We start from the raw sequence: 121896 nt of genomic DNA on the forward strand, positions 1-121896 counted from the left end.
ATCAGTTATACATTTTTTAAATTACAATATCAAGATCTAGGAGACATTACCACAGATTTTACAGAATTTAAAAGGATATAGAAAACATATTACAAAAATCTTTTTTAAAATAAATTTAACAACTTCTAAGACGTACCTTGGAAGACAAATTAATGAAACTAACTCTGGAGGAAATATAAAATTTGAATAGCACCTATTAAAGAAAGTATATTCCTAGCTTGAAAACCTACCTATATGACAAAAGCAGGCTCATAAACATTTTAATTGATAAATTATATCAAACAAAGCAGAAAAAAGAAGGAAAACTTCTCCCCTCATTTTAGGAACTCAACATTGTGCTAATCCTAAAACTGGATAAAGATAATAGAAGAAAAATGTATGAACATAGATAGAAATTTGTTGAACAAAACAAACTCTTAGAAGTCAGATCTGGCAAGATGTAGAAAGTGGTTTTGTTATAGGGATGGCAGTGTTGGTTCAGCATTAGAAGATCCACCCCCAAAAGTCATCATTTTAACAGAGGAAAGGAAAAAGCCATATGATCCTGTCACTAGTTGGAGAAAAAGTATTGGACTAAATTCAGCTGTTCATGGTAAAAGCTATCAGGAGACTAGAAGTAGAACAGAAACTTCTCAACAGATTAAAGACATGTACTCCGTACTTCCAGCGAGAATGCCTTATATGAATAGAGAAGATGCAATGCTTTCTCCTTAAGATGGGGAACAAGGGCAGATATGCTTACTCTTTATCTGTCCATCAAACTTTGAAACCTAGTCCCCACCAAAATAGTCTGGCAATAAAATGACACAACTAGGATAGGATTGGCATGGCAGAAGCAAAATCTTTATTATGTAGATGAAATGATCATCTACAGAGAAAATACTAAGAAATCTCTAGGAGCCCCTAGAACTTATACTTGAATTTAGCAGGATTAGAAAACACAAGGTATATATAAAAGTTCAGGTCTATGTATGCTTGCTATAAATGAAGAATTGGATATTGAAATTTAAAAGTTATGTAGGAGTACAAAGGACCTAGAAAAATTAAAAACAAAAACAAAAACAAAAACAGTGTTGGAAGACATTTAGTACCTAATTTTAAGACTTCTTCTTAAAGCTACAGTAATCAAGGCAGTTTTGGTGTAAGGAAAGACATATAGATCATTGGAATAAAATAGAGAATCTAGAAATAGAACCACACATATATGGTCCACTGAGTTTTGAAAGATTATTTAACATTAGCATTTTATAGAATATAAACTCAATTCAAGAGCCAAGGAAGAGATAGTGTCTTCAGCAAACAGCACTAGAACACCTGCTATCCATATATAAAAAATTAACCTCAACCCTTTTTTTCCATACATGAAAATAATTTGAAGGGATCTGTGAACCTAAATAAGAAAGCCTAAAAGTATAAAACTTTAAGAAGAAATTATAAGGGAAAATATTTATGAATTCAGGGTAGGCAAGAACTACCTAGGATTCAAAAAACATGATGTATAAAAGAAAAAAATTGATAAATGAGATTCCATCAAAATTTAGAACTTTAAATGACATCATTAAAATGAAAAGTAGTCCTTAAACAGACCATATTTACAATGCATATAACCTATGACCAGAATATATAAAGAACACTTACAGCTCACTAATAGACAACCCAATTAAAATGTAGACATAAGAAGATGATAAATAGCCAATATAGCACAAGGAATGGTGTGCAACTCTAGAATCAGAAAAATACTAATCAGTACAATAATAAGATTGAATTATACACTCATTATGGAGGTGAAGTCGAAAGTTTTAAAAGCCTTGTCATGACTTTTTCTTTTTGTTGGATTCTCCCCCTTTGCATTTAATTTGTCACACCCAATGGATTCATTCCGCTGGGTTTCCTGGGGTTGTGATCCTCATTGTCTTTTCCTAGGGTATTGTCTTAAATTTTTTGGAGTGCTGGTTTGGTATTCATGAAGTTCCTGAGGTGCTCTTTATCATCAAAGTATCTTATTTCTCCATCAGTTTTGAAAGATAGTTTTGCAGGGTACGTCAATCTGGGTTGGAGGCTGTTTTCCTTTAGGGCTTGAAATACATCACTCCAAGCCCTTCTTGCCTTGAGGGTTTGCATTGAGAAGTCTGCTGTGATTCTGATGGGCTTTCCTTTGTATGTGATTTGTTTCTTTTCTCTCACTGCTTGTAGAATTTTATTCTTCTGTTGGATTTCTGGAATCCTAACTATTATATGCCTATGTGTAGATTTTTTTTATTAAGGCTAGCTGGAGTCCTATATGCCTTACATATCTGTATGTCAAGTTCTTTTCCCCTCCTTGGGAAGTTTTCTGCCATCACGTCTGTAAACAGTTTTTTTGTATCATCTGCACTCTGTCCTGTTTCTTCATTGACTTCAATCAGTCTTATGTTATTCTTCTTTGCATCGTCTAGCAGCTTCTGGATTGATTTCTTGTGTTCCCTTACAATTTTAAAGCAATTTTTCTTTTCCTGGTCACTAATTGCAATCTTATCTTCTATATGTGAAATTCTATCCTCACATTGGTTCATTCTGCTGTGCAGACTTTCAATGGAGTTTTTAATCTCTTGGAAATCTGTTTGTATCTGTTTTATGGATTCCATTTGTTTCCTATGTTGGGATTCCATCGTGCTCCTCAGATCCTCTATTTAGTTATCTGTGTCCTCTCTAGATTTATTAATCATGTCTTGCACCATGAACAAAATCTTTGCTGTTATCTGAGTAATTATTTCTGATTTCATTTTTCCCAGATCCTCTTTTGTTGCAAGTTCAGAGAGTCCAGGTGATTGAGTATCAGATTGTTCCATCTCATTTCCCTTTGGGTTGCTGTAGGTGATCTGGAACTCTGTTTTTGAGGCTTGTTTATGTGTTTTCTCATTTCCCCGGCGGGGGGGGCGGGGGTGCTTCTGGGGCCCGCACAACTCACCTTCTCTTCCCTAGGAGGTTGGGATGGCAGTGGGGGAGCTTCCTTCCAGGTGCTGGGACCGGCTCACCTTCTCTGCCCTAGGAGCCTGGGATGGAGGCAGGGAGCTTCCTTCTGGGTGCTGGGACCAGCTGAGCTTCTCTCTCTTTAAATTATTTTTATTGGTACAATTTAGATTTACATAATGATCACATTTATCATAGGAAATTTGTACTTGTACATTGTATATCATAGTAGATCCTCTCTTTTCCCTCAATCCCCTCCCTCTCTTCAGCCCCTCTTCCCCTCCTTATTTATAAAACCTTATTTGCTCTTTTTAATATATTCTCTGTTCATAACAGATGCTGCACTGGTAATTACCTTCAAGAGTCTAAAATATACTCAATGACAATTTTCATAAAATAGTAATTTTCCCTGTGGGTATTTCCCCTTCTTTATGCATTAAATTTGCAACCATCTTCTTTCTTGTTCAAAGTGGTCTGTATGCCAGCCTGACTATTGGAATGGTTTCCTCTAGCACTGCACAAGTCCCCCCATCCTCTCATCTTTAGGGCCAGTGCAGTGAACCCCTGTAGTGCTTCTGGGTTCTTCCAAAGTCATAAAAGAAAAGTCAATAACAAAAGAAACACATACTAGGAGATTTTGCTTGAAGAGCATTCTTGGGCACTCACAAAAATAAATACCTTTTCCCGTGGGAAAATCCACTTACTATCTTCTTACCAAGGCTTTCCCTGTAACCTAAACTAGTACTTGAACAACAGCAGTTCATTTCTGTTCCAATTTTGACTCATTTACCTTCTACAAGCCCTAGGGTGTCAGTAGAAAGTGCTGATATTTGTCTGGTATGCTCACATTCTCCTTTGTGTGTTCATTTTCCCTGAAAGGAAGTCAGACAGTGAGAACATGTATGCTCAGAGCATGAAGGCTGGTAGCTGAGCCTCTACTTATTGGATGGAAGTAGTGGTGGCCACTTAATCCCAGCATCAAACGATTCACCCTGATTCTTTTGCATAATTATTTCTTAAGCTACCAGAAGGATTAGGAGTAGGTTTAATGAACTTCATCAAAGAGTCATATTAAATGTTTTGCTGACTAACTTACATGATTTTCAAATCAAATATAATATGTATAAAATTTGAACATAAAACTATGTTGAATACCTTTAAAATCAGAAAAACTACTATTTTTGCATTATACATCAGACTGATGAGAACATTCTGAGCAGCAGTGGCCAGCAGACCAACATTAGACAACCTCTGATTTAGAGCAACACTTGAAAATAAGTGAACCCAGCACATTTGAAGAACTTGGCCCCAAATGGTCATGGGATCAGAGAGTGGCTGATGTCGTGGTTGTCATGGTCAGAGACAAGGCCAGAGGCCAGCGTGCTGCCACCCTTCTAATGGCAAGGCTCAATGCATCTCCTTCGTGAACAAGTGTCCTTTCCACGGCTAACTGATTTGATGGGTAAGTGAGTTTCCAAGGTTGACTTTCCTTCCAGAAACCGTGTGATTAAGGACAATATCGCAACTAACTGTTGCAGCTTTTTCGCAGTAATAAACTTGCTGGGTTTTGGCACGACCAGGGTCAGTTACCTACACTAAATATTGTGCACCTATGGACAACATCTGTTTAAATATCTGGAAAGAAACTGCTTCTACCTGTGTCTAGATATCGCTTTGGAAAATGTAGTTCAAAATCAAAAGACCAGGTCATGAGTGGGGTGACTATATAATTTGTTAGCATAAACTGGGACACTAAGAATGAGTAGGTGCTGTTGAGAATAATACTTAGCCTGGACTGGGGTTGCTGGGCTACATATTTGTTTAGTGAAAGGAGAGAAAGGTTTTTATTACCAAAAATATGTGAACTCATCTAAACTTTCTACATTACTGTGTTTCATGTGATTACACATTTACCATAAATAACCCAAAGCAATATGTTGTTTTTAATAATGGTCAGTACAATGCCCTGATAACAATGAAGGCATCACATGGTGCATTGTCCTATGCAGGACATGTAGAAGGATGTCTTTAAAAAGGAGATAAAAGGAGTCAACAGAAAAACATGTATTTTCATCCTTTATTTAAAAAAAGAGAACATAATGTCCAGAGTAAAAATACAAATGAATTCGGAATTCAGTGAACTTGGTAAAACACTAGCCTTTGCTAATATGCTTCAAAATGTATCCTGTGTGGGGTCTAAAATCCTCAGCAGAAGTGCAAAGTTTCTTGGCTGTAACCTAAGGCCTTGTGAATGTTACACATATGCTCATGATCACAGCCATACCCCAAGCCTCTTCCTTCTTTTCTGTATAAATCAAAATCATTGCTATGGAAAGCCAGTGTAGAAACAGGTCTTTGCATGAAGTTGTCCTGCCCTCAGTGTGAAGGGCAGTTTTCAGGGTACTTGCTTGAGATGCCAGTCACATATTTTGGGTCCCAATATTTGATAAAATTTTCTGCTGCTAAATTACAACTGAGGTTCAGTATATAAATTGGGAGCTCTGTAGAATGAATTTTGAATTGTCAATTTTATGAGTCTTTCTCCAGTATACCACATGAATTTTTAAATCGTCCTTTAGATCTCTCAAAAATGACCCAAAATAGCATCTTTCAAATCTTAATATTAAATATGCAAGAATGACACAGACATTATCCATCATCTTTAACAAATACATAAAGATTTTAAGTACTGTGTCACCATTAAGTTCACAGTGATCCCAAAGTAAAAAAATTAATACTGAGCACACCAAAACAATGTCTGAAATAATCAGATGAAACTATCACTTCAAAATGGTGTCAAGCTGTTTCATGTTCAATAAAAGTGACATTTCTGATTTATGGGAAAATATGCATAATCATGTCAGGACAAATGGTTAATCATCTACAGGAAGAAAATAGCTGCAATCATATTAGAATTATACCTAAGAATTTTTCAAGTACTAGAAATACATCTCCATGAATATATGACAATGTAATTTTAGGTTGTGAAAGAACTTTGTAATCATGATTGTCTAGTCAGAAAATGTAAATTATTCGATGAAAGCTGGTTATTTTCCATGGTAACTATTGGGAAAAATATATGTATGCATGTATGTAACTTTTTCAACCTTCTATATTAAATTCATAATTTTTTGATAAAAATAGTATTTTTTCATTAATGCCTTTTTGCCTTTTAACATTCCATCAAAATCATTATGATCTAAAATGTGAAGCTGAAATTGTTACCAATTTCATTATGTACTTTTCTCTTTCTTTTTCTTTTTTTTGGGGGGATCGAACTCAGGACCTTGTGCTTGCAAGGCAGGCAGCAGAACCACTGAGCTAAATCCCCAGCCCGCATTATATACTTTTTACTTTGAAAATTTTCCAGACCCGCAGAGAAGTTGCACAATATTATGATGACTTCCCTAACACTCTTTGTGCAAGGCAGGATAATGGCTCATCAAAGCTGCCCATGTTTTAATTCTCAGGACCCCTGATAGTTTACCTGTCAGGCAGGAAGACATTACAGGTCTGGGAAACGAGCAGATCTCTAGAAGGGGAGATAATCCTGCATCACCATCTTGGTGCAATGTGATCAGAAATGTCCTTAGGAAAGGGACTCAGAAGGGTGAAGAGTCAGAGGGGGAGTTAAAGTAACACCCTGTTGACCCCAGAAATGGAAGAAGGAACCATGAACCGAGGCAAGTAGGTGGACTTTGAAAATGAAAGAGATAAGGGAACAGATTTCCCCCTAGAGATGCCAAGTGGAATATAGCCCAACAAAATTTTGACTTTCTGATTCTATTGTCCCTCCTACTTTATTATTTGTCATTCTTGCTGGAAAGGAGATCTTGTTTGTCTTTGTTAGTATAACTGTACTCTTATTTTGAAATATTCCACAATGTATTTAGGTGAGAAGTTTTTATGCTCAAATGTCCCATGTTTGGCCAGTGGAAGCCCAGAAAACTGCTTCTCAGTCATGACCATGTTCATGGCCGACATAAACAAAGGAGAAGCATAACATGTTTATTAATGCTTTGACAGAGGAGCTTCCAGAAACAAAGAACTAAGATTCAGGGAGTATTTTTCTTCTAAGTCTACGGAAAGAACTGGATAGTTGTAGAGAAACATGACCTTCAAGAGGGCATAGGATCTAGTGCTAATAAACAAGGGGAACTCACTAAAGCCTTTCTATTTACATTTTTTGTAGTAATTTAAGGTTTTTAATCATAATTAAATTCACTGGTACAGGCTAGAGAAAAGAAAGATAAAATGGAAACAAAGCTCCTGTAAATAAGAAGGGGAAGTGGGGTAGCAGGGAGGGGAAGGGAATGAGAAAAAAGTAAGTCCATTTCCACCCTTGCAGCTGCCAGGGCAGCATTCCTCTGCAGTGTGTTTAGGGCAGCACACAATGCTCTCGGTTCTACTTTCCACAAGGTACATGCAAGGGTGACCTTTCTCGGTTTTATGTCTTCTTTTGGTGAAGAAAGAAAAGCGGGAGTCAGAAGTGTGGGAAAGTACAGAGATACCCTGCTTATAAATTAGTATATTATAAACCATATGTAGTATCTACAAGAAATTAGACTATTCTGAAGTCTATAAAACTATATAATTTCTGATACTGGAATAAATCTGTTATATCTGAAAAAGATACAGAATATGCCATCTAACATAAAGTATGCACATAATAAGCCTGAGAATACAGACTGCAAGGTATCATTTTGATGTTAGACCAGTCGTACAAAATATTTCTATATTATCCTGCTATTTAAATTTGTAACAGTTTTTAGTTTGACAGCATTATTGATATTGTCTTTTATTAAATACCTAGTAGCAGGTTATAAAGCAGAGGGGTTTTAATATTCTTCAGTCTAACCAATGATAGTAACCGGTAGCTACAATGGCAACAAGAAAGATGTGTGTGTGTGAACAGTCACCTTGGCTGGTAATGGTTTATGACATTAATATATCATACACTGTATAACAACATTTTAGTGAACAACAGACAACGTGCTTGATGGTGTTCATGTGAGACTATACTGCAACTGAAAATTTTCTGTCACCTAGTATTTTTACTATAGTTTACCTGTGCTAGATATGTTGAGATACACAGATATTTACCATTACATTACAACTGTATATAGTATTCAGTGAAGTAACAGGTTTGTAGTTTGGGAGCCATAGGCTACATCAAACAGTCTAGGGGTGCAGCAGGCTGAGCGTCTAAGTTGTGTAGGCATAAGCATACCTACAAGTGTTACACAAGGATGAAAGCACCTAATGATAAGCACTGTCTCCTACCAGACTCCATCTTTTGTCAAGTTAGTAAAAATAGAGAGGACATGTAAAAGGGCTTGGTGATTCTCTTCAGAACCTTACTTATCCAGGTCAACCTGGAAGTTTCATTGTAGAGTAGTCATATTTTTGCACGTAATGAGTACTTGCTCAATTTTCTCTGTAAGACATATTCCTTTAATGTGGACAGTATTTTATTTATCAAAATTCCAGGCTTAGGCCAATTGCTGTAAGAGCAGGCTGGGAGCAGGGCTCCACTTTCTCTACAGAGGTCTAAGAGTCTTCTGCTGTTAACAACATCTTTGGAATGTAATGGGATGTGAGCAAATTATGGAACCTGTGGGAGATGATCATGCAGAATGTGATGATTTCTCCCTTCTGCCACCTTAAATCTTCAAATGCCTATAAGATCCACCACTTGGGAGAAGATGGAGTGTGAAGTTTAACATCTCAGTACACATTGGGTCAAGTTGTACTGGTCTGCAACACTTGTGAATTGAAAACAAAGAAAACCCAGATGGAGAGAGTCATGGAAATGAGGACAGTGGGTAGGGGCTTCAAGAAACCCAGAATTGCAGACCTGGATGGGCACTGGCTTTCCTCTATCTCTAGAGCTCAGGTGAGTCCCTGCACTGCACAGGTGAGTATCAGGATAGAGTAGATTTCCTTCAAGATTGATGTCAGCTTTATTTGAACCCCAGAAAAGGGTTTGGTGCCAATTTTGTGGTATGGTTTAAAATACTAATACACGTAGGTATTTCTTCCTTCAGCCTGAGCCAAGAAAGAGCAATGCGTTCTAGGTCAAGAAAAGAAAACAAGCTTTGTACTTATTCCTTGCTGCTGAATGACTACTGCATTATAAAATATCCTCGAAGAGCTCAGCAGTACAGACGCGTACTAGGACCCTGGGAAACCTCTAGGTCCCTCTCTTACCTCTGGCTACATCTATTATATGTCCTGAAATTACGAAAAGGTAGAACTACATTGAACAAAGGTGAGTGTCTTTAGGCTGTAACTAGAAAATATAAACGTAAAGGCAGTTCACTAAGATTTACAGCAGCAGATGGGGACGAAGGCAATTATGCACCATTTTTTCCAACAGTGGGTTTCTCCAAGCAAAAGTTATTCATTGAGAAGGTTGGGTCTTCTCCTTTTAATTAGAGGTGAAAATTGATCTTCCATGAAGGAGATCTAAGATAACATAATTGGCTGACATTTTCCTTGACATGAGGTGTTGACAGCCCTTCAGAACTTCTGTCCATGATGTTCTGTTCTGCCCTGTTCCTTTATAAAAGGTGCTGTATTTATAAATACAGATGTTCTCACTTACTTTGCATTTGCTACAGCTATCAACATTGTTTTGCACTATTCTTAAATTATTCCTCAAGGTCACAAAACCATCAGACACATTTTTATTTAATAGTATGAGTGAAATAAGGAAATGTCTTAGGAAAAATTAGCTGGAGGTGGTAGAGAGGAAGCTGTTGCTTTTAATCACTAATTAAAGTGGTCTATAAACTGGAACCTTTTAGTGACTTAGTGGAATTTAGTTTTACAGCTTGAATATTTTTAAATTTTATACAACAAACATGAGGAAGAAACCCTTTGCTTTTATATAATAAAAAATAATACTAAATTCCTTGTCATCATAGAAAGTAAATAACTTGATAGATTAGATATAAGAAATGGATCATCTAACAAGAATTTAATGTTAACCAAATGAAAATATAGTGCAGATATATGCTGTATGCCCTTTTAAATTAACCCAATTTAATTTCATAATAATGTCATATCATAGGAATGCACCACTGCAAGTCATGAGGTCAGGAATTTGTCTGCATGGCATGCTTCCTCATAGATCATTTCCATTATAGAGAGAGCAATTTGACCAATGCACAATTCTTTATAACCCTCTCATATATAAAACTCTTCTCAGTGCCATCTGAGAGTTCCCAGGTTAGTAAGACAAGTTTAGAAAATGATCATTGTGATGTTGAATGTTTGTGTTAAGGTTTCTTTTTTTTTTGGTACCAGTGATAGAACTCGGGACCTTGCGCTGGCAAGGCAGGTGGTGGAACCACTGAGCTAAATCCCCAGCTGTGTTAAGGTTTCTAACGGTTAGAGCAGAGTAAAGAATAGTTTCACATTAGTAAATGTTTAATTGTCTTATATGTGATTGTATTTTCCAAAGAATACAAGCCCATCAACAGATACATGGGTAAAGAAAATGTGGTTTATGTACACAATGGAGTATGACTCAGGCAGTCAAAAGGATAAATTTGAGTCATTTGTAGAAAAATAGTTGCACGTGAGGCCACAATGCTAAGTGATATAAATCAGAAACAGAAGGTTAAATATTGCATGGTTTCTCTTATATGAAAAACTCAAAGTATAAGTAATTTAAAGAGCAGAATAAAAGATGATAAGAAGGCCAAGGATTTAGCTCAGTGGTTCCGACGTCTGCCTCACCAGCACGAGATCCCAAGTTCGATCCCCAGTACCAAAAAGAAGACAGATGATAAGAAACAGGAATCCAGACTTAGTGGAGAGGAAAAGAGGACAGGAAGGGAGAAGGGCAGCAGAAAGCATTGGGGTGACCCAGTGTGTGTGTCAGTAACAATACGGGCAAGGCTTTCATGAGCTGGAAGAGCATTATAGCTCTTTGCTTTTCAGTCTTTGTCGATGTCATTTATGGTCAGTTATGGCAGGACTACAAATCAGTCGAAGAAGTTACAAAATGTTCTACCTATTGGAAGTTGTGGACATCACAGCATCGGTCTTCAGTGTAGCAACCAGTCACCACTGTAGCAGGTCACAAACAAACGTGAATTCTGGTGATGGACCAAGGATATCATCAGTAAGGACTTCACTTTCGTTTGAAATGCTACACCTATCCTTAGAGATAGAGATGAGAAATAACAGAAGTCTCCATGCACATGAGAAGGAGCCTGGTGACTGGTGGGAGGGAGGGGACTGAAGGAGTGCTCTCTCTGTCCAGTGAAGAAAACACTTCCTTCCCATCCTTGGAGAACCATGTACTCAGCAGCTGCTTAGCTGCTGAAAAGTAGTATGAAAGTGGATCTGCCTTGCCCGTAATACCCAAGGCACTACTGGGATACCAGGTGAAATATTAAGATTTTTTTTAACTGGCTGAACAACTTTTTTGTGTGTTCAGAAGCTGGTGGAAAATGTAGTTTCCAGCTTCCTCTGAACAATTACCTAAAATCAGGCATTTGGGTCTAAACCACTTCTTTACTGTTTACTTAGAAAATGGATTTGTATGCCATATTTCTATTTGTCCAAGTTTCAATATCTTGATCTGTAAGAAGGAGGTAATTACTAATGTAATAATTTTAAGTGGTAATGAAATATTGTTTATGAAATAGACAATGATGCTGTGTTTGAAATACATAGTATTTTCAAAAAGTGAGCCAAGGATAGGCTTGTGTGGAGGAATGACAAAGTCAAGCTTAATACTAAAGCTGTTTGAAAGCATATTGTATCAATATAACCTCCCTCAAGTAAAATGCACAGGGAATGAAATCACACAGAGGCAGCCTTCCTGTCCAGTCTCCCTGCATAGATAGAAAACACACCACAGTGTGGTTGGCTGAAGTCAGTGGGGTGAACAGCACTGCTGTTAAATCCTTCACAAGAGGAAATGTTCTTCTAGTCAGGATCTCATGTTTAAAGGTATATGGCAGCCACATCGCAGTGACTTGTGCTGGATATTCCTTGCATCTATTTCCTTTTTATTGGGTGAGAGAGGAGAGAGGGTATGAAGGCAATCTAAAGCAGCCATTGTACTGTTCTGGTCTTTTAACTGGGACTAACAGTGCAAATACACAATAGGAAATTGGGGTTAAGAGGCATAGAGTCATTTATTCTAGCAAACCTACTAATGATTATCAGCTGAAGAAGAAAGATGGAAACACTCTTACTATACCATGATAGTAAGAACAATAGATGGCACAGCATAGGAAGGACCCCAGCTCGTTCATAAAGCAGATTGTCCCCATGGACTGTGTTCTCTCGGCAGCCCTCCTTCCCAGGGACTGAGTGCTAATGACACTTTGCCAGCTCTCTGACCATTTGTGTTTGCACACAACAGCTTTATACAAGACAGAGTGCCTTTTGGTTCCAGTATAAGAAGTGGGCACGTGTATTAGTTACACCTCTTTGCCCATTTGTTTGGAAGGATGCAGCCAGTTCCTCATTCAGCAGAAGTTGTGACTGTCACTAAATATGTGGGAGAAAAGTGTAAAGCGATTGTAAATGCTGAGCGTGAAGCCAATACCAAAAGTAGTGCTGTATACACACAGTAGTATGACTGTTAACATTTAAAACTGATACGAACTCAAAAATCCTGACCATATGTAGTTTGAGAATTCATTTATAATCATTTATAAGATTACCAGTTTCAGAATCTTCACCCTTTCCTTATGCAGAATTAGTAGAGCTTCCATTCATCTCTTTCTTCAACAAAATATTCTTTGTGTCTGGAAATAATCAGGGGTTTTTTTCTATTTTACATTTTGATTAAGAATTACACTCAAATGGAATTTGTTACTATATTTTTATTTGTGCCTTTATTCAGTTATCTTGGATCAAAAGAAAGTTACTCATGCAGTTATGATCTTGTGCCTGCTAAAATACAGTTTATAACTAAAAAGTCGTGCTCAAGAAGTATGCTAAATATTTAAAGTAAAAAACTAATTACAGTCAAAGACATATTACAAAGAAGTGTGTTTGAAGTGAGGGGAACATTATGATTACTTTGGTGGGGATTAAGGGCAAAGTGTCTTCTACTGCAATAAATCCTTTAAACATTCACTGTATTTTCATCACACTTCATAGTCTAGAAGAAATATGGCAAATTAGCTCTTGATATTGCCAATTATTTGCTACAACTTATTGCAGCATCAGTCCATTATCTTACATCGATTGAGAACTGAACAGTTATTTTATTACATATATAACATTAGTCACATACTTATTTATGATCTGTGTAGTTCCCTGTATTTTTATCATTTGAAATTTACTTAAACGCTTGTGGTGCATTACTGCAATTGAGAGATAATACGTAATCCCTTGAATTTTCATCAGCTCTGCAAGATTAAGACCTCTCTTTCTCACTCTTGAAAATTCATTATTAAAAATGTGTCACAATTCCTACTCCAAAAGTAAAACTGAATCAGTTCTTTTCATACCAGCAGAGACTAACAATCTCATATAATACAGATCCAGTGAGCTATCTATTTCCTTTGTCTTGCAATGGTGACATTGGGAAGACAAGGTTGATGGAATGGAAATACAATACGATGGATTTATATTTCTCACACTAGAAGACAAATTTTAGAAAAGCTAGTTTTGCTGTGTGTTTCCGAAGGACGCAGCATCCGAACAGAGAGGTTGTGTGTGATGGAAGCATTTCTAGCTCCTCGCAGCCCTTCACATCAGAGGAGCAGGGGGTGGGGCCATCCTTGGCTGTGTAAAGTATCTGAAGGCTGCAAGTACTTGGCGTTTGACAGCTTTCCCTGCGTGCAAATCCTGACCTGCAGACACCGTGGCAAAGTCATCTGCCTTCTCCCATCCACACACGGAGGCAGACCTCACCCAGGCCCAATGTAGCCTGACCCAGGATGTATCAGGGCCCTTCAGAATAGGCGTCCTGCCTACATACACATTCAGAGTTGGTTCCAACTTTAATTATGCTGCCAAATTGCTGAATGGATTTGCCATCTATGCTTTGTGTTCCAACAGTTCAGTCGGTACTATCACTGCAATCCATTAATGTACAGTATCTGTTTTAAGCATAAATATGCATAAACTTCAGATTTCATCAATAAGATAAAGTTCTGGAATGGATGGATAATCAATAACAGCAATAATTGTGGGTTACTGGTCAGAGTAAAGCGTTATCTCCTTCTGAAACAATGCCCATGGTACTGTGTCTTCTGCTGGAAATTTCGCATCTTCCACCCAAGTCAACTCTGAGTCGTCTGACAGACAGAACCTAGGAGTGCAGCACTGGAAGTAGGGGCATTTAGAGAACATCCATTCCAGGCTCTTCATGGACAAGTTGAAATGAGAGAGCTGGCAGATGGACTGAAAGAAGGAAATTTAGACTTGGTGATTATGGAAAGGAGTCTAATCGCAGGGGAGTAATTAGGGAGGGGGATCGGGAAAGAGACCTAAAAGTTCACTGCCTTTATACAGGGATGGCTTGGAACTACCTGGAGGTGGATGTGAGCATTGGTCTACCAGATCTGGAATCACCCGCCAGAGAGGGCTTTCAGGGGCTGTATGAGACTTGGCATCTCTGTTTCCTCAGGATGCTGTCCACAGCAGCACCACCCGCGACAGGGAGGCCGGCAGAGGCCTCCCATTTAAAATGCACTTTTCTGTCTTTCCCTTCTTTCCTTTCCCCCAGGCATCCTGGGTCCCCTTACGTTTTGAACCTGTTCTTCCTATTTCACAATAATTCCCAATGATGAACCCGATCATAGTGTATATCTAAAAGGTACCAATAAACTTAATGAGTTAAAAAAAAAACAACACACAAAAAAGATAAAATGCACATCTGCAGACCTCAGACTCTGGGGCTTTCACCAAGCACTGCAGGGTCATCTGCTGTAAACCAGGCCTTGAGAGTCACTTCACTATAATCTTCAATTTATAAATGATTTATAAATTATCCAAAATTATATTTCTTCTTTCTATTCCATATGTTGTCTAATAGTAATTCGCGGTAAAATAATCATGTTTGTTTTAGTTTGTAGGGATTGTTTCCTACTTTACTGCTAGTCCTTATTTATTTGTTTGTTTATTTCGTGCTGATGATCCAGCCCAGTAACTTGCTCATAATAATCGAGCACTCTCCACTGACCTGCAGCCCCACCCTCTAATTTTGGCCTGGAAGGAAAATAATCTCATAAAAAGAAAGTAGAGCTGGGCTCAGAGGGGTAATCCCTGTAATCCCAGTTATTCAGAAGGACCTGGAATTCAATGCCAACCTGGGTACCTTAGCAAGAGCCTATCTTAAAACAAACCAAAAAAGCAAGCAAACAAAACCAACCACCACCAGCAACCAAAGGCAGCAGAGGATGGCCATTCAGAAAAGAGAAATGCCTGTCTCTCTCCAAGATCATATGAGACCTGGACCATGCAGGGAGCCCGACACAAGGAACAAGGCCATCAGCAGAGTCAGTCCTGCTGTCCTGTAGCAGGCAGAGTGGTCTGAGCTGGAACACCAGGAGCACCCTGTTCTCTGCCTTCTTCCTACAAAGCTGGGAGGATGCTGATTCTCTCAGGAACTCAAGACACAGTTTTAGTTATTCTGTACCATGTAGTGTCCTACGAGAGCTGAGTCCCAACTAGGAAAGGAATAAGAAAATTTTGGAAAATATAACAGAATTAAGCTACCTAGTGAGTAAATGGTTTTTCTAATTTAGAAATCTACAGAAAACTCTCTAAACCTCAAGCCTCATCTTTAGAGTTGGGGGCTGCATGAGGTGATGTGAATCCTCTCGAATGCATGGCTTGCTAGCTAGGGGCTCAATTCACCTCTCTCCTCTCCCACATAAACACAATAGAGGCTCAGGAAGGGCCATGATCCATCATCTAAGAAAATATGGCATCCACAGGGCACACAAATAGGTCACCAGGGAGGAGAGAGTTTATGGGAGAAGGGAGAAAATAAATAGAAGTCCTGAGGTCAGTTGCTTGCTCCTTCTTGATCTTTATTTGCTTGTTCATGGTGTTTTCCCCAAACTGATTCTTGGTGGCTGTACTGTGGTTGGAGGGGCCCAGAGAAGGAGGGACTTCCTCTGCACTGATCTGGGGAAAGCAGTGAAGCTCCGGTCAGCCTCACGGCGGGATTTGCTATCACTCACTGACTCGAGATCTAAGAGCAGGTTTGGATTTGAGAGTGACACCCTTGGCTGGTCACCTAGGAGTATTTGAGTATTTGTCCCTTGAGTGTGTGTTTGCAAAGCCTTGGGCACTCATTCAGAAGGGAGACCTGAAGGTGTCTGATGAATGCAGACACAAGTGTCATTTCTCACTTCTCGTATGATTAACGGTTAAGTTCAAAATTCTCAGCAACAAATGACATTGTGATAATAATGTTTTCTTTAGATTGTCTTGCAAATAATTATTTTGTTTCTGCCATCTGTTAGTGCAATTTCAGGTTGCTCAGATACCTTGGCATGGAGCAAAGCCACTTTTTCGATGGGATTATAGTGCTGCAGATAACTTGGGCTCTAATTTCAGGCACGGGAAAGGTGCTGCATTCACACGGGAAATTCACTTGAATGTCACTCATGAGTGACATCCTGTGCACACTCAGTAGAAAGAGAATCTTGTCCAGGTGCTGCTCATTCTATTTACCTTTCTTCAGGGGGTTTTATTCTCAACTATAGCTATTTCATAAATTAGAGTGCTTTCAGTGGGTGAAATAATTCTTTTCAAAAAGGGCAAAAGAGGCAGTAAATAAGTCAAATGTATCTTAAAGTCAGACTTCAGAATTAGAATGAATTTGCACAACTCTATGAAAAATATTTTTGTATATGTAAAATAATAAAAGTAAGTAGCACATAATAAAAGAAACAAACACATAACGTATGATCAGAATATGTAGTGAGTGTTAGAATTTTTTAAACTTTTATTACAATAAGACTCAATGCCACTAGTTCCCCTTCAAAATACCCCCCTTTTCTGATATTTACTCCAAGATTCTTATCATTTTGTGAAATAGTCCTCTTTTGTGTCTTTAATGCAATTCTTTGCATTTTTTAGCTGGTGTTGTCACAAGTTCACAGTATCCAACCGGCTTTCAACAGCCAGGACCGCTGACACGTGCTGCGCTACTCAGCTCTTTCTGCAGCTCCTTCTCCTATAGCAACGGGGCAGATTTCCTGCGCCTTCCTCACTTTTCTTCCTTTGAATGTTTACCTGCGTGGCCATACCTCATAGGGACATAAGGTTCAGTGATGTTCCAGGAAATATGCATTTGCAAACAATATCAAGAGAGAACATTTTGTGAAAGCATCAAAGCTGAATGAAAACGACGTGGACGCAGAAGGAGAGGGACCAAATATAAAAATGAAGTCCCAGTAAGAAAGCCCTGTGAGGCTGGGTCTTAGATGTCAGCCCTGTACCTAAGTGGTAGTCACACGTGGAGAGAGGATGGTAAATGGAAGTTAGTGTCTCAGATGGTCGCGGTTCTGAGTGGTGACGAGCTGAATGGACGGAAAGCTTCAGAAGAGAGAAGGTCACTGGAAAACAGGAGGTCAGGAAGTGGAGCTGCCTGGCTCTCGGGAAGATTTACCAAAAGCAAACTGAGGTTCTTAAGGATGCTCATTCAGTTGGTGGTAAAATCCGCACATGTCCATGGAAAGGGAAAACAGACGGAGTAAAGCTCCTATGAATGAAGAAATTTACACAATCGCTAATGTAGAAGACAGGAGGAAAATAAACAAGAAAACCAAATAAAGTTTATAAAGAGTGAAAATTTATTGCATTCTTATACATCAAGACAAGATGTGGTTACCATCTCAGGTTACCAACTCTGCTATATGGTAATATGAAAGTGACTCCGGGTGAGACAAGCAGCTTGGAGCTCCGCGGCCGACCCGGGCCCCGCCCACGCCACAGTGAGGTCCGCTTATCCGCAAGGCCCAATCCCCCCCCCCCGCCCCACCGTGCGCCTCTGGCCTTCTGGCTTTTCTGCTACCTGGTCCCACACTACAGAGGCACAGGAGATTATAAAGACCCTTGTCCTGAGCGCCACAAGATAGAGCAGAAGTTAATAACAGAAAGAGGGCTTCTCAGGCTCCTCGATGAAAACTGAAGCTCAGCGGAAAAGTAAAGAGAATCTCCAATAAAGGCACATCAGACCACTGCACTTGGTCTGCTGCTGGCTTGCTGAGACTCACTGACTCGGACATGCACACGGATTCCTACGTGGCCTACTGGGACGGCAGAGACATACCCTGAAGGAGGCCCATAAATTTTATTGCCATTTGCAAAAAAGAAAAAAAATTTTTTTCTCTTATTTGTAATTCTTAATTTTTACTTTTTTTCTCTTCAAATTTTTACTTTTCTTGCTTTTATCTTTTCTTTTTTTCTCCCTCTCACTAGTTCTCTTGCTGTCCCACGTTGCACCTCATCTCCCCATTTGTTCCTTTCTGCACTGAATTTGGATTTCTCCCTTATTGTTCTTTTTTTCTCTTTTTCCTTCTTTTATCATTAGGTTTAAAGGAAAGTAAATTCTGTATCTAGCCTTCCTGTTGCTGTTAGGTACTCTATTCACATCTTTGTTCTTTCATTCTGCCTTTTTCTCTTGCCTTTAACAACTTCTTAGAGTTTGTGTGATCTTCCTGTGTCTTCTGGACTCACCGCTAATCTTACGTGTTCTTTCTACCTGTCCCTCCCTCCACGATTCCTTTTAACTCCCCACCCAAAAGGGAAAGATGCTATATTGAAGAGTTTATTCATTATAAATTTATGTTGGGTTGGTCCTTGGTTTTAATTTAACTCACATAGTTAAATGTGATAGATTAACAACTACCACAAATTGTCATTTTCTAAGCTGTGCTTGATGCTATGGTATGGCTGGCTATGTCATTTGGGCTAACATGTTGTAATTGACCTAATTAGTTTTTCTTCCTGGTATAAGGAAAATAAAATAGCCTCAGAGTCATTGGAGTCTCAAAACCCAAACACAAGCTATATCTGGAAGACACCTCTGAAAAGCAATCATTCCACAAGGGTTTTAAACTCAAGCAACAAAGATACCTACATTAAGCAATTTCGAAATATCAACCCAGGAATTAAACCAAAGACAGTACCAAAAACAAAAATGAGAAGACACTTAAGCAAGGCACAAATGCAGGCTTCCATGCCACAAAAAGGAAATTTTGGGGGAAATGCCATGGAAAATTCTGACAAGCAACCACTTGGACACCCTGAAATGATAGCACAAGAAGTAACAAAGCAGATGCATGAGGCTCTAGAAAAATTCAAAACAGAAATAATCTCCCAGATAAATACAGACATGGTGAGCAGAGTGAAAGACATAATTAGAGGCTCTAGAGCAGAAAGAGATAAGAAAATAGATGAGATTAGAAACATGCTGGAAGCCATGAATGCCCAGCATAAGAAAGAAATGGAAACCATGATCTCCCAACATAAGAAAGAAATGGAATCCATGAAACAGATTCAAACAGATATTCAGGAGATTAAAAACTCCATTGAAAGCATGCAGAGTAGACTAAGAGAATCTGAAGCAGAATATTAGATACAGAAGACAGGATAGTGGTTAAGGACCATGGAAACAGAGATTTCTTAAAGATAGTAAGGGACCATGAGAAATCAATCCAACAGCTGCTAGATGATGCAAAGAAGAATAACACAAGACTCATAGGACTCCAGGAAAAAACAGGAGAAAGTACAATTGACGTAAAAAACTGTTCACAGAAGTAATAGTATAAAACTTCCCAGACAGAGGTAGAAAATTGGACATACAGATAAGTGAGGTATATAGAACTCCAACCAACCATGACCAAAAAAAATCTACATCTAGACATATAATAGTCAAGATCCCAGAAACCCAACAGAAGAACAAAATTCTACAGGCAATTAGAGAAAAGAAACAAATCACCTACAAAGGAAAGCCCATTAGAATCACAGCAGACTTCTCAATGCAAACCCTCAAGGCAAGAAGACCTTGGAGTGATGTATTTCAAGCCCTAAAGGAAAACAGCCTCCAACCCAGATTGATGTACCCTGCAAAACTATCTTTCAAAATTGATGGAGAAATAAGATACTTTCATGATAAAGAGCACCTCAGGAAATTCATGAATACCAAACCGGCACTCCAAAAAATTTTAGACAATACCCTAGGAAAAGACAATGAGGATCACAACCCCAGGAAACCCAGCGGAATGAATCCATTGGGTGTGACAAATTAAACGCAAAGGGAGAGAATCCAACAAAAAGAAAAAGTCATGACAAGGCTTTTAAAACTTTTAACTTCATCTCCCTAATGAGTGTATAATTCAATTTTATTATTGTCCTGATTAGTATTTTTCTGATTCTAGAATTGCACACCATTCCTTGTGCTATACTGGCTATTTATCATCTTCTTATGTCTACATTTTAATTGGGTTGTCTATTAATGAGCTCTAAGAATTCTTTATATATTCTGGTCATAGGTTATATGCATCGTAAATATGGTCTGTTTAAGGACTACTTTTCATTTTAATGATGTCATTTAAAGTTCTAAATATTGATGGAATCTCATTTATCAATTTGTTTCTTTTATACACCATGTTTTTTCTATCCTAGGTAGTTCTTGCCTACCCTGAATTCATAAATATTTTCCCTTATAGTTTCTTCTTAAAGTTTTATACTTTTAGGCTTTCTTATTTAGGTTCATAGATCCCTTCAAGTTATTTTCATGTATGGAAATAAAGGGTTGAGATTAATTTTTTATATATGGATACCAGGTGTTCTAGTGCTGTTTGCTGAAGACACTGTCTCTTCCTTGGCTCTTGAATTGAGTTTATATTCTATAAAATGCTAATGTTAAATGATCTTTCAAAACTCAGTGAACCATATACTTGTGGTTCTATTTCTAGATTCTCTGTTTTATTCCAATGATCTATATGTCTTTCCTTGCACCAACACTGCCTTGATTACTGTAGCTTTAGAAGAAGTCTTAAAATTAGGTACTAAATGTCTTCCAACACTGTTTTTGTTTTTAACTTTTCTAGGTCTTTTGTACTCCTACATAACTTTTAAATTTCAGTATCCAATTCTTCATTTATAGCAAGTATACACAGACCTGAACGTTTATATATACCTTGTGTTTTCTAATCCTGCTAAATTCAAGTACAAGTTCTAGGGGCTCCTAGAGATTTCTTAGTATTTTCTCTGTAAATGATCATTTCATCTACATATAAAGATTTTGCTTCTGCCATGCCAATCCTATCCTAGTTGTGTCATTTTATTGCCAGACTATTTTGGTGGGCACTATGTTTCAAAGTTTAATGGACAGATAAAGAGTAAGCATATCTGCCCTTGTTCCCCACCTTAAGGAGAAAGCATTGTGTCTTCTCCATTCATGTAAGGTGTTCTTGCTGGAAGTATGGAGTACATGTCTTTAATCTGTTGAGAAGGTTCTGTTCTACTTCTAGTCTCCTGATAGCTTTTACCATGAACAGCTGTAGAATTTGGTCCAATACTTTTTCTCCAACTAGTGACAGGATCATATGGCTTTTTTCTTTCCTCTGTTAAAATGATGACTTTTGGGGGTGGATCTTCCAATGCTGAACCAACACTGCCATCCCTATAACAAAACCACTTTCTACATCCTGCCAGATCTGACTTCTAATAGTTTGTTTTGTTAAACAAATTTCAATCTATGTTCATACATTTTTCTTCTATTATCTTTATCCAGTTTTAGGATTAGCACAATGTTGAGTTCCTAAAATGAGGGGAGAAGTTTTCCTTCTTTTTTCTTCTTTAATTGTTTGATATAATTTATCAGTTAAAATGTTTATGAGCCTGCTGTTGTCATATAGGTAGGTTTTCAAGCTAGGAATATACTTTCTTTAATAAGTGCTATTCAAATTTTATATTTCCTCCAGAGTTAATTTCATTAATTTGTCTTCCAAGTTACTTCTTAGAAGTTGCCAAATTTATTTCAAAACAGATTTTTGAAATGTGCTTTCTGTATCCTTTTAAATTCTGTAAAATCTGTGGTAATGTCTCCTAGATCTTGATATTGTAATTTTAAAAATGTATAACTGATATTGTGTAACAGGAAGAAAAGGTCTAAAAGAGCAGGGGAATTGGGAGGGGTAGGGGAATGGAAAGAAGGGAAAGGAAAAAATATGAGAAGAGAAAAAAATGGAAACAAGGTCTTTGCAAATAGGGAAGGGTGGAGGGGGTGAAGGAAGGGCAAGGGAGGGGGGAAAAAAATAAGAACCAAGAGACTCATGTAATGGTACAGGATCCCAATGATGAATGTAACTGTATTTTAAACCTAAAATGTACCAATAAAGTTAGTGGGGGAAAAAAAAGAAGTACAGCTTATTTGGTAGTCCTCTTCTCACCCAGTTTACTAGTGTCTTTTAGTTTTCTCCATGCTAGGGTAAGAAATACATAGTCCTTGTCTTTAATTCATTGTTTATTGGTACATTTTTGGTATATGATATGATGACATTCATCATTGGGAATTTGCACCTTTACATGATATATCTTGGTTCTTGTTTTTTTCCCCAGTCCCCTGCTCTCCCTTCAGCCCCTACACCCCTCCTTATTTGCAAATACTTTGTTTCCGTTTTTTCCTTTTCTCATATTTTTTCCTTTCCCTTCTTTCCTTTCCCCTACCCCTCCCACTTCCCCTTCTCCATCACTAAAAGTGTAAATGAGGATCAAAATGTATAATAGATAATGTGAAATACAATAAAAAGTACATAGTCCTTTTTATTTAACACATAAATATATGTACATATGAAAACTTAAAACATTTCAGGAACTAAACTAACCTTTATCATATGTGTTGAATTTTATATTCTTTTGCATTTAAAAATAATAATATTGTGATCTACTAAAATTACTTGATTACTTAAAATCTGTTGTGTGAAGACCTTTTATAATTATGAGGAATTTGTCATTTTAAAAGGAAAAAAGACTATTACATGCTTTCCAGAAGGAAACACTAACTTGTGGCACTTGTATCCCTACTTTTTCTTATTACGATCTATTTACATTTTTTTAAATTTACTTGTTTTATACATTATATAAATGGTGTAATACTTTATATAATGTTTCATTATTCTATTTTTTAATAATAGTCACATTTTATAATAAAAAAAGAAGTTAAACTGTCATTATTTGCTGATGATATGATACATTACATAGAAGATCCAAAAAACTCAGTCAGAAGTCTTCTAGACCAATTGACAGATTCAGATCCTACTCTAGCTGGATACAAGGTCAACACTCAAAAAACAATAGCCTTCTTATATGCAAATAGCAGACCCATTGAGAGAGAAATTCAGGAAATAATACCTTTTACAATAGCATCTAAAAAAATGAAATATCTAGGAATCAACCTAACAAAGGAAGCAAAAGACCTCTGCACTGAAAACTACAGCTCTCTGAAAAAAGAGATCAAAGAGGATATAAGAAAATGAAAAGATATCCATTGTTCCTGGGTAGGAAGAACCAATATAGTGAAAATGGCCATATTTCCAAAACTACTATATAGATTTAATGCAATGCCAATTGAAATTCCAACAATATACTTCACGGAACTAGAGAAAACAATCCAAAAATTCATTTGGAAGCAGAAGAAACCTAGAATAGCAAAAGGAATTCTAGCCAACAGAGACATGGCAGGGGGTATCACAATCCCCAACTTGAAACTATACTACAAAGCTACTGTGATAAAAACAGCATGCTACAGGCAAAGAAATAGACCCAAAGATCAGTGGAATAGATTAGAAGATGCAGAAACAACTCGACATACTCAGCCACCTCATCTTTGACAAAGGAGCCAACCACCCTCAATGGAGGAAAGATAGCTTATTTAATAAATGGTGCTGGAAAAACCGGATTTCAACCTGCCAAAGATTAAAACTAGACCCATACCTGTCACTGTTCACTAAACTAAGATTGAAGTGGATTAAAGATCTAAATATTAAGACAGAAACACTAAACTTGCTGGAAGATAAGTTAGGTAGAACTCTTGATGACAATGGCATAGGAAAAGACTTTATGAACAAATCTTCAGTAGCACAGGAGTTAGCACAAAGAATCAACAACTGGGATCTCATCATATTAAAAAACTTCTGCACTGCAAGAGAAACTACCAAAAGAGCTAAGAGACAACCTACAATGTGGGAAGAAATTTTTAGCAGCTGTACCTCAGACAAAGGTCTACTATCGGAATATATAAAGAACTGAAAAAAATCAGACCCCCCAAATTCAAAGACCCAGTTCAAAAATAGGCATCTGAAATGAACAGATATTTCTCAGATAAAGAAGTAAAAATGGCAAATAAATATATGAAAAAATGTTCAACATCACTGGTCATTTGAGAGATGCAAATGAAAACAGCACTGAGATTCCACCTCACCCCACAAAGAATGGCTGCTATCAAGAAATCAACCAATAACAAATGCTGACTGGGTGTGGGGAAAAAGGAACCCTTCTCCATTGTTGGTAGGAGTGCAGACTGGTGCAACACTGTGGAAATCAGTGTGGAGATACCTCAAAGAACTAGGACTACAGGTCCCATTTGACCCAGCTATTCCCCTGCTGAGGATCTTCCCAAAAGAATTTAAAAACCATACCACAGCGATATATGTGCACCCATGTTCATAGCGGCACAGTTTGTAATAGCTAAAGCTTGGAAGCAGTCCAAGTGCCCATCGACTGGAAACTGGATAAAGATGTGTTTTTTTTATAAAATGGAGTATTACTCAGCCATAAAGAATGAGAAACTAGAGACATTTATAGCTAAATGGATGCATACTGAGGCCATACTCTTAAGTGAAATAAATAGGACACACATGTGTAAATACTGAATAGTTTCTCTAGTGTGAGAAACTGAAAGTGTAAATAAGGATGAAAATGATTAAAATGAATAATTGATAATTTGAAATAGGAAGAAAAGGTCCAAAGGGGTAGGGGAAATGGGAGGGGAAGGGGAAAGGAAGGAAGGGAAAGGAAAAATTATGAGAAAAGGAAAAAATGGAAGCAAAGTCTTTGTAAATAGGGAAGGGTGGAGGGGGTGAAGGGTGAACAGGTAATGGGGAAAAAATAAGAACCAAGATACATCATGCACAGGTACAAGCACTCAATGATAAATGTAAATGTATTGCATACCTAAAATATATCAGTTAACATATATAAAAAATAGATAAATAAATATGCATACTGGTTAAAAAAAAAAGAAAGTGACTCAGAATTTTAAAAATAGAAGGTATACTCAACATATACAGTGAATGTTTAAATTTTTAAAACTATTACACATTTCCATTAATCTCCTTCAAAGTGGAGATTAATTTCCATTAATCTCCTTCACGTAGAACACACTTATCCCATCACTCCTAACACTGGCTGAAGCAACTTCTGGAAGTCCTCTTTCATGAGCATCATTATGAGTTATGATCAAAAATGCAGTGACTACAGCTGCTGAGTGCCATCCGGGGAAAGACAGGCTGGTGACATCACAGTGTGTGCCACGTCCTTGTCCATTTGACTCACTGGATATGTCACCAGTGAGCACTTGTGTGACTTCAGGCTCTCCCCCAAAGTGAAAATGACCATGAAAGATAAATGCTTTGAATGGATTCAGGACATCCAGGCAATCATGACAGCACAGCCAGACACTCACACAAGTGGAATTCTGGAACTGTTTCCCAAAAGTGGCCAGAAAGGTGGGATAAGAGTGTTGGAAGTAGGGGGAAGTATTGTAAAGAGGATTAATAGAGTGCATCTTTTACTGTAATAAGTGTTCCCTTCACATTAGGAATTGCATTGTCTATGGCCTCAGGAGAGGGAAAATTTTGTCAAGAAATAAAAAATTACAAGCAATTTCATACTCCAACCCCATCTTTCTGTCCTTTTCCCTTCCTCCCTTCTTTCCTCCCTCCTTGACACCCTTCCTATTTTTGTGATAGAAAAGGTTAAATCCGGGGGCTCATGCCTGCTATGAAAGCAATGCACCACTGACCTACATCACTAGTCCATTTTAATTTTTGAGGCAAGGTCTGTCTAAGTTTCCCAGGTTGGCCTCACACTCAAAATCCTCCTGCCTCAGCCTCCCCCGTAGCTAGGACTAAGTGTGAGTCACCATGCAGAGGGCTACTTTATGTTTTGTTCTGTTTTAATTCCTAAATGCTTTCCTGTTGAAATAGTCTCTTGCCCTTTAATGATGAACAATGCACAATGCAGAGAAGAAAAAAGTTTAAAAAAACCGAGATGATGAAAACCATAATTACATAAACCCAATCTGAACACGAGATGAAGTAAATACTACGCCTTGGGTCACGATGGTGACTGGCGACCAGAATGGTCCACAGCGTGAGTCCGCTCCTTCCAACAGCTACTCTACATGAGCGCTGGCTCCCGAGACTGGATCAACTCCATGCCCTACACAAAGCAAAGCTCAGACTCAGGGAGCTATGGAACAGGGTCAGCGATCAGGGAATAATCATTAATGCAGGCAGATTCTTCACTCTGCAAATACAGTAAGTCCCTGACTTTCGAACGAGTTCCATTCTGGGAGAATTACCCATCAATCGGGTTCATCCATGAGCCAACAGTGACTCACACAGTTCACATGAGAAAGTTTGCAACTGGAAGGTTTGCAAGTCAGTCGGGGGCTTACTGGCCAGAGCTCTGTGAACATGTTAAAACTTTATTTCCTTTATGAAATCGTTCTCCTATATCATTTCCAGCACCTTATGGTTGTGTCTGTAAAAATGGCAACGACTGTTCCTTGTAACCACCATGCAACCCAGTGAATCCACAGGGCATGCTCATCCAGGAGCACTGACACACACACAGATGTGCATTGAAGTTTCATCCATCACTGCTAGGATGCGTAAGTGTAAGTGATTCCAATGTCCTTTAGTCTCAAGTAGTAAAGAAGCTATGGCCACTCATACCATGGAATAGTACTCAGCAATAGCAATGAAATGACCGCTGATTCACAGCAGCGAGGGTGGGTCTTCAGAGAAATACAGTGTGGACAAAACCAATCCCAAAAGTTTAAAGGCTGTGTCCTTACCTTGATATGTGTTTTTGAAAATGAAAAAAGGATAGGATTGGTGAGCAGATTGGTGGGCTCCATCTTGTTCTATAATTGGCATATGGTGCCTCCCCCAAAGACTATGTGTTGGTCCCTGACTGACCCTAACAGTGATGGTGGAAACTGTAAGAGCTTGGGCCTGCTGGGAGGCCCTTGGACCCCTGGGAATGTGACCTCCAAGGGGATTGTGGGATCTATTCTCTTCCTTGTTCTGCTCTTAGTCCTGCTCAGGAGGGAAAGCATTTGGTGGCACCATACACTACTGCCATGATGGGGTGTCCCCACCCACTAGATCGAAAAGCAACGTTTCCACCCAGTCATGGGCAGAACCTGTAAAACTCTGAGCCAAAAGAACATTTTTCCCTTTAGCTATCCCAGGCATGTGTTATCGTGACCAAAGGCTAATTAACACAAGAGACAGGGAGGAGGGAACCAGACATGGCTGTGTAGGGGGGTGCCCCTCGTGATAGAATTGTTCAGTGTTCTGACTGTACAAGTTTCAGTTTCTCGACTGTGTAGTGTACTGTAGCTTTATAAACTGTGCTCCTTGGGGAAAACTGGTCAAATGGTACACAGGAGCTCTGTTATTTCTTAGAATTCCGTATGAATTTATAATTATCTCAAAAATGATAAACTTAGGGGGGAAATACTGTTTCCTAAATGAATTCTCACAAAAATAGACACACTTTATATATAATGTTAAAAGGAGAGTATTTAAATTATCATCATTAAATCATATGCAGTCTACAATTCAGATTAAAAATGCATGGGATCATTATATAAGTATAAATCCAGTTGAACTTCTGATGTATCTCTCTGGGGCAAGAACAAAACACAGCTTTGCCCTAATTAGTCAGTCTTAATAAATATTATTTAAATGGAAGCACATTATGGCTAAACAGCACTTTCGTAAATGTCTCTGTCATGCATGAAAACTTTCCTAAAATTGTTTTCACTGAAATCCTCGTTTATGCAGCTACACTGGCTGTGCTGCGGCATCAGTAGCTCTGTCTAGTGGTGACACCGCAGCTTTGTGCCTGGGATTTAGCTCAGTGGTGCCGCCGCCTGCCTCGCAAGCGCAAGGTCCCGAGTTCTATCTCCGCTACCAAAAAAAAAAAAAAGTACCAAAAAAAAGCTTTGTGCCCCTACTGGGCAGGCTCTCTACCAGGTGTCAGAAACATTCTTTTCCCTGCTGTATGCAGAAAATACTAAACAGGCAAAATACAAGCTGGCAGCTGAAGACGAGGGAAGTACTGGGGCTGGATCAGAAGCCCATGGGCTGCACGTGCAACGCAAGTCTCCGGTCCTCACAGACAGAAACTTGAGAAGCAGGAAGGGAAAGGGAATTAATTCTGAAGTGAGGGTGGCACAGAGATAATCAGAGGAAATCCCCCTCAGAGCCAGTCAATATGACATTCAATTATCAATGGCATAAAAATATATACTCCATTTTAATTGAGCTAATCCCAAGAAGAAATTGAGTTTTAAGAACCCCAATCAAAGAAAGGGACCTCTTACTTCATGAGTGTGGGAAACCTTGACCAGACTGAAGAGGACCATTTAAGTCAAAGCACACCCTCCAACGGTCCAGTCTGGCAGCTTCTCTTAATTATTCCTGATAGAGGAACTAACAGTCTACATGAAGATTCCATTCTTGGAACAGCTGATTTTCTATAAATTGTGCAGAAATGTACAATTTTGTAGTAATTCAATTAATTTTATTTCTAAAATGAAGATCTTTTTCAGAGCTGAACCAGTCATTTCTAATGTTCAAGTTTTGAAAAAGGAGAACCAGCCTAGGTAATGTTTGTGGGTAGACATGTGCAGCGCTGGCCGCCAACTAACAGCTGCAGTTAAGACGCCCATGACCAGAAAGGACAAAGCTGAGTGACACACCCTAAAGAAGATGGCTTTATAAGACTTACTGTCAACTGTTTATCCCATACTTGACACTACTGATGTAAGAAAATATATTGGCAGAAAAGTTATCTTACTTGCCAGAAAATCAATTCTACATTTCTCAGATTATATTCCCTTGGTTCACAAACTCAATTCTCTGCACAATTCTAGTCACAAATGGAATGAGACAAGAACCAAATCAAATTACCCATAAGGTCAACATTGAACCTAACCATTGAGTTTGATTCAGTTCTCATCCAATTCAGTTGAGACCAGAATCATGGAATGAATTAAGTTTGTGAACCCAGGTACCACTGTATCTTTAAAGAACCAAATCAGGTTCCTGTAGAACATCTTCCTTTCAATACATTATCATATAGAACTTATAATTCCAAATTGAAATACTTCCCATGAGCCAAGTTTTCACACTTAGATCAGATAAATTGATAGATTCATGTATTTTCTCATATGTCTACTTGTAAATGAGATACAAGTAAGAGAACATGGAACTGTCTAAACAACCATATCCAAAAAGTGCTAAGTTAGACCCGAGTGCAAATTTGATGGCAGCCAAAACAGAATGAGTCAGAGACTGTAGATTGATAAACACTGTCTTGCCCAAATCAGTCTTATGGAAAGGAATGTAGGTCTTGTATTTGGTTCCATAACATCAATTTTACAACTTCAGAAAAAAAGTGACTGAGCTCAAAAATAATTAAAGTGTAATGTTCAAAAGTCTCAAGGGTTTTAATAGTAACCTGAATAACCAAAGCAGTGTTACTTGCCTGGAAAAGTAGTTAATGTAAGCTCCAGTAAGTAACAGGACAGAGCCCTGAAAGAACATTAGCTTCAGATTCATAAGGGAACTTTCTTTTCTTCTGGTCATAAGCTTTATGGAGTTTTTATTTCAGGAGGAAAATGAGGAAAGTTAAGGACCTGAAAATGAGGGGTTCCAAGATGCTGCATGGGGGTGATCAAGGGGCCTGGGGTGCTGCCTCGCTGAAGAGAAGCTGTCAGAGGAAAACCTTTGCACTCCCAGCATCCGAAGGTCCCCCATGCATGAGGAAGACTGGGGTACGGTCATGAGACACTGCGGTGAAAATAGGCATTTTAGGGAGACGTTCTCAAACAGTGAGCATTCGCTTTGCATCACTATAACAAATAAATCAGCTTCTAAAGGAAACAGGTTCATTTTTGCTCAGAGCTTTTTATGTCGCAGACCATCATCAGTTTGCTGTGTTACTTTTGGGCCGTGAGGAGGTGGGACAACATGGCGGGGACCACGTGGAGGAGGAAAACCACTCACTTCATGGTCAGAGAAAAAGAAGGGGGAGGAGGAGGAGAGGGGCTGGGTCCTAATGTCTCCATCCTCAAGTGAGTGTCCCAGGTGACCGAAAGACTTCCCAGTAGATCTCACATTTTCAAGGCTCCACTGCCTCCCATAAGGTTGCTGGAGAACAAGCCTTTAACCCATGGGTCTTAAACTACAGCATGTAAGTTCAAGTCAAGTCTAAATAACCATTTACTGTATGTATTAACAACATATCCAAGTAAGAGATGAGTACTTACATTACATGAAATAAGGGATCTGACCATTCCTAGTGAACATCGTGTACATGTCTTGTAATTACCTCTTCAAGGATAATTCACTGCATTATCCATTTATTACCTCCACCCTGGAATATGAGACCCATTGGGAGGGACTCTAGCTGTTCCTACTCATCACTGGTTGCCATGGCTGGCATCTAGCAGACACTCAGTGAATTGTATTGAGTGAATGATGCCCCTTCATTTAGCCATCAACAATATGAAATAGACACTGCTAGATCTATTTAATAAATGATGTAAATTAGATTCACTAAGATTTAATAATGCCTAATTTTCCAGCTTTGACTCCAAACCCCCATGCTTTTTTACATCTTTGAAATTTTCAGGAAGAAGGAAAAGCAAAGGTAGAACAATAGGTAAATGATCTGGTGTGTTGCAATATGGAATATTCCTACGTCCCTCACTTGTTGCCATGGTTTCTTTAGATATCTGCATAGCTGTGGAGCTGTGGAGCTAAAAATAGGTAACATTTTCAAATAAATTACAGTTAGATGTGCCCTGTTTATGCTTCGCTCATATTTCTTTACCGCTGTCAATTTTGATATGTAACAATGAGAATTAAAATAAGGTTATATTTGGAAATATATATGTCATGTTAGCCAATATTAAAGTCATATAACTCTGTCATGTAGTGCCTCATTGAGCAAACAGTAATGTCTGTACTTAGATTTAGCTCATGCAAAATATTTGATGCTGCACAGTATTGCTCTACTTTGGGGCAAAGTAGATGATAATGAGGTATTTATACTTTTTATTATTCTTTCATTCAATATAGAAGTTTAATCTGGTAGCTGAGAACCTTCAAATCAAGTAACATAATGACATGCAAAAGAATGGGATACGTGAATAAAGGAAATACATTTTATACCTAGTTTCTTGGAGATTTTCTTTGTCTAAGAACAAAACTATAGTTTAACTCATACAACATTATATAGAGAAGGAAACATAAAATCATGAGCTCCAACTGTGCCATTTTGCAAGTGTGGAAAGTTGAGGCCCAAAGAATGTTAGTAATGTTCACTGCAGAGCAAGTCAAGGAGAGCTTAGATAATTTACTAAATTTAGTTTACAGAGAGAGAGAGAGAGAGAGAGAGAGAGAGAGAGAACAAACTGGAGCATATCAGTTCCCATCAAAGCACAATCCATGGCCAAATGAAGTTTTCATTAAGCCAACTCACGTTTTCACATTAAGACAACTCAAAGACATCAATAGAAATAAAAATAAAATTTCATCAACTAAAAGATAAATATTTACATTTTGATACACTTTATAATCTTAAATAGTTGGCATTTATATTTGACTATAACTTCTATAGTTTAAAAGATGCTTTCTCTGTTAGTGAAAAATATATCTCTTCACCTTTGTGCTTGAGTAGAATAATTATCTTGTTCTCTCTCTCTCTCTCTCTCACACACACACACACATACACACACACAGACACACACACAAACACCCATGGTAAAAGAGGTACAAAGTGGAGATATTATTAATTTTATGACAAATATGAACATAGAGGTTTTGATCTTTGCATGCAATCCACCTGACCAACTAGTATTTAATATAGCTCAGGAAAATGAAGCAAATCAAAGTAAAGCATTTTTAATTAGTGTTTTAGCAATGTGATTATTGATGCCTTTTTAACAAAAAATGCCTGTACCGTAAATGAAAGCCTCATTATTTCTAAAAGCTGTTTTCGTCTACTTAATGACTTCTTCTAATAGCCAAATAAATTGAACAACAACATATGAAACCTATTAGCCTGAACAATTTCACAAGGAACAAAATTTAATGTTGAGTTACAAACCGTTGATCAACTAATCTGAAAGTAATAAAACAACAGGCAAAGGTTTCTGTTCAAATTGCATGCACCTTGCCTTTAAACAACTGTGCAGTACAGATGAATTTTACTGCATAACAAAATAACCTACAGTAAAATAAAAAGTACTTTACTAAAGAGGCTAAATTAGCTCTTTAACAAAACTCTCTGGTTACGTTTGCATGCTTTATGTATTCATTTGGGGCCATTTCAGCCTTATTTGACATGTCCAGAAAAGAAATTTATTCCAGGAAAGGAGGACAAATAGGTCCTGAAATATGTGATTGATTCACTAAAAACCTGGCAGTCAAGTGCAAAGACTCGTTAATATTAAGTAGAAAAAATGAGCTTGTCAGTTGAGCACAGGAACCAAAGAATTGGCCACCGACAGAACTTTGTGTGGCTCCCAGCTTAGTAACTTCATAGACATCGCCAAACCTCCACAGAGCGGTCTCTACATTGGAGGTAACCATCTCACCCATCTCCCAGGGTTATGCTACAGCATGAGATGAGGCATGTAAAGCATCTAGCACATTACATTTTACATTACATTACATTTTGCACACATCACTTTTATTAACCATCATGGCTATTGTACTGTAGTATAGGAAACGGGGTTAATATCTTCACCAATTGATTGTGCCTACTGTAACATAATGAGGTCAAGCAGCAAGCTCAGTACATTTGCTTTTTTAAAAAATTTAGACAGTTTCCTTTATGTACTTTGTACATATAAATTACCGAAAGGGAACATAAATAGGAATGTTGTCATCAGTTTACCTAAGGGAGTCATAAATAATCCATAAATAGAGATTTAGGAGAGGGTTGATTTCTCATACTTATTACCTATTGTTGAAGATGGTGGGATGTGTGTTTAATGGGGGTAGGAGAGTATATTTGACTGTACTTTCATAGGCTCCACTAGTGAACCTTTCACTGCACTTAGTTACTGTCTGTCTGAACAGAATGAAAAGCTCTCAGTTCCTTTCTCCTCACTCACTGTCACCCACACCTACTCATACAGACCCATCAGTGGTGACCTGGACTGGCTTCAGCGCGGATCTTGAAACTGTCATTGTGTAAGGACAGCCGCTCAGCTGGCCCTAGATGAGGGTCTCCTCCACTCATACTCTCACTGGCCATCACCACTGCATCTGAATCTCTCCAGGTGCCCTCTTCCCAGCTCTTTGTGTGTCTGGTTTCATTCTTCTGTTCCAGCTAAAAGTCAGTTGGCCATTAGGAGGGACTTTCTCTGTCCACACTTTCAAATTCCATCATCCAAGACGTCATCGTCTCCAACCTGATCACTGCCATGATGTCAGAATAATTCTCCTGGTCTCCCACTCCATTCTTGACTTGCATCCATGTGAGGGATCATCTCAAAGATAAGTCAAATTTCCAAAAGCAGGATACATATATGCCTCAAAGGTATAGAAAACGATGTTTAAGGTCACCAGTCATCAGGGAGGTGCAAGGCAAGGTCACAGTGAGCTGTCACCTCATACCAATAAGAGAAGCTGTTATCAAAAAGACTGTGGGCAACACACATTGGTAAGGAGGTAGAGGAATAGGAACCCTTGCACACTTTTGATGGGAATGTGAGTTAGTACTGGTGTTATGGACATCATCATGGAGTTCCTCAAAACTTAAAAATGTAACTACTATATGACCCAGCAAACCTACTACTGGGCATAATACACCCAAAGGAAATGAAGCTAGTGTGTCAGAGACATCTGTACTCCTGTGGTTACTGTAGCACTCATGGCATTACCAAACCAGGTAACCAGTTTAGGGCCTCATAAAGAAAATGGTGTCCATATACACAATGGAGTACTACTCAGCTAGAAAAAGAATGCACATCACAGGCCAAGTATTTAGCTCAATGACACCACACCTGCCTCACAAGAGCAAGGTCCAGAGTTTGAGCCCTGGTACTGGAAAAAAAGAAAGAAAAGAATATAGTCACATGATCTATGATATCACACATGGAACTGCAGGTTATTATGTTAAATAAAACAAAAACCGCACATCACATGATCTCTCTCTTATGTGCAATCAGAAAAGGTTGATATCACAGATTTTGACATAAAATTATTCTTACCAGAGTCTGGGAGGAGGAGTGGGAGGGGAAGGGGAACTTTCTCGCTAGTATTAATTTACAGTTAAGCTTAGGAAGTACTGATTGTGCTGGGATGTAGCTCAGTGCTGGAGCAGCTACCTAAAGAATGTGAGAGGCCCTGGGTTCAATCCTCAGAACACCAAAAAAAAAGAAAACAGAAAAAGAAGTTTTGATGTGCTATGACACAGGTGACTGAGTATATAAAACAATATTGTACCATACATTTCAAAAAACTAGAAGGGTCTTCAAAGTTCCTACCATAAAGAAATAATAAATACTTAAAGAGATGTTTATGGTTAACACTACTTAAATGCTACACAATATATACATGTATTGGAGCATCATGCTACCCATTAATGTATACAACTTCTACGAATTGCTTAAAAATATTTTTTTCTTAAATTCTTTTATTGGTACATTTTAGGTATACAACACATTTACATTTCTCATTGGGAACTTGAACCTTTACATAATGCATCTTGGTTCTTAATTTTTCCCCATTCCTAGCTCTCCCTTCACCCCCTCCACCCTTCCCTATTTACAAAGACTTTGTTTCCATTTTTTCCATTTCTCATCATTTTCCTTCCCCTTCTTTCCTTTCCCCTGCCCCTCCCACTTCCTTCCCCTTTGCCCCATTTCTTCCAATTTCACATTACCTATTATACATTTAGTCCTTATTTACACTTTCAGTTTCTCACACCAGAGAAACTATTCAGTATTTATACATGTGTGTCCTATTTATTTCACTTAAGAGTATTGCCTCAATGTGCATCCATTTAGCTGTAAATGTCTCTAATTTCTCATTTTTTATGGCTGAATAGTACTCCATTTTATAAAAAAAAAACCCGACATTTTCTTTATCCAATCTCCAGTTGATGGGCATTTGGGCTGTTTCCAACTATTAGCTATGACAAACTGTGCTGCTATGAACATGGGTGCACATACATCACTGTGGTATGATTCTTTTAATTCTTTGGGGAAGATACCTAGCAGGGGAATAGCTGGGTCAAATGGGACTTCCAGTCCTAGTTCTTTGATGTATCTCCATACTGATTTCCACAGTGGTTCCACCAGCCTACACTCCCAGCAGTAGAGGAGCAGGGTTCCTCTTTCCCCACAGCCTTGCCAACATTTGTTATTGGTTGATATCATGATAGCAGCCATTCTTTCTGGAGTGAGGTGGAATCTCAGCATTGTTTTCATTTGCATCTCTCGAATGAACAGTGATGTGGAACATTTCTTCATGTATTTATTTGCTATTTCTACTTCCTTGTCTCAGAAATGTCTGTTCATTTCAGATGCCCATTTTCGGATTGGGTCTTTAAATTTGGGAGGTCTGATCTTTTTAAGTTCTTTATAGATTCTAGATAGTAGACCTTTGTCTGAGGAAAAGCAGGTGAAGATTTTTTTCCCATATTGTGGGTTGTCTCTTCACACTGCTGGTGGTTTCTCCTGCTGTGAAGAAGTTTTTGAATAAGAAGAGATCCCACTTGTTGATTGTTTGTGCTAGTTCATAGGCAACTGAGGTTTTGTTCATAAAATCTTTTCCTACACCAATGTCTTCAAGAGTTCTACCTAACCTCTGTTCCAACTGGTTCAGCATTTCTATTCTAATATTTAGATCTTCAATGCATTTCAATTTTAGTTTAGTGCATGGCAAGAGATATAGGTCTAGTTTTAATCTTTGGCAATTTGAAACCCAATTTTTCCAGCAGCATTTTTTAAAGAGGCTATATTTCCTCCAGTGAGGGTGTTTGGCTCTTTTATCGAAGATGAGATGGCTGAATGTGTCTGGCGTTGTTTCTGAATCTTCTAAGCTGTTCCACTGGTCCTCAGATCTATTTCTTTGCAGTACCATGCTCTTTTTATAACAGTAGCTTTGTAGTATAGTTGCAAGTTGGGGATTGTGATACCCCCTGCCATGTCTCTGTTACCTAGAATTGCTTTTGTTATTCTGGGTCTCTTCTTGTTCCAAATGAATTTTTGGATTGTTTTCTCAAGGTCCATGAAGTATGCTGCTGAGATCTCAATTAGAATTGTATTGAATCTATATAGCAGTTTGGGAAGTATGACCATATTCACTATATTAATCCTTCCTACCCAGGAGCAGAGGATGTCTGTCCATTTTCTGATGTCATCTTCAATCTCTCTTTTCAACATGCTATAGTTTTCAGAGAAGAAGTCTTTGATTTTTTTTTTTTTTTTTGGTTAGGTTGATTCCTGGTATTTCAGTTTTTTGGAAGCTATTGTGAAAGGAATTGTTTGCCCTATTTCTCTTTCAGTGAGTCTGCTGTTCGTGTAGAGGAAACCTATTAATTTTTGTGTGTTGACCTTGTATCCAGCTGCTTTACTGAATTTGGTTATTAAGTCTAGAAGACTTTTGGTGGAGTTCTTGGGGTCTTTGATATAGAGTATCATGTCATCTGCAAATAATGACAATTTGACTTCTTCATTTCCTATCTTTATCCCTTTTATTTCTTTCTCTTATCTAATTGCCATGGCTAATGTTTCCAAAACTATATTGAACAAGAGTGGTGATAGTGGACATCCTTGTCTTGTTCCTGATTTTAGTGTGAAGGACTTCAGTTTTTGACCATTTAGTATGATATTGGCCGTTGGTTTTCCATAGATGGCTTTTATCAATTTGAGGCAGAGACCATCCATTCCAATTTTTGTAGGGTTTTTATCATAAATGCATGTTGGATTTTGTCAAATGCTTTTTCTGCATCTATGGAGATAATCACATGGTTTTTGCCCTTGGCTCTATTGATATAGTGTATTACATTGATTAATTTGCATATGTTGTACCATCCCTGCATCCCTGGGATGAATCCCACTTGATCAGGGTGTATGATCTTCTTGATGATCTTCTGCATTCTATTTGCTAGTATCTTATTAAGGATTTTTGCATCTATGTTCATTAGTGAGATTGGCCTATAGTTCTCCTTTTTGGTTGGGTCTTTCTCTGCTTTGGGGATCAAGGTGATGCTTGCTTCCAGGAATGAATTTGGGAGTATTGCTTCCCTTTCAATTTCATTGAAGAGTTTACACAGTAGTGGCAGCAGTTCCTCTCTAAATGTCTTATAGAATTCAGCAGTGAAGCCATCGGGGCCCAGGCTTTTTTAAGTTGATAAGTTTTTAATTACGTTTTAAATTTCATTGCTTTATATTGGGTTGTTCAGAATTTTTAGGTCTTCTTCATTCAACTTTGGTAATTCATATGTATCTAGGAATCTGTCCATTTCTTCTGTGTTTTCCATCTTATTGGCGTATAGGTTCTGGAAGTAGGTATTGATCATCCTCTGGATTTCTGCTGGGTCTGTTGTAATTTCACCCTTTTCATTCCTAATTGCATGGATTTGGGCCTTTTCTTTCCTTTTTCTGATGAGGTTGGCTAAGGGCTTGTCAATTTTGTTGATTCTTTCAAAGAACCAACTCTTGGCTTCATTGATTTTTTTGTATCATTCTCTTAGTCTTCATTGCATTGATTTCTCCTCTGATCTTTATAATTTCCTCCCTTGTATGAGCTTTGGGGTTGTCCTGCTCTTCTTTTTCTAGAAGCTTGAGTTTCAGCATCAGGTTGTTTAATTGGGCTCGCTGTTTTCCTCATCTATGTATTCACTGCTATGAATTTCCCTCATAAGACTGCTTTCATTGTGTCCCGTAGATTCTGATATGCTGTATTGTCATTGTCATTTTAATTGAAGGAACTGTCTGATTTCTTCTTTAATTTCCTCTGTGACCCATTGGTTATTCAGAAGTGTGTTGTTCAATTTCCACATGTTTATGAAATTTTTCCAGTTTCTTTTGCAATGGAGCTCCAATATCATCGCACTATGGTCTGATAATATACAGGGGATAACTTCAATTCCTTTGCACTTACTTAAACATGTTCTATGTGTGAGTATGTGGTCTATTTTGGAGAATGACCCATGTGCAGCTGAGAAGAATGTGTATTCTGATTTTGTGGGGTGGAAGACTTTGTAAACATCTGTGAAGTTCATTTGTTCAAGAGTTTGATTGAGTTCTAGTATTTCATTACTTATTTTTTGTCTAGTTGACCTATCTGTTTGTGACAGTGGGGTGTTGAAGTCCCCCACTACAATTGTATTAGTCCATATATGACTTTTCATGTCCGTTAGTATTTGTTTTATATAGTTGGGTGCACTAGTGTTTGGTGCATAAATATTTATGATTGTCATCTCTTCCTCTTGGATTCTTCCCTTTACAAGGACGTAGTATCCTTCTTTGTCTCTCTTAATCAGTGTTGGTTTGAAATCTACTTGATCTGCAAAGAGGATAGCTTCTCCTGCTTTTGGGGGGGGGTTCTGTCACATGGAGTATTGTTTTCCACCCTTTAACTTTCAGCCTATGAGTTTCCTTTTGAATGAAGTGTGTTTCTTGTATGCAGCATATTGTTGGATTTTGCTTCTTGACCCATTCTGCCAGTCTATTTCTTTTGATTGGTGAATTGAGACCATTAACATTGATGGTTATAATTGAAACATATTGACTTGTCATTGCCATGACTTTTTCTTTTTGTTGGGTTCTCCCCCTTTACATTTAATTTCTTGTCATGCCAGATGGGTTCATTCTGCTTTGCTTCCTGGGGTTGTGATCCTCAATGTCTGTTCCCAGGATATTGTGTAAAATTTTTTGGAGTGCTGGTTTGGTATTCATGAATTTCCTAAGGTGCTCTTTGTCATGAAAGTATCTTATTTCTCCATCCATTTTGAAAGATAGTTTTGCAGGGTACATCAATCTGGTTTTAGGTTGGTTTTTTTTAGGGCTTGGAATATGTCACTCCAAGCTCTTCCTGCCTTGATGGTTTGTGTTGAAAAGCCTACTGTGATTCTGATGGGCTTTCCTTTGTATGTGATTTGTTTCTTTTCTCTGACTGCTTGTAGAACTTTGTTCTTCTGTTGAGTTTTTGGAATCTTAACAATTATATGCCTATATGTAGATTTTTTTTGATCAAGGCTATTTGGAGTCCTATATGCCTCACTTATCTGTATGTCAAGTTCATTTCCCCTGCTTGGGAAGTTTTCTGCCATTACTTCTGTGAACAGTTTTTTTATGTCATCTGCACTCTCCTGTTTCTTCATTGACTCCAATCAGTCTTATGTTTTTCTTCTTTGCATCATCTAGCAGCTGCTGGATTGATTTCTTGTGTGACCTTATAATTTTGAAACAATTTTTCTTTTCCTGGTCATTAATTGCAATCTTATCTTCTATATCTGAAATTCTGTCCTCACATTGACTCATTCTGCTGTGTAGACTTTCAATGGAGTTTTTCATCTCCTGGAAATCTGTTTGCATCTGTTTTATGGATTCCATGTGTTTCCTATGTTGGGATTCCATCATGTCCCTCAGCTCCTCTCTCAATTTATTAATCATGTCTTGCACTAGGTGCACCATGTTTCCTGTTATCTGAGAAATTATTTCTGATTTTATTTTTTCCAGATCCCCTTTTGTTGCCAGTTCAGTGGGTCCAGGTGGTTGAGTATCAGAGGGTTCCATCTCATTTCCCTTTGGGATTGCTGTAGGTGATCTGAAAGTCTGGTTTTGAGACTTATTCATGTGTCTTCTCATTTCGACTAGGGGGCGGGGGGGGTGCTGTTGGTGCCTGTGTGGCTCACCTCCTCTGAGCTGGGAGAGGTGGGCCATGGGCTGGGAGCAGTGGGAGGGATGGTGGCCGGGAAGTCCCTTCCTCTGGAGCAGGAGCAGTGGGATGGTGGCTTAGAAGCCCCTACCTCTGGGCCGGGTGTGGCGGGACAGATGGCAGCCCAAAAGCCCTTTCCTCTGGGCCAGGTGAATCGCTTAAAATTAATTTTCAAAATAAGTCACAAGAAGATGGTAGCAGCTTCTGGGTTTTGACAGCCCCTAATCTCTCACAAAGAGAAGCTCAGCAAAAAGAGGGAGGGAAAAACTAACTCACACAGGGACTACCTGTAGGAAAGAATGAATAACAAGGCGTCTCTCAAGAATTCCAGCTTCAGTGGGATGGGACCAAGCCACCGGGAGAATAGTATTGCACTGGCTGGCAGCAACTGTGTGGAAAGAAGTGGGTGGAAGCAAGTACACAGCCAACAATTCTAAGATTCAAGGAAAAAAATCACAAATACGTAGCAACCCTTAAATTTAGGCATCTCCCCATAGTGTGGATATTTCAAAGGCTCATCTGGAAACTGCCACCATGCTGTGTCTCAGGTGCAGTGAACGATGAGTGAGGGTAAGCGACCCACAAAGCATGGGCCTAACTCTGCCCTGCAAACTGGAGGCCTTGCAGGGTGCACAGGGGAAGACATCCACATAAACAGGCAAGGACAAGAGCCAAGAAAAAGTGAAGCAAGGGATTAGTAAGTCTAAAGTAGTAATTAATGAATTTGAAAACCAAAAATTCAAAATAAAATAAATAAAATCTCATTCTTGAAAAATATACAATTGAAAAACCATTCATGAACCCAATCTAACAAAAAGGAGTAAAATACAAATACAAAGAACTTACAAGAAAACCAAAACTAAAGAGAAAATGCATAAAATTATATAATTTCTAGAAGATTATGCAAATAAATATGAAACAATTGAAATATATTGTTTTCTAGGGAATGTATTTTAAGGCAGTATGGTTTGCATGTGGAGCTGTGTGCATCATTATATTCTGTCCTCCACTCAAGCACACACCGACCTCGCTTCTAGGGCCTCTTCTCCAACATTTTCTATAACATGTACTTCATCAGGTAGAACAATTGAACAATTTCTAAGTCTCCTAGGAACATTTTCATCCACAAAAGGAGGAAAGTCTGTCTTTCCCTTGGAAGCTTAAGCAGAAAGAGTTCTCATATTTTAAACTCTGCTTCTCCTCATCACAGAATAAAAAGGATGTACCTCTCGCTAAAAATACAGCCCCAGAGTGGGCAGTGAAATGCTTCAGTGAGACCAACTTCACTGTCACAGGAGCAGGTTGGTTACCAAGACAGTGCGTTGTGATGAAAGCACCTGGCTCTCAGCCCTGCTCTGTCCACTCACTTGCTCTCATTCTTTTACTTTCCACCATGTTATAACACAGCACACCAAATACCTCTGGATTTCCCAGCCTTCAAAACCATAGGAGAGGGGACAGAGATGGAAAAAAAGACTTAAGATGTATTATGTGCATGTACTCACTCACCACAAGGTATGTAATCACTATGTCCTGCGCACACATAGCAATAAAAATGAAATATTTTTTAAACTGGCTAAATAAATTTTTATCTTATAAATTCCTCCATTTGCTGTATTTTGCTACAGCAACAGAAAATAAACTAAAATGACATTATTCTTGTGTCTATACATTATCAATGAATATAATACAACTATTAATTTTATATGGGATCATGTGTCCACACAAGTCCACACGGTATCTGAGTCAGACTCAGGAATACTCTGGACACATGGATTGGTGAAGTGTCCTCCTGTATGGTTTCCTCTATGTATGTTCATTTCACTGACAGTTTCCCTTCTATGTATGATTCCAACTTTTGTCTTAGGGATTACAAAGCTTACAGTGTTGGATTAGTCAGCTTTCACTACTATAACAAAATACATGAGGCAGTTAACTAAAAAAGAGAAAAAATGTTATTTTAGATCATAGTTCTAAAGATCACAGTCTAAGATCAGATATTCCCATAGCCTTGCATCTCTTGTAAAGGTGACCAATTGGGGTGAGAATGTGGTGAAACGAACTGCTCATATCACAAGCCAGGATGCAAAGAGGATAAGGAAGGGCCTGAGCTTCCAAAATGCCTTTTAAAGGCACACTGCCAGTGGCCAAAGACTTCCTAGAAGTTACACCCTGCAATGAGGTCAGCCCCCTCTCCATGCCACCATGCCGGGTACCAGGGCTTTAACACAGGAGACTTCGCAGGTCATACACCCAAGTGTAGCAAATACAGAATTTAAATAAGCCTCTCTTATTGTATAACATTTCCAAGGTCAGTTTTCAGTCTCATGGCAACAGGTACCTGTGTGTGGAGAATGTCATGAGTTCATGCATGGTGGTGTTGAAAATGATCCATGTTAAATCACAGTAAGGCAGACTTTATGCAGGACTGTTATTCCTGCAACTGGGTCTTGCCGTGGGAAAGAGCCTGGGCCATCTCCTGTTGGGTCCTCTATAGGGTGTCAAATACAGCATAGGCCAGTGATGGCAAACCCTTTATAGGCCAAGTGTCCAAACTACAGCCCAGAACCCACTTATTTATTGCAAAGAGCAACACTGCAATTAAACTTGAATACTGAGGTTTTAGTGTACATTAGTATACATTAACATCTTTTGTCTTAAAGGAAAAACACAATAACAGCTTTCAGTGATCCACACAGCTTTTTACTGAAAGGTAACAGTTTGCATTCAGCGTGCTTTTGCAGTTAGTGTGATAGTCGCTGTTGTGTGCACACTAATAATTTGTCATACCTTGCTCAAACTTCTTAGTTTGAGAGCAACACAAGGAGCATTCAGGTTGTCTGTCAGTCTGTTTCTTGTATCAGATTTGATATAATTCAAAGCTGAAAACAGCTTCTCACAAGCACAAGATGATGCAAACAAAGTGAGAAAAGCAATCCCAAGTGTTTTCATTGACTTAAAGTTGTTCAGCTCAGAATTCCACATGTTAAGGGTTTCATTTTCAGAACTACCAACTGCAGTCCTTTGTCTTCCTGTCACACTCCATCTTCTCAAGTGTTGCACATAGAACATATATTTTCCAGATAGAGCTTTCTTGATATTCAAACAGCTCCATTCCCAGATTTCCAAAATCTCACCAATGTTAGCAGGAAAGATCAAGTTCCTCAAATCTGGAGAAGCAAGAAAACACAGGGTTTTCTCCATCTCACAGACCTGTAAATATCTTTTATTAAAATTCTCCTTTGCACCTGCTATAATGCTAGAACATTCCTTGTAGATTTCCTGATGGCTTCTAGGGTTGTTTGCAAATATTGTAGAATTTTCTCAATGCATTTTTAGATTTGGAAAATATTTCAGCTGCCCACTTTCAAAATCTCTTCCAAAAACTTGCAGTTTTCTCTCAAATGTTTTGATGTCACAAAACATCCTTTCTGCAGTTTTCCCCTACAACTCGTAGTTTTTTGTTCAGTACACTGAAGTGCAGTATAAAATCTGTAAAAAAAACATGAGGTTGTTAAGGCAGGACATATCTGTGAGCTGTGGATATTCCTGTCCTTCTTCATTCATGAACACCCTAATTTCATCCAAGCAGGCTATAGATCTCTCCAGGACTCCCTCTGCTCAGCCATCAGACAATATTGTACATAAGTAAAGCATTATACTGTGCCTGACCCTTGTCAAGGAGTTCTTGAAACTGGAAAATTAAGAGTACAAGCCATCATTTAATGCACCATTTTGGTGATATCTTTGAGAATATCATCTAATTTTTTGTTGCTTTCCTGAAAAGAGCTTCTTGATGTTCAATACAAGGAAACTTAGTGACTGGATGTTTTGCCTCTTTAACAAAGAACTGTATGAAACCAGATGTTGCCCCACCATGCAAGTGCCGATCACTAGTAATTGAAACCACTTTTTCTGGTCTTATGTCTTGTGACAAGAAAGCCTGCGTCACAGCACTGTAGACGTCTGTCCTTTGTGTTCTTCCAGGCAAGGACACCAGTTTCACCAGCTCTTCTCTCATGATGTCACCAACAGCATAGCGCAAAAACACTGCTAGCCTCGCATGATTATTTATATCTGTGCTTTCACCCAAGCACATGGAGTACCAGGCTGCCTTCTGTAAGTCAGTGATGAGTGCTGACTAGCATCGCTTACCACATGCAGGACTCGATCTTTAAAAGTATTTCGGCTAAGTGACGTCTCATAATTTTATCCTTGTTTGGGAAATCTTGGATAAGGGAATTACTACCAGACAGCATGGCCATTTTGATAAAATCCCCATCAGAGAGGGGCTTACCATGTTTTGCTGTGAAGAGTGAAACCTGAAAGGTGGCAGCTGTCAGATTATTTGTTTTAGAAAAATAGCTGCAAAAACTAAGAGAGTGGAATGACATTTCCTCAATTTCCCTTCAAAAAACTCTTTTCTTTCAGTTTCACCAAATTCGGCAATACTTTTGTGGTTGGAGTCAAAGTGCCATCTGATACTTGATCTGTGACACACAACACTTTCACTACACAAAATACATAACACTTTCCCGTTGCATTCAATCACTCCAGATGACTTTGTCCAGGCCTCTTGGAGTGATCTTCCACTATTTGCTTTTAGTTTTGTTCTATTTTGGTTTGGTTTGGGTTGGGATTTTTATTGTTATTGTTTGTTTTTTGCTGTAGTAATTTTTTTGGTGTTCAAGACTTAGAGTCTACAAAAACAATTTTTTTTTAAATGAGGCACCCAATACATATCTATCCCTATTGCAAAAATAACTAACACTATTAGTTAACCCTAAAGAACTAGATATTCCTTGAATCAACAATCTATGGCAGTGAGTCTCAGCTCGGGTTCCTCTTGAATTTGCTGACCACCAGCACAAGGGGCAATGTTTCATGGTCCATCAGCTTTTGGCCTGCTCTGAAAAAGGCATCTGAGTGCATTTCCTACCTTGTGGGGGCTTCTGCTAAAATCAGAGCCAATCCAACCAAAAAGTGAAGATACATGTATCTTCACCTGTTTTCATAAATTCTTCACAAATAACTAAATATAATGATGCACATTCAAATACGCCAAGAAGATAGCACAACATTAAAAGAATCTCAGTCTCTTAATTAGAACACCTCTTTGCTAAATCTTAGATATTAAATTCCAATTTTTCATAAGAAAAAGGTCAAGGATAATAGATGAGTGTTTATTTAGGGCATTCCCAGTAATCATGCCAGTAGAGAAAGTATAAAAAAAAAAAATGCTACTTTCTAGGGATTCTGCTTAGAAAAGACATCTTCCACCACTATTTCCATTTCATTAACAAAAAGCAAAGTTCACCACCAAGCTCAATAGCCATTGATTGCACAAATATTTTCCCTATTAAAAGGAGAAATACATATTTGGGAATAATAACATGGCCTTACACAATGTAGACATGCATTCCTGACTTGTTGAATCTGTAGATTGCATTCTTTTATCACCTCTAGTACACTCTCAGTATGTCTTCAAACATCTGTTATTTTCTTCCTCAAGAACCTTAGTGTTTTGTTAGACTTCCTAAATTTTCATTGTATCTTAGTCATTTTTATCTCTATATATGCTTTTTTTTTGTAGTGCATTTCAAAGAATACCACTAGATATACAGCATCTTCTCTGTGTGTATGAAATCCTTTTCTTTTATTGATTTTTCTTAAATTTTTGTTGTGAATATTTGACTTAGTAAAGATGTACAATAATCGATACAACAACTAATATTCTCAGTAGTACAAGGAACTTAAAATGTTTTGACTCATTTTTCATTATAATTTTTGCCTACTACTTTAGTTTCTCTTTCTATTCAAGATCTGTCTTCATTATAATTATTAAAAATCATAAAATAATTATTTTATGCCCACCTACATCTCCCTCCTCCTTCCTTTTTTTTCATTTCTTCTTCATTTGTTAACTATAACTCTTTTGTGAGCCCAGTTTTTCTTAATAAATATCATCCTTTATTGCTTCATTCAGCAAAAGTCTACCAGTGACAAAACTCACCTTTGTGTTAAACATTTTTATTTTATTCCCACTATCAAGAGATATTTTAGGTTGATAATCATTTTCTCTCAATACCTTCAAAGTAAACTTTTTAATTAGTTTTTATTAATGTGGAATTTGCTGCAACTTCTTGTGATTCTTTTCAGTTAATTTATAGTTTATTACTCTTTCTTTTAATATCTTTATCTTTATCTTTCCCTGTTCTACACTTTTCTTATAATATGTCACTCTTATGTACCATTTAGGACTTAAGTTTCTTCTTTAATCAGCCTCCAGAATGATGAAAAAGTCTTTATAATTCATTTTAATTTCATTTCTTTTCTATTTTCATATATCTTTTCTCCCATCCAAGTACCAACCAGGCCCAACCCTGCTTAGCTTCTGAGATCAGATGAGATTGGGTGATTTCAGGGTGGTATGGTCGTAGACTCCTATATCTTTTCTTTTGGAGATCCCACTGGAAAGTACTGTACCACATAGATGTCTGAACTTCTTTATATTTTCAATTTTTTGGTACCTATCCCCAACTAAGTGAAAGTAGAAAGACAAACTTTTATACAGTATTCAGTACATTTTTAATGATATTATAAACATATGCAAGTAAATATAGCACAAATTTATCATTTAAATACATAAAAACTTACGTAAATTTTTTTTTTTTTTTTAGTACTGGGGATCAAACTTGAGGCCTTGTGCTTGCACAACAGGCAGTGAAACCACTAAGCTAAATCCCCAGCCCTTAGGTAAAATTTTTTATCACCAAGAAACTTGGTGGCTAAAAAAAAGAAAAGAAAAAAAGAAACTGAAAAAAAAGAAGAAAAACTGAAAAAAAAGAAACTCTTGTGGCTGAAAAAACTCAGCCACAAGAATCAAAAACTGACTTTCTCAGAGAACATTTTCATGCATTAAATACAAGCCTCTTTGATGGTGAAACAGATGAGTGCTTCTTTGTTTAAAAAAAAAAAATTCCTTATGGTTTTCCTTTAGTTTGGTAAGAAGAATCCTAATACTGCAATGGTTAAGCATAGCATGGATGACTATTTTTTAACTATGGATGAATATTTTTAACCTTTATGGCTTTTCAACTAGATTCATGACCTCTTCCCATCCTCTAATCATGCATCCTGAAATTCAAAGAAAAGACAAAAACACTTTTTGAAAATCTACTTAATTCACTTCTTCTTGCAATAATTACTAGGATACCAAAATTGGAGACCCCAGCAGACTTAGCTGCACGTCCTCTTGATTTCTAACTGGATGGCTGGTTCATTTCATTTCTTCTTTCCTCCAGTCAGAACTTCTCATGAGACCAGCCTCAGCTGCACAGTGTGGGCTTGGGCTCCTAGGAACAATGACTAGGGAAGAAAATCAAACCTTTGACCTTTAGAGCCCCAAAATAACACAAACAAGAACATTTTTCTCTGAATAAAAAGAATTGAAAGCATCAGTGGCTGAGCTCTAAGTAGGAAATAGAGACACAATTGATCAGAAGGAAGCCACATGCTGAAAATTCAGTTCAGCTAAAACAGCAAAGGTCAAGATATTTTATGTTGATAAATAACTCTCTCAGCTCTAAGCATTTTCTATTCCATCAGAATCGTCTCCAAATGAAAAGTCTTAATGTGCACTATAATAAATATGTTACCAAGCTTTCTACATATCTACAGTGAATTCTGCTCTTTCTCAATATTGCTAAAAAGAGAAACAAGCATTTGCTGAGATTCTATGTGGTCAACTTCAAAAAATATTGCCACGCTAGGGGGCCAGGGATTTAGCTCAGTGGTTCTGCCGCCTGCCTTGCAAGCAGAAGGATCCAAGTTCGATCCCCGGTACCAAAAAAAAAATTCCCATGCTAAACTGTTATATGGCTTTAGTCTCCCTTTGAGTTTAAGTAGAAATATCTTTAAATTTTTTAATAAAGGAAAGCCACGTTTTTATATAGCAGACCACATTATTAATGTTTATGGACTCCACAAAGAAAGAGCCAGAAAGAAATTTCTTCACCTTGTACAATGCAGGCCCTTCCAGTTAAATGACCATGGTTCTCTCCTTTCCTTCCCCCTGGGAAAAGTGACCTTGGAAACAAACAAGCAATCCATTTCCTCAGGGTCTGACATCAAGACCCACACCTACATTTAAGTTGTCTTTATTTCTACAGACCTAGGACAGGCACACCTCTGTACAAGAAACAAAAGGGTGTGCACATCATTTAAAGTCAAGTTATGCAAAAAAGTTGTCATTCATTAGCTATTTGCAAACTCCAGACCCTTCCTGTCACTTAATTGCTGTGGAAATTACCATCCTATCCTTCCCTGTACAGTGAGGAAACACAGGGGTGACTCAAAAGCTGCAGCCTGCTGTTCCAACTTCTTTCCTCCCCAGACTCAAACAGAAACAGAGCCTTCTGCATGCAGATCTTTCATCTCTTCCATGACCAAGGCTGCCCTGGTGAGCAAGACTCTGAACTGACCCTTCCTCCCATATCGTCCTAATAATTTTCACATACTGTGGGAATGGACAAAACAGGAATCCCATTGCAAAGTTTTAGATCTCATGAGCAGCACTAGGTAGGCAGGGGCAAAATGGGACTTCATTGAATAATATTCTGCAAGGGGAAAAGGGTCTCCTGAGACAAGCCCCTTCTAAACTGCTCAATCAAACTAATCCAGGAATTTAAGAGAAACGAAAAATGATGACTGATTACAGCATCCCTCAAATATGTAACAAATTGTATTGAAGTCCCCCTGAAGAACGCCATCTCTCCAGTGGACACAGACGAGCCTGTAAAATAGCTCTGGCATTTTAATTCTGGTGCGTTCTAAAGTTCCAGATGACAGCTGCACAGCTGACTTCTGAGAGCCAAAGGAAAATCTGGGCTGCACAACGGTCACAGCTGGACCCATCAATCACAAAGGTTTTGCTTGAATGAGATTCAGTACTTGGTAGATAATTAAACATTGAATGTTCTGGACTTTAGAATTTTAATCATAGAAGCTAGATTTAGAAGAAAACAAAATGCCTAAGCTTTTCCTGTTGCTTTAGCCTAAGATAAAGATTTTGTAAATCCTACAGGATGGTAGGACAGTTAACAGTATGCAGAGCCTTACCCTGCTGTTGATGTTGGCTCTGTTAGCGGTTAAAGTTGAGAACATCAAGATGGTCACCTCCTCTCTTGCGAAAGCTAAATGTTCAGTATGAATAGAGGTTCTTCCCTAATCCTAAACAGACTCTAAACCAAACTGCCATACAGGAAGAAGTCCATGGCCTGAAGCCTTGGCTATGAGGGGAGTCAGCCCCTGACTCCCACCGTCATGTGCAGCATGTCAGTTAAGGTGACTGTCACTGGAGGACACAGAAAAGTCTGGCTTGAATGACTCAAATTAGGACAATATTTGAATATAGGAATTTCAAGCTGAGATGGCTCCACATTCACACAATCTGGGCCATGCTCTAAGCTGCCATGAGTGGTCCTCGCTCTGCCTCCAGCCCTCTAATTTCCCTTCTGACTAACCCTTCTTAACACTATCTCTATGCCATTCAAGTGTTTCAGGCATGGTTTGAATCATATAATCCTTGAAACAGACCTAGGAGGCAACCTCCTGTTCTTTTTATTTTCACAAATATAGGAAATTTGATATATATGAAGTCATTTTCCCTGCAAATAGTCTATGAAATGGGCATTATTATTACCCACTTTACAAAGAAAGAACATGAACACAGAGAGATTAGCCAACCAACACAGGACCACATGGCTAGCAACTGGCACAACTGGATGCTCCTGCCAAGATTTTGGCTCACACCCTGCATCCTGGCTCACGAGGACAGCCAAGCTCACTGTCCCAAGTTGGAGTGACAGTGGCAAGAATTGCTTCCCTACCTGTCTGTGTGAAAGGTGGTGGAGGAGTGATCTTCTTGTTTGGACTTTGAAGAGCAGGAAGATTTGCCAGAGGCCTTCACTCGGGGCTGCTGGACCAGAGCTGTCAGGACCCAAACCCTTCCAGCAAGGCGATCGGGCCATCTCAAAGGGTGATGCTCTCAGGACTCCTCTTGTGGGGAGGGGCGGCAGCCAGGTTCTGCTGAAGAAGAAAACCCCGCATGGTATAAGTACTGATCGCCAGGAAACACAGCACAAAGGAAGCAGCTCAGCATCCATCATGAAGCCTCTGGCCAGGGATGCTCAATAGTGGGCTTGGTCCATAAAACCAAACCTTCCTCAGGCTTGGCACGCCCATGGCATTTCAAATCCTGAAATCACTTGGCAGACACACATCAGAACAATGTCTGAAGCAATCTCATTTCCCCTTGAATGATTCTTACATGAGAAATCTTTAATTCAGATTTATCAAGTCTTTTATGTAACTTTTTTATGGTGACAAGGACACAGTGGTGAATAAGTAGATATTGTCAACCTATATGGAATTTACCTTGAACGAGAGGAAAACCTTCATGTATCTGTAAATACATAAATGAGTATTATGACTGCAGCATAAAGGACCAATAGATCGTAATAAGAGTGTACTGGAGGAGGCTTTAGATGGGATGGCCACACAAAGCTTCTCTAAAATGATATTTCGATGCAGGCTTAAATGATCTGAAGGAGAAGAAGAGAGGCAGCTGGACAGCGTAGAGCTTCTGGACTCTCAGGAAGGGAGACATCAATTCGAAGCCCAGCTCCGCTTCATGCATGCACCTCACATCCAGTCTGGTGCCTCAGATTCCTCAGCTAAAGGAGGAGAACTCATAGGTTTGTGGGGCAGCATACCATGGGCTAAGACATCTCACAAGGTATGAGCTACATGGAGTCAGCAGCAAAATTGTGAGTGCTCAGAAAGCCTAGCCCAGGCACGGAGACCAGCAAGTTACCCTCGGAGAAATTATGCTTTGGGGAAACCACAGTCCCTGGGCAGGGGGAGGGCAGGGAGCAGCCAGCTGGGCCCAATGAACAGAAGGGAATGTGACCGGGAAATTGGGTCTGGAAGGGAGGCAGTGGCTAGATCACTCTGATCATTAAGTGGTGGATCTGACGCTAGTAGAGGATTCATTCCCTGGGGTTGAAAGAGATCACAGCCTCCAGGGATGAAGTTCAGGCACTGAATTCTGAACTTCAGGCGTCAGGTTCAGACATTCAAGCAAAAGGGAAAATCATTGGTGTGGGCTTTGTATGTTCAAGAAAATAGTTTGAATCTGATTCTAAGAGAAGAGGCAAACCATTGGAATGTTTGTGGTATCTTGGCTACTTCCTCTCTCAGGCTCATTTCCACATATCACATTCTGAGCTATCTTTCCAGGTGTCACATTCTCTTAGCTTCATGTTCTGTGACAATCTCCTTTCCTCTGGGCCCTCCGGTTCTTGTTCTTACCTCTTGATGGCTGTGATGAAAATGTAACTGCTCTTCGGGAAATTCCTCTCGCCCATTAAGATGCAAAGAAGGTTTTAAGCAGTGAAGTGAAGGGTTTTGCTTATACACAACTGCTTCAGTTAAATGCTAGTTATAACAAAGCCCCCATTGCTGAGCCAATCCAGTTCACTAATAAACTCTCAAACATTTGGCATGAAAAATGGAGAGACCAAGGTAGTCTTATCAGGTTATAGCCTTTGTTCAATTTGGGAAAGAAGCCTGAGAAAGCCAGGAAGTAATTAGAGCAGAGGAGAAAACAGGAATATATACTCCATGTTCTGACTGCAACTCCTTTCCAGCAAGTTAAATGAAGTTGTCGATACATAATCAAATTCTCGGATTTATATTCATGGTATGAATAATGTCTAATAGTGATGGATTTTACATCAGAGCAGTTTCAGAAACATCAAGATTAATCATGGAAAAAGAGTATCTTTCATTTAGACTCATACCAAGCAAGTCTTAGTATTTTCTATTCCATAGACAAAATTCCACCCACTTTTATGTGCATAATTTATATTTATGTATCAAGTATCTGATTTTGATGTCTGTGGTAGGCATCTTGTTTGATACTAATTTAAAAATGAATGAATATCAAAAGAAAAAGAATGCATGGTTACTTTTGGGGCTCCTAAACTGTTTTTGCAATGTAACAAATGAGAAAGAAATATGTTGTCTGTCTGATAAATAGAACTGAATTCCATATAGAACAAAAGCAGCCACTTTCCATGGGAACTTACCTTGAAGAACAGACTACAAACAAAATAGAAGTAAAAAAATCATCTTGTAAGTTCAGGGCTGGTAAAGCATTTAAATGTCTGGCCGACTCTAGCTCACATTGTGATGTATAGTTCTCTGGGTTCAGACTGTCAAACTGAGTTATTGTCATTGAAAGAAAATGGAGGATAGACTTTCAGATGGTTTCATCCAACTAGAAAGCAAAACACAGTTCAAAGAGCTTTTACCCACTGAGCTTTTCAAATAACCACTCCGTAGGATGGATATACTGCTTGTAAGGGAAGGCTCATAGGAATACCAAAAAGAAGTTGATATATTTCATTTGAAAATGAATCAGGGAGATTACATGTATCCTTTCACCTCAAAAGAGTAAACAGGTGCTGAAGCTAATGGAATCACCTTGCTCACTGGGTCACTTTAATGGGTGCTGGGAATTTAGAGTAGGTGCTTTTAAGCAGCTTTTGTCCAGTCAGCTTTCTGCATTCACCAACCAACCCGAAGTCTCCGTTCCCTTTCAGAACCAGCCAATGAGGCTGGAGTGTCTGAATGTCCAACTGCCACCTTCCGCACAGCTCAGCAAGGGGCCCTTCACTTGGCCACAGGGGCAACCAAGGAAATTTGAATAATGTCTCTGTAACATTGTATTCTCTTTTGGCTATATATCGAAGCCTGGACTTACTGTGGTGAAATGGAAATCTAAAACTTACACTGCAGTGTTCCTAAGTTTAACTTGATACACACTATACTGTTATGTATTATTCATTGGAAACCTTAAATCACCTTTCATTTTTCATATTCAGACATTTATACAATATCTAGTAGTTAAATGTTTTGAGTTGCCTCATTTTTTTATGGCATTCTAACAGAAAACTTCATTCAGAAAACCACCATTTTTGTCAATAAGGCAGTCTGTGGGATAATTTAGATATTTCCTTGTCCACTGGCATTTATAAAGCATTTGTTCTTTTACTTGGTAAATATAGAGTTGAAAGCAAAAGAAAGAGTACTGATCTTTATTATAAGAAACAAAGTGAAAACTTCACAAAAATAGAGATTGGTTGATCATCTGTCCAATAAGCCCCCTCAGTTGGTCTTCAGTTAGAAGCCAGAGGCCCAATCCTGAAAGTTCAGATTAAAATGTGAGACCTCTGAGGAATGTTAGAAATCTGTCTTCGAAAGTTGGGACTTAAAAACGTCCAAGTATTCTCCAGGATTTTATTACTTCTCAGTTCACCCCTTTTATTGGTCTCAAGTATAGAAAGTACTTGAACTAAACCTCTCCATCCTAACACATTACTAATAGAGTCTGTAGCTCCCTTCTTCTGTTTGATTCGGTTTTTCCTTTTCAACTCAGAGATATTTGTCTACGTGGATGAGCCACTGGTGCTTTGCCCACTGCTCTGGAACCACCTTCTCCTTGGTGGGAATGAGTCCCAGGTCATTTAAATTGTTCCACATATGCCATTAGAAAGAAGTTCCAAATGGACATAAAGTTAAGACTAAGAGCACAGAAAGTCTTAAGACATGAAACTCTGACTCTCTGTGGTTGAAGAGGACTGTCCCTGACTGACTCCCGGGATGAAGACATTGGAGTACTGGGTGTACAGGAGACACTTGACACAAGTGAGCCCAAGCTCTAATGACAGAGCCAGTGAGTGACTCAGACGTAGGCAAGCACTGAGTGTACTAGTGAGATTTAATCAAACACCGAGCACAGCGTTAAAGATCCATTTTCAAAACTGAGCAATTATCAAATTTAAGGCAGCTAAAGGTGTCGCTAAAATATCAGAAAACTTAACCTTTGTTTTCAGCATCTTGGATTTCTTAAGGCGGAAAAATGTGAATAAACTTCCAGTCAGCACTTGCCTTGGGGGTAGTTCCTCCAAATCTGCAGGTTAAAGATCAAAGTTAGAGCCCATTCCCCGTGCCCTCCCGCGCCGTGCCCCGTCCTCCTCCCTCCGCTCACTGCCTACAGTGGAAGTGGAAACGCGACCTCAGAAACCCGACAGAGGCACACAAACAGGAGGCGTCGCTCCCACTGAGAGGTGTCAGGACGGAAGGCGTCCGGGAGGCCGCGAGCCACAGCCACGGAGCAGACGACAGGACCCTCACTTCCGGAACAGACAGGGTCCTCACTTCCCGCAGCCCTCCAGACCGCAGCGCTGGTGATGAAGCGCTCATGCGTGGGGGCCTCCATGGCAACCACGCGCATCCCAAACAAAGGAAATTCAGGGTAGGCAGACGGCCCCCGTTAGTTTTATTCTTAGTAAGGAGTTACTGCTTGCAGTGACAAAGAATCACCGTACATCTTTGACATGGGATTAAGGAACCCCGTAACTAGCGGGTGAATTTCGTGCTAGATTAGAAGTGCAAAACAAAGCAGGGACTGAGGCAGTTGCAGGAGGATTACACCCGCACACCCTCACCTGGAGCAGTGCAGTGGGAGTCCAGCAAGTGTGGGCTCAAGCGTTACTGTATTTACCTAAATTGTATCCCCTTGCCCTCCTTCGTGGGCCATGCAACTCTGATAGCGTCACTTCCTTCAGCTTCAGTAGCTGAATAAAAAGGGCAGGACACAACTAATTGTAAGGACTAAATGAGACAGTAGATGTGGACTCCCAGCAACTACATATCACTCCGCTCTCGGAGAAGGTTAGTTTTCTTCATGCTTTCCTGACAGAACGGTTGGTTCTAAACAGCAACTCGCACTGCTTCTCCAAGAAAGATTATTAGCTGAAAACAAAGACAGGATTCATTCAAGCAACATGTGGGGCAGTTGGCAACAAGTACCGATGCACACTTTTCACAAACTTTTCCAAGATGGGCAGCGGATAACTTGTATCCAAGCGATGGTCTCTGCCTTCATGGTGTTGAAAATTACAGAGGGAAATTTAAAGAGAAGCGCTGATCCACATTAATAAAAACGCTAGCATCTTAATAGCACAAACATGGCAGGCATAGCTTTTTTGCAGCACACAGGTGCCTTAGAAACGACATTACTGCTGCAATTCTTCCCCTCTTTGGAAGAGACATAGGTTAATAGCCATGAATTGCATGCAAAGTAATAAAGATTATCCTGTTATAATACAGAGGAATAGCAACAGGCTTCTTGTATTGAAGGAATCAACAGCTTCACCCATACAAGGGGCGATTGAAAAATGCAGTGAATGCTTAAATTTTTTAATGTATTGCAGTAACAGACACGTTGCCATAATCTCCCTGAAAACACTCCCCTCTGGCCCACAACACACTATCCCATCATTCTTGCCATTTTCTGAAGCAGTTCTGGAAGTTCTCTTTTGTGAGTGTCTTTACAAATTGTGATAAAAAATACAGTGAATGCTGCTGCTGTGAGTCATCCAGTGGAAAGGCAGACTTAGAAAACTGTTATGTGTCCTCTGGCTTACTCCCCAGATCTGGCACTGCACAATTTCTAGCTCTCTCCGGAAGGCAGAGTGACCATGAAGAATGAACATTTTGAATCAGTTCGGGACATCGAGGCAGCTGTGACAATGCCTCACGTGTTCATTCGCACTAAATCCTTTCCTCGAATTCACTTGAGCTGCACCCAGGCTCCCCTCGGTGGGGCTCACCCATGGCCGTGAAGCACTGACAGCCCAGCCAGCACCACGCACGAGACTGTGCTTTCTGTCACTAAAACAGCCAATCCACTCAAAAGGAGAATAATGAGTGTTCTCACGAGATGAAACTCGTGCATCAGTGGAAATGTGCTATGAAAGTAGACTACATAATCAATATACTTAAAGAATATTACATTATCTTGTATATATTTTATTTACAATGTCAAGTAAATATAAGCTGTTGGGCTTCCTAAAAACCAGAGAAATCATGAAATTCAGTGGATTACAATAGTTTATATTTTTGTGCTGATCTCTGCCATGAAGTTTTATATTTTCTTATCAGATGACACTTATCCTTATGTTGGTAACCTCATTCTCATGATAGCAAAGCACCAAATATTAAGGTTTCATATAACTGATATTATTCCATTCAACTAATATTAAATATTAGAGACAGTCCCCAATTTGTCATTTTTTAATTTAAGAAGCACATACTTTTCATTCAAAACTGATCCTTACATTGTACACATGCAAAACTTCCAATTTGAACATTAAGAAATCCCATACAAATTTAACAAACAAATCTAAATAATAGCAATTTTCAACTTAGAAGACACTTAGTATAGCTCAAATTTTAATTTTTATTTAATTCTTGTCCATATTTTCAGATTAAAATATGACATTCTGATTCTCAGGAAATGAATTTTCATATTACTGGATCATAATCAGTCATCTTGGTGAACATAGACTGTTCATCTCCTATGTAACAGCCACTTGGAACTGCAAAGCTCAAGAGGCAGCAGCATAAACAGGCTTTCCTTGCCATAGAATTCCCAGTATCACCTATCACAGATATAGCAGGAAGGAGCAAAGCAAAGCAAAAAGAAAATACATTTTGCGGGCAAAGTTTTATGAAGAAAATAAGCAGGGAAATGGAAAAGAAACTGAGTCTTTATATGTGCGGAAAGAAATCAAAAAGCCGGGGAAGACACTGGAAGTGGAATGTAAAGGAAGAAACAATGAAGGGCCAGCGAGGTGAAGATGCGGGAGCCGACGTGACGTCTCCAGACCCCATGTGGACAAGAGGCCCCCATGGCTGAGTGGGGGCTGCAGACACCCAGGCAGGCCAAGCTGAGGCCCTGGCCAGGGAGCCGGTGCTGGGGCTGCTGGGCGGGTGGGCGCGCGGGCTCTGGACAGAGGCTGTGGTGGCTCCCGGGGCCTGTGTGTTCCTAACTGCACCTCTGGTTGGAGGAGCTGCCGGGACTGGGGCCTCACTGACCACTACCCTCTGCCCTTGCTGCAAACTTGCCAAATAAACCACTCTGAGGATCTCACATATGACCTATAAATGTGGGTGTCCATGCCGTCAAATTACCACAAATCGTAATGGAGTGAATTAAACTAACACTTCCTGATTTCACGTGTTGACTAAACAGTAGCACCCCCACTAAACCTCTTCAAGTTAACCACACTTGGAGTCTCTTTGTCCTTTGGCCTAGAATGACAATATGCATCAGACCAAGAGGTATCCTAGCAACAAAATGATAAGCGCTGTCTTTGCAGGAAGCCATAACCTTCACTTTCTCACACTCGGAGGGGAGGGAAATGCTGCTGCTCTGAGAGAAATTAATTTTTTTCACAAGAAAGCTGATGGAATTTCTGGATTCACTCATTGGACATGTATCTGTTAAATGCCTACTAACTGCTACACATCAGAATGCTCGTGAAGGATTCAAGGTCAGTATATCAGGTCTGGATCCCATATTCAACAGATTATTTGTTGAATTAATGTACAACTCTAATCTATAAATTCTTATACAATTGACAGTCAAGTTTCAACTGAAAATATATTGAAGATGAGTGTCTACGTTAAAATTCTCCAGAAAAAGAGCCAGTGAGATGCTTATATACAGAGGTTTATTATTTATTTTGTTTGTTTGTTTGTTTTACTAGTCTCTGTTTATAGTGTATGATGCCTATCTTCCTTGTGTCCTGTTGGTGCATGTCCATAACTCATTTCTTTTTCATCCCTTCCCCTCCTTGCATCTCTTTCTTATTTAATTGGTACATTTAAGATGTACATAATGATCACGTTCATCACAGGGAATTTGTACCTGTAAATGATATGTCTTGATTCTTCTTCCCCCCGTTTCCCTTCCCTTCAACCCCTCTTCCACCCCTTATTTACAAAAGCTTTGTTTTTATTCTTTCCTTCTATTGTCTTTTATCCTTTTCTCTTCCTTCTTTTCCTCCTCTCCCCTCCCTGTTCCCCTTCCCATTTGAACATTTTCTTCCCATTTCCCAATATCTATTATATATTTTGGTCCTCAATTTACACTTTTGGTTTCTTACACTAGAGAAACAATATGATATTTACACATGTGTGTCCGATTTATTTCACTTAAGAGTATGGTCCCAAGGTGCATCCATTTACCTAGAAATGTTTCAAGTGTATCCTTCTTTATGGCTGAGTAGTGCTCCATTATATAAAAAACACATCTTCTTTATCCATTCATCTCTTTATGGGCACTTGGGCTGTTTCCAATATTTAGCTAGAACAAATTGTGCTGCTATAAACATGGGTGTGCACGGATAGCTGTGGTATGATGCTTTTAATTCTTTTGGGAAAATACCAATAGAGGAATAGCTGGGTTAAATGGAACCTCTAGATTTAGTTTTTTGAGGAATATCCACACTGATTTCCACAGTGGTTGCACCAGTCTACACTCCCATCAACAGTGGAGGGTTCCTTTTTCCCCACAGCCCCACCAGCATTTGTCAGCATCACACTAAACTGTTAAAAACTGAAAACTTTCGCTCTAAAATCAGGAACAAGACAAGAATGTCCCCTATCACCACTCTTATTCAATATAGTCCTGGAAACATTAGCCAGAGCAATTAGAAAAGAGAAAGAAATGAAAGGAATAAAGATAGGAAAGGAAGAAGTTAAATTATCATTATTTATGGATGACATGATATTCTACATAGAAAGCTCCAAAAACTCCACAAAAAACCTTCTAGATTTAATAACTAATTTCAGCCACTTAGCTGATTACAATGTCAAAACTCAAAAATCAATAGCCTTCCTGTACACAAATAACAAACTCACTGAGAGAGAAAGTAGGGAAACAAACTCTTTCACAATAGCATAGAAAAAAAAAAAGAAACACATAGGAATCAATTAATGAAAGAAGTAAAAGACCTTTACAATGAAAACTACAGCACTCTGATAAAAGAAATTGAAGAGGATGTCAGAACATGGGAAGACATCCCTTGTTCTTGGATACGAAGAACCAGTACAGTGAAAATGGCCATACTCCCAAGATTGTTATACAAATTTAATGCAATCCCAATGAAAATACCTACAGCATCCCTCAAAGAATGAGAGAAAATAATTTTAAAATTCTTTTGGAACCAGAAGAGACCTAGAATACCAAAAGCAATTCTAGGCAACAGAGACATGATGGGGGCATCACAATCCCCAACTTGAAACTATACTACAAAGCCACTGTGATAAAAACAGCATGGTACTGGCAAAGAAACAGACCTGAGGATAAGTGGAACAGATTAGAAGATGCAGAAACAACTCCAGACACTCAGCCACCTCATCTTTGACAAAGGAGCCAAACACCCTCACTGGAGGAAAGATAGCCTCTTTAATAAATGGTGCTGGAAAAACTGGCCTTCTACATGCCAAAGACTAAAACTGTACCTCTCTCACCATGCACTAAACTAAAGTAAAAATGGATCAAAGACCTACGTATTAAGACAGAAATCTACTGGAAGAGAGAATAGGTAGAACTCTTGAAGATATAGATGTAGGCAAAGACTTTATGAACAAACCCCTGATCACACTGGAAATAATACAATGAATCAACAAATGGAATCTCATCTTCTTAAAAAGCTTTTGCACAGAAAAAAGAAATCACTAAAGAGTGAAGAGACAACCCACAGTGTGGAAAAATTTTTGCCAGCAGTTCCGCAGACAAAAGACTAACATCTATAACATATAAAGCACTCAAAAAAATCAGAGCCCCCAAATTTAAGACCCAATCCAAAAATGGGCATCTGAAATGAACAAACATTTCTCAGACGAAGAAGTAGAAACAGTAAATAAAAATATGAAAAAATGTTCAACATCACTGGTCGTTAGAGAGATGCAGATGAAAACACACTGAGATTCCACCTCACTCCAGAAAGAATGGCTGCTATTGCGAAGTCAACCAATTGGAAAGAGATTTATTGGAAGGAATTCAAGGGTGCAGTTCGGGAGCCAGCCAGTCCCAGACCACAGGCAGGGCCAGTCAGCGCGATGGAGCTGATGACTTAGCGGCAGGTTGCACCTGAAACCTGGAAACCAGGGCAGCTGACGAGTAGTTTGAGGCCAGTCGGGGGAGGCAGGAAAACCAGATGTGTCCACTTGAACCTGAAGGCAGGAAGAACCCCACTGTCCCCACTGGAAGCAGGCAGGCAGGGAGAGTTCTCTCGGTCAGACTTGTCTTCCTCAGGCCTCCGACCGACGGACGATCCTAAGGAGGCCGAGGGAAGGAGGCGGGCTGCGCAGGGACCTCCCTGTTCCCCTCTGTCGCCGACCTGTGGGCGTTCCGCAGTGCGGAAGGGCAGAGCTGTGGGCAGAAAGCCGCCTCCCTCCACGCACAGCTGCGGCGCCACTGGGTATTTGCTTCCGTGCCTCTGCGTGTCCGTGCGTGTAACTGTGTGCTGTGTAGCAGGCAGGGTGCTGAGGAACACAGGTCGAAAAGGAAAGCAAAATGTCCAGGCAAAAGCAAAAATCAGTTTCCTTCCCTTGCTGGCTGCTGCTTCTGGGAGACAGCGCTGCCCTTCCAGGCGACTCACAGACAAGGCTGTGAGCAAAAGACTAATGCCCACCGCGAGGAGTCACGGTTCCTCTTCTGCCTGCAGGGACACCGAAGTCTTCCCAGAAATGAGGTTCTACCCAGTTATTTCTCCATGTCTTCGAAAGAGAGCTTTCCCGTGGCTCATTCATTATCAGAAATATTCGGTTTCCTCCACACCATCATCATCACACAGAACAGAAAGTCACCTGAGATACCCAGGTGCTCGGAGAGCAGAATTCCCAACGGATGGGCTTTGCTCTACCTGCGAAGACATCGGTGTGTCCCTGGACTTGCTAATTGTCCTCCTTGGGCGCAATTCCTGCAATTGCAGAGTGGAAGTTTGGATAAGAGGATCACGACGGAATCTTCTAGTTTTAATTTTGTATCCATGATTTTCTCTTGACTTTAATACTAGATTCCCGCCCCACCTGCCTTGCTTTAAAGGTACCATGCTGCCCTCATGTGGTCACACGTGGAGTGGCCCACAAATGTTTGCTCCAACCTTTAAATATGTTTGGTTTTGTTTGAAGGAGTAAGTGAAAGCCCACACTTGAAGATAAAATTTCACACAGAGTCGCTAACCAAATCAGATCCATTGGAAGCACCTATGCACAAAACGTTCCAAGCATTTACCGATCCGTAGAGATTCAATGTTGCTCTCTATGGCAAGGACTTCAAATTTATGGGCATTATCTGTGTGCTAGGCATTACAGAGTATTTACATATTTCATCTCATTTGGTTCTTTTTTAATCTATCTTTTTTTAGATGAGGAAATTACAGTGCAGTAGGTCAATGTGCCAAGAAGTCAGGATCACTATGAGACACGGCCAGCTTCAAATTCAAGTTGTGAGACTCAGTGGCAAAGATGGTGCTGCTGTCCCTCAGGCAGCCGTGCTGGCCCCTCGAGGCCCCGTTCTCTCCTGTGCTCTGTTTCTGGAGACATTTATAAGGAAAGCGGCATCAAGTGCTTGGAAATGTGACAAGAAGCGATGTGTGAAAGCTATTTTAAGACAACGCTTCATTGAAAATGGGCGCTCAGAGACTGGACACATTTTAATTTTAACTTGAACAATATTTCCATCTGGTACCGAGTCTTCGTTACCAGTCATGACGTGGCCTGATAATGAGAGAAAATACCTTGTGCCGCCAGTGCGTAACCGTTGTGCAGCAGTTCAGACTTTGCCACTTTGTCAGAGTGTGGCAGCATCGGTTCCGCGTTGCATGTTCGCGGGCTCAGTGCTGGGGGAGGCGCCCAGGGCCTGGGGAGGCCAAGCAAGCCAGGTGCTTCTGAACTACTCCCCAGCGCCTCTATTTGAAATTGGGTAATCAAGGAGAAGTTTTTAAACTTTTGTATCAATAGGGGATGACTATGAAACAGGTGAGCAGTAGGTGCGTTTTAATTCACACAGAAATTACAAAGTTAATTTTGGTTTTGAAAGCAAGAAGAGATTCTCCACTCCAAGAGGGGAAAAGCCATGAAAGACAAGAGTGGGGGTCGCGCTGCCGTTCCGCATTCCCTCTCCCCAAATGCCCTGGCACACACTGTCTTCCGGTGCTGAGGTGCCTCCCTTTTCTACTCCAAACCCCAAACCTTACCCTCCAAATGCCTTCAACTGTGGAAATGCAGTCAGAAGCAAGATCCTGTTTGCTGAGTCGGTGAGGGTATCGGACGGGCCGTTTCCACTGTCAGCCGGGCTGGCGTGTGGAGTCCCTGTGTCTGGGGGTCGTGGGCCCCTGACCTTGGGCACCACGTCCGGTCCCCGGCCCTCCCTCTCCAGATCCCCCTGCTCACCCCCTTCTGGCTGCTGTGCATTGAGCAGCTTTACTCAGCCGCACCCCCTTCTTTAGCATTTGTTTATTAGTGGCCCACGTTTGCAGTGCATGCACTTTACAGTCATCTTAGGCACAAATATATATATGTATGTGTATGTATTACAGCTTGCTTTTTCTTTGGAGCCAGCCCACTATGGACCAAAACCTCAGAAACTGACCTGAAATAAACCCCTCCTCTTTTAAGATAGGGATGTCAGACCTTTTGTCTTGGCAATGCAGATTACAGCTGGATGGGAATTACAGTATTTATGAAACCTAGGCAAGTGAAGGTCCTTAGGAAATTACCCGAGTTCCCGGGTATGAATGACAGCTTGGTTGGCATTAGCAAAGAAGGCCATTAAGAAGAAAGAAAAGGAAGCCTTACTCTCTTCAGACATGAAATTATTGTTACCAGGACTTAAAGTGAAGACAGTAAATCTAAGGTCAGTTCTGAATCCTGCCTCAAAAGGAAACTTCACAACCCAATGATAACAACTACGACAATGAGCCACCTCCTGTGATGCAAGAACTTTTCGCTCCTTATTTCTAACCACATAAAACACCAGAACTAGACATTATTATTTCTCATTTCTATACAATGTGACTAAGTCTGAAAATGACAAATAACTACCCTAAGGTCATGAAGCCCATGACAAGTAGCAAACCTACGTTTGTACCCATCCAGGAACACAGTGTGTTTCTCCCTGTGTCATTGGCTTTGCCTGGAGTCTCGGCCCAAGCGTTACCTTTGCAGGGCACACATGTGACACTGAAAACGGTGACCAAATGAAAAGCCCTTAAACCATGCAGTTTCCTAAGCCAAGGAAACGAAATCGCTCTGCAGGCGGGGCTGGTGACGCACACCTGTGCTCCCCGCACTCCAGAGGCCAAGGAGGAGGACAGATACCAGAAGGCCACAGGGACACTCAGCGAGCTCACCCTTGCCTGGACTGTATGGCAAACCCTGTCGCACACACGTGCAAAATCATCCCAGTGCTAACCACCTCTGTGATGTCTACCAGAGCTACCGGATTTTCTATAATTTTAAAAATAGGGTACAAAACCTGGGCATGGGGGTGCACCCCTGGAATTCCAGCAAGAGGCTGAGGCGGGAGGATTGTGGTGAGTTCAAGGCCAGCCTGAGCCACCTATCCAGACCCTGTCTCAAAAGAAAGAAATTGGTAAATAAACAAGTTACAGATTACAGACTAAGGTTAGGGGCCACTCTCAGATGAGTTCCTTCTCAGGTGATTTTTCCACATCTGTCCTCTGTCTGTGAGCCTCCTTCCTACATGTCTGCTTGGGGATAAGGTGACAACTGCACAGGCAATAGAGGTCAAAAGGCATGTGGTTCTGGCCAGCTCCACCTGACCTGAAGAGAACGGAGAGCTATGCAAGCAGGAAGTAGCTTTAGTCATTAGCAGCTAAGCACATTAAAATATACCGGAAGTATTTTCTTAGACCAAGAAAATGCCAATCGCTTGCTACTTAAAATTACTGCACAAACGAGGAAGAAAGTTTCAGGCTCCCACAATAAATAACAGTCATGCAAAACCATATTGCTCTTGACTGCCAACCCAGATTTTTCAGAGCTGCTCAGGCCTGTGGGGTGCTGTGACACAGGAGGAGAGAAGCGACATTGTTTGTTGCAGAGGTTAATAATGACTCTAAGATAAACCCCTTAGTGCTCTGTGTGAGCAGCAGAGCCAAAGCGTTCTTCTACTCCCATTTATTCAGATGTCAGCAGAACAGAAACATGGAAACGGGCTGAGGTTTCCATGGAAACCCTTCCTGGTTTCAGGTGCTTCCTGGGGCTTTGTGTTCAGCATTCAGAGAAGAGGAAACCTGTGGCCTCATCCTTCTCCGCGGGCTAGGGCAGGGCCTCCTTCTCCTCCATCTTCTTGTACTTCTGTCTGACCCCCAGAGCCTGCAGCTGGGACACTGAGGAGAGTCCCCTCTGGGGCTTCTTGACAAATCTCACCCCTTACACCTAGGAGATCGGTCAGCATTTCTTCTCTTTTGGCCAGAAATGGAGTTTGACTATGTCTTATGCAGAAACTTAAGTACTATATACATGTAGACTATGTAGAAGATTTAATATCTAGAATATGTAACTGAGGGGGCATATTTTCTGGTTCAGAATTTGCATCATCCTCCTGGAACGTCGGTGACAGAAGGGACTAAGTGTAACTGAGATAACTGTGGGAACCCAATTAACTACAACAGCAAAAACAATAAAAGCAAAACTTTCAGAGGCAGAAGCCAAGATTAAAGATAATCATATCTTTCAACCCAAACTCTAGGCAATTAGATGCCTGGAAGAATAATATTTCTTCCCCTAAAAAAGGGGAAAAAATTAAAAAACAAAAACCAAAAAAAGCCCCACAAAAAACCCACACAGCTCAACTCAGGGGAAATACACATGCATTATTGAACGGCATGCTTTCCCCAAAGCTATATGAAAACACAGGAAGCTGCTACTGCACTACGAAGTTTGATTAAAGAAAACCAACAAAATTTAAAAATTATAGTAAGAAGCAGCACTGTAGCTGTGAAGCACCTGACCTGGCGTGAGCTCTGAGCTCTGAGGATGGACCAACCAGTAAGCGTCTCACCGCGGCCCCTTGCTGCTAAGGGCCTCTCCTAAGTTCCCTAACTGTTGTGGTACATGGGTCAGCTTCCTGCTGCACAAAGGAGAGTGGGAAATCCTGCCCTGCAGGATCCTTGTAAGAGTTAGAGATCACGGACACCCTTCCTTCTCATCAGCAGCTCCATCCTCTGAAACCCTGCGGCTCAGTCTCAGGTTGTGCAGGGATGCAAAATCCCTCAAATCCCCCAAACACCCACCGTACAACTAGTCTCTTACAAATGAGTATCCATTCAGTTCCCCCCAATAAGCTCTGCATCTTCCTCGCTTATGTTTCAGATCATTTGACGACCTGAAGCTGATGACATGGTTATGGTGGCTCCTGCGACTTGGGAGCTCACTGAGTGGAAGGATCAATGTGTGCTTGAGCAGCGGGGCTTTCTGAGGTCCATTCAGAGTGACAAGGAGCCAGGGGGATGCAGCACAGAGTGGATGGATTGAGAAGCAGAGGCCCCAGTTACACCTGCATAACTAACCCTGTGCTGTCACTGCCCCGCTGCCCTCCGAAGAGACCATGCTTCTGCAGGCTTTGTCCAAGCACACACTGGGGAGGCCCAGCCAAGGCAGAGCAGGTGGGGCTGGAGGCCACCCCGTCTGTACCACTTCAGTGTGGGCCACAGCCCTGAGCCAGTGCTCCCTCCAGTCTTCTAACAGAGGAAAAAAGTCAAATAATGGAGGCCCAGGAAATCTCCGTGGCCTGACCTTCAGTAACAATTTCTTTTTATTCTTTCCCCATTAAGTTTATTGGTACATTTTAGGTATAAAATACAGTTGCATTCATCATTGGGATCTTGTACCTTTACATGAGGCTCTTGGTTCTTATTTTTTTCGCCTTCCCCTGCCCTCCCTTCACCCCTCCACCCTTCCCTATTTACAGAGACTTTGTTTCCATTTTTTTCCTTTTCTCATAATTTTTCTTTTCTCTTCTTTCCTTTTCCCTACTCCTTCCACTTCCCCTACTCCTTCAGACCTTTTCTTCCTATTTTACAATATCAATTATACATTTTTAAAATTACAATATCAAGATCTAGAAGATATTACCACAGATTTTACAGAATTTAAAAGGATATAGAAAGCATATTACAAAAATCTTTTTTGAAATAGATTTGGCAACTTCTAAGAAGTACCTTGGAAGACAAATTAATGAAACTAATTCTGGAGGAAATACAAAATTTGAATAGCACCTGTTAAAGAAAGTATATTCCTAGCTTGAAAACCTACCTGTATGACAACAGCAGACTCATATACATTTTAACTGATAAATTATATCAAACAATTAAAGCAAAAAAAAGGAAGGAACACTTACTTCTCCCCTCATTTTAGGAAATCAACATTGTGCTAATCCTAAAACTGGATAAAGATAATAGAAGAAAAATGTATGAACATAGATAGAAATTTGTTTAACAAAACAAACTATTAGAAGTCAGATCTGGCAGGATGTAGAAAGTGGTTTTGTTATAGGGATGGCAGTGTTGGTTCAGCACTGGAAGATCCATCCCCAAAAGTCATCATTTTCACAGAGGAAAGGAAAAAGCCATATGATCCTGTCACTAGTTGGAGAAAAAGTATTGGACTAAATTCTACAGCTGTCCATGGTAAAAGCTATCAGGAGACTAGAAGTAGAATAGAAACTTCTCAACTGATTAAAGACATGTACTCCATACTTCCAGCGAGAATGCCTTATATGAATGGAGAAGATACAATGCTTTCTCCTTAAGGTGGGGAACAAGGGCACATATGCTTACCCTTTATCTGTCCATTAAACTTTGAAACCTAGTCCCCACCAAAATAGTCTGGCAATAAAACGACACAACTAGGATAGGATTGGCATGGCAGAAGCAAAATCTTTATATGTAGATGAAATGATCATCTACAGAGAAAATACTAAGAAATCTCTAGGAGCTCCTAGAACTTGTACTTGAATTTTGCAGGATTAGAAAACACAAGGTATATGTAAAAATTCAGGTCTGTGTGTACTTGCTATAAATGAAGAACTGGATATTGAAATTTAAACGTTATGTAGGAGTACAAAGGACCTAGAAAAGTAAAAAGAAAAAAAAACAGTGTTGGAAGACGTTTAGTACCTAATTTTAAGACTTCCTCTAAAGCTACAGTAATCAAGGCAGTGTTGGGGTAAGGAAAGACATATAGATCATTGGAATAAAACAGAGAATCTAGAAATAGAACCACACGTATATGGTCCACTGAGTTTTGAAAGATTATTTAACATTAACATTTTATAGAACATAAGGCCGGGGATTTAGCTCAGTGGTTTCGCGGCCTGCTGCGCAAGCACAGGGACCCGAGTTCGATCCCAGGTGCCAAAAACAAACAAACAAACAAACAAAAACATTTCATAGAACATAAACTCAATTCAAGACCAAAGAAAAAGATAGTGTTTTCAACAAATGGTACTAGAACACCTGGTATCTGTATGTAAAAGATTAACCTCAACCCTTTATTTCCATACATAAAAATAACTTGAAAGGATCTATGAACCTAAATATGAAAGACTAAAACTAAAACTTTAAGAATAAATTATAAGGGAAAATGTTTATGAATTAGGGTAGCCAAGAATCTCCTAGGATACAAAAAACATGATGTATAAAAGAAAAAAATTGTTAATGAGATTCCATCAAAATTAGAACTATAAATGACATTAAGAAAATGAAAAGTAGTCCTTAAACAGACCATATTTACAATACATATAACCTATGACCAGAATATATAAAGAACTCTTACAGCTCATTAATAGACAACCCAATTTAAAAGTAGACACAAGAAGATGATAAATAGCCAGTACAGCACAAGGAAAGGTGTGCAACACTAGAATCAGAAAAATACTAATCATGAGCAATAACAAGATTGAATTATACACTCATTAGGGAGATGAAGTTAAAAGTTTTAAAAGAACAAATGTCATCTTAGGTGCGAACCAGTTAGAACTTTCTAGCACTGCTAATGTGAATGTAAAATGATAAAACCATTTTGGAAAACAATATAGAAATTTCTTGTATTACTGTTAAGAACCAACAGTCCTGTTCTTAAGTTTTTACTTGAGAGGAATGAAAACACATGTTCACAATAGATTTGTACATACAAGTTGACTATCCCTTTTCTGAAATTCTTGGGATCAGAGAATGGCTACTCCTGCATTTTTTCGGGTTCCTGTAACATGGAGTATTGTTTTCCATCCTTTAACTTTCAGACTGTAAGTTTCTTTTTGAATTAAATGTGTTTCTTGTATGCAGCATATTGTTGGAACTTGCTTCTTGATCCATTCTGCCAGTCTATTTCTTTTGATTGAGACCATGAACATTGATGGTTATAACTCATACACATTGACTTATCCTTGTCATGACTTTTTCTGTTTGTTGGATTCTCCCCCTTTGCATTTAATTTGTCATGCCCAATGGATTCATTCTATTGGGCTTCCTGGGGTTGTGATCCTCATTGTCTTTTCCTAGGGTATTGTCTAAAATTTTTTGGAGTGCCGGTTTGGTATTCATGAAGTTCCTAAGGTGCTCTTTGTCACGAAGGTATCTTATTTTCCATCAATTTTGAAAGATAGTTTTGCAGGGTACATCAATCTGGGTTGGAGGTTGTTTTCTTTTAGGGCTTAAAATACATCACTCTGAGCTCTTCTTGTCTTGAGAGTTTGCATTGAGAAGTCCACTGTCATTCTGATGGGCTTTCTTTTGTATATGATTTGTTTCTTTTCTCTAACTGCTTGTAGAACTTTGTTCTTCTGTTGGGCTTTTGGAATCTTGTCAATTATATGCCTATGTGTAGATTTTTTTTGATCAAGGGTAGTTGGAGTCCTATATCTGTATGTCAAGTTCTTTTCCCCTGCTTCGGAAGTTTTCTGCCATCACTCTGTGAGTGAGTTTTTTTATGTCATCTGCCCTCTCTCCTGCTTCTTCATTGACTCCATTCAGTCTTATGTTATTCTTCTTTGCATCATCTAACAGCTGCTGGATTGATTTCTCGTGTTCCCTTACTATTTTAAAGCAAGTTTTCTTTTCCTGGTCACTAATTGCAATCTTATCTTCTATATCTGAAATTCTGTCTTCACATTGGCTCATTCTGTTTCATAGGCTTTCAATGGAGTTTTTAATCTCCTAGAAATCTGTTTGCATCTGTTTTATGGATTCCATTTGTTTCCTATGTTGGAATTCCATCATGTTCCTCAGCTCCTCTATTTTTTCATCTGTGTCCTCTCTAGATTTATTAATCATGTCTTGCACCATGAGCAAAATCTTTGCTGTTATCTGAGTAATTATTTCTGATTTCATTTTTTCCAGATCCTCTTTTGTTGCCAGTTCAGGGAGTCGAGGTGGTTGAGTATCAGAGTGTTCCTCCTTGTTTTCCTTTGGGTTTGCTGTAGGCATCTGGAAGTCTGGTTTTCAGACTTGTTTACGTGTCTTCCCATTTTGAAGGGGGGGGGTGCTGCTGGCACCTGGGTGACTCACCTCTTCTGTGCTGGCAGGGGTGGTACAGCGGCCCAGAAGCCTCCTCTTGTGCACTGGGAGTGGCTCACCTCCTCCTTCAGTGACATTTTCCACTCAAACCCTCCTCGAGGCTCCTAAATACCCAGGGCATCTCACTCGTGTGATCTAATCAGAGTGGATTCTGGGCCACGCATGCTCAGAGCCCCTGGTGACTCAGCATCCTGCCACTCATTCCTGTCTGTCTCACCTGGAAGTCCAGAGGGAAGCCCCTGGGCTGGGGTGTGCAGCCTTGAAAATCTGGAAGCCTGATTTATCTGTGTGCTGTGCTCTTTACTTCCCTGCGTCGCGGCACCACTTGTGGGCTGGTGCCACGTTGGTCGGCACAGACTCCCTGAGCACATCTTCCTGTGATCGTCAGTGATTGTGGCTGCCTGTCTTCTGCACAGGGTGCACATCTGCAAGGCTGTGCTCATCCTAACCCAGAGCCTGGACCCGTCTCAGGGCCTCACTGCTGCCCACACAGCTGGAAACCAAACCTTCCAGCTCTGAGAAATCTTCAGGAAACTGCGGCCACATTCAACAGCTTGTGTGCTCATAGGGGAGACTTGAGCCAGCACTGAGCTTTCTCAGACACCCTTCCCATAGAACCAGGTCACTTAAAAATCAGTATTTGAAACCCACTGAATTCTGGACTTAGGTTTTTATGCAACAATGGATAACTAATACAAGGCTGAAGAAAGCACCACGCACCGTCTGGCAATAACTGACATTTTCCATCCTCCTACAAGGTATCACATACTACAGATTTTGTCACTTCTACTTCTCCAGGTTAAAGCCTTTCAACCCACTTAGAAGTTGTTTTGTTTACCTTTAATAGATCATTTTAATCTCCCTCTTAAATGACCTAAGGCTGCACTGTGTGTTTCTCCCCGTACCATCCACACCCACTCCTTCTCTTTCCGGAACAGGCCGAACATACTTCCTATGCCGTGACTATTCCTCGAGCTCAGCTTCTCTGCCCAGAGACCTGAATACCCAGTGGCTCACCCTCCTCCACCTTCTTTTTCTCAGATACTGGGGATCAAGCCCAGGGCCTTCGCATTCTCTCCCCAGGCTTTTTCATTTTTTAATTTCGAGACTGGGTTTTCCTAAGTTGCTAAGTTGCCCAGGCTGGCCTAGAACTTGAGATCCTTCTGCCTTGGCCTCCTCAATCCCCACGTGGGGTTACAGGTGTGTGCTACCAAACCTAGCTTTCTCCTCCTTAGGTCTTTGCTCTAAGTCTCCTCATTAGGAAGGATTTTCTTTGAATGGCAACACCCCCACTCCTGACTGTCATTCTGTTTTATTGCCCCTTAAAATTCCCAATAACCACCACATGGCTTCTCCCTGGAAGGCAGCTCCATAAGGGCAGAGATCTTTCTCTTAGCAGTGCCTGACACTTAGTAAGTGCTCAGTAAACATTTACAGGTGCAACCTTCTCAAGTAAGCTTGTTTCAAATGGAATTTATTTTACAATATCAATTCTCCCAGGAAAGAATGACTGCATTCATTTGAATTTCCTAATTCAGAGGACTGTCAATGTGGGATCTATGGGCTCAGTTTTTATAAACAATAGGATCTGTATGGGCTCGAGTGAGTTGTAAGAAAAGGGCAGGAGCAGAAGAGCTGTGAGTTCAGTGTGAACATTGATCTTCGGACTTACCCTCTAATTGAATATTTATCACTACGTCTTCCAAGAGCAGCATACCTTACCACTCATCAGGGATGTAAACAAGCCAACTCCCGTGCCTTTGCTATTGCTACCCACAGCAGGTGTACATGCTTTTTATTACCCGTTCTGCGACCAGAGAATCCTGTCACTCAGCCTGTGTGGCAAAAGCTAAAGATACACTGCACATGTTGGTCTTAAAGACCCAAAGCCACTGCACCAACGGTCGGCGAGCGTGGAAGCCTTGTCCAAAGTAGATGATCAGATAGTCCTAAGTGGGGAGGCCCGGGAGGACCAGCTTCGTGTCTGTGCGACCGTGCAGGAGCAGGTGCCCAAGGGGCCTGGCGTTGGTGAACGTTCTCTGTCCTCTTAAATCTTTCAATCCTCCCCAAACAAGGGCTCTCTACTTTGGTCTTGCACCTGGGGCCGGAGGGGACAACACTGCTCCCCAATGGCCACCCCTGTGTAGGCTGTCGGCTCAGAGCTGTAAGCAGAGCTTTCCGAGACTGTTGGCCCAGCTGTATCAGCCAGCTTTCTGCCTCTGTAGCAAAACACCCGAGACAATTAATTCACTAAGAAGAATGGTTTATTTGGCTCCAACCCTGGGCCGCCGCATTCCCTTGGACCTTTGGCGGCAGGGGTGTGCAGCAGAGCGAAGCATAAGCAGCCTGGCTGGCTCGGGAGAGAGAGGCCCAGTCCCCCGCCTCCCACTGTCCCCGACCGGAGACTGCAGACAGACGACAGACGGACGCACGTGTGAGTCACCGAGCCCTAGGCCAGGGCCTCCAGTCCAGGACAAATCCCTAACCTGCGGTGTGGCGGGAACACGCCCACTCATCTGCAGCTTTGCTTTTGCTGTCTCCACCCCAGCATGGGTGAATGACGTGACCCGGTTGGAAAAGAGAAAAAGTAATAAATATAATGAATAATGATAAAATCATGTAACAGTGAAACCCAGGAGAAGGGAGCGTGAGGCTGGCTATGAAGAGCCGAGCAGGAAGGCGGCAAAGTGAGCGGTGCTTTCCTGGCGGCCTCCGCGCCAGGCCCCTGCAGCTGCTGGGCCGCACCCCGCAGAGCAGGAGTGGAGCCCCGCCCCGCAGCCTCCTCCGCAGCACGGCGGCCCCAGCTCGGGTGGGGGGCGCGTGTGCACACGCGTGTGGGCGCTTGCACGGGGCGGGGAGCGAAACCGCGAGGCCCCACCGCCCGTTCTCCAGGGAACGGAAGCAAAGCAGGGCCCAGTTCTGCAGGACAAGAGCGCCCTCTGGCCCGGCGGCGTACGTCGGGGTCCGGCCTCGGCTGCTCGCCAGCGGGTGCAAAGCGAAACCGGAAACCCGAGCGCGCAGGCTCGCGCGGAAACTCCGGGTGGCCCGGCGGAGAGCGGGAGAGGGCCGCGGGCCGCGGAGGGAGGGCGCGGCAGGATGCAGAGGAGCGCGCGCTGGCGCTGGCTCTGGCTGCTGTGCTGCTGCCTGGGCCGCAGCGACGCTGACGCCCCGGCCCGCGAGTCGCGGGCCGCCGCCTTCCGGGTACGCTAGGGGCCCCCCGGGGACTGCAGGCCTCGGGCGGGGCAGGCGTCTGGTTTCCTTCTGGGACTCAGAGGGGCCATGCACAGCAGTGCTTCCAGCGGACCGGCAGGAAGAGGGACTTCAACACCGCGAGGGCGAGGGCTAGGCTCGGGCTAATTACCGGAGGAGACTCGCTCCTCCGAGGCGGCCCGGCCCGGCCCCACCTGCAGGCCCCGCCCCACAGCCGGCTCGGGCTCGGGGCTCGGGCTGGGGTGTCAGCCGCCCTGACCCCGTCCCTGCCCAGGACAGCATGTGTGCTTCTGTCTGGCACGCGTCCTCAGCTCTCGCTTTCACCCCCAAAACACGCCGGTCCTGATGGTGCAGACCTGTGACCCCGATATCCGGGGACGCTGAGGCAGGAGGGTTGCGTGTTCCAACCCAGCCTGGGCAGTTTAGAGAGACTTTGTGTCAGATTTTGTTAAAAGGCTGGGGGTGTAAGGATGTAGCTCACTGCAAAGGCCCTGAGTTCAATTCCTAATGCACTAAGAAAGAGGAAAAAAGGAAAGACAGAAGAGAAGGGAGGAGAGAGGAGACACTCCTGCAGGCTGCTGGCCGTGCGCCTGTCCTGAGCCTGGCTGCGCTCTCTCCCTGTATTGAGAAAGTGTTCATCGGCCGAATAAACTCCCGGCTGTGCCCTCCAGGAAAATCGTATGTCAGGACTGGAGGCCAGACAAGCCAGCCACGGATACATTCTAATACAGGTCAATTATGCAAGTGTTAGAGATGACAAAACGTGACATCTGTGCCAAGATATGTAAATAATGCAATAGAAAGTGCATGGCTGCTCGTGCTGGTCCTCGGAAGTGGTGATATCCAGGCGGCCAGGGGCTTCCAGGCTCAGCTCCTCCCGTTCGGGGGAGACACGGGCTCCAGACTGGAGATGGGAGCTCGGAAGCGAGGACAGCGCTGCACGATCTCGGTATGTTGTGTACAACCTGGGTAGAGGAAGACTGGGGAAGTCGTGAGAGCAGTTGCTGCCGGTCGGTGGGAGTCTGTCTGGCGCAGGGAACTCCCAGAAGAGGGGCGTCCGGGCTGCAAGCCTGGTGGCTGGAAGACAGGGACGCCCGGTGGTGCGTGTCCAGGGGCTGTGGACCCGGGCAGGACGGGGAGGACCTTGCTTCCTGGATTTACCGGAAGCTTTTGGAAGGATTCTTCTGGCCTCATGGGAAAGACTGAAGTGTTTGATTATTAAAACTCATGCGTAACTCTGGAAAGCTTTATTTTTACAAAAATATGTTAACTTACGAGTTGGTTGATTGAGACTCTGCTGTTTACTTAACTGGTGAATTGTGTATAAAACAGAGAAAATCTCTTTGCTGCGTAATGGAGTCCATTTTTTAAAAGTTTCAAAAGTGAAATAGAGTACCAGGACGGCCCGTGGAGTTAGGGAGCACCCGAGAATTACAGCGCGGAAGAGCAGGCAGACCCTGGCCAAGAGGGGTGGTTTTGTTGTCTTTCAGAGGAGCAGCAAATAGGTCTTACCTATTGCAAACTGGTTATCAACCATGTCTGCCTGCAGCGCGAGGCGGACGGCATTCACGGGGCCGCAGCTGGGACGCAGCTGTAGAAGGCGCCTACTTGATGGATAATGTCGTTCACGGTCGCTGGTTTTAGAGAGTAAGGGAAGACTCTGTCATTGCAGCTGCCACCATGAGCAACTGGAGTCCCTGGTGCCCCAGCCTCGGACGCCGTGGGAGGTGCTGCACCTGCGGCAGGTGGGGCTGGCGGGAGGCAGTTCTGTCACTGGTACCTCCAAGGGCACATTGCGACCCGCCCGTTCCTTCCCCTTGCTTTGCCTCGGCTGCCGTGAGGTGGACGGGCCTGCGCCCTCGCGCCTGCTGTGATGTCTCTGCTGCCCCAGGCCCGAGTGATCTGGACTGAAACCTCTGAGACCATGGCCCAAAGTAAACCTCTCCTCCTTGGCACCAATTTATCACGAGTATTTGGTCACAGCGATGGAAATCTGACTGTACAGAATCATGTGTTTGCAAGGCTCCCGGGATCAGGGTATAGATGAAAGTCGAGTGGCAGCCAGGATATTTTCTCATCACCTTATCCCAGTGAAGACACAGCTCGCCCGGGAAGCCTCCCAGGTGAGCAGAGGGCAGGAAGCTCAGCAGCCTCCATCTCTGCTGCAGACTCTGCCGGTCTCAGGAAGCCCCCTGCAGGACTCGCCCTCTTCTCCTTGGTTTCACAAACCTAGGTGTGAGTTCGTGTTAGTGATGCTCATTGTTTCCCCTTGGAGCAGTTGGCATTCGCATCCCTCGGGGCGCATGGGCTGATGATGACACAGGGTTATACAGTTCAAAGGGCTTCACTGAGGGAAGCCTGCCCAGATCCCAGCGCTCCAGCTCTGTTAGCCTGTGCACGATTTGAGACACTTCTGTCAGTGTCTGTGTGGGGGATCCTGGCATCCTTGTGACAAGGGATTCTCCCACCTGAGGACTCAACAGGCTCAGCCTGCTGAGCTCAGAGCTCAGGAAGGCTGGGGTCAGGGTGGCTCAGCTGTAAGTGGCACAGTGGGTGACTCGACAACCAGCTGGAACGTCTGCTCACCCCACCCAGCCCCTCCACATCAGGAGGAGCTCCCCAAATAAGCTGAGTCCCAGAATGCTGGAAAACACACTTTCTGTCTCCATAAAGGTACAGAGGTGAATTTGATGTCAGACAAGATGCTCAGCAGACCTTCTCTGGCAGCTCTAGCTCAAAGCACACATTGCCTAAGTGGAAATACGTCATAGGCTTAAAATCTGGCAGTAGAATTACTCACTCATTTGGCTGGCTGGTGATCCACTTACCCAGTACTTTAACGCTTACTATATGTAACAGCTGGGCTGGGTTTTCTGAGTGATACAGTGGAGAGTAATAAACATCTGCTGACCTGTAAGGAATTACAGGCTAATAAATAAATAATATTTAAATATGGTACTCTAATCTGTTTTCTAGTGAACTGAGAAGACTATAGATGCTCCACTAGGTATATTAAATATATAATATTAAATATGTAATATTTAATATATATTACATATATAATATAAAATATCTAGTAGAGCATCTATAGTCTTTTTAGTTCACTAGAAAACAGATTAGCGTACCATATTTAAATATTATTTATTTATTACCCTGGAATTCCACAGATGTTTGTTATTCTTCACTGTATCACTCAACTGATTCACAAAAGAACACACACAGGCCCTGACTACACCTTTCTTATCATTTTATTTTGCAGGGCACAGATGCATATTATTTTTGTACAGACTTCAGCATCTGATGGGAGCCACTGGTTTGAGGTTTATGGCTCCCCAGTCTGGAGGCAAATTCCCAGCAGTGCATTCATTATATGCAAATCTTTCTTCTCTTTTGCTTATTCTTGGACATATTGGAGCCTCCAAAAATTAAGGCAATCCCAAGGAGAACATTTTACATTCAGATGTAAAGTTTGTGATTTATCCTGTTCCAAACTTTAGAATCTGTAAAGGAGCACTGTTAAAAGTTAAACAGAACTGAAAGACCGATGGGTTTAGGATCCTGAAGAAGAATTGATCCTATTAGCCAAGCTTGGTGAAATCTTAGTGACTCAGGAGGCTGAGGCAGGAAAGTCACTAGAACTCACAATTTCTGGGCCCACCTGGGCAACATAGTGAAACCCGCTTCTTAATAAATAATTAAGAGATCTTACAAAGTACCTTATGATTTTCTAGTAATTTCAATATAAAGCTTAACTCTGGTATTAGCAATTTCAATATAAAACTTAACCCTTGTATTGCGTGACATTCTCATAAGGGATTCCATATACCATTGCATATTTTTGACAGTGCAAAATAACCACTATTAATAGGAGAAAACCTGGTACACGTGGGGAGCTGTATCAAACGGCCACTGCCTTCTTGGTTAGTAAAATAGACACAAAGTCCCTTAGAGTTTGTATCCCTTCTGTGGACTCCTCAGGGGCCGAACATCCACACCTCTCCACCAAACACCCATTGCGTGACTTTGGCCTCGGCTGCTTATCTGTGAAGGGGAGGCAGTGTTAGCGATTACTTCCTGCGGAGCTAAGTTAAACCTCATAATGCTCTTGGGAGGAATATTTGCATTTGACCCGTCTCAGCCCTTTCCAGCTATCCATGTAGTGTATTCAGCAGATGAGGACGCTCTGTCCAGAGACATGAAGGCGCAGTAATGTGGGCCAGAGACAGCTGGACACCCGCAAGAAGTGCGTTATCTAATCGACTTATTTGGCGCCAGTCTGTGAGAAGGACTTCGCTGGTTCTTGCCTCCAGGGCGTAGGTCAGGGACACCACGGAGCCCGGAACCCCACGCCACCACCCCATGCGTTTCTCCTCTTCCATTTTTTTCAAGGGACCATTTCTCATTTCCTCTTCGCACATCCTAATCAGATTGATTAGCTTTGGTGCGGTATTTGTGAAGTTGAGGAGCCGCATGCCTGATGTGGGGCGAAGGGTTTCAGAGCCCATCAGAAAAATGCTGGTTTCTAAAGAGTGAAAATGCCAGCCTGATCCCCACCAGCGGTCTGGCTCAGGTCTCTGGTTGTACCTAGAAAAGCCGCACGCCACTCTAAGTGGGACTCATCAGTGTCTGGATTACGGGGTACAGCCGACTTGCTAGTGGGCAGTGGGGTCCAGTCTGGAGAGACAAGTGGGTCGCTGGGCGTGGCTGCAAGGGGAAGCGGGAGGGGGTGAAGCCTGCTCGGTTACTTCCGTCCTCTTCGCTTCTAGGCCCGGGGACCCCCTGCCGCCCTTTCTGTGTGGACGGGAACTTCCGAAACAGGAGCCGAAATAAAGCTTTCCTTCTTTACGTTGTGGGTGTCGGGCACTTTTCCTAGCAACAAGAAAAGTGACCAAGACATCAGTGTAGTTATCTTTCACCACCACCGGCAGAAGTAACCCTCTCTGTTTCTTCTTTGAAGAAAACATTGTCCTTCCTTTCTGATGTCACTCCAGTGAGAATTTCCTGTCCTTAATGGAACAGCCTACCCAGGGGAACAAACATCGAAAAGACTACTTAGGGATATCGCTCAGTTAAATTGTGTTTTGAGACTGTGACCACCTGTAGCACATCTGAGTGCTTCACACATGTGCACACGCTTGCACACACTCAGAAACAACTGTAAGAAATCCTGGCTTCTAGAAGTCACTAGAAAAGCAGACAGCGCCTTATAGAGTCGGGGTGGTAAGGTACAATGTTGATTAGAGAGATTTAGGGTGCACAGCATCTGTGAATGTCTGTGAGACTGGTTTTCCCTGGTACTATTGCCTTAGTTACATTTCTCGTTGCTGAGACAAGATACGCAACACCCAAAGTTAAAACGGGAAAAGAAAGGTTTACTTAGCTCACAGCTTGTAGAGGCTTCGGTCGGTAATTAGCTGGCTCCAAGGCAGAGTAGCACATGGCAGAGGGGCAACAGCTCATGGCAGACTGAAGGTAGCAAAGCAATAGGGACATCAACAGCGTCTTTCTGCCCCTTTTATCTTATTCAAACTACTTAGGGCGCTCAACACTCACACCCTTCATCCTAGTGCCCTCAAGCCTAGCATTGCACTGTGAATCAGTCACACACTCTAGGTGCAGCCACCTCTGCAAAAGCCCCACCTCAGACCGTGCAAAGCTGTGGAGGACAGCTAGACACAGCCATAACTATAATCATCAAACAAGTCCCTCAAACTTCTTCAACCCTGAGACCCCCAGGAATATTCTAAATCCCCTTGTAACTCAGTGAATTAAGTACATTTAATTAAATAAAAAATAAGTGAAGGTAGTTTTTTTCCCCACCGGATCTGTTCAAAGGCTCTTTGGATTTACAGCTCTAATTTTTCTCACATAAGATCCATCTAATTCTCAGATTTCTGCACTTTGAAAAGTACTAACAGAAAGCTTTCTACATGTTTCTTAAAGCTTCACGTCTTTCTTACGTGAAAGGTTCAGATCTCCGTCCTGATGGAGTAGCTTGGTGCTGGAGCACATGGCTTGGCCTGCGAGAGGCCCCATTCCATCACCAGCACCAGAAACCGTTTTAAAACTTTGTTTTCATGTTCTATGGCTTTGGGATGGCCACTCTGTCATGCTCCTTATTATGTTCTCTGTCGCCTCCTGTGAACAAAATGATCGACCCTTTATCTATGCCGATTCTGTGCCACGGATTTAATATCCTGAGAACCAAGAGCTTAAGGAAGACCTAACATAGATCCAGTCTGTGATGCTTCCATGAAATCTGCATGGAGAGCCAGAATCCAGGTAGACCGGGAAAGTCACTTGAAAAATAGATAATTCGAGAAATGGAATTGAAAAGTTTAAATAATTTTGGTAATGTGAACCTATGTTAGGTGGACTTGGTATGTGTTCTACTATTATAGAAAATAGGAAAACAATTTTGGATATACTGCAGTGGTTTTTTAACTAAACATATTGCTTTAAATAGATCATGAATCCGCATTTAAAACACCATGAGAAATATGAGAAATATTTGCTCCACTTTAATCCGAGTAAATCTGAGAGTGTGATATTTCAGTGACATTTACTATAACTCAAGTGCTCTATGTTCAAACAGAAAAGAAGCTAGAACATGAGAATATTTAAGTGGAGAATTTGTTCTGCCAGCCACTGTAGTATTTTCCAAACACTCTCTTATTTAATTTTACTTTCTGTAAGGTCAGTATTATCCTATTTTTCACTGGAGAAAATAAAGTTCAAAGTAGTCCAGCATAGAGCTGAAGATTTCACAGCAAGAGTCTTTGGGGATGAAAAAACAAGAATGAAGATATTTATGCACATACAGCAATTCCCCACCATAAGTGTACTACATTATGTACTGCAAACATGTACGAAAAAAGGATTTCACAGCAATAGTAAGTTTGTTGCAAAGTTAATTAGAGATTAGAGGAATCCATCCATAAACATGGCCACGCGTGCATAGCTGTGTAAGACAAATGTGCTTTGTTCAGAGGGAACAAAGGGAAGCGCTTTTCATGTCACCAGTGGTCTTGTACCGTCAAAAGAAGGGTGTGTGATCAGTGCAGGAAGGGAGTGAGAGCTAGGACTTTGGGTTCCAGTATTTTGCTCTTGCCGAGAAGTGAACACAGGAGCGAACACTGGCACGGCGTTTGGGACAGACAGATGAAATTCTTTTAGAAGTTGGCCTCTGGTTGAACACGAGGCAGAGAGCCCCAATTCCACACCCCTCAAGTACCTGCACTGCTGACTTATATGGAAGAACTATATAAAGTGGAAGCAAAGGAGAGTATGTGTGCAGGGAGGTGTTTTGTCTTTCCAAAGTGTAAGACCAAAAATAAGCGACTGTTACTGGAATCATCACTGAAACTTGGGCACAAGAATATTTAATATAAACCCATGGTATGTGCCTTTTTTCATTATTGAGTTGGTGTTTATAGCTACTTCAGTAGCAGAATGACTGAAATATGGATGATGAAGTGGCACTCCTATGGCAATACCATCCGGAGACTGGAAACATGATGATATAGAAATATGTTTAATTTCTAAATATTTTGACTTTAATACTCTGATAACTCAGTGACAAAATTTTTGCTTTTCTCCTTAATTACAAAAATTATCCAGTGAGATGTACTTGTGTTAGCTCTGTACTTGAGCTGAGAGTGCTGCTACACGTTTATACACACCCATCACACACCCACGGAGAGCCCAGAGCTGTGTCGGGCCCACACTCATTGTCTAAAAGAAAATTGTAGGCTGGCTTGCAACTCAGGGTAGCATGCTTTCCTAGTACTCAGGAGGCCCTGCTTTAATCCTAGGATTGAGAAAATATAATAATAAAATAAAATTCTAGAACTCAGCTTTCTTGGTCAAACTGTGCAATTTTGAGGACACTGAAAGGGTTCTTAACTCATGACTCTGTGTGTGTGTGTGTGTGTGTGTGTGTGTGTGTGTGTTGCATTTTGGTTCTACATTATCGTGTTCCTGAATGACTTACTTTTATAAACTGTGCACTAATTTCATAGGTAACAGTAAGATGCTATTCTTAATTCAATTAGCATCACTTTTGTACTGTCACTGAAGAAACCATGTATTTATTAGTCAATTGTTTTTTCTAATTTTAATGATTTAAGACTACTCAATGTTTACTAATTTTTAATTAGCATTACATTTTCTGTATATTCATTGAAGGAGCTCCTGGAATTGTAACATTATTAACTTTAGTGGCAGTTTGATTAGCTTTGTTTACTTTTCAAATTTTATCTGAGGTTTTTGAGAAACACAACACTTTGTGTGTCAACTCTATCAATTTGGACATTATTTCTCCTTTGATATCAAACTGTAAAAGGCCTTCTCAAAGGCCTTTTATTGTTTTCTTTGGAAAATAAATTAGGATTTTGATTGGAATGACATTGAATCTATAGATAAATGGGGAAGATTGCTGCCACATCAATATTGAGTCGTCTACACTGTGAATGGTGTAGATCACCATTAATTATGAATTCTGTCAATGTCATTTTGTAATATTTTATAGACTTCAGCATCCAAATCTTACATATTTTGTTGAATGTATTTATTTAGAAATGTTTAAAAATTCATTTAATTTTTAATATTCATTAAAAATTTTAACTTAAATTTTTGTTTTCTAGTAGTTTATAGCCATTATAAAAATACAATTAGTTGTTTGTAATGATCTTGTGTCTCTTACAAACTTGCTAAAATTTATTTAATAGTTCAAGTAGCATTTTTGCAAATTTCCTCATGCTTTGTACATAGGTGTTTTCCTTTTCTCACTGAGATGCAAAAGGAGGAAAGGTTCATTTGGCTCACAGTGTGTAAAGGTTCAGTCCATAGTGGTCTGGCTCTGAGCAGGGCAGCATGGCAGAGGGACATCACAGAGAGAAGCAGGTCATCGCAGAGCAAGCAGGAGGCACCAGGCAGCCGGCCTTCTGGACATCTATCCCATCCGGGGTGGGCCTTCCCACTATCACCCCCTGAACGATGCTAAGCCAGTCAATCAGTGGACTGATTTAGTTACCACACCCCTTTGTTTCATCTTCTCACACCCATGATGCAGCCACCCCAAGAGCCCCAGCTATGTATGAGTGCAGGAGGCTTTGGTGGACCTTGAGATGCAAGCCATAACAATTTGTTTTTTTCAAATATTGACAGCTTTACTTCTTTTTTAAAAATACGGTTTATTTATTTATGTTCCTTTATTGAAAAAAATAAGTCTTCTAGTATGTTTGTGGAAGAAAGTAATAAAAATATTCCTTCATTCCTTTCTCCTACTCTGAAAAAGAAACCTTTGAGAACTTCACCATTAAGAAAGATGTGGGGTTTTTATGCATCTCCTCAATCAGGTTAAAGAAGCTATTATAAAGAAGTTATTTCAGTCTTAGAATTTGCTGATAATTTTTATCAGGAAATAGTATTGAATTTTATCAAGTACTTCTTATACATTTATTAAAACATTATACTGTTTTTCTTTCTCCCTTATTCAGTTAATGTGGTGTAGTCGATGGACTGATTTTTCAGTGAACTTCCCTCACCATGATGTATTATCCTTTTGATGTATTGTTGAATTTTATTTGATAGTATCTTGTTCAGGTCTTTACTTCTTTATTCATGAGACATATTGGTAAGGCAGATAAGTGAGGCACCTTTTTCTGGTTCAGAATCTAGGTAACATTTGTCTTGTTTAAGTTGCCAACTATTCCCTTGTCTTTCATTTTCTGTAAGATTGGAGATGTTTCTCTCTTAATGGTGTAGAATTCACCACTGACCCTTCTAGGCCTGGAGTTTTCTTTGTGACTCAATTTTCAATTACAATTTTAATGCCTTGAGTTGATAAAAGGCTGCTCCAGTTTCCCACTGCTCTGACTTTCACCTTTGGTGATCTGTGTTTTTCAGGAAGTTTGTCCATTTCATTCAGGCTGTCAAATTTATTGGCATCCACTTCTTGATACATTATGATTCTGATTCCTGCAGCGTATGCAGTCATGGACCTTCTCTCATTCTTGATATTGGGGATTTGTGTCTTCCCTCTCTCTTCTCTCACTCTCAAATCACAGAAGCAATGCCTGTGAGGGGCTGGGGAGAGGGCCTGAGAGCCGTCGCACACCAAGGTAGCCCCGAACCTGAGTGAAAAAGAGAGGAAGGAAAGATCAGGAAGCGCCCCATCCTGCCATGCAGTGCAGGGATGCTTGAAGGGTTGGCAGGGCCGAGAGGTGAGTCATTAATCAGAAGGCAGCTGTTCAGATATCTGTGTCTCCTCCAAATGGCCAGCCTCCACCAGCCCCGCACTGCCATTAGGGGCGGCTGAGGGGCCCTGGCTTTTCTGTGCATCTGATGACAATCCTGTCAGCAGCCAGAAGGCCCCAGAGAGAGGGAGGTCTGGGAGGTGCATCTGCAGGTGGCCACATACTGGCACTGCCCGTGTGTCCCAGTGGCCTCCCCAACCACAGCAGCTGAAGACACAGTAGGGGGACAGCACTGAGGGGTTGAGTGATTGATCTGAATTCCTTAGCAGGTAGCAGTCTCTGATTTATGTTTGTCACTTGCCATAGAAGAAATTGTCTTGTATTTTAGTTTTAGTTTTATATTAATATATCCAGGTTATTTTCAAAGCCCTGCTTCACCAAGATTTCAAAAACTGGAAATTTGAATTTTTATTAGTTTATGGATAAGCAATTATTCTAGGATGGCTCAATAAAGAGAAAAAAAATAAAGATCATGGTAACTACTAGTAATAACTTAGTTAAAAAATATACAGCTTACAGCTACTAAGGACATGACTTACGGAAAATGTCATTAGCCTAACTGTTAAACAATAAACAGTCATGAAAGAGCTATTGTGTCCTAGGCATGGGCTTGGTGTGGGTAACAGTGAGGAGAAGACTGATAAACTTGCCCACATTTTGTGTTTTGGTTTTTGTGACACACAAATAATAAACACATAAGTACATAAAACAGTATGTGAAAGAACTGGAATTGGAAACTTACAAAATGAGAATCCTTTGAAGTTTCATTACCCTACATGATTTAGGAAACTAAACAACTTTTATAGAAAAGACAAGCCTAACATACACTGTAACAAAATTCAGAGTTTAGAAATCTATAGATAATGGTCACATTTTTTCCCTCCAGATTAAAAACCAAGCAGTCTTCCTGGAAGATTTCCAGGGTTGCATCCCTTTCACAAAGCCTTTAGTCCATAGGAGCTGGAGCTGTCTATAAAGCTTCAGTAAGATTAGACTCATGCAATGTTTTTTAATGCTGCATTTCTCAGTGCTGAGAAAAACAAAGATGAGGATGATTTCCATATTCATCACTGTTTAATCACAGGAATGGTTGTAAGAGACAATTTGCCACTAGCATCCAGAGTTTGCCACAGTTTATTTTTCCACTTTGTCAGCACTCTAATAATATATATGTAATGCTTTCAACACATGCACTGAAGAGGAAACAAATGGATAAGATCCCTCTCAGCCTTTAAAAAGTCTGTAAATACATAGTAGTTTTCAATATGAAGTGTTTATAAATCTGATATGGATGTCTTATACTAACCTGCGGAGAATCAAGCTTTGTATTTTGTACCTGAAGAATAGCTGCAAGTTAGGTATGTACAGATTGCTTGCTTTGAAGAGTTTACATGGTATATATAAAATTACTCCTTTTTTCTGCTTTAGGAAAGTCTTAATAGACATCGATACTTGAATTCTTTGTTTCCACATGAAAACTCCACTGCTTTTTATGGAATAAATCAGTTTTCATATTTGTTTCCTGAAGAGTTTAAAGGTATGGTCTGAAAGTAATATTATTTGTCCATTTCCTGATTTTAAATTCTTTTTAATTTTTGAGGAATTGTTTTATTGTAAATCTGGCAAATTGAGTACTGGTGAATGTTTATTAAATATTTATACATTACTATGTATCAAGCACACACTGTATCCTAATTTTAAGAAAAGTATATTTATAGCCCTTCTGTGCTAATTGTTTTTTCCAGTCCCTGGGATCCAACTCAGGACCTTGTGCTTGCCAGGCAGGCAAGGTGCTACTGAGCTACATCTCAGCCCCTCTCTGTACTAATTATTGCCTTAAGAGCTAAACACTATAACTATACACATGTCTTTGCAGCATTTCTACAGTTTTCTAGCACTATTTCTATTAGGAACACTCATGCTTTCATGAGTTACAATGAAAGAAATGTTGTCAATTATGCTCATTTTTTTATTACTGACCTGATTCTATCAAACAAGTCATTTTGTATGTCAGCTTCAACCTAATTTTAGGAATTTTCTTCTGTAGCTTTCAGTAGAATGTATTTCATGTTATAGAAGAGCAAAGAGGAAAATTTCAAATATCATATTTATCAGAAAGTTTCTATTTTTGTTTAGAGCATTGCTCTAGATAGAAGAACCCAAGGGCCCTCCTTATAATATTATTGTCTTTTCATTTCTTCTTTCTACTCAGCCATTTATTTAAGAAGCAAACCTTCCAGGTTCCCCAAATACGCAGCAAAAGTACAGGCATCCGTCCCCAACACACCTTTGCCGTTAAGATTTGACTGGCGGAACAAGCATGTTGTGACACAAGTGAGAAACCAGCAGATGGTAAGTTTCAAGTCCTTTTTCTGCTTTGCAAAGAATTGAAAAGCACTTCTGGGGTCAAGTTCAACCAAACTTGTAAAGAAACCCTTCTGTTTTTTCTCAGTGAAATCACAACTCAGTCATTCGAAAATGACAAGCAAGGGAGGATCTTTGAGGAATAAGAGGCAGGTGTCAAACCCTGACTTTTATTTCTGAAGATAAATCTCCCTAGGTTTGTCCCCTCATTGATTGCCATTTCCACCAGTACACTCTCAGTGATGCTTTCCGGTAGCTATGCCAAAGATGCCACATCTGGTATCAGGTAGCAAGCCAGTAAGGGAGACATGACACCTACTTAAGTAACTCAAAGGGAAAAGAACTCTGCAAAGATGAAGTGAGACTGGATATATTCACCCAGTAGCATAGCCAGATCTCCTGGATTCTCAGCTTCATCCTGTAAGCTCATCAGCCGCTTCCTCTTGCCCCCCGCAGTATCATCCCCTGTTCAATTTGTGTCCTTGAAAGCACACTCAGCTCAAGTGCAAGGTGACATGTACACTGCTAAAAACACCACCTGTGCAGAACTGTGCAGTACAATGAAGGGGTTATGGTAGGAATCAGGTTAGAGTGTAGTGTTTAAAATCATCACACCCGAAAAGCAGATGGGAAACTAACAACATGGTAGCACAACTTTACACACGTTGAATGATTAAGTAATGTCTAAGCACTGCTAAGTACAGCAATCATTTAGCTTGAAAAGGACCCAGTATGTGCTCAAGGAAGGAAATAAGAGAGGGAAGGTCTGCAGCCTGCAGGTCATTGGGATGGGTGGAGGGAGGGTCATCCGAGATGAGAAGGGGCAGGGTAGACCCAGGTGTGAATGAGTGCAACTGTGGAGCACACAGGACCCAGCTGGCTGCTAGACATTGCAGAGGGGGGTGTGCCTCGTATTCCCCTCCCATTTGCACCTCAGTAGGCAGAGGGAATGCCAGGCCACGAAGGAAAGACGAGCACCCGAGAACGGCAGGGTACTCTCCCTTTGTCTTCAGGGTGTCCACGGTGAAATCTCAACAGGTCGATGCACCTCCCTTGGCAGGAAGCGTTTTACATGCATCAGTTTCTCAATCTTTGTCCAGTTAGAATGATCATTTCTGGTGCTCATATCAGTGTTTATTATTGTGCATTAAATTTTACCATTAAATCTTTTGCTTTGTTATCGAATTCACAGTAAGTTGTGAATTAGCCATCCATCCAGTTCTTCCAAGAAGTGTCTACATTGAAGTAAAGAGAAACTTTTAATAAGAATCCTTAGAAAAGGAGTTTAGTGGGGAGATTCTTTTAGAAGGAGTTGCTCTTGTGGCTCAACTAAAGGCAGATATCAAACCCTGATGTGCCTAATTTTATTCCCTTGTCTCCTCCCTTTCTCTGAGCCTCAGCCTTTTATTCTTTGGATCATCTTTGTTAATTAAAAGCAGATAAATAGATCCACAGTAAGCAAGCATGGCAGCCACTGTTTGAGAAATGACTAATATCACTTGTCTGGTGCATGCACACTGATCTCTCAGTGTCTTGATACACACAGCAGTTCATCTGACTCCTATGTCTGTGGGACAATGAGGACACACACATCTTCACCACTGTCTTGACAGCTCGCCAAGGAGGCTTTAAAATCCGAGTCAGAGGAGAAGTGAGGACTGAAGTGTGGGGTGGACTGAGGGACACAGTCTCTGGGACAGGAGCTGCTGGTGACACAACCAAGACATTCAGTGAACACTGGCTTCCAGAGACCACCAGTTACTCAGTGTTTTCATACTCTCTGGCAATCCACTGCATCATATATTCATTTACAGTAGCAGTCTGACTAATTTAGCTTTAAGTAGTAATTAGATCTTGATGCTCAAAAGAGAATGCTGTTTTTGTTTTGAACTTGAAAAGCTAGAGGATGGACATGTATATTTTGTAGATTTCCAGATTCTGGACATTTTGTTGAATTTCATAACTTCTTATATTTAGAGACATCGGTACATTTGACTGAGCTGCTGCTTGATTGTAAACACTCTGCCTTCTCTGCTTTGAACAGTGCGGAGGATGCTGGGCGTTCAGCGTGGTGGGAGCGGTGGAGTCCGCGTGGGCCATCCGAGGGGGGCCTTTGGAAGACCTCAGTGCCCAGCAGGTCATCGACTGCTCCTATAATAACTACGGGTGCAATGGAGGCTCGCCTCTCAGCGCTCTGAGCTGGCTGAACAAGGTGACTGGCCTCTCAGCATTTCAGATTCTTGATTTCTTCTTTTCCTGTTGCACTATGCACAGAATGCCAATTACTTTCCTTGATTAAACAATGTTCCCACATTCAGAAATTTAGATGACCAAAGCTTAATTCAATTAATCAAAAACTTTAAAAATTAATTGCTTCCAGGCAAATTAACTACCAAGTTACCAAAGCATAACAAAAGTTATCTGAGATCTTTTTTCAGAAAGATAATTTGGTTATTTAACACTCCTGCAAAGATAATTCTTTTTTTTTTTGCATAAACACATCACATAACATCCCCCAAAAATCAGAGTATAAAAAGCATGTTAGAAATCAACTAGATCAGCACATCCCATAACCCTTGTACTGATGAGAGCTGCAGTTGTGCTGCTGAGTGGGTTGCAGAGCCAGAACTGCACCTCTGGCCCTGCCTCCCTAGCTCAGGACCCTAAGGTATTCTCTGTTTTTCCCAATAGTTGTTTGTGAGTAGGCTCTGCTGCAGAAAGCATCCATTGAGGCTACTGTTCTGGTTTTATAAAAATTCACCAAGCTGGAATTCCCCAGACCTTCCATTGTAAACTCACGGGATTTTGAATCAGAAGCCACTCTTACACACAGTGAACGATGAGAAACTGCATGTGCTGTCCATTCCAATAAGCCCGGGATTCGGAAAGGAAGGACTGTAAGATATGTGACACGTGCTGGATGAACGGCATGGGGAGAAGGGGTAGAGAGAAGGCCTGGCCTTGCCGTCTGTCATGAGTCTACAGCACTGCGCTGGCATCGAAGGCCTGGCAACCCAGTGGACGCCAGGGGAGGGAGGTGCTCCCCACTTGGCGCTCAGCTAATTGGTGGAAGTTTTGGAAAGATGATAAGTGAAAGAGAAACAGGAGTAAACCAGAAAGAAATACATTCATTCTGGTCATCTAGGACATCTCTAGCAAGCCCTGAGGATGCCACTTAAGATCTCAAGAACTCAGAGTATACTCACATAGTGATGCGGGGAGATTGAGCCTATTCTGACATGCTGGAGTAAACTCTGATTCTTAAAACAACTGACACGTGGACATTTTGGGTGATTTGTTTTAGACACGAGTGAAACTGGTGAGAGACTCAGAATACCCATTTAAAGCACAGGATGGGCCGTGCCATTACTTCTCCCAGTCACAGCCTGGACTTTCCATCCAAGGCTATTCCGCATATGACTTCAGGTAAAGATCTTCTCTGGGCCCTTCTCTCCATTCTTAATTTATGATCTATTGACTATTCACAGTGAATAATTTGATCGATGGCTTCCTCATCTACTCTTTGTAACCATTTTTCTTTTTTATTAATACAGTTGGCAGTACATATGGTTGCATTCCTTGTGGGGAGTTGGTGTATATACATAACACAGCTTAATTCCTTTTTCTTCCCTTTCCTTCCCCTCTCTCCCTGCCTCCACCTTTGATCCCCTTACTATTTGAGAAAGCTCTGTTTCCCTACACCTTATTGTCTGTCTCCTATTTTATGATGTTTTTCTTCTATGTTTTAGTTTTCCCAGATATGAGAAACAGCATGTGCTATTTAAACTTGTGTGTCTGATACGTCTCACTTAACATTATGGTCTCCAAGTGCTGTCCTTTTCCTTCAAAGCACCCTCTTTCACAGTGCTGGTTTCACATTTGTGCCTCATGATTTCCAGACCAGCCCTGCACCAGTGAGCTACAACCTCAGCCCAAAGTCTCCACACTTAACACTGAATGCTAAACCCTCCAACAGTGCAACCCTAAGCTGATTGCAATCCTACACTGCTGGTATTGGATGGGAAGAGACTGGCCCTTCATGCATCTATTTGCTGGACGCTGTGTGTGGTGTGTGTGTTGTGATGATCTCTAGGTGAGCAGTGAGAAGAGGAGGAAGTCGGTGGCAGAAGGGAGGATGTAAGCCTCGAAGGGGCTGCCAGCAGATGAGCAGGTGAAAGCTGAGTAAAGACTCGCAGTTTGGGAAGCCAACCATGCAGATATCCGGGGGGATATTTTTCCAGACAGAGGGAGCCACAAGTGCAGAGCCCTGAGGTGCGCGATGGCCAGCACGCTTTGCAGGACTGTGTGAGGGCCGTGAAGGATGAGGCAGAATGGCTGGAGCCAGGCCATGGGCCAGGGCCCACCTCTTAGACATCACCGTCTGCCTCTGGGCGGAAGCACCCAGCTCAGCCAGGGCACCCACCTATCCGAGGCAGAACTGGGTGAAAACCCGCACCTGTCCAGCTCGAATTCACTTTCCCTCATCTTTCCTCTCTTTTTGTGCCACGTAGTCATTCCATTCATTGTGGAAGGTTGGTACACATACATGACACTTCTCGATTCTTTTTACATCTCCTTCCCTTTGCATGTCCTGCTCCCTCCCCTGTTTATTCTTTCTTATTTCCACATTATACTCAGTTGTGTTCTTTTACTAGTGTATAAATTACTCTTTACATTTTGTGGGACTCCAGGTGTCGTGTGTGCCTTTGGCACATCACAAGCTGAGTTTTACCTCGGGGTGGTGGAGCAGCTCAGTGGTAGAGAGAAGGCTTGCTTAGCATAAGCAAGGCTCCGAGCTGAAGGCCTAGCGCTGTCGAAATATGCACTGTACTCTTTAATAGATGTAAAGTGTGAAAAGGTCACAACCAGCAACTCCACCCACACCCTTCCATTCTTTGTGCTACTGGAATAAATGTTTTATCTGCCCATTACAAATCCCAAAATACAATGCTTAAAAGTAATATTTGCCTTAAGTAGTTATAGATCCCTAGGGAAATTATGAAAAAGGGCAATAATGAACAGTTAGAGGGGGTGATACAAAGGATGAGCAAATACTCGGTTTCTCCCTTGAAGTTTCCTCAGAATACCGTGGCTGCCTACTCTGCAGTGGTGTGCTAGCAGTGATTTTCTGTTTTCATTATTCATCTAATGTTATTACTTGGAATTTTGTAGGATATCTTTGCCTCTCCCTCCCTCTGTCCTTTCTTTTTTCCTTTATCCCCTTAATTTTTAATTTTTATTACATAATGTGTTACACTCCCTGTAGGGAATTAATACCTTTACATAACAAATCTCAATTATTTTCCCCCTTCCCTCTACTCCTTTTATTTTGTCAGCATCAGATTAATTTATTTATCTTATAAGACTTATAAAGTTAGTTCTCATATATACAGATTAACAACCAGAGGAATAGGCCAAAAACCATATAAGACGATTATAGTAAGTCAAGATACAATTTAGATACATTGTCTGTGCTACATTACAAGACCTTCTCTCTCTCTCTCTCTCTCTCTCCCCCTCTTCCTCTCCCTCTCCCTCCGTTCCCTCCCTATTATAGGTCTTTTATTTTGCACTTTATATAGATACTGAGTTTTTCATATAAGAGAAGTCAGGCAGTATTTAAGCTTGATATTTATTTCACTTGATAATTTTGGTCTCAACAATTTTCCTACAAATGACTAAAGTTTATCCTTTTTGGTAGAGTAGTACTCTAGAGTAGTACATTTTCTTTATCCATTCATCTGTTGATGAACATATAAGCTATTTTCAAGATTTAGTTATTATGAATTGTGCTGCTATAAACATGAGTATGCATACATAGCTGTGGTATAGTATCTTTAACTCCTCCACATGATACCTAGAAGGTCAAGGGGAATTTCTACTTTTAGTCTTCTGAGAAATCTTCCCACTGATTTCCATAGTGGTTGTACCAATTCATACTCCAACCAACAATGAGAAGAGTTCCTTTTCCCCTGTAACTGCGTCAGAGTTTGTTGTTCGTTGAACTCTTAATGGCAGCCATTCTTTCTGGAGTGAGATGGAATCTCAGTGTTGTTTTAATTTGCATTTCCCTAGTGGCCAGTGATGTTGAGCATATTTTTAGTGTATTTATTGGCCATTTGTCTTTCTTTATCGTAGAAGTGTCTGTTCATTTCACATGCCCATTTTTTGATTGGGTCTTTAAATTTGTCCCTCCCTTGTTTATCCTGAAGCTGTTAGTTTTCAGGTTCCAAAGAAATGTCAGTTCAGTGCACTGCCAATATTCAAAACCTCAGTAAAACACTGAAAATTTGAAAAGATCTAAGATGGAGAAAAAAATCAGAACACAAAAACATCCTCTAGTGCTGAAGCAGAATGACCATTCACATTAGGATTCTCATGAAATTTGTTCACCAGATTCCAAAATAAGACATTTTATACCTCAAACAAGAATATGAGAATAATTATTTAAATAAACAGGGAAGAAACTTACTACAGCTTATCATGAGCCAAAATATATACACAGTGGAAGGTGCTGAACTCTAGGGAAGATGAGACAGGAACTTGCAAAGTCATCTAGTGTCAGAAAATTCTGCAAAGACTATAGGTTTTGTAAATTATTGATCTGTGAGATTAACACAAAGTGCATGCAACCAAAATTTGATAAAATCTCTATTATCGACAATGCACTTTTGACATTAATTCTGTATGGCCCAAATAATGGAAATAATGATGCCATTTGGAAGACATTTTAACTTGCTGTGAGCCTTCATCTTCAGTAAGAGAATATGCTTAAAAAATACTGCTCAGTCCTGGGGCCAAATGGGACATCTCTCTACTGGCCATGACTGGGCTGTCATCCTTTTTCTGATCTTTTAATATTTTTTATATCTTTTCCTTATCCTCGCTCAAGCAGGGATTACTCCCAAGTCATTCCTTTGATGCTGTAACATTAATAGTTTTACATGCTAAATAAAATACTTCTCCTTCTCAGTCTTTATGCTTTCTCATGGTATCTCTGTAACTGGCTCATTGGGTGGTGTATTTCCACTGGATCTTTTGTCCTCTTAATTAGGTAAAGACAGTTGTGCTGATTAAGACAGAGATTATCATATATTTCACATTTTAATTACAAAATATTAAAAAGAATTTAAAGAATGGGTTACACATTATACAATCAAAACTATACTGTACAGAATTCATTTTTTAAATTACTTATAAATAAAAAGTTTATTGTACCATTAGAGTATAACTCATATGCATGTTATGTAGCTTACAGCCCATAAAACTATATAATTTTATGTTTATGTTGATTCTGCATGGTAAGGGGAAAGAATTTAGTGTACAGCTGACATTTGAACCCAGATTTGAGGAAATTCAAAGCTCATACTCTATCACTAATCTTTTGAAAAATTTTATAATTTTGCATTTTTTAAGATAGTGAACACCAAGTATTAGAGCAAAAATTACAACTGTCTGCTCACAGACCTCCAAAAAATTTTCAAGTTAATAGGTTATGTGACCATATGTGTCAAATGACTGTAAAGTTCCTCTTTTAATAAATTCCATTGTTATGCAATCAGGATTTTCCTCATCTGTGGATAAAATATCTCATTGCTAGAAACCACTCTCCAGCTGGGCATGATTATTTACTTTTTCAAGCCACTAATCCAGCACATCTTGCTGTAGCAATAAACTACCAAATGCTCTCTTAATGGCCTGAGCTATCAGTAACTTGGTTTCAGTGTCCTTCACCCACAAAGTTGACCTTTGAAAAATGTAAATACTGGTTTAATCACATACTTTCAAGATCGATAAAGGCCAAATGTTGTGCAACATAAGATTTTGCCAGTAGATGTCCATAATAATTGTGAAGGCAGTAACTGTGTTTTTTGTAGTCTTGGCAGCCAAACACCCACATAGCTTTTCTGACACCTTAACATTGCCTCTTTACTTTTTAAGACATATCCTCTTCTGTGTAACTATATTCACTACTTTTGGGTAATGCTCCCCTGAAGTTTCTATATTCACTAACAGAAATTTGTCAGTCTCTTGATTCTAACGGGGTGTGGCATAGATCACAAAGTATTGATAATGTGTAGCCTTCATACGTTCATTATGGAAGGAGTTCCTATATTTTAAGTAGATGCTTTGCCAGCCAGCTATGAAACTATTTCCAATCTTCCTTTAGGCTATACTTAGCTACATGCGTAAGTTCTGGCCAATGAGATCCATGCATGCATGTACAGAGGAGTTGTGTCTTATTTCTGGGAAGTGTTCCCTATAAAGATGGAGCACTTCCCTTTCCCATTCCGTCTGAAACATTTGTTAAATGACTAGAGCTTCTGCAGCCTTTTTGGCATCTGAGACCTCCAGAATGGAAGCTTCATATGGGGGGGTGGGTAAGGGGTTCCTGGTATCTTCGATGCACATACTGTTCTGAAATACCTATTTCCCAGATTTCTAGACATTTTTTGAGCCTCTATTGTTTAAGTCTTTTGTAACTGAAGTCAAAGCTCCCTCTAATCATACACAGATTAAAAAGATAATTTTTATTTTTGCCATAAAAGCTAAATTCCTTACGCAAGCATTTCCTCCCTTGACAGTGGCCAAGAGGCTGAGATGGCCAGAGCCCTGCTCGCACACGGCCCGCTGGTGGTGATCGTGGACGCGGTGAGCTGGCAGGACTACCTGGGAGGCGTCATTCAGCACCATTGCTCCAGCGGGCGCGCCAACCACGCGGTGCTCATCACCGGCTTCGATCGGACAGGTGGGTGCTCGGCTGCAGCCACTGCCTCCGGACTGGGTGCTGCCAGATCCCGGCCCAGCCCAGCGCTGGGGCCCGGACTCGTGTGTGAGAACTGACTGGCCAGCGGTTCTCCAGGTGGAACCACGCTGTCTTGTCGGGTCCCCCTTTCGTTTTTAATCACGGTGACTTGTTTTCCTGTGAAGAGAATGAACTGCAGGCCTTGTACATGGCAGACAGGCAGCTACCACTGACCTGAGCCTGGTCCCACATGGTAACCATCTTATCTAAATGGGAAAAATTCTCTGTCTGGAATATTTAGGACAATGGCGGGAAAAAGAGATGTGCTCATTAATTTATCATACATCTGCAATAACTCTTCATTTTCTTTTCCTCAAATTTCGTGGAATTGTATGTTTCTTTTCATTTTACACAGACTCTCAATTGAGCAAAATAAATTCAAACATATGTTTCTTAGGATTAGAGTGTGACCCTAATCCAGCCTGCAGGTCCTTAGCTACTTTGCTTATATTGATAAATATAATTTGTATAATATACACTTGAATGATTATGTTATTACATTTGTAAACTTATAGTTCATTTATATATTGACATATAAGTAAAATCATGTAATATATGCAATCATATATTACATTCATCATCTTTTTCTCAGAGCTACTAGACCTATAGAAACCCAGTTTGACACATGGAAGCTACACATTCCTAAGGGCTTTGCGGTCTGTTCCATCTTGTGTTTTGCAGACAGCACGCCATACTGGATCGTGCGCAACTCGTGGGGAAGTTCATGGGGAGTGGGTGGCTATGTCTATGTCAAAATGGGGAGCAACACGTGTGGTGAGTCACGAATTTCCACTTCAAACTTCATGCTAAATGTCAAGGAAGATTCTATAAATATATATATATATATATTCATTAGTGCAATAATTCCTATATTCTACGTAGATGCTTTGACAGCCAGCTGTGAAACTATTTCCAGTCTTCCTTTAGGCTGCACTTAGCCACATGTGTAAGTTCTGGCCAGGGAGATCCATGCATGCATATACAGAAGAGTTGTGTATTATTTCTGGGAAGTCTTCTCTATAAAGACGGAGTGCTTCTCCATTCCATTCTCTCTCTCTCTCTTTCTCTCTCTCTCTATATATATATCACATGCATATGTATATATGTATGTATATATATGCATATGTATATATATCACATGTATATGTCAGATCAAAAGATTAAGTAATAATTTAACAGAACTACTTTAAAAGCCAGATAAACACTCAAGTTAGGGAGTTAGGGGACTGAATTTCTCCAGAAATGCCTTGCTATGCCTTTTACTTTTTTATAACTATATTCCCAATCTGTGCATTATAATACCTGCTCAGTGATTATCAGTAATTGCTAGGGGCATAGTTCAACAGAGCACATGCCTAGTATATGTGAGGTCCTGGGCTAGATCCCCAGCACTGAAAAGAGAGAGGGATGGAAGGAGAGAGAGAGAGAAGGAGGAGGAGGAGGATAAAGAGGAGGAGGAGGAAGAAGAGGAGGAGGAGGTAGGGAGGGAGGGAGAGAGGGAGGGAGGGAAGAAAGGAAGGAAAGGAAAGAAGGAAAGAAGAGAGAGAAGGGGAATGGAGAAAGAAAGGACAGTGTTATTAAGAATCAGTTTTTCTTGCATCAAAATGTGAAAATCTGAGCATTATGATTTTTTCTGGCTTAACATGCCCCTTGTAACCTGAAAAATTCTAGCAAAACACCCGCTGGGTAGAATTGAGAGTTTGGCCAAATGCCAAACATTGTTTTTAATAACTTTATTAAATTAATTTTTATGAAATTAAAGTAGTTAAGTATTTTTTTTTAGTAGTTAAGTATTTTAAGCTTTATTCTAAACCTATATTCAAAGCTACCTTCTTAAACTTTTGGTTTAGAAAATCAACATATTTTCTAAATCAAGCCACACCCAAACTAAGCTGCAGATAGAAATAAGCCTGATTTCGATCAGTTGAACACATGTAGTGTATCGCTTTTTAAAAACTGTAGAACTTTCCAGATTGAGAAACAGTTACACTAAAAATTTCAAGGGAAAGTTTTGATTTAATCTGGTGACTATTTTCCAGTCATTCTGTGAAATAGAACACTTTTCACAAATTGTTTACTGAAAAGACTCAACATCACTGAAGTCTTCCGGCAGGAGCTCTAGAAGCCAATCAGGCCTCTGCTTTTCAGCATCACTGGGTGTTTTTATATCGTTAGAACTTTGGCTAAATCACTGCTGCCACTCTTGGAGCCTCTGCTGCTGACATGCATTACCTCTGGAAATTATTGGTGCCTAGATTTGTGCTGTTCGTAAGCCTCTGACAAGGGAGTTGCAAGAGCAATATTCAGACACTGCTCCCTAACTGCATCAGTTGTGACTATGCCTTTTCCCCTAACCCTCAGCTACCAACGATGAGTTGAGATGATTTCTTCTCTCTACCTGCTTTGACCATTTGCATCTCCAAGTGTCTGCCTGGTTACTAATTCTGCAGGGATACAAATCTTTCCTGAGAATATTGCCTGAAATTTGTATGCCTGCTGATTCATATGAACAATGGCATGAGGCACATAGTATTCCATAGCGTCAGTAAAATGTTTAAGAATAACATCCATTCTTCAGATGGGCTAATTACTGCTTTTGGTGTTACTGTGAGCTCTCTATAGTAGCGCGTTAAGAAAGTATAGAACATCTGTGATTTATTGAAATTTTGCTTAAGTTTAATTTTTAGAGTTTGATTTTGGAATTATACTTAAAATAATATGTAAGTTGTTTTATTCCCTTTAAGAAATATGCTATATACAAGTGCAATATTGATCTTAGATGCATTTGCCTACTCAGTTCACAAGAAATTTTGTTTGTTTTGTTTTGTTGCTTCAAACAAAAATATTAGGCCTCTCTTCTAACGCCAGCTTTGGCGGTAACCGTTCTCACTGGCAGGTAGAGGTACTCCTCCCAAACCCATGTGAAAATTAAGTTTTAACTTACGACTTAAGAACACCTAAAGAGGAAATGAACCATACTGATAATTCCCTCTCCTTCCTTAGGTATTGCAGACTCTGTTTCTGCTGTGTTTGTGTGACATGTTGACAACAGGAAAGCACAACAACAACCATGAAACTTGTGCCACGCAACAACAGTGTTTCATTCCAAGTATGACTCACCTCCAAGCTTGGGCGGCTCCCCGGGGAAGGCCCTCGGCCTGGCCAGATTTAAGCTAAGCTGCAGAATGTCTACTCTATGGAGAGATGGACTCCAAAGCCTCTAAGGGTCCTGGAAGGCAATCTGTGTTTCCTACTCCGGGAGGAAGTGGGATGAGGAGGTATTTTAGGTGCTTCCAACTTGAAGAAGCTGTTGTTTGTTGGTTTTCTTTTGATTTTTATCATGGAACTTTGTTCCGGTGTGATCAAAGAGGTGGTCATTTGTTTTCCTTCGTGGGACACACTCTGTAGGCTTGGATTTGAGTTCTTCTGAGAAGAACGCCCAGCCTCAGGTGCTCTGGGCCTCTCGAGATGCTATGTGCGGCATTCGGAGAGGCAGCCTTGAGAAGAGTCGCGATGGCAGTTGCGTCTCATCTCCCGCCGCTTACCCTTGGCCAGAAGGGGACCGCCGTTAGAGGAAGAAAATGCCAAATCCCTTTTTAAGAGAAACAAAGTGAAATTAAACGGTTGCTATGACCGCAATGGGATTGGTCACTTCAAATAATATTGCCTGTCAGATAAATTATTTTTTGAAAATTTTCATTGTCAGTAGAAATCCAAAATATTTCACTTTTTAGATTCTTCTGTCTATATCACAGAACAGTCTGTTACTCTCTGCTGCATAAGTCCCAAATACTCCTGCTGGTTTGGTTTCCCTGATTGAAGAATTGCTCTTGTCTCTTACTTTCCATTTTTGGTTTCTCATCACTTACTTGGCTCCCTTATCACCTTCAGCTCTTTATCACCACCAAGATCACACCTCTGACCTCTTGCCATGAATCTGTCAAGTTTCTTTCCTCGGATCTGATAGAGTCAGTCCGCATCAGTCCAGAAGTGAGCACCCCGGCTCTTGGACTTCCGTTTTCTACTGAGATTGCCCAGTCTCCATCTTGGTGCTTCCCTTGGGCTTCCTCCAGGCTCCTGGTCCTCGATGCCTGTTGTCCTTCCTGGGTCTGATTGCACAAGGGACTCCGGGCACTGACACTGACGAGCGGTGATGAACTTTCGTCCTCAGCAGTGACTGACAGTCGAGCGTCCCCGGAAGGGACAGCTGTGAGCTCTTGCCCCGCGGCCAGGACCGAGCCGGTTCTCGAGTGGCAGTGATGACACCTCAGCACCCAGGTCTTTTACCACTTACGTACAGTTTCATCAACTGTAAACAATTTCTGGACTTTGTCTGTAATCAAATCCATTATTTTTCTCAGAAAACAAAATAAAAAGTATATTTTATATTTAAAAAAAGAACCTCAACTAAAGAGCTGATGTTCTAATCAAATACAAGGACAGCAGCTGTCATGGAAGAGTTCATGTAAAATCATGTCACATACCATATGTGTAAATATGTCTACCCTAAAATACATGAGTTTTTTTTTTCTTCTCTGTTTGTTTGCTTTTGCAGCGCTGGTCGTCAAATCCAGGGGCTTTGCACTGTACTAAGACATTTTTTTATTCTTTTTTATTTTTATTTTTATTTTGAGTCAGGATCTCAGTAAATCTCTAAGTTGCCCAGGCTGGGCTGAAACTTGCAATTCTCCTGCCTCAGCCTTCTAGGGCGCTGGGATTACAGCATGTGCTACCATTTCTGAGTAATGATTATTTTTTAATGCACAAGAGGTTAACAAAAATAAAACTTTAAAGGTAGCAACAACCACTAAAAATTAATTCTAGCAATTCCAGTTTTTCCTCTCACTTTTAGTCTAATCCTTTTATTAGAAAAGCAAAACAAAAATCAAATTATTTTTCTTTTTCTTACACCAACCAAAAGAAATCTCAAAATAGTATGTGTGGACTCAGGTTTGGAGATGTTCCAGGATGACAAATCCTGGCGTGTAGTGGGTAGATATTTTAATTATCCAGATATACCAGAAAGGAATTAAATCCTGTTTGTTCTAGTATGTGTTAGGTTGCTGATTTTTTTCTATGCTATAAAAATGGTTCTCTAATATTCTTTTTTCAAATACTAAAGAATTATTAAAAACTTCAAAATGGTTACTACTTCTCAGATGTTCTGGGTTCTGATGACATTCATCATAAGACAACTTGTTCCTAAAAAGGTCTTGCTCTTAAGGGTGCGGCTGCATTTTGTCAACATGGTATCAGGTGCTCTGCATCCACACCCAGGCTCTCACTGCCAGCTCCGCATCGCATCCAGTTTTTCGTTTTCTCCATGGTGCCCACATTAACTCGGTGTCTCCCGGACTTCACACCTCACCCTCTGCACTCCCTGCTTCACAACAGCAACAGCGACAGCCAAACGACTTGTTTCGTAGAGTTCCTACTTTGGTCAAAAGCATCAACATATTAACCCTGCAATCCATCAAATCAAGAAACCCTATTCAGTCTGGCCGAGCAGGGCGTGAGTGTCTCTTCGCTCGGTCGCCTGCCTCCTCTCTCCTTCCTGTCCTTTCTGGAGCCGAGGCCTTTGGAGTCTGTGTCCACTGCCCAGTGGCTTCCTGTCAGCCTGAAATAGCAGCCCAGAGAGGCTCCCCAAGGACAGCGCCGTAATGCAGGGATGAATGTTGTGATGGGAATGCATGTGCTCATATTCCAGAAAGAAAGGGACACCGGAACAAAAAAGTTGGTTTGTTTTTTTTTTTAACTTACACAAAATTGTTCTGAAATGATTATCCCTGGCTACAAGGGTCAACTGCAACCGTGCTGTCAGTCCAAGTTTGAGTGGGCAGTAGCGGAGCATATGTCCTCGCTGGAGTATTTTTTGTATAAAATTACAGTGAACCTTTGTTCATGTGGCAGCTCCAGCAGTCTCGTGTGATAGTTCTTGCCATCAGACATACATTCATGGGATCTCCTCCTTCATATCATCTTGGCTTTGTTTTTTCTTAGGGTTTGACACAAATGACGCCATTTCAATTTTGTCAGCTTTCACTACTAAGTAAACTACATGGGCCACATATGTCCTCAAATACAGTCCCTAGGCGGGAATCCGGGTGATCCTAGTGGATGTTACAATTTCCCTACAATACTCCCTAGATTCGCAATTCATAAAAGCACAATCATATTACTCCTCAATTTTGAATGACTTAGGAGCTCCACGGTGCCCGTAAGTGGGAACGTACGTCTTTTAAAGGAGCTTTCATGAAGACAGGCCTCCCCTACTCCGCTCCACACAATGCAGGGCTCACCCACCCTCCAAAAGCTCCATAGCAAATGCTTCATCAAAGGCTCCCGCCCATTGGGAAAACCACCAGCAGGTACTCGGTGTGGTTTCCCCTGGGTCTCAAATACTGAACACTAAACTATTAGTCAGCCAACCTTACTGGAACTAGGTAATTCACTTAATAATCACAATTTAAAGGGGTAGAGGTAGCTCAGTGGCAGAGTACTTGTTTAGCTTGTCTAGCATGCATGGCGTCCCAAGTTCTATCCCCAGAACCAAAAAATAAGAAAGAAAGAAAAAAGAATTACAAATTAAAGTGATCATCAGCACTCACCAGCTCGAATTTCAGTGAAGTTAAGGATGAAAATCATTATGTTGTTTTGCTAATTACTATAAGAATTACAAACATATCCTTTGAACACAACTCTTACAACTACATACCTTAGTTACACCAAAAATATACACATGAAGAACTAAATCAAATCATGCCATCTATAGAAAGAATGGTATATCTTAACATTATTTCTTAGAATAAATAAATAGCATTTATTCCAAGTTTCCAGGGTATTGTGGTGAGAGAATAGTTATTAACTTTGTGATTTATTACTTTGTGGAAAAAAAATTGTAAGAACTTTTAACCCCAGATAGATAGAAAACTAGGTGACTAGAAACATGGTGATTTTTTTCTACACTAGATAGTTAACAAATGGGAAAGCCAGAATTCACTCCCAGGTGGCTGATTTCAAACCCACTCGCTTAGCCTCTGTGACCCTGATCTCTGTATTTTCAGGGTGACCACCACCCACAGTGCACACACATGGATCTTGTAAATATGAAGCTGACCCAGCAACTGCAGCTGCTCCTCAGCATCCACGGGACTGTTTCTGAGCCCTCCTCCCATGGATATGAAAACCCAGATGCCCCAGTCCCTTATGTAAGATGGCATAGCACTTACATACAATCCCTGCACACCCTCACATTTACTTAGATCATGTTTAGATTAAAATATCAAATACAATGTAAAAATTATGTGAATAGCTGTTATACTGTCCTGCATAGAGAATAATGACAAAAAATTCTATGCATGTTCAATACAGACAAAAATTTTTTTTAAATTTTCCAACTGTGGTGAATTGGATCTGCAGATATTGAACCTGTGGGTGCAGACCGATGATGTCATCATGCAGACCACTGCAGGGTCTGGTCCCTTCCAGAAACCAAACAAAACAAACCGGTAACCAAGACCAGAGCATAGCTCATTTGTGTCAAGGATTTACTGCGGGCTAATCAGTCTGGGTCAACGCTGATGAATATGCTGGATTGCTTTTGATTTAACTCATCAAAATCCAGGCCAAGCTAGAAAAAAACTAAAACTCATGTGATCTAAAGTCGTAGTGTAGTACTTTTATTAAAAATAAATAGGCTCATCCCTATAACAAAACCACTTTCTATACACTGCCAGATCTGACTTCTAAGAGTTTGTTTTGTTAAACAAATTTCTATCTATGTTCATACATTTTTCTTCTATTTTCTTTATCCAGTTTTAGGATTAGCACAATGTTGAGTTCCTAAAATGAGGGGAGACATGGTCCTTCTTTTTTCTGCTTTAATTGTTTGATATAATTTATCAGTTAAAATGTTTATGAGCCTGCTGTTGTCATATAGGTAGGTTTTCAAGCTAAGAATATACTTTCTTTAATAGGTGCTATTCAAATTTTATATTTCCTCCAGAGTTAGTTTCATTAATTTGTCTTCCAAGGTACTTCTTAGAAGTTGTCAAATTTATTTCAAAAAAGATTTTTGTAATATGCTTTCTATATCCTTTTAAATTCTCTAAAATCTATGGTAATGTCTCCTAGGTCTTGATATTGTAATTTAAAAATGTATAACTGATATTGTGTAGCAGGAAGTAAAGGTCTAAAGGAGCTGGGGAAGCGGGAGGGGTAGGGGAAAGGAAAACAGGGAAAAGAAAAAATATGAGAAAAGGAAAAAAATGGAAACAGAGTCTTTGCAAATAGGGAAGGGTGGAGGGGGTGAAAGGAGGCCAGGGAAAGTGGAAAAAAAATAAGAACCAAGAGACTCATGTAAAGGTACAAGATCCCAATGATGAATGTTACTGTATTGTATACCTAAAATGTACCAATAAAGTTAATGGAGAAAAAATAAATAAATAAATAGGCTCATTATGTATTATGGTTATATCTCTTTTTTTGAAAGACCAATATTGTTTAAGGGAACTGCTACTTGTCTGCCCCTCAATATTCTGCCACGCATTAGCACTGACTTTGCTTCCCCAGCTACAGGGACTGGAAGTAGGGACAGGGTCACCTTTGCCCATTTGAGGGCCAGAGTTGCTGAGTGCTAGCACCAAGCCTGCAAGAGGGTGTGGTCTACAAGGGGAAAGAACGAAGCTGACACCCACAGAGAAGGGATGGGACGGGGGGGTCCTCTGAGTGTCCAGGACCAGTACACTGGGGATGGAGCGCCCCCACCCCCCATTTCTGAGCCATTGGAGGTCTTCAGCCTCCCCTTCTAGGGACCTTTTGAATTCTGGGAATGAAAGGGGTAATAACCCAACAACCCGCCCCCCCAACAAGCTTCAGACAGATTTCTTCCGTTAATTATCAAGAGATTCAACAAATGTAACATTTTAAAAACAACTAAATTTATTATTTTATCCTATTTGTTTCAAAAGGTTTTGTATAGAATGACATATTTTATTGCACAGAACATTTGAAATATCTGGTTTAAAGGCTTGTAAAATATGAAACAATACAAGGTTACATTTAGTAGATACATTAAGGTAAGCACCAGGGGAAACTGAGCTTTTAATAGGACCCCATATATGATGTTACCATTTAACCAAATTGTTTTGCATCTTAATGCTTAATCTTACATCCTCACAAACAGGAGACAATTATTTCCAGAAGCAAATCAGATCACTATGATGTTGAGCCATATATTACAAATATATTATATTACCAAATATACTACATTTAGACTCTACATGTATATAGGATTATTCCGAAAATAAAAAATGGACTGAGAAATCAATATTCTTCACAGCATTTTCATATAAATTTAATCTGAATCATCACTACTGAAGTAAGAACTGTCACAGTATTCTGCAGTGTAAAGGAATTTATGAATGATTGGGTTCATCTTTGGCATCCAGTGTCGGGGGACCAGATACGTAGAAAGGTTGAATAAATCCACAAACACCTTGTACCTGTCACTGGAAAAACATATGTGTACATCATTAGAATGGTTGACATGAAATATTTAAAATTTTCTCCCTCAAAATTGTTTTCTTGGGTATTTTATCATAAGTGACTAATATTCAAAATTACCTATTACCTGTTGTGCATACTGGATATAGTATGTGTAGCTAGCTCTGGAGCCTTAAGTCTGTTCAGGTTCAATCCATATCCAAAGTTCAGGATCATAATACAATATTATCTCTTTGGCTGAATCAAAGCAGCGTAATACTGATTAAAACCTAGAATCCCTGTCATGCTATCTTCAGAGAGTGTTATCATTTCCTACTTTTAAAGGATTGTATGCACAGTTATAAATTTAAAGCACATAGAGTCTGTGATTCCTCATTGGACAATATTTCGCAACCACAAAGTAGCTGCCAGTACCACTGAAGCTTTCAGTACACTGAGAGCCATCTTGGTCCATTAAAATATCCATGTGTGATTTTAACATTACAATATCTTTTGTGTTTGTGTTTGTTAGAGGGCTTTTTTTTTTTTGATATGGGGATTGAACTTGAACTTGGGTCCTTGTGCTTGCGGAGGCAGGCCTCTGAATCACTGAGCTAGATCCCCGGCCCATTTTGACTGCTGCAGTTTTATACAGGACAAACTTTTGTCTTTGAAGTCAAGTAAATCTAGGTTGAAATCCCGATTCTATCACCTGTAAACCAGTGGTCATGGACACAGGATTCAAACTTCCATAGGTAAATAAAAATGATTTCTAATTCTATAAATAAATGCTACAGTCCTTTCCTCTGGCCAGGACTTTGTGTAAATTAAATGGGACAATGAATCAGCAAAAATGCTGTTTGGGGTAATTATTCCCACCAGTCTACTAATGCATGTTTATTCTCTCTCAGTGCTGGAAATGAAGCCCAGTGCCTCATGCTAGCCAAGCATGAAAGTGATAACACTTTGAACCTGTGTATTTAATAAACCAGCCAATCTGGTGGAGAGTATGGATGAAAGCAAGGTATACTAAGGACTTTGGGTGCTGCACATGAACACTAAACTTAGCAAGCTGATTCCTGTTTTCCAAGGAGCCACAGTTTCTCAATTTCACATGGTTTCTCGATTTTTCCTATGATGCTGTGAATATTAAAATAATGCAAAAATGTCCTAACATTTAGCATTTAAGCATGTTTCATGCCCTCAATAAATACAAACTTCTTCTCTTCTAAGGATTGTGAAAAGCACACTTTCTGGAGTAGCTGAAAGTTGTTTAATAATGTAAAATAGAATCACATCAAAAAACAAGAAACAAAGCTGGGTATGGTGGTGCCTGCCTCTAATTCCAGGATTCTGGGAGGCTGAAGCCAGAGAATCACACGTTCTAACATAGCCGAGGTAAGATCTCAGCAAGATCTTGTCTCAAAATGCAAAGAGAGCTTGGGATGCAACTCTGTGTGCAGGTCCTAGGTTTAATCCTCAGTAACAAAAATAAAAACGAAAATAAACATTAAAAAGCTGTGTCATTCAAAGAGATCGTAGGGGAATTAATGATATTAATGATGAAATGACTAGTCTTCTGGAGACCTGAGCCAGGATGAACTGGAAGACTTCCTCCAGGGTGTGAACGCGGTTAGTCCTTTATGCCTTCACAGCCTCCCCAGCGAGCTGCACCCATACCATGATCCTTCTCACCCTAGGACCACGAAGATCAGATTCCAGAACAGGGGACTTTACCCAGTTCTCACCCAAGGAGCGGCATCTGAGCACCCAACTCCAAAGGAGTCGAGTGCAGTCCAGCAGGGGACAGTAAGAGGCTCTCCCTAGCAATGCGAGGTGACTCCCCATTGCAGGAGGGTCCCGCCTCACCTCATGGTCGAGCGCAGATAATGGTACCCGGAGGAGCCACCAGTGCCTGCCTTGCTGCCCAGCATCCGATGCACCAAGCACACGTGGTTATCTAGACAGACACATGCATTTATTCCACAATCTTTTTGTGTCACTAGGCTCACAGTGTTCTAAAAACAAGGGGCTGGTAATGATTATTGCCTCTGAGAAAGTGCTGGTGACTTATGGCTCAGCCATGTGGAAGGGGCACACGCTGGGGGAGAGCGTGAGGTTGCCTACTGCCCACAACCTGAGCTCCTGCGACCCTGTGCTCAGCCTCGAGCTGTGACCTTCATGAAGCCTTGCCAGTTTTCCATTTGTGGGACCCTCACTCCATTAAAAAAATAGAATATATATTTTAAAATTGCATTGACACATGGATGGGAATATTACTGTTATATACTATATTTAGACAATTCCTTTGTTCTAAAGTTCATTTTTCCTTCTGGTTATAAAAATAAATTAAAACATTTTCTTGAGCCAGCAAAAGTATGGGCATAAAGGAAAAGAATGGACGGGGAGGAATTTGGGAGTGGGAGCAGCACTTACATCTCCATTTGGATATGAGCGTGTCTATGTCCGTAAGAAAAGTCAGCAGCTGAAAAGGGACCTGGAATCGAGGCTCTTCCCTAAAGAAAAAAAAAAAGCGAAAGAAGAAGCCATTTATTTAAGCCAATCCAATGTGTTAAGAAGAGGCCTGGTGATGAACATCTAGTTTGCCATGTAAGAGCCCTAGCATCTTTGGGATTGTTCTATCTCTTCATCTCAAAAATGAGAATAATATTTTGCAATATTTTTTTGAAGTTTAGAAAATTCCACTTAATACACAAAAATCATCCAGCCAGAGTCACACTTAAGATAGATTCTTAGCAAAAGGAAGACATATACACTGCCTGGGATTTCCCCACTAATGCAAGTTTGAAGCTTTGAAGTAAACACATTAAAATACACAAAGACTACTTTTCATTTTTTCATATATTTGTTTTCCTTTTTTCATGGAATACTTCAACTTTCTCAGTACAGATTTTTCTTAGGACACCTAAGCTTGAGTGACCTATATTTATTTTGAGTTTAAGAAAAGAACTAAGGATTTTGTTCCTCTGGCACTCTGAAGAAACAAATTTAAGAGGAGTTTTTAAAATTAAAGAAATACGAGGAAATAAACATAAGTATTGGTGTTTGAAGCCTTTTAGCCAGCTTGCTGACCTGTTTAGTCATAATTCATGAACTATTAAGGAGGAACTTTACATACTTGAAGTAGAAGTGTGTGAATATTTAAGAGGCATCTCAGCTATTTCAGACAGTAAAGGCAACTGTAAGTAGAAAAAAAGCTCATGAGGTGTTCTGCTTTACTTTATAAATCAGAAATTATCCCAAAACACTGCTTAATGACAGGACACATTTCACGAGTGAGTTTCTGAAAAAAAATGAACTTTGGTCTTTTAGGATATTTAATAGAACACAATACCTTTTGTAGTTTAGTAAAAAAGGATATTTGAATAATTTACTAGTGTGTCTGTAACCTGCTTCAGAGGTAGTTACATTTTTTTTATTTAAAAGTAAAAATTAAAAAAAAAATGTTTTTGAAATTTTCTCTAAAAACAGAGTTACCATATTAAAGTAGGATTCCAATTTAAAAGCTTTATGCTTGGCATGTCATCTGCAGCCACTCCTGGCTGCTCCCCTCTGTGCCCTCTCTTCTGGTGGCTCTTACCTGTAAAAATGTATCATCAGGGCTCCCTGGAGTGCTCTGTACGACAGTCGTCTTTCCCCTGAGAAATGCAAAGCGAGCTGCTTCTTTAGAGCTAACCCAGGACTGTGTTAACTTGGCATTATTGCTTTAAACAATTTAAGTTTAGTTTAAATTTTTTATTTCTTGGCATGAATTTGGAAACCTTCATTCAAAACATTATTTGAATATTGGATTCTAAAAGCTAAACAAAGTATGTACATTTTAAATTCTCGAAACCTTTTAATATCATCTTACATTAGGGAAATGATACAAAAATGTTTAACATCCCTCATAAATATCAATTTTCAACTAAAATAGTATGATGATTTACTTTTCAAAAAACTGAAGAAGATGCCTTCCAAACTACATTTGAAAGTAGTTTTGTCTAATTCACTTAAAATTAGTTTTCTTGGTTTTAAGGAACACAAGACCTATATAAAATCGCACGTGCACTGTAATAAAAGACTTTTATCTTCACTGCAGGAAACAAGATTTTCCATTCTTTTAGTCTTTTGGGAAACTGAGGCTAAAATCTTTTAAGCTTAAACAATTTAACACTAATTTCATATATTGCCACACTTCGTAATTTTGTTATTAAAATTAAGTGTTACTAACACTTTGCTTAAACAGCCTTTTTCTGAAAAGACTCTGATTTGCTATACAATAAAAAGTCCAAATCAAAATGAACAGAATAGACTCGAACAAATAAAGAAAACAGTTGACTAATGAAGTTACTGATCATAATGGCCAATTAGTTTCAAGAAATAATAGCTCAACATTGTGTCGAAAATTGAGACAAAAGCCTGAGCAGATACTTTTCCTGGTCTGCGTGGAAAACTGCCCAGTCAGCCTGACTGAGAATAGTTCCTTTCTCCTTTCACCTGAGTTACGGCAGATACTTGTCCAATTACAATGAGTTCTTTTCACTTCTGTCCCGGTTAAGCTGTGAGGAATTTGCAAGCCATATCAAATCTAGCTCGGTACTCCTCGTGCTGAGCACGTACTATGACAATTTTTGCTAAAGATTTTGAAATACACTGAACACAGAAGCCTATTACCATAGGAGACAACACTTAGACAATTCTTGCTTCTATAAGTAGGACAGCAACTCTCATTCTATTTGCCCCAACTTTGACAGGCTTATAAAACTATATTTTGATCTCACATTCGTTTATTCTTGGGAAACAATCCTGACAGTAAAAAGATGTACCTTTACTAAGGAGATGTTCATGACGCTTCTCATCAAATAAGGACAGCAGCACCTCTTTGTGTTTCTGAAATTCAGCCATTTCTTCCTCTTTTTCTTCAGACTCTTCTTTAGCCTTTAGGAAAAATACGGGATATAGTCACAAATGAGAACAGAATCCTGTTTTAGAACACTTTGTTTAAACAGCCTGACAGGTTGCAGAAAGGGCATACTTGGAATATTTAATCAACCAATATTACAATTTGGAAATTACTTTTAATAAACTGGGAACTTTCACACACCCATACACACACACACACACACACACACACATACACGCACACATACACACACACACACGGGTTCTATCTTTTAAATTTAAGTAGTTTGATATGTGCAAATAGTCTCTTTGTAAGTATCTTGAGAGATAGGCTAAGATATTATAATTAAAGATAAGAACAAGTCATCAAGAATAATCTAACATTAAACAGCAATTATTTAACACAGGTTTAAGTAAATTCTGCCTAGGAAAAGTTAAGAATTCTTGGGAAAACTTTTAGCTGTGTTGAAATTCTCTATTTAATACTACATTCCATAAATACAATTTCTTAAATATGTCCTATATTTGCATTCACTTGACAGCCATTGCCTGGTTTAAGGCAGATCTTACTTTTCTGCTTATCATACTTGCCTTTCTTATAAATCAACTGAAGTGGACCAAATTAGTTAACCCAATTATTTTCAATTCCTTAGAACAAACATGTGGCATAGAAAGACTCCGTATGCTTCTCATTGCCAATAAATTATTCCTTTATACAATAAAAGTTCATGGGGAGGTGATGGTGTTAAAATTTTGAGCAAAATTTGCACCCACCACCACCTGATGCAAAGAAGGCATCATCAAACAATCACCAGAGCACCACACTGCAATACAGAAGCATGAGCACCATAAGACAGTGTGGTATGGTAGTAAGGAGATCAGCAATGACAATGTCGGAACATGGGAGATACAAAAGGCACCAGAGACCCTGTTAAGGATTTTATCCTTCTGCTGCCAACAATAAAGAGATATCAGAAGATTTTAAGCAAAAAGGAGATATGATCAGATTTGCATTTCGAAAAGATGACTCCAACTACCATGGGGAGAATGAATTGTTATGGAGCCATATTGGGAGCCAGCTAAGACATGTTAGAGACTTATTCCTGAAGAACAGGTGGAAAACTAGGGCAATTTACCTAAGGGTGATGGTGAGAGATGAAAGGAGGTTCACCACTGACATGGTGTGAAGGGTGGAACCGGTTGGATGTGGTGATAGCTCAAAGAAATTGCCAACACTTAGGACTAGGAGCACTCAGAAGGGAAAGCCTGGACCAACTGGAAGGCTCAGAGGAGAAAAACTTCCTTCATTCTGAAGAGACCAGGTCAGAATGATAGTGGGTGAAAGGGAACATCATCTAAGTTTGATTTTATTGGTCTGTTTTTAAGAAGACCAAGAGAAGGGCCTGGGATTTAACTCAGTGGTGCTGCTGCCTGCCTCACAAGTCCAAGGTCTCAAGTTCGATCCCTAGTGCAAAAAAAAAAAAAGAGAAGACTAAGAGGAAACAGTAAGTAGAGCACCACATATATGTATGGAAATCCAAGAGATATGCACGCCAGAGATACACGTTGGATAATTATTGGCAAATAATTCAATATTGATCAAATTAAACAGTCCAGAGATAGAACAGAAAGTGCTAAGGGAATGCATTTCAAACTCTTCATTTATTGGTCTGAGAGAGAATTATGAGCAACTAAAGGAAAGAGAGAAACAAGAGCTAGAGAATGTATGTGCAGATATTATGATGCATACTAAAACTCACGGGAAGGAATGTTTGGGTAATCGGTAGCCATTAGTATTGAGTGCTGCTGAGAAGCCAAGTAAAGTTAAGATTAAACGTGTGTCTTGGATTTGCGCATGTGTTATCATTTGTGCAGGATGAGGGAGGGAGGGAGGCTCACTGAGTGGCCTGAGGGCAAGGGGAGTGAGTAATTATCCTAACTATTGCTCTAAATCTAGCATTGCAAGCACCAGTCTCATGGAAAGCTCACCATGATCCCTTAAGGTAGATATTCTCTCTGCTTTGTTAATGGGAAAAGTGCAGCAAGGAGAAGCTATGGGTTTGTTCTCACAAAGTTCCACTGGGGAGATGGAATTCCAGCCCAGCCAGGGGACTTCGAAGTCTGCATTCTCTATACTACCTGACACAGCCCATTCAGGTAAAGAATTTGAACAATTCACTGAGAAATTTACTCATAGATGACGAAGGACATGTGATTTGAGGAAAATGAGAATTAACAGTATTTTTCAAGCAAAAGCGAATTGACATAATCCATGGCTAATAGATGGGACCCAGCAGATAAATAAGAACAAAAGAAAAATAATATGGTTAAATGTATTTACTTGGCAACCCCCCCAGTTCTTATTTGTGCCTAGAATTGGTCATAATGTGGAATTTTTCAAGAGACATCATTCTATTAAGTTCAGTGGTTTGCAACAAACAGAAATCTTCCCTGCAACACATCTTAATTTAGTAATGAGTTTTATTACACATGAGGAAAACTGAATCGATCATTCAATAGTCCAAGAAAATATATGAATAAAAAGAATATGAGAAAAAAGAACAGTAGGCAATATTTTTTAAAAATCCGTAATACTTCTGTAGTACATTTATATTAACTCATGGCATCAAAAATACCTGAATCTTTATGAATTCCTCTTCTAGTCCTTTGGTGACATTTTTTTCAAACTTTCCCCAGAAGTTAAATCCATGTGGCTCTAAACCAGGCGTTCTTTCCAACCAGGCCTAAAGTAAATATTATTTTTAGGTAAATAAGTGGCAAAATTTTAAACATATAAAACATATTGTACCTAACATTCATAAACTTGAAACCAGAAATCTTCATACTATTGGAAAACATATTTCAAGTTTATTTGTATTTTTCCTTGCCTTCCATTTTCTCATTTATGAAATACCAATTCACATGTTTAATTTTCCAAATCTTTAAAGTAATTATCATCAATAATGTTTATTTCTTATTTCTTAAATAAATTTCTGACAGTTTTCACCTAGAATTCTATGAACATTTATCAACCTTGTTTTAATAATGTCTTAGTGTTTATTCTCAAAATATTTTGTTTTAGGTGCAGATGGATGTGACTTGTATAAGATATGATCTCCTTTAATCTCAGAAGCATTGTTCACTTACTAACCTTAAAATTAACTACCCATGTGATTATTTTAAGATTGTATAAGACCTTGAAATCTAAAAATAAAAGTAAATTTATGTACATTTATGGGTTCTCTTTTAACCTATTTTTAGTTTTGAACTTAGTTGTGTGATTTTTTTTCTCTCTGCGTTTATAAGTCATTATAGGATAATATGTAGGATACGATAACATAAATCCACACTTACAACACTGTGAAGATTAGTGAGCTCTGTATAATTTATTAAAAGTTTAATTTGCAAAGAAAAGACTTTCTGAAGTAAATCAGGACAATACAAATCTTATTTAATAATTTACCTATAAAGACTCAACTTAATAATCCTGAAAGTCTATTTATAGACCACTAGGGAATGTGGATATGAAGGGAAAAGTTCTTAGTAATTTAATTTAATTTGTAAAAATCACCCACACTAGTTGAAAACCCTGCTAATTAAATATTGTTTAGTAGGGATGCTTAAAGGAATTGCTTTAATCATCTGAGATTATTAAATATTAACTTAGTTTCCCAAGATACTCTATTTTAATAAGTTGAATTTACGACTTAGCATTTTGTAAATTTTCCCGTCCCTTTTACATAGCCCAGTGTTGCTATGTTTCAGAGATCGGTTCTCCAGAAGCGGAGGCAAAGAACGCCGAGTAGGAGGGCAGGGGCAGGGCAGCCGTACCTCCACCAGCTGCAGCAGGGTCTTGTCCTGCTCTGACTTCAGCAGACCCTCGTCGTCTTCTCCGCTGAAGTTGTCTCGGTAATGCCTTCTGTTGTAGGGCACTCGCATGCTCTGAAGCACGCCTATCTTGTTTTCTAAGAGTCGGAATTGCAAACTCTGGAAGCCTGAGGCTGGAACTAAGTACTCTCTGAGAATAAATACAGGAAGAGAAGAGCAGGGAAGAGGTGGGCTGACACCGCGTGTCACTGCGATGGTTTCTTCTTCTAGCCTAGTGTTCATTAGTATACGCGTGAGACGCACAGGGAATGCATTTGTCCTGGGGAGCTGATGCCCTACATGCTCGCCGGCCCCATCTTCATCCTCTTCACTTTCCCTCCCCTTCTCCCTCCTGTCCTGGCATCCCAGACCCCTCCCATCTCTGCACGGTCTAGCTCCCTGTTCATCATCATCTGTCTCTTATTTTGCTCTGTAAATTATTTATACTTTGGGTGTCTCACATAAAAGCAACTATGCACTATTTAACCTTCAATGTCTGACTGATTTCACTTAGCGCTACGGTCTCAAAGCGCATCCATTTCCCACAAATCACTTGAATTTATGCTTCTCTATGGACAAGCAGCACATGGTTTCTTCTCTTGTGAAAGGTTCTTGGTACATTACCAAAGAGTGACATGTACGACCACTTAAATGTGAACCTGTGATTTGGCCTTTGTTAAAATAAGGAAAATGACCTCCTTAAACACCACAATTGCTGTCAATCAATTTGAAACTGGGCAGTTTGTACAGTTGTGAAGTTTCACATATATTTCATATGTATACTATGCACTTTGACATATAATATGTATCTTATATACATTTCCATAAATATATATTAAACAAATGCTATATACATGTGTGTGGTGTGTGCAATTGTGTATACGCAAATGTTTATTGTTAGATATTTTCTAAGATAAAGACAGGTGGACACAGAGCTTCACAATGCTAAAAGATTGTTTACAAAGTATTTCATCCCTGCCACAAAAGGCATTCTTGCATACTTCCATTCACCTCGCTATTTGAAATTATTATGAGCAGCAATGAAATAACACAAGTGAAATAAATGAGGTGCTGCCTAGTATGAAAAAGGCAATAAAAAAAGTCAGAATTCCCACCCTGCAGATCATCCACACTCTCAGGTTCCTGTAAATGTCTTTCATCTAACTGATGCTGCAACCTGAATTTTTAAAATCCACCCAAAATATCCAGCTACATTTCTCTTTGTTGTCAAACATGTTGGGATTGCCTATTACACCATATCACACACTCAAGTTAAGTTTCTTCAAAAAATTTCTTCTATAATTTTGGTAAGAAAACAGTATGCTTTTTAAACAGAGTGTGTGTGCGTGTGTGTGTGTGTGTGTGTGCGCCCCTGAGCTCACGTGACACACATACATGGCTTGGCTTGCGTAGTAATTGAAAACCAAAATTAATGGCTCAGGACATCAGTTGTACTGGTGCTTTTGATTGGCATACTTCTTTAGGTATCACTTGTTTCTTTTGTTTTAATTTTTAAGTTAACTGCATATGTCATTGCTATCTTAGCCATTTTTGCTGTGTAAAATCCATTTTGGAGAAAAGCAGAATATAGGATAATGAACTGAAATTTTTTGGTCACACTATTTTTCTTTGTAAAAATGGTCAAATGTTTTTTGATGACTTCTCAGATGTTGTGTGATTAAAGACCCCAAGTCAGTAGGGTGTGGTGGTGCACACCTGGAATCCCCAAACTCTGAAAAGCCAAAGCAAGAGGATCACTAGTTTGAGCCCAGCTTGGGCAGCTCAATGATTTAGTGAGGTCTTGCCTCAAAATAAGACATAAGGAAAGGGCTGCGGTGCAGCTCACTGTGAAGGCCTGGGTTCAGTTCCCAGTGCAGGGGTGGGGTGTCCTTAAGGTGGGTCCTGCCAGCGGGAAGCGGGAAGGTCTGGCTCGGATGCCTCAGCTGGCTGTGTACCTGAAGTCGTTGAAGTCCAAGGCTGTCATGGTGTCCAGGACAGAAAACTGCTGCACCAGGAGTTTGAGGATGACCACCACCCGATGCATGCGAGTGACCACCTTGAGCATGTTCCGCTCGTCCCGGACCTGATGGTGAGGAGGAGACACAGACACAGTGCCTTCCTGCTCATCTTAGGTGAAAGCAGAATTAAAGAGGAAGATCGGAACTGGCTAGTAACCATTCTGGATTGTGTGTGAGAAATGGTACCAATTCAGAATCCTTTTTCTTTCTTTAAAAATGAAAATGGTACGGAAGTGAAGTGGAAGTCAACGCCAGGACACAACTCCCACGTTTTCCACACAAATTTCTCTTTTAATTTTAACTTTGGCTCAAAAGAAGAGCATTCTAGGCAACCTGTGTATCTGCTTTTCTCTGAGAGCCACAGCAGCCAGGGCCAGCGAAGGCTTCTGTCCACAGCACAAGAGCAGGTCGGGCTCAGTGTGGCTCGGGATCAGCCTTCTTGGAGGGGCCCCTTAGGACAGGACTCCAGGCTGCCCCTGGAGCTCTGGGAAGAGGAAGCAAACTGGGGCCCAGCCCGGTGCAGGTGGGACTTCTGATGATGCCGCCCAAGGCCTCTCCACCCTCCTGCTGTCCTTTTTCCTCTTCTTCCAGCTTCCCTCTTCCTCTTATTTTCCCCTTTTTCTTCTTCCTCCTCCTCTTCCTTTCTCATTCTATTATTGCTCCTTTCTTGCAAAAGATACAGGCATTAGAAATATAATTGTTACTCATTAATTAAGGGGTCTCAGGCAGCTGGATACTCTACTCTGATTTATAGCATTTTTTTTCAAAGAAAAATATATCGAGTTCTACACAAAGGACTTGAAAACTATATTTGAAAAAAACTTTAAAGCAATGGAGCTAAGAAAGTACCATGAAATGATCTACTCAGAAAGTGTTTGTTTTTTTTTATTGTTTTGTTTTGTTTTTTTAAACCAGGTATGGTGGTTCACACCTGCAATCTCAGCATTCTGGAGGCTGAGACAGGAGGATTGTCTCAGAGTTGGAGGCCAGGCCGGGCTGCCTGTGAGTTCAGTGAATTCAAGTCTGCCTGAACTCAAAGGAGACTTGTCTCAAAACAAATCCAAAAATAAGAAAGTGGGGTTTTCTCAAATCATTAGTCATTTCAATATTTGGTGTTATATTTTTGAAATTAATATTTTCTTGAGCATCCAAAAATATATAAAAACAATTCTATGGCATGATAACTTACATGACCATTCTGAAAGATCTCTCGAACAGAATCTAACTCCCAGAGAATTTGCTTAAACCAGAGTTCATAAGCTGTAATCAGAAAACACTTGTCAGTGAAAACATTACAGGAGCTCTGACCACAGTTATGTGAAAGATGCATTTAACATATTTGAAAATAAATACAAATGGAACTTTAAAACTCATAAATGAAATATAGACTCAATTATGCTACAAATAAGTATTAGGGTTAAAGTTAGAATACGCTCCATTTATTAAATGCTTTACTATGCCAGGCATGTTGTCTATGTGCTTTGTGTTCATTATTATTACACTGGTTCCTCTCAACAAATGTATTTATAAAGCTGACACGAAGCAGAAGTGGCAAAGCTAGTATGAGGGAGTCACGTGATCAGACACATTCCTGACTGGAGTGGACTCGTTTGTACACTGGTTAAGAGCAAACCACCTACACATGGGGACTGATGTTTCAGCATCTTAAGACTTACAGTAGCATAACAGGCCATGCTCTCTTAAACTAAAAGCACTCCCCAGAAGTAGAAAGTGTGGCCAAAACACATTTTAGAAAACATTTTTCCCAATATTAGACTTTTTATGAAACTACATAGAACTTCAATAAACTTGAACAATTCATTTTGTGGAAATAGTTTTTTAACACTCTAAGTTGAGAAATAATGTCATCTATGCTTGCAGATTCTTTGGGAAATTCCAAGAGATGGAGTTAAGAATAAAGCTAGACACATTAGCACCAAAGGAACATACAGATGACTGTTATAAAAGCCCAAGAGATTTCCTAAGAGACTTTATCTGACAACAAAATATTCTCAGGCATTTCCAACAAAGGCAGTCCCTGGATCTTTCACCAGCTGAAAGATAAAAATGGCAGCTGGCCTCCTCTAGACGGCAGGTGCCTGTGGAGCAGTGGTTCTCTGACCCTTTCCAACTTACCTTGATGAGTGATGATAAAAAGATGCTCATCGTGGATTTTATTTCCTTTTATTTCACTTTGAAGTTCTTGTGCATTCAAAATTTTTTCCAGCTTTAAATGAAAAATAGGCAGATTTCAAAATTGTGGAACTTGAGTTTTTTAGTCAGCTTTAATAAAGGAATAGAATTCTGGAAAAAGTTCCTCAACATTCCAAACTTCCTGAAACCTTTCTATTTTATTTTAAATGATGAATGAGTCTCATCATAAAGAGTGAGTTAAAATTAGGATTTTTAAATTTTTCTCAGAAAAAAATGTGTTTGGGAGGATTTTGTCACAAGTCCTATGACACTCTGAGATGTCTTTTCTTTTCAATTTCATGAAATGAGAATGATGAAAACTTGACAACCTGCCTAAGCTGTCTGCACTTCTGTCCTGCTCTCCCCATTTATTCCCCTTTGGACCCTGTTCTAATGAGATCTAAACACTCTTTGTCAGTTCATCCTTAGACACACATCAAGGACAATAACCATTTTGTTTCTTTAAAAAGAAAAAGAAGACAAACATGCTTAAAAACAAACTTAACCCCAAATAATCTTCACATAGTTCATTTATTAATGGCACTTTTATCTAAAAACTAATGGTTTCAAGAAAATTCTCAGTATGTCTTTATCATTTCGACTTTATGATCAGAGATTTAAAACAGAACATTTTCTGAGACACATTTGCAGTTATCTAGGCTGGGGTGTATTGACCATGTCTTATTTATCCAAGTTGTGTAATGTCTGCCTTTTATCTTCACCCTTCTGCCCCAACCCGAAATTCTCTGCTTTTGCTTAATTTTTACTTTTATCAGTATGAGTTTGCAGTACCTAGTGATTACACTCATCACGGGCAGTTGGTTCACACACAGAACACATTTTAATTCTTTTTCCATTCTTTCTCCCCTCCCTTCATCTGCTGCTACTGAGCTTCTACCAGTGAGGTCAATTTTCACCTACAAGTCTCTAGAATTATTTTTATAAAAGTAGAAGAAACAAATTTGTATAGATAGGGGATCGGGGGATTTTAGGACCCTGTCACTTACATGCAGGTAGTTCCCATAGACAACTCCTCCTCTGCTGGCTTTATTCACACCGCTTTGTGACTCATCTTCTTTACTGTCTTCTACAGACAGACTTTTAAAAGCATATCTACAGTTTTAATAAATGAAGAGAAAAATGAACTTGAAAAGACATAGTTACCTAATCATCTGAATGATTCAAATTCCGTTACCAATTCTGTTTGGGTTGTTAAAGAAGGAAATAGAAGGCAGAATCTTCAGGGCCCTCTACAATCAGAAATAAGACTGTTCCTACTTGGAGCTTTTCAGAGCCCAACTCCACTTAGAACAAAAGTAAATACTCACCCAGAGTTGCTTCCTAAAAATGGACATCCGCTCATGGTGCTGCCACCAGTGGTGCTGGCCATCCCAGCTGCTCCACAGCTGTCCTTTATGTGCCCTGCCAACTGTCCCTGGCCAATCATCACCCTCCTGTGCTCTCCACTGGGTTCTCCTTTCAACTGGCACAGGGCTGAACCCATGTGAGCTCTAAAGTGGATTTTTGTTAGGTACAGTTTGTTTGTTAGAAGAATGAAGATTCTGTCAAACTGAGTCACCTGACTTGCCAAGCTCTGCTTTCATTTACAAAGTCATAAAACCCAATCAATAGAAGCCACGATAAAATTACATCTCAATATTCAAACATTTGACATGTTGGCATCCTGTAAAATGTAAAGATGATGAGCTTATACAAGAACATGTACTTTCTCACAAGTCCCAATCCAACACTGAACTCGAATATCCCTGGGGAAGAAATTCTCAGAAAGGCAGAGGTGGCACATGCTCAAAGCCACTGCCATCCACCATCAGCGTCCTCCCACTTACTCCTGCCAGCACTGAGTGGAAGGTGAGCTCCCAACGCTGGCTTGGAGTTCCAGTTGACAGTGCTACCAGCCCCTGCCAACCTGTGCACACCGGAAATGCCATGTAGAATTCACCCACCCAGCCTCACACTACCGACAGGTGGAACATTAGAACCATGTGCTCACTATTATAAACAAGACCAGTGATAAAGTATCTTATCTAGAAACATTGTTTATTGGTTCAAGTTCCAAAATTGCTCTGAGGGCTACTGACCCACCATACTCTCCCCGTCCACCTCTGCCCACGGAGAACCCCACCGAGATGCCCTGTACATGTCCTCCCATCCACAGTGACAGGCCTGTGTGGGCTGGACCCCAACCATCCGCAGTTAGAAGCTGTGTTTCTAGTCTCAGCCCTGCCACTGACTGTATGGATGGGGAAAACCAATTTAACTTCTGGGCATATCAACCAAGAAGAAATGAAGTTGTATAAGTTGATTGTCATTTTGAGTCTTGATCCACAATAAAATCCTCACTTTACTACTGCATAGTACATGATAATGTTAAACAATATAGGGTAAAGAACGTCAAATGCTGTGTTGTAAGAGAACAGTGAACTCATCAGAACCATGCCTGCACTGATGATACCTGCTCTCGTTTTTCACAGGTGACCCTGGTAATGGCTTAGCTGGGACAGGGCCTTCAGAGGGGTAGGAGTGGTATCCCCTGTTCCATCTCCTGGTGTCCTGGCACCATGTTTGAAAGTCAAGAAAGCTTTGCAGCCTCTCTTTCTCCTTTTGATTTTTCACTTTGGTGTGTGGTTATGGAAAATAGCAGTAAATAATTTATTCTACTCTCTTTAACCCTTCGGGGCTGAGAAATACTCTCCACTTATTGGTCAACATGCTAGTAAAAGAAAAAATACTTTTCCTCATAAATTAGAAACAAATAGGCATTTTAGAAATAAAATAGTTTTTCTTCTTTCAAAACAGCATTGCAGTTGGATCTCCTAAGTAGCACCATCAATCCAACAATTTGCTTTTGCAGCAGAAGAGCGGTCATTCAAAATGGAATTTAGTCTGTCAGAGAACATGCCAGCTAACCTAAGAGTAGCTGGTTTCCTTTCCTCAGGACAGTGGCTCCAATGGCAACCTGCAGACTCACACATTCTTGCTAATTTTTGCATAGAAAGCATTATCTAACTGATGACTGATGATGTTCTGGTCGCTATCTTGCCTATATTTAAATTTTTTGCACTGGGAATCCAATTTGTCAATCTGCTATTTACTTCAGATTAGGAACATTTTCTTTGTGATCATATATTAATTTATTAAACTTCTATAACCAACAGTATGTCTTATTCCTAATATATTTCATACACTGTTTTATTTTGGGGGTCAAACCCATGCTGGACGTGCTAGGCAAGTGCTCTTCCACTACATTATCACTCCCAGCCCCATGAGGGATATTTTCCACAAACCTTCTGAAAATAGCATTTACCTCAAAGAAGCAAGGTGAACAGTGAATCTCGGGCATATGGGTGCAGCGACAGTCTCTGGAAATCTCCTAGATCCCTGGCTTCTCTGTCAGCACACAGCGGACCAGGGAGGGAGGTGCTGGGGTCCAGGCTCCCGGGTGAGCATTCTTGGAAGAGAGGACTCCTAACAGGTTCAGGCTGAAGATGATTCCTAGGAACCATCTAGTGCATTTCAAAAGTAAAATATCGGAAAGCTAAGAGACACAGTAACTTCTCATTCAGATATGTAGTAAAAGACGATGAAAGGAAAACGAAAAATAAGTTCAGAAGATTAAAAACCAAACCATTTGTCTCCAGTTCTTGTGATTTCTAAGGCTGGGTAATGGAGAAGAAATCAGCCTGTGAGAGCCAGGCAAGGAGAACTAGTAAAGACTCGTGCTGGGCTAAACTTAGAAAGTGATAGAAGTTTCCTCAGGTTACTCTTTCAGCCCTCACAGTGTTTGTTTCTACAAAACATCTCATGTCATCTATTGCACATCTTATTTTTTTAAAGACAGGATCTGACTATGTAGCCCTGGCTGGCCTCAAACTCACAGAGAGCTTCTTGCCTCAGGCCATCAGGCTGGGATTATGGGCCTGCAGCACCACCCCTGGACGTGTGTTATATCTTCTCATCTTTGCCTCAAAGCTCAGGTCTGGTGAAATGCCACCACCACTCCACACAAACTGTCCTGTTCTTACTCAGGAGACATAAACTGCAGCAGCTAGCAGAACACTGAGCCCAGGCCGGAACTATCATGGATAAATACATGTTCCAGCATCCTGCTTTTCAGGAGATAACTCTGAAAGAAATCTGAGCCCTTCTTCAGAGACCCTAGGAGAATCCCTAGCAGCTCACAGTGTTAGCTTTGGGAGTTTGTTTCCTCCTTGGCTTCCTGCCCAATGTCCACCCTCCCTTTGTGCTTCTCAGGATCAGTTCCTAGATACATTCTCCCCTCCAGTACTTATTCCTCATGATGTCTAACACTTTCAGGAATTGACTCACTTTTTCCCAAACACTTGTCCTTTCCCAGCAAAAAGTCGATCAGCACAGCAAGCACTTCAATGAAATGTAGTTGGTGGCCGGGGATTTAGCTCAGTGGTTCTGCTGCCTGCCTCCCAAGCTCAAGGACCTGAGTTCAATCTCCAGTACCATAAAAACAAACAAACAAAGAAACAATAAAACATAGTTGATGTATAAGTCACCATGGGTTGGAAGTACTTTTTCATGTTGTTTTGTTTCATTCCCACAGGTGGAGTCTAAAGATAATTAAAAGCCCTTGGGTAGATTCTACCTTAGTCATACAAGAATGAGCTTTCCAGTAGTTCTTTGATAAATCCAAAGATCAGTCATCAATACTGAATGACTGTGGAATGGTAACAATGTCAGACTCAAGGAAAATCAGGAAAGAAAACAGTAAGACACTGGCTTCAAGGGAAGAGGGATTCACCTGTTTGGACCAATGTAAGGCCATTTCATTACTTGATTCCAAGGAAAAACTAAAACACAATTCTTGAAAAATGTGTGTAGACAAGAAGAACCTAAGCAATTCATAGGTAGGGAAATGACATGCCTCCAACAATGAATGTACTATGGAGAAGCAAGAAACCAGGACCCTCTCATCCTGAGATGGAAAAGTGGCATTTGTAAAGAGGTACAAATACATTCTACTTGACCTCATTATTCATTAAAAATGAGCCTTCTTAAAAATTCTATTGAGATTTGAAATGTAAATTGTACTTATTTAGAATTTTT

General features: G+C 40.3%; 2 protein-coding genes across 2 annotated transcripts; one reads left to right on the plus strand and one right to left on the minus strand.

The window, feature by feature from the left end:
- The first annotated feature begins 55777 nt into the window (after positions 1-55777).
- On the plus strand, positions 55778-102800 carry Ctso (cathepsin O). Its single transcript, XM_021247473.2, has 10 exons — positions 55778-55898; positions 71576-71722; positions 72387-72895; positions 84592-84700; positions 85376-85515; positions 87572-87739; positions 88832-88953; positions 94113-94276; positions 95015-95107; positions 97337-102800. Exons 1-10 carry the CDS (start codon positions 55778-55780, stop codon positions 97369-97371), a joined length of 1608 nt encoding a protein of 535 aa, XP_021103132.1. The 3' UTR covers positions 97372-102800.
- Positions 102801-103250: 450 nt separating this feature from the next.
- Tdo2 (tryptophan 2,3-dioxygenase) lies at positions 103251-118288 on the minus strand. Its single transcript, XM_004868548.4, has 12 exons — positions 118128-118288; positions 117807-117912; positions 116743-116833; positions 115796-115866; positions 114544-114671; positions 112553-112739; positions 111358-111465; positions 108646-108757; positions 107418-107475; positions 106253-106332; positions 105686-105776; positions 103251-103842 (listed from the first exon to the last, which is right to left on the minus strand). The coding sequence occupies exons 1-12, from the start codon at positions 118244-118246 to the stop codon at positions 103689-103691; spliced, it is 1305 nt and encodes a 434-aa protein (XP_004868605.3). The 5' UTR covers positions 118247-118288; the 3' UTR covers positions 103251-103688.
- Positions 118289-121896: the final 3608 nt, after the last annotated feature.

Source organism: Heterocephalus glaber, unplaced genomic scaffold, assembly GCF_053883595.1.
Source record: "Heterocephalus glaber isolate CG9 unplaced genomic scaffold, H.glaber_assembly_v1.0 deba00001737, whole genome shotgun sequence".
NCBI classification, from domain to species: Eukaryota; Metazoa; Chordata; class Mammalia; order Rodentia; family Bathyergidae; genus Heterocephalus; species Heterocephalus glaber.

Excerpts from the sequence above, each read along its gene's own strand:
- Ctso (XM_021247473.2), top strand. The coding sequence starts at position 55,778 with ATGAAGAATGAACATTTTGAATCAGTTCGGGACATCGAGGCAGCTGTG. Across the intron at positions 87,740-88,831 it reads CTCTGAGCTGGCTGAACAAG|ACACGAGTGAAACTGGTGAG; the intron begins GTGACTGGCCTC and ends GATTTGTTTTAG. Across the intron at positions 95,108-97,336 it reads AATGGGGAGCAACACGTGTG|GTATTGCAGACTCTGTTTCT; the intron begins GTGAGTCACGAA and ends CTCCTTCCTTAG.
- Tdo2 (XM_004868548.4), bottom strand. The coding sequence starts at position 118,246 with ATGATTGGCCAGGGACAGTTGGCAGGGCACATAAAGGACAGCTGTGGA. Across the intron at positions 114,672-115,795 it reads AGATCTTTCAGAATGGTCAT|GTCCGGGACGAGCGGAACAT; the intron begins GTAAGTTATCAT and ends CCTCACCATCAG. Across the intron at positions 107,476-108,645 it reads TGAACATCTCCTTAGTAAAG|GGGAAAGACGACTGTCGTAC; the intron begins GTACATCTTTTT and ends TGCATTTCTCAG.